This window comes from Balaenoptera borealis (genome assembly GCF_965194805.1).
Source record: "Balaenoptera borealis genome assembly, chromosome: 17".
Taxonomy (NCBI): Eukaryota; Metazoa; Chordata; class Mammalia; order Artiodactyla; family Balaenopteridae; genus Balaenoptera; species Balaenoptera borealis.
In genome coordinates, this window is record NC_138876.1 from 16,070,231 (window position 1) to 16,184,397 (window position 114,167).

The window sequence follows — 114,167 nt, forward strand, 5'->3', positions numbered from 1 at the left end:
GTTGGTGAAAAGGAAAGCTGCCTTTAATCAGAATGCTGGCAATGTGGGGAAATGGTGGACCCAGTGTTCCCCAAAAACCACCTCCCAAAATTCTGCTCAGCCATGAAGTTTGTAAAGGGAAAAAGGGAAGTAATCTCAGTTAATCACTGAGATCGGGGGTCAGAGTCGTCGCCATCCCTCACTGTGTGCAGGCTTGTCGGCTTCTTGCGATTCTTCTTTAGGTGCTATCTTGTTCACACAGTTTGTTTGTGAGATTGCTGAAAGAAAAGCTAGGGAAGAGATCTGGTCATCTGCTGATTACTTATTCTTCATTTCTAATTTGATCTATGGAAAGAACCAACAGATTAGATGAGATGTTGTGTGATCAAAAGATTTGAAAGGTGTGCTAGGGCCGGAGGTGAGTCGAGCATGGGGTGCCTGGTTTGAGGTTAGTGACAAGACAAAGGGGCCTCCTGCAGAGAGCTCTTTCCTGCCCAAAGCTGCTTACACTGACTGCCTTTGATTGAGTTCTTCCAGAAACAGACTCTGAGACTAGGATTCGAGTACAAGTAGCTAACTGGGAGGTGACCCCAAGATGCTCTGATAGGGGAGCAGAGGAGTGAGACAGGAAGGGGAGGAAGCTGCTCGGGGCAGGGTATGTGGGTATGTTAAGGAGCAGGTCACCATTGTGGACACCTGGGATTTATGAACATTTGTGGGAACGTCTGGGCTCCGGTCCTGCCGGGGACCTCCAGGAGATGGTATAGAATACATCTCAGATTTTTCCTACCCAGAGGATGAGAAAACCGCAGAATCTATCTACCAACCCCCACCGATCGTTGGTCGAGGGCTGCTTCTGGGGCTGCATTAGTTCCCCAGCCCTACTGGCCGGTTCTGTGGGCTCACCAAGCACAGCCCTGGAGCCCGAGAAAGCCTGCAGGCAGAGGTCGCAGGTGCATAGGACAAGCTAACGAGGTAAGAGCGGGGCCCTGACAATATCCGCTATGAGAATTATGGCAGGAAACTAGGATTGAGTGGTCTTCAAACAGCTGGCACGTGGTAAGAGCCAGATGCCTCTCTGCGGCATATCTATCTACTCTTTGGAGGAAAGTGCTATATATAAGCATCTGTAACCCCATGAAAGCTGTGGAGTGAGGCTGTCTGGAAGTAGAGCAGTGTCTTTAAACACACAGTCCAAGAAAGAGAAAGGGGATTTAAAAGGGGTTTCTTCTCTTTTGAAGGATATAGAAGGAATCTAATTCAAGACCTCAGGCACCCCTCCCCTTATTCCACTTTATCTCCTTCCACAGGGCCTGGAACCTCAATGGGGACAAACCTAATACCCTCTCTGTCTTTGGTGCCCCTGGCTCCACGCCCTCTCCCTTCCGCCAGCTCCTGCTTGTGCAGATTGACTTCACTTCTTGCCCACATTCTCCTTGGACCTTCCCTCCTCTCCATCTCCTCTGGGTCCTCAGCCCACTCTCCGATCTGTGTCATCAAATCCAGTCCCCAGTCTGGTGAGGGGATAATAATCCATGGGATTTGTGCTGGCTCACTCCGAGGCGCAGAAGCTGTCGATGGCTCTCAGTTGCCTGGCACGTTGAGTGCCAAGTCTTGAGCCTAGCCTTTGAGGCCCTGCGTGTCTGTGATCTGTGTGAACATTGCAGCCTGACCGCTCCTTCACTTGGCCGTCATCGAGTCCTCCCTGCACGCTGGCTTTCTGAGCTAAGGGGCACATGGAGGACCAGGCTTCATTTCACAGATGAGGTAAGCAAGTTTCAGAGAAGGTGAGTAACTTGCCCAGCTAGTAAGTGGCAGAGCCCGACACAGTCCCTCCAAAGCCGATGCACTTTCCACTGTGCCAAGCTTCACTCTCCCTTCCTTTCCCCTGTCCCTTTCCACTCTCGGAACAATCCAAATCCTCTTATCAGTTCCAGAAATTGTGTATGGGAGAAGGACAGAAGTGGGTAGATGTTCTGGGGTTCATCTTTCACCTGGGCCTGATTCTCTTTGTTAGATGAATAAGTGACGGGAGGTCCCTCTGAGACAGAGGCAGGGCTCCGTGGCCTGTGGGGACCATTTTCACTAGTCTACTTGCACAGTAGCTATCTTTTTTTTTTTTTTAAAGACTCTTTGAGTGGAACTTTCCCCTCAAGCTGCTGGAGGAAGAAGAGCCCTGCTTCTCCTGTCCCCAGCTCCCTGCCCTTATGCAGACCCCAGGGACTCTATCAAATCCTTTAGAATAGACAGCAAATGCAGTCTATGTGTGCTGTCCCATCTTTGCCCCCGTTCCTGCACTCCTGGCAGACGTTACTAGTTGATCATAGAACTTCCTCCCTATGAGCTGGGAACCATGCCCTCACTGCTCTTTATGGGGCTCAAAGAGAAGTTCTCACCTAGAAGGAATCTTGGATGTACTACAGCAGTACATCCAAGATGTACTGATGAGAAAACCGTACATCCAAGATGTACTGATGAGAAAACCGTACATCCAAGATGTACTGATGAGAAAACTGTAGCCCAGAAAGGGAAAGTGACTGTTCTCAGAGTCACGCAGCTGGCCAGTGATTGTCATCAGCGTTGGCCCTCCCCTCCTCTGCAGCCCCAGCCATGTGAAATGTCATCATTCCTGCTGGCTCTGCTGGCTGAAATAACAAATTTCTCCCCTGGGATTGCACTTCTGGACCAGGAAGTCTGGCCAGCTGTTGAGCCACATTGTCATACGTTGAGAAATCCTTATCAAAGAGCCCTTGATACCAGGCACTGTGGATTATGGACCACTTACTTCCCTTCTTCCATCCTGTGACCTGAAGTGTAGTCTCTCTGACTCATGGGGACACTGATGATGAGGTAAAGGATGAGAAGCCAGTCTCCTGTTAGCAAATGAGTGGTGTGTGGGGCTTCCTGAGAATTCCATTTATCTAGGGCCATGGTTCTCAACAGGGGGCGATTTTGCCCATCTAGGGGGGGGATGTGGCAGTGTCTGGAGACATTGTTGGTTGTCAAAGCCTGGAGGGGTGATGATGCCACTGGCATCAAGTGGGTATAAGCCAGGGATGCTGCTACACCCTGCAATGCACAGGACAGCCCCCACCATAAAGAACTATCTGGCCCCAAATGTCAATAGTGCTAAGACTGAGGAACCCTGGCCTAGGCCCGGGGAATGACGAGTGGAATGACTGGTCCTCGCCCATGTGGGAGGTCCAGTCCCCTGCCTTTGCTCAGCCCGCCCCCTCAGCTGGAAGTCCTTGCTTCCCCCAACACAATTTATTCAAATCCTTCTCAGCATTCAAGGTCTCTCCCGATTCCCATCTATGGGAGGGAGCCTTTCCTGACTATTCCTAAGGAGCCTTAACTGCTTCTCTTCTGAGCCTACAAGGTGCTTCTAGAACTTGTCTCAGTCAGTCTTGTACTAGCGATGGGTGCACTTCCCATCTCCGACTGCATTTAATTCCTTGAGTGGTGCAAAGTCAAAAAGCTTCCATGCCTTTGGAATCAGGCACAACTGTGTTCAGATTGTGCCTGTGATCATATGTGACCTTGGGTAGGTAACTTAGAGGACCTCCCTGAACTTCACTTTTCTGTCCATATAACCACAGAACAGTTTCGGAACACGTCCTAAGTACCAGGTGCTATTCTACGTGCTCTACGTGTGTAAACTCATTCAATCCTCACAGCAGCCCTGTGAGTAAGTGCTATTGTGACCATTTCTGTTTCATGGATAAAGGAAACTGAAACACAGAGGTTACCTGACTACCAAGTTCACTGGCCGGGAAGTGGCTGCTCCAGGAGCCGCAGACGGGTGGTCTGGTCCCTCTGGTAACCACGGTGCCTTCTGCCTCCTTCACGGGATGAGCCTCAAAGGGTGTGAGATCTAAGGGAGAAGGCCTGCGTGATGAGTGGTCCAAACTTGCCCAGTTTCTGCTCTGCTCTTCGGCCTAATACAGCACCAATATATCTTCCAGAACATTGTCGATGTTCTATGATACGCTGCATCCTGTCACAGCCCTGCAATGTCTTTGTAAAACCGAGGCACAGGGAGGTTAAGTAAATTCCTCAAGGGCCCAAAACCGCAGAGCCTGGGTTGGGTTTGTCTCCAAAGACCTGGCTCCTCTCTGCACCCAAATTCTGTAATTGCTGGTGTAAGTGAAAATCTCCTCCTTTAGACTGTGAGCAGTTTGAGACGGGGGATAGGGGACAGGTTAGGCACGACTTAGCTTCCCCAGCGCCTCTCCCACTTTGGGGCTGCACGTGGTAGGCATTCAATCAATGTTTGTTAGGTGAATAAACGGCTCAGAGCTCCTGGGGCAGAGGCCCGCTTACACAGGCAGAAGGTACTCAAATAGGATTCCAGAGCTTGTCTGTGGGGCAGCCGGGGGCTGAGAGCTTGGGCTGTGGGCCCAGGAACCTGGAGGAACAGGGTGCCTGTTTGACCTCAAGGAGCACCTGCCAGCCTCTCCCTGCCACATCCCCATCAAGGCCTGCAGCAGCAGGAAAATTGTACACTTTCATTACCCAGCGACCCAAGAAGTGCAATTAAGTTGAGAATTAGTTGGCATAATTAATTAGACGGGTAAATAGCTCCCTGTCAACACCAATCAATCCATTCTGCATATAATCAGCTCAGTGCAGGCAGGCCGGAGCTCAAGCAGCTGCACTGCTGCTGGCAGGCCAGGGCCTAGGGTGGGAGCAGAAATGGGACAGGGTGTCCAGCCAGGTACCCTAAACCCAACCCACCCCCAGGTCCTCCTACAACTGCTTTTCATGGGAGCAGCCTCCTGGCAAGTCCATCTTCGGCACCCAGCAAAGCCACAGCTTAACTCCCAGGAAGCCACAGCTGCAAAGTCCCTTTGCTCCCTCAAGTTTCCTACTTTTGAGTTCCCGGTCCATTGCTCGAGGTTTCTGACATGCATAAAAACCACAAGAGCTCCCTTTTTTTTTTCCCCCTTTTTTTGGCTAATAAATTTGCAGATGCTTTTTTAAAAATTAAGGTATAACTTAGATGCAGTAAAATTTACCCTTGTTACTGTACAGCTTTATGAGTTTTGAGGAATGTGTACAGTTGTATAACTGTAACCGAGCAGGACCCTACAGGGTCTTCCTGGGACAGACCTCCCCACGTCCTCAACCTGCCTCTTGTGTGTAGAAAAACTTTAGCTTCCTAGGCCTTCCCCGACTTCCAAAGAATAAATTTAATCAGAGAAGTGATAAAAGGCAAAAGCAAAGGAAAACAGTCAAGCAAGACAAAATAATAGTTTAGCCATTGTTTAATGGCTAAAGTCAAGGACATCTAACTCCTCCTCAAGGACTATAGATAATATTCTGAGCCATGTCCTTTGAGCCATTTAGCAGATATTGAAACCCCCATCAGGTGGAAGGGTTAACTGTATGCTGCCCACAAGCACATAGACCCCAGACCAGTTGGAACCAGAAGGTTGATGATGTTGACTCCTGATTACCTCACCACCAACCAATCAAAAAATGTCCACGAGCTGACCACACACCCTGCAACCGCTCTCCCTCATCCTGTCTTTAAAAACCTTTCCCTGAAAGCCATTGGGGAGATCAGGTCTTATAAGCAAGCACTAGCTGCCTGGACTCCTTTCTTGCCACCCTGCAATAAACGCTGCCCTTTCCTTCACCACAACCCGGTGTCACTGGATTGGTTTACTGGGCGCAGGTGAGTGGACCCAAGTATGGTTCAGTAACATAACCACCAGCATGATTAAGATCTAGAATACTTCTATTACCACACAAAAAAATCCCCATTCCCTTCTGTAGTCAACTGCTTCCCCCACCCCCAGCCCCTGGCAACTACTGATCAGTTATCTCGCCCAAAAGTTTTACCTAGGGACTTCCCTGGTGGTCCAGTGGTTAAGACTCTGCCCTTCCACTGCAGGGGGCATGGGTTCAATCCCTGGTTGGGGAACTAAAGATCTCATGTGGTGTGGCCAAAAATTAAAAAAATAATAATAATAAAATAGAGAAGTTTAAAAAACAAAGAACAACAAATACCTCAATATTAAAAAAAAAAAAAAGTTTTGCCTATTCCAAAATGTCCTATAAATGGAATCATACAGTGTGAGCCTTTTGAATCTGGCTTCTTTGTCTTAGCATAATGCACTTGGGATACATTCATATTGTGGTGTGCGTCCCTGCTTAGCTACTTTTTATGGCTGAGTCATGTTTCATTGCATGCATGTGCCACGTTTTGTTTATCCCTTTCCCAGTTGAAGGACATTTGGTTGTTTATAGTTTGGGGCATTTATGAATAAAGCCACTGTAAACGCTCATATAGAGGTTTTCGTATGAACATAAGTCTTCATTTCACTTAGATAAATACCTAGGAGCAAGATTGCTGGGTCTATGGTAGGTGTATAGATAACTTTATAAGAAACTGCCAAACTGTTTTCTAAGATTCTGTGCCATTTTACATGCCCACCATCCATGTAGGAGACTTCTGGTAGCTCCATATCTTTGTTACTGCACAGACTTTACTAAATGATGACATCCACTGCTGGTGACAGCAGGGCCAGCTACATAATTTACGTGGCCCAATTCAAAATGAAAATGTGAGGCCCCTTGTTTCAAACAAAAGGAAAAAGTGCCATTAATGGTATTAAAATAGAAAGTTTTTTCCTTTCTTCTGTAGTCTTTCTCTCATCTTCTCATGGTATTTTTTAAAATTTGCTATTTAATGTTTTAAGTGAAGAAAAACTAAAAAATTATTAGCATGAACTTTACCATTTACCACTTATTTTTATATTGTGCAATGCCATTTTTTTAAAAGACTTTATTTCTTTCTTTCTTTTTGGCCGCAGCTTGCAGGATCTTAGTTCCCTGACCAGGGATCAAACCGAGGCCCATGGCAGTGAAAGCGCCAACTCCTAACCACTGGACTACCAGGGAATTCCCATGTGCAAAGCCATTATAAATGCAAATATGAGAGCTTTTAACTTGTATGTAGAATCACTGAAATTACATGGTCTGTATTTCATTTATACATGCGTATATATTTTGTTCTTATCGGAAAGTGGAAATGCTGCAGGTGGCCAAATGGTCAGAACCTGCCCAAGGTGGCCATTGGGCTGCCAGGTGAATCAGGGCTCTCCCTCCGAGCTGGGCTGGGAAACTCTTCCTCTGGTTTTTTTTCTTCTGAAAATAACTCTATTGGCTTTTGCTTTTGTTTTGTGAATATTACGGGCTCATTATAAAAATTTGGGGAAAACAAGCAAAAATAAATAAAATGAATTAAAATGAAAGAAAAAAATCAAACATCTTCCATAGCCACACCATTAGACATTGTAATTTTTTTAATATAAATTTATTTATTATTTATTTATGGCTGTGTTGGGTCTTCGTTGCTGCACGCGGGCTTTCTCTAGTTGCAGCGAGCGGGGACTACTCTTCGTTGCGGTGCGTGGGCTTCTCATTGCGGTGGCTTCTCTTGTTGCGGAGCACGGGCTTCAGTAGTTGTGGCACGTGGGCTCAGTAGTTGTGGCTCACGGGCTCTAGAGCGCAGGCTCAGTAGTTGTGGCGCACGGGCTTAGTTGCTCCGCAGCATGTGGGATCTTCCCGGACCAGGGCTCGAACCCGTGACCCCTGCATTGGCAGGTGGATTCTTAGCCACTGCATTGTAAGTTTTAACATTTTCTTGTGTGTTGTGGCAACAGTGTAGATTAGATCCTGCAGAACCCACTGCAATCTCCCTCTCATGTGCTTTCCCATGGCATCTGGGAAGCTCAAAACTCTTTTTCCCAGGCCTCCCAAAAGCAGAGCTCTGCATGGAACCCACGCTCTGACAGGCAGCAGCATCCTCACATGACTTGGAAGGTTTTTCTGTGGCAGCAGCTTAAGCAGACAGGAACGCTGCTGCTACTCCAAGGCGTCAGAGGTGGAGAGCAGTGGCAGCAGGAAGGCTTCCACTGGAACAGTCCGTGGTGGGGCTGGGCATCTTCCTGGCTGGGTTGTTTTCTGTAGCATCCAAGTGTGGTTCCCTAGGCCTCCTGGGAATTTTGTAGTGAACTAAGACTCTGGCAACAAACCCCTTTCTACTTAACCAGTTAGAGTGGATTCTGTTGTCTGCAATGAAGAACTCAGCCTCTGGGTCTCAGCTTAACTTTTATTGTCTCCTTCATAGCACTTACCAAAATATGGAATTGCCTTGTTATATATTTGTTTACCTACTTAGTGTCTTTTAATGAGGAGGAACCAGTTCTGTCTTGTTCACCACTTTGATCCCAGTGGCTATCCCACAGCAGCACTTGGTAGATATCTGTTGGGTGAAATAATTGGTCACCTTCCAGCACCCCCTACCCCAAGAGAGAGCAGAAACACTAGCCTCAGCCACTCCTGTGGACCAAGTGGGCTGTATTCCCTCTATGTGTACAACTGATCCCCCCACCACCAACACTTGCTGATTGCTTCTTTTTGCAGAGAAAAGCAATGTTGTAGAAGATTCCCGCTCGCACCCCTCTTTGTCGCTAGTGACTTAAAAAGACTATAAGGATGAATCAGCTCACTGTGGCCAACTCCCTGCTCCCCTTCAATGAGCAAAGCCCTGCTCTGTGGTGAGTACATGTGTCTGTGTGTGATAGCTGGGGACAGATTTCTGAATAGAATAAGACCCACAGACTCAGGAGGGCAAACATTATATCATTCATTCATTCCACAAACACGTACCAAGTGCCTCCTAGGCATGTATGTGCAAGGTGCTGGAAGGGACCCAGACCTCCCGGTAAATGCCCCTTTGTAATCAGACTTTCTCCTTTTGGCCATCAGACTGTCACCTAAATTAGTTGAAGACTCTAAGCGTTAAATTATGAGCCTGATAATGCAACTTTGCCATGTGGTTGTGCAATTTCAGGTACAAACCTTATGTTTGAAACACAGGTGCAGGAATAGATGTTAGTGACATGATCTGAAAGGATTACTGTGCAAGCAGCCCAGCCCCTGGATGCCTGCCAACTTCAGGCCAGAACCATGACACCCATGAGCTCTGTGATGAAGGTGGCCTCATGGCTGTGCATCCCAGCACAGCTTGGGGTGCCAGGACATATACCGTGACCTCTGCCATTGCCATTACACCTGTTGGAACTGTGGGCAAAACCACTGCCCTGTTCCAGGTCTGAACCTGGAAGGGGCAGGCCCAGTTCCTTGTGGCCCCAGGGCTGCTGGGACCACACCTACCACCACCTGTCTCACCTGTCAGAGGGGGTGGAGTGGGAGGGCCCTGAGAGGTGAGTGCTGTAACCCTTTCCTCTCCTCTGGCTAGGGGACCTTGCTGTATGTGGAGCATGGGAGATGGACCTGAATGCGTTTCTGGCCAGTTCATGGAAAGGCCTGCTTGGTTATTGAAATCAGAGCCTGCCCATCTTTGGAACTAGGAACGAGGTCTTTGATCAGGCTAAAGTTTGGGGATCTAGAAATGAACCCACTGCAGCGTCTGCCCTCAAGGAAAACCAAGCAAATACAGTAGAATGCGAGAAGCCTTTTGTGTCATCATCAAATGCTCAAGGGCCCACCATGGGCTCTGCACAGCCTATAGCATGACCCCCGCTGTGGCCGTGCCTATAGTCCAGTGGGAAAGACGGCAAATGAAACGTCATGACATTGAACTGGAGTGAGTGTTGAGGTCAGAGGAGCAAGAGCCAGGAGCGTACAGAGCGGGAGGCTGACCTAGCCTGGGGTCAGGAGGCCTCTCTGAGGTCACGACAGGTTGGAGGCATTAGCTGGGGGAGGTGGGAGGGAATGGGTGCCCCAGGGGTGCAGGGGTTGGGTGTGTGCTGGGGGGGCAGGGAGGAGTGGGAAGAGGTAAGCTCCAGAGGTCAGACCCTGGTGGGAGGGGGGACGGCAAGAGGACCTCGGTCTTTATCTCATGGATGTGGGAGCTACAGAAGCTGTCACGCGGACGGAGAGAAGGCCAGACAAGCATTTTCTGTGACGGCTGCCTCTGGCCTCAGTGTGGCAAGAACCCAGCCCCTCAGGGAACATCCTGGCAGTCAGGGGCGAGGCCCTCTTCCTCCTGAGTGCCCTGTCAGCACGGCTCAGAGCAGTGACTCCCAGAAGCTTCCAGCAACAGGCTGACTCACGCGGTGGCGGCCGCTCGCCCAGTCAAAGACGGAGCTGGAAGGGCCATGGCCTTGCATGGCTGCCTGGGACAGATGACAGAGACGTGCCGGCTGCTCTCTGCAGGGCGTGTCTGAGGAAAACCTCCTCCTCCCGCCCCACACGCGGCCTCCTCAGCCTCCCTGGACTTGCCCAGCTGGCTGCGCCCTGGCTTCTGGCTTGTCACAGCCAGAATAACCAGATGAGACCTGTGGGCCCGCGGCCAAGCCCTGCCACGTTACCGAGTCCTGGCTGGGAAGGGGCCAGGTCTGGGAAACCTCTGCCTCCTCCCAAAGCACCATGGGAGAATCCACGCCCCAAACCGGTCCCTTCTCTCCAGCCTCCTTCCTTCCCCAGTAACCTTTCTCCTCACTTAGCCTCTTGACTCCCTCTATATTTTCAATTTTTATTTATTGACTTTTGTAAGCAGAGGGAACTGGAAAGGAGCTGAGAGTCACAGTGAGCATGATTCTGAAGCCCACTCACCCCGACTTCCCTCTCACTGGACCAGTGACTGCAGGGGGCTGTGCAAAGACCGTGGGCTGTGGTCAGGTCGGATGCCACCCACAATCTGGCTGTGACCCCTGCCAAGCAGATGGAGACCATGACCCGTGGGGGAGGATGGAAGTGCAGGGAGAGGTCAGGGGTGAAAAGAAAAGCTCTTAACAGCTGCAACTGCCCTAGCACAGGCAAACGCCCAGAACCTCTGGTCTTCACCCTCGGGTAAATGGAAAATTCCTCATGTGCTCCCTGTGGGGTGAAACAGCAAACCCACCTGAATCCAGGACAGAACATATTTTTCGGCTGCCCACAAGCTCCTCAGACGTCCATTGTTAAAGGTGTACAAGAATGTTCGCTACAGTAATTGTTACTGATTGGGAAGAATTCGATGTTCTAGAATTAGAAGACCTAGAGCGGCTTGGGCTGCGAGGACAAAGTACCACAGGCTGGGGGTGGAGGGGTCAGGGGTGGGGTGGGGCTTAAACCATGGTAATTTGTTCTCTCGCAGTTCTGAAGGCAGGAAGACCGAGATCAAGGTGTTGGAAGGGTTGGTTTCTTCTAAGGCCTCCCTCCTTGGCTGGCAGACGGCCACCTTCCTTCTGAGTCTTCATCTGATCTTCCCCCGGGCAGGTCTGCATCCTAATCTCCTGTTCTCAGAGACAGTTTCACTGCGGTTACAAAGAATGAGGAAGATCTATATGTATTGACAGGGAAAGAGTTCCCAGCTTATTGTTACGTGGAAAAAGTAAGTCACTGGACAATATGATACTGATATCAGTGGTTCCCTCTGGAGAGGTAACAGGATTGGGGTAAGGGTGGGGTGAGGGAGACATTTATATGTGTAAGTCTGTGCAGAGATTGGATTATTGTTCTCAATTCTTCATTTCCCTCCTTGCCCTGGCTTTGCAGCTTTTCCCCTATGGGCTGGGTATATTTCCCTGGCCCATGGATGTTGAACTTGGCCAGGTGACTTGATTTGGCCAATAGAATTTGGATGGAGGTGCCCAGAGTAGAGGACTTAAATGTGCTTGCTTGGTATAGTTTGGTCTCTCAGGCTTCTGTGACCCTCAGTGAGAAGAAGGCACCCCAGGAAATGGCTGACCATGAAGACCACGGTCTTTAAGACTGACCAGTGGAGACCATGAAGACATGACAAGCAGCGCTGAACCCAGCCACAGCCTGGCGCTAGCCCAGCCGACAACACACCTGTGAGCAAGAAAAATACATGCTTACCTGGAAAACATTATGCTGAGTCAAGTAAGCCAGACACAAAAGGACGAATATCGTATGATCCCACGTACATGAAATATCTAGAAAAGGCAAATTCACAGACAGAAAGTAGATTAGAAGCTACTGGGGAGGAGAATGAGGGGAGAGAGGGGAAAGGAGGGTTATTACTTAATGGGCACAGAGTTTCTGCTTGGGGGGATGAAAAGGTTTTGAAAACAGATAGTTATGATAGTTGCACCACATCACAAATGTACTTAATGCCACTGAATTGGACATTTAAAATGGTTAAAGTGGTAAATTTTGTGTTATGTATATCTCATACCACAATTTTAAAAAATAATAATGTAATATACCAAAAATACATTGAATTGTACACCTTTTTAAAATATTTATTTATTTTATTTACTTAGTTTCCTTAGGCTGTGTCGGATCTTAGTTGTGGCACACAGAGTCTTTGCTGAGGTATGCAGGATTCTCTCTAGTTGTGGTGCGGTGGCCTCGCAGCATGTGGGATCTTAGTTCCCTGACCAGGGCTTGAACCCATGTCCCCTGAATTGGAAGGCAGATTCTTTACCACTGGACCACCAGGGAAGTCCCTGAATTATACACTTTAAACAAGTAAATTGTATGGCAGGAGAATATATTTCAATAAAGCTATTCAAAAAGAAACCCACATTGTTTAAGCCATTAAGTTTTGGGTGATTTGTTAAGCAGCACTTGTGCAGCACTAGCTGACTGATACAGTACGTATGCATGTGTTTTATAATGAGCACATATTATTTGTGTAATAAAAATATGCAAAATCAGAATTTATCGGGTTCCCCCCAAACAGGCCCCTCTTTTCTGTTTTCCTGCCCAGTGGTGGCACCAGGGCATTTATGGACATTGCTCCTCTAAATTTGGAGTGACACTTTGCTTCTCTCTTTATTCTTGGCAGTAACTCAGACCCAAGTCCTGGCCGTTCCTGTAGACTGTGTCTCCACTCGGCTCTGCAGCATCTCCCAGAACATGTTTTCATCTCCCTAGGCCTGGATTGTTTCCTGGCTTCCCAAGTGGTCTCCCTGCCAGGGTCTATCCAGGCCATGGGGGAAGAATAATTTGCAACATGTTTCCAGTACGTTACTCTGCTCAGCCAGCCCTGAGCCTGCCTCTCAACATACACACACACACACACACACACACACACACGCTTTTCATCTGTAAAGAAGGCTTACGAAAGCCTCTGCTGCCCATCAGAACAAATCTAAGCCCCTCAAATGTCACCTGGATATGCACCTCAGGGGTACGATGCGATGATGTCCCAAAATTGATCAGCTGGAGAAAAAGCTGCTGTAGGCGGTCGGGCCTCTGCTCCCTTCCTGTCTCTCTTTCACATCTGTTCTTCCTCCACCTTCAGGATTTTATGGAAGATGAGAAAACCTCCAGTGCTGCAAACAAAGGGAATGTTCAGTTCAAAACATTGGTTTAGAAGTTGAGAACGTGAAAGACTCTAATGACTAATTGTTGTGGCTTCTAATTCAAAACTGAAAGAGGACATACATAACCAAGGCGATGGATAAGAGATGATTGTTTAGAATATAGCTCAAAGTTGTTAAAGGAATTGAGTTTTAGTGTCGACACAAAGCTCTTTCCATCCTTTTTTATTTCTTCATGTGAACAGAGTGTCTCAACATTTACATCTATAAATATGGAAAATAGGAACAGAATTAATGCTGAATCCCATCTCATTCTAGAAAAAGGGACTAGCTAGCCACGCAGACATGAATTAAGTAGGATTAAAAAGTTGTATCCATCTCATGGATATTTGTTTCAGATTTTCCATTTAATAATTATTCTTCAAAATCATAAATATATTTATGATTTTTGATTGTGTACTAACAAAAATAGTGATATGTCAATTTAGAAGAAAAATATGACACAAAACCTTATGGTCACAGGAAACAAAATTTTCAATTTATGTACATATTCTTGCTGCTGAGAGGCAAGTTAGGGTGCTCAATAACAGACATTCAAACATAAACTATTATATGAAGATAAAATTCTGGGGGTGGGAGTATAATGGAAATACGAGTTCTGGGGTGAAAATAAATGTAAACTTAACAAATGTTAGAGAAGCTTATTCATGTGTATTTAAAATAGATTATGGTTTGTATGGAATCCATAAGGTATTTCGATTTCATTGGATGCCTGGTTAAAAAAAAATCATACATGCAGTTTTATTTTTAGAAAATCAGCATATACGGTCTACTGGAAATTACATCCTTTGTAACTGAATTTACAACGAAAACGTTTAGATACAAATTTAGCGTTAATCGAGGAGGTGTGTAGACGCTTTTCAAGATTATTGTAGGAGGTGCACGTGAGGAAACACTTGAGGAAACTGCTGCTGGCGGTGACGGATGTGCTGGTGAGAGCCCCGCGCCGTGGTCCGACTCGGGACGGAGCCCCGCCTGGCGTAGCTACGAGCCGCTCGAACTTGGGCAGGTCGCCCAGCCTCTGTGAGTTTGCGTTTGCGCCTCCGTGCGTGTAGTGCAGCGGTAACACTGACCCCCTCCGGGTGGTCTACCCCGGGAGTAAATGAGCCGCCGCCGTGAAAGCGTTTAGCCTCCTTTCAGCCAAATGAGGGAGGGAGGTGGGGAAGGGAGAAGTAATCCTGGAAGGAAAAGGGGATCCGATTGCTCAGAGCAGGTGACCTTTGACCTGGCTGAAGAAGGGCAAGGAGGAGATGCCGGCACAGAAAAGGGGCCTGATACGGGAAAAACCGTGTCAGGCGGAGGGAACAGCCCTCGCGAAGGCCTGGCGGTGGGAATTGCTTGCTCCAGGAGCCCCTGCCCCCAGCCCCCGGAGGGAAGGGACAACCTGCCTTCACCCCGCCACGGTCACCCATCACTAGACGAGACTGGGGGTCGCCGCCTGCAGGAGCCTCTGCGCCTGCGACCCTGAAGGGCACGTAACACCGACCACTGAGCCCTTTATTTCGGACTCAGGGCGCAGCCAGCCGTCGGTCCCTCCACCGCATCCAGGAGGTGCTCAGTGGGGCTTCTGTATCTGGCCAGATTCTGCCGCAGCTTGGGCTTCCTTGAGGCAGTAAGGAAGTCAGTCAACGCTCCCCGGGCCTGGAGACCTGGGTGAAACTGCCGCGACGCTCCCGGTTTGCCGTTCTCGGCGTCCCCGGATTCCTCCGTATGTGTGTGCTGGGGGCGGGATCCCTCTGCCCGGGCCTCTGTTCTCCCGCACCTGCCGGGCGGTCCTGGGGCCCCAGCGACCTTAGCCCGGAGCACACTCCCTCGGCCGGGTTCTCGCAGCGGAGCGTGGGAGGGAGAGCTCCCCCAGGTTTGGGTAAGTTCCATTCAATCTGCGAGGCCCGGGGTCCAGGCAACCTACGCCGTCCGCGACTCCTCCTAACGAGACGGGAGGACGCCGTAAGGCGCCCACCCCTTGCCTGCACCGACCTCACTCCCAGGGGTCTCTCTCCAAATGATCCGCGCTCCCCCGCCCAATGTTCTCTACACCAACAACCAGGAATTCTGGTGCCTGCTCTTACGATAATATTATTTTTTACCTTCTTACGCTGATGTTGCGAGTTTCCCCCTTAACATCCCCCAATTCTGGGTGATTTAAAAAACACTCCCCAACACTTCATAATGAAACATTTTCAGGTAAACAGAAACGTTGAAACAATTGTACAGTGAATATTCGTACACCCACCTCCTAGACCTACGTTAACGTCTCACTGCTCTCGCAGTCTCCCGAATCTCTCTCCACCTCTCTGTCCTTAGGTCCATCAGTCTATCAAACCGTCTTACCCTTTGAAACACTTCAAACTTGAAATCGTCCAAAGCCCTTCTGTTAGCCTGTCGTTGGCTGGAGTTCAGTCTTAGTTTACATTTTTTAAGGTAAAATTTACACAGAGCGAAAAATACAGATTTTAAGTGTGCCTTCCTCTGGTTGATTTTAGATGGTACGTGGAAGAGTGCTTTTTATTTTAATATTTATTTTAACGTGTATTAGGAGAAAAATAAACACCTGTTTTCCACTTATAATAGTGACAAAGTTTCCTTTAACAATGAATGTATTTAAATGAGCTGATATAAAGGGCTGTGGGTAAGGGAGGGGAGAGGGCTTCCAAGATGCTGAGGCTGCGACCCGAGATGTCGTTTCCAGAGCTGCGGACGCTTCTGAGAAGAGTGGTCTCAGCCGCCGAGCTCCGGGCAGAGATGGAAACTTGGGGCGTCATAAGAGGCTGGGCACCGGACTGGATCTGGGGATCTGCGGTGGGGCCGGAGTAGTGTGCATTGTGTGTGCGCGTGTGTGTTTTCAAATCATTATGCATGTGCGCCCCGACACCAGTTGTTTGAGGCTGAGAGTGTCTCTGTGAACGCAGCACCCAGCACAAGGCTGGGGACACGGTAGGTGCCCAAGCAGTGTTTCACGAGATCACGCATGTGCAAACGCTTTGTAAACAGTCTACAAAAATAAGAGTTTACAACAGCAGGGCACATGGGGTCCGACAAGCCGCAGTGCTTGTTGATTGATAAATAGACCGGCAGGCGAAGGAAGACCGGAGCGGCGTGGCCGGTTCAGCCAGGGCCGGCACTGGGGCCGGCAACTCCTGTGTCGGGGGTCAGGGACTCAGCGGAGAAAATGAAAACGTGGTTTTCTGAGCATGCGCACTGGGCCGCCGCAGCAGCCTCATTATCTTACTCCGGGAAGCGCTTGCTAGGTGCCTCGTTAGCGCAGTAGGTAGCGCGTCAGTCTCATAATCTGAAGGTCGTGAGTTCGATCCTCACACGGGGCACGATACTTTTGTTCGCTCTAGCTCCTTCACTAGTCCTAGAAAGGTAAGTTTTAGCTGCTTGTGAGGGGACCTGTAGACCCTGGGCGTCCGCGCTTTTCCGCCCTGGGGTCAACAGCGTGTTGGCATAGCCAACCCGAAGTACCGAGGCGGGGCACTTTCGTTGATAGAAGATACCACTTTTCTGCTCCGCCGCCCTGCCGGCTCCGGCGTTCTGGGCCCCGGTGGGAGGACTGGAAGGGAGGCTGGCGCCTGAAGATGGGGCGGCAGGGGGTGGGGGATGGGGTGTGGGCACGTGAGAAAGACTAGCGCGCGGCGGGCTGGGGCCCGGGTGAGCCCCTCGGGAAGATCCCCACTCTCACCACCAGCGCTGCGGCCCGGGTACCCAGGAGGTGCACTCACCCTGCCGTCCCACCCCCCACCAGGTGTCCTGCCCTGGCCCTTGAGCCCTGTTGGTGGCGGGAACGTGCACAGCCCTGGGTGAGGGGAGCTCGGGATGCTCGAGGTCCGGGAGGACGCAGAGGGCGCCGCTGGCTGCAAAGCCGCCTAATGGAGGCCCCCGGGCAGTGCCTGGAACCCAAAGTCTCCTGGGGAGGGTCCTGATTATCAACACCCGGCCCCAGGGAAGGGTGGGTCTAGGCAACTGTGGGGAAGTGGGCGGCACCGTGATGAGAGGCCAGAGAGTGCACCGCGCTGAACACCTTGGTGAGGAGTTTGGGCTGCAGAGCTTTGCAGTGGCAGGAGAAGATCGGTCTCTGGGATGGGGGTGTTAGAGAGGTCATGCAGGCTGCAGCCCGGCCTAACGTGACAGGGGCTGTGCTGACTGCATCTGAAACAGTTGCTGCATTGCAATGATCACCCGTGAAATTTCTGATAATTCAGTCATTCTGAACAGGCCAAATAGCAAATTAAATTGAGATGTGATGTAAAAGGGAAGAACCTTCGTATTCTGTTACAAGTTAATCACTAAACGGATGTTGCCTATAAGCTTAAATTATACATAATGGCCCATCTCTGGGAACCCTGCTTCCCAGGTAATGAGCATTAAGCTGAAACACCTTTGTTTAACTCGCAGGAAACATCCTGACCAGGTCCACCTGTGCACGACTGCAGAGAGGAAGAAATGAACACATCCCCTCAGGAGGCTGATGGGAACCAGGAAGTGTTTGACTTTACTCCCCACCCCAAACACACACTTTTAGTATAAAAGAAGCCTGAATTCTAGCTCAGGTAAGGTGGTTCTTTGGGATACGGGTCCACCGTCTTCTTGGTCTGCTGGCTTTCTGAATAGAGTCGCTATTCCTTGCCCCAGCAACTCGTCTCTCCATTTATTGGCCTGTCCTGCCTTGCTACTCCTGGCTAGCTGGCAGTTGGGGAATTTGGGGGTAAGGCCCGGCAGCTGCTGCAACCACTTGTCCTGAGGATCTTCCCTTCAAAACTCCCCGACGCTGCACTGAGTGCCCCAGCGCTTGGCAGTTGGAGCAAGGAATCAACATTTGGGAGCGGACAGGCCCGCCGTACAGTGGGGTAAGTCACTCCGGGTGTGTACAGCCAGGAACTTTATTTCCTCTCCATTTGGGGTTTGGGGATTTTTCTCCGGAATAAGCCAATTTGTATTTGAGTTGGGTACCCTGCTGGAGACAGGAAAGAGTTGTTGGACTTTTACCTGATTTGTGAACTGGTTCATTTGTTTCTTTGGATGCTAGCATTTGTGTTTGCGGTTTGTGTTTTGCTCGTCTTGAAATTCTGTCTTTAAAAATGGGAAATGTTTTGGGGAAGGTGGATGGGGTGGTGGTGGTGGTGGTGGTGGGATGAATTGGGAGATTGGGATTGACATGTATACACCAATATGAACCTGCTGTATAAAACATTAAATTAAATTTTAAAAAAATTTTAAACTAATAAGAACCTGCTGTACAAAAAATTAAATTAAATTAAAAAAATTTTTTTAAAAAGGAAATGTTTCAACTATCCCTAAAGAAAGTCCTCTGAGGTGCATTTTGGATAAGTGATCTGATCACAGCTATGAACCCATGGGTGAGGGGAAGATGATATTTTATTGTAACAATGTGTGGCCACAGTACCTGTTAGGATCTCCACAAGGGGTTTAGGCAGGGTTATCTTGGGACCCTGTGCACAATGTACTGCTACCCTTGCTGTGTTAATTACTTCATTTATGGTCTCCTTATGGTCTCCGGTGTCATTGGTATATGTAAAACCTCAAGACCAAACTTGAGGGTTTACTTAGGATTTTCTGTTTGTCCTTTGCGTTTTTCGTTTCATTTTGTTTGGTACTATTTCTCCATTTACAGCCAAATCCGTTTTGTGATACTTAAAACTTATACTGATGTCAAATGGAGGAAAGGAACAGAAAAAGACAAAACCAAAACCAAAACCTGTCTGTTCTTGTCCAAGAGAGGGACATTCCCAGGAAGAAGAAAAAGGTTCTACTTGGTTCCTAACATCACCAAAAGCTACAAATAGAAATAGAAGTGTCTTTTCCATTAATATTAGTAAAAAGGTTTAGCCATCTAGATAGGTGACCTTGATTTGTCCCATCTGCTAGAAACCCAATTTGAATCTAACCTCTTCTGTTACTGATGGGTTTTACACTGTTGGACCTGATTCATGGCTGAAATTTCAGAATGGTAACCATGAGGTCCCTGTGTTTGTGTACTTGTACATGTGTTATAGGTGTGTGGCATTGCCAAAATTAATTTGTAAAAGAGCTCTATTTAATTGGCTTAAAGGAAATTAAGCACTCATATAAATACTCAAAAATAAAAGAAACTGGCCAGAATGAATTTCGGGTTCACATGATCTAGGAAATATTCAGTATTGAATTAATATCTGGTATTAATTAGCTTGAGCTTGTTGGTTTGATTAATACATACAGGTCTTTAGAGTCATCAACATTAAGTATAATACTTTTATTGTACTTAGGTTTACTAGAAATGAAGTAAGACCTTATTATTCCTGTTACAAAGTTTGTCAGCAAGAAAAACAACAATATGACAAAGATTTTAAGTAAATAAAATAGAGGTAAATGAGGTAAGACTTTAAGGTAGACTCTATAGGAATAATTATGTTTTGGGAATGTCTATCTAAAATAGTCTCTACAGATTTTCAAAATTTAAAACTAAACTAAGTTAAATTAAGAGAATTCATTGACTGGGTCATTTCGAATAGGATAAAACATTAGAACATTAATTTCTGGTCAGGTCTAAATTTACCTACTTTTGCCCTCTTAGGAGAGGAAGACTAAAGCAAAACTTTGTCAATCAGGAAATTCTGGTATGACAAAGAGTTTACAATTACTTGCTTTTTGGTTTTCACTAAAGATTAAGGTTTTAAGGTTAAGAATTGTGAAGGAAATACTTCAGTATGCAAAGATAAGGGATGTGTGTTTTCAGCAAAGAAGGTATGAGGAATGAAATGCATTTTGTTAAAGGGAAAAGGGTGGTTTTGTCCTGGAGGTGGTTGTTTCTGAATGGAAAAGAAAATGAGGAACAGATTAACATGGATACAGAAAGTTGTGGAAGGTTTGTGGAGGAGGATCACTGAAAGAATTTTGTGCATAGACAGGACTGGCTAACAAGATTGAACCTAATTAAGAAAATGAATCTTAAAGGTAAGGTGGTACAAAGCCTGAATTTGGTTCTCTAAGAGGACAAAGTTTTCTTAAAATATTGAACTGCTTTTTTTTTTGAATTTTTGAATTTTATTTTATTTATTTATACAGCAGGTTCTTATTAGTCATCCATTTTCTGACTTACTTCACTCTGTACGACAGTCTCTAGATCCATCCACGTCTCAACAAATGACTCATTTCGTTCCTTTTAATGGCTGAGTAATATTCCATTGTATATATGTACCACATCTTCTTTAGCCATTCGTCTGTCGATGGGCATTTAGGTTGCTTCCATGACCTGGCTATTGTAAATAGTGCTGCAATGAACATTCGGGTGCATGTGTCTTTTTGAATTATGGTGTTCTCTGGGTATATGCCCAGTAGTGGGATTGCTGGATCATATGGTAATTCTATTTTTAGTTTTTTAAGGAACCTCCATACTGTTCTCTGTAGTGGCTGTATCAATTTACATTCCCACCAACAGTGCAAGAGGGTTCCCTTTTCTCCACACCCTCTCCAGCATTTGTTGTTTGTAGATTTTCTGATGATGCCCATTCTAACTGGTGTGAGGTGATACCTCATTGTAGTTTTGATTTGCATTTCTCTAATAATTAGTGACGTTGAGCATCTTTTCATGTGCTTCTTGGCCATCTGTATGTCTTCTTTGGAGAAATGTCTATTTAGGTCTTCTGCCCATTTTTGGATTGGGTTGTTTGTTTCTTTAATATTGAGCTGCATGGGCTGTTTATATATTTTGGAGATTAATCCTTTGTCCGTTCATTCATTTGCAAATATTTTCTCCCATTCTGAGGGTTGTCTTTTCGTCTTGTTTATGGAGAAACAACTTTTAGTTTTATTGATCTTTGCTATTGTTTTCTTTGTTTCTATTTCATTTATTTCTGCTCTGATCTTTATGATTTCTTTCCTTCTGCTAACTTTGGGTTTTGTTTGTTCTTCTTTCTCTAGTTTCTTTAGGTGTAAGGTTAGATTGTTTACTTGAGATTTTTCTTGTTTCTTGAGGTAAGCTTGTATAGCTATAAACTTCCCTCTTAGAACTGCTTTTGCTGCATCCCATAGGGTTTGGATCGTTGTGTTTTCATTGTCATTTGTCTCTTCATTGTCATTTGTCTCTTCATTGTCATTTGTCTCTTCATTGTCATTTGTCTCTAGGTATTTTTTGATTTCCTCTTTGATTTCTTCAGTGATCTCTTGGTTATTTAGTAACGTATTGTTTAGCCTCCATGTGTTTGTGTTTTTTACGTTTTTTTTCCCTCCTGGATCATCTTCACTATCATTATTCTGAATTCTTTTTCTGGAAGGTTGCCTATCTCCACTTCATTTAGTTGTTTTTCTGGGGTTTTATCTTGTTCCTTCATCTGGTACATAGCCCTCTGCCTTTTCATCTTGTCTGTCTTTTTGTGAATATGGTTTTTGTTCCACAGGCTGCAGGATTGTAGTTCTTGCTTCTGCAGTCTGCCCTCTTGAACTGCTTTTTGTAATAGATTGTGAGCTTCTTTAAATGATCTGTATTTGCCATTGAGATCTTTTATTATCACTGGTTAAGTGAATGAGTATTGTTTCACAGTGACCTATGATTCTGTTTGACCAAGTGTTTTAAAGCTTTTTGACATTTTTGACAGACTTCCCAAAGATCAAATTCTAAATGAAGTTCATTTGACCTCTAGCTAACTTTGAGGTTTTTCATGGGGTCCCTGGAACACCTCAAATTATTTGTTTCTCTCCATTTCAGAGAGAGGAGTATTAAACTAACTAGGCTTATTTGGTATGTTAAGTTACATGGGAAGCATTGTCAAATAAGTGGTGATACAGTCTAAGAAGTTTTATCTTATGGGTAAACATTATTAATATGCACATTCTAGAAACTATATGGAACTCCTACAATTCTGGTATATCCTAGTAAATGATATTGGTCATGATTTTAGTAATTATCTTAAATTGTTGTATGTCACAGCAATAACCAAGTTTCTTTTCAATTGCACTGTAATCCCAGTTGGTTGATGCCAAAGCAAAAAGGCATCCTTTCAATGGTTAGAGATGATCAATTGCTATCTGTGGTTTTACAGTGGCTTTTGAACACCACTATAGCTCTTTTGTGAGGAAGCAGGAAGAATGATGAAGTCCTTTATGTGCAAGCATTTGTGTTATTACATCAGGGAAAATAAGAAGGGAAGGGAATAAGAGTGAGGATACGTTGCTTCAGACCTTAACTGCTCCAGCTCAGCTAGCTGTCCCATCTACTCTGGCCATTATGCCAGTATATCCACCCTTTCCACCACCTTCCATGCCTGTCTAGCCCCAGTTCCTGACACTGGGGCTCAGGACTGCCCCTCCTTCTAGGGATCAGTTAGAAAAGCCTGTGTTAGCTTCTGGGGTACAAGGACTTGGTCTGATGATCACCATCTAAGACCCAACAGTGTATCCAGTTTGGGCCAGAAGCCACTCCCAGGGCGGGGCGCTTTCCATTGCTGTTATCTCATATAGGGGGCTAAATGCAAACAACCAGCCAGCTGGGTTTCTCATCCTTCTTTAATTGGAAGGATCACAACCCTCCTTTATAGGAAGGATCCTCTACACCGGAAGCCCACTTGACAGGATCCACAGCTGAACCAAATTAAGACCACAATGAGGGAGGAATGCCCTTATTAGAGCATTACTAATTAGTATATCTTGGCAGGGCTTTGAAAAGGGGAACCAAAGCAAAAGAGTTTGAATAAAATTAAAGAAATCCAGCAAAACAAATGAAGACCTCTCTGAATTTTTGGAAGGGATTTATTAAGCCTATAGACGTCATCCTAATGCAGATCCCAAGGCCCCTGAAAATATTAGAATGATAAATTTGACCTTTTTTGGAGGGGAAGGAGGGGGCAAAGTGCCTCAGATATCAGGAGAAAGTTGCAAAAACTAGATGGTGCATTTGGAATGAACTCTTCTCAATTGGTAGATGTTGCTTTTAAAGTGTTCAACAGGGAACAACTGAGAAAAGAAGATGCAAAATAAAACGCCACTTTTTTGGCAGCAGTGTTGGATTCCCAGAAGGCGAGTAACCCGAAGAGATAAGCCATCACTATGGGGGAGAAACAATGCACTTACTGTAAGGAGGAACAACTGCCCAAGGCTAAAACATAAGAAAAACAAAAGATGAGAGTCTCTAACAGGGTAGAAAGAGAGGAACACTGATGAATGAAGAGGCCCAGGGGCTCCCTTGGACTTGAGGCACCTAATTCCCCACAGGAGCTCCGGGTAAAATTGACAGTGGGGAATGAGCTGATTAACTTTCTGATAGATTTCACCCTGAAGTCTTTCACCAGAACAGCTTGACCTCAGAGTCCCACCAGGACACACTTAAGCCTAGAGATGGGGCTCCTGAGAACCCCAGAAAAAGAGACAGAGCTCTCCCCAACCCACCACAGGTCTACGAAAAGGTAAGACCAGAAGTGTGTGCTAATGGCACCCCAGGGAAGGCCAAAAGCACGTGACCAATATGAATCCTATTAAAAGGGGACGCTGGGACACCTAATCTATCCTCTGAGGTAAGAGGATCACTTCTCTCACAGATGGACCAGTCAAAATACCAGCCAGTGTATTCAGAAAAGGACAAAGAGAGGGCCAAAGAGTGGGGTTTCACTTGGGTCACACTTGGCTGGAAATGGAGTGCACAGTTTTTTTTTGTTTCCTGAGGCACTCTTATGCTGCAGCACATTCATAATATTACCCATTATAGGAGAGATGCCACGTTACAAAGGGTTCAAATATATATATAATGGGGCCTAACAAAAGACCATCCAGCAAGTCACTCAGAATTGCATGATTTGTGCTAAAAATAATCCAAATACTGCTGTCAGAACTCCCCAGAAGGGGACTCAACATAGAGGAATCTGCCCCACGGAGGACTGGAAAATGGACTTTACTCAAATGCCTTGAGCTGCAGGAAGTTTCAGATAACATGCTAGTGTGTGTGGACACTTTTTCAGGATGGGTGGAAGCATACCACCTGGACAGAAAGGCTCTGAAGTGGTTAAAGCCCTCCTTAGGGAAATTATCCCCTGATTTGGATTACGGCATTGCTTTCATCCTAGAGACCACAATCATCAGGAAAAACCAAGAAAATGAATCATACATTAAAAAGGAACATCATTAAAATATGTCAGAAGACTAATTTAACTTGGGATAAGGCCTTGCCAGTTACCCTGCTATGGACCAGTGGATCCCAGAAACAGTCTTAAATTAAGCCCCTTTGAAATACTGTATGGTAGGCCATTCAAGGTGCCTGCCTGGGCAGGAGAATCTATAAACGCTTTAAAATACCTAGCAGCTGCTAACTACGTTAAAACGTTGGGCATTGTACTAACCTCTGTTCATGACTTGACCTCCAACAGGCCTGCCAATCCAACTGAAGTAGATGGTGATTTCATTGTAGCTGGAGAAGCGTCAACCAATTTGTTTAATTTTGTCCAAATAAATAGCACAGGAATTTAGTATATGTACTGAGAACCAGAACCCAAACCCCAAGTTCAATTACAGATTAGACAACAAAGTGCTAAGGAGTTTCATCAGGTTCAAATAACTGTAGATAAAAAAAGGACTGACTAAAGATTCTAAGGAATAGTCATTGCCTCTGTTCAGCAGTTAGTAGCCAGAGCGATCTTCATCCCTTTTGCCACAAGATTGTGGAGTGGACATTGACAATAGGGAATTGTAATAGGGAATAACCTTTGTATTTGATTATTAATACAAGTTAATCACTAAAGGGATGTTGCCTGTACGCTTAAATTTTACATAATGGTCCATCTCTGGGAACCCTGCCTCCCAGGTAATGAGCTTAAGCTGAAATACCTTTGTTTAGCTCATAGGAAACATCCTGACCAGGCCCACATGTGAATGACTGCAAGAAGGAAGAAATTAACATATACCCTCTGGAGGCTGACCGGAGCCAGGAAGTGTTTGGCTTTACTCCCTCCCCTTTTAGCATAAAAGAAGCCTGAAATAACTCAGGCAAGACGGTTCTTTGGGACATGAGTCCACCGTCTTCTTGGTCTGCTGGCTTTGTGAATAAAGTCACTATTACTTGCCCCAGCAACTCCTCTCTCCGTTTATTGGCCTGTCCTGCAGCAAGCAGCAGGAGCTTGGACTCAGCAACAGAGATAGCTATAACCACCCCTTCATCTTCCAAGTCTTTGATAGCACACTGGTCTCTGCAATTCTCCATTGAGGATGTGATAATACTTTTGGGTTAACATCGTGGTAGGGAGGACTTTCAGAGGCCTTCACTTGGCTCTTCCTATTCTAACGACCCTTACTCAGTGGGTCATAGCACCAGTGTAGAGATTCTGCCCTTTGTCAAATATGTTTATTCCAATTATACATTCAGGTACCCAAAATCACCACAGTTGGTTTCATGGCCTTATTGCATCCACTGTAATTCAAACTGGCCCAAGTTTCCTTTTTCACCTGACCACTGTTAGCTCTGACTTTGGTGGGCCCTAGTAATTAGTGTCATTTTACAGCCAATGTCTAGTAATCCCTGAAAGGGCTGGGTGTCTTCTTTTTCCTGCCACCCAATCTTTCAGGTAAGTGCCAACAGATCTCTTTGGAAAGGACTGAGGGATTATTTGTAGCATATGTATGTGTCATTCACAGCTGCAGAATCCTTCACCATAGGGACCTGGTCTTCCCTTCAATCAAGAGACATTGAATAGAAAATAGAAAACCAACAAGGACCTACTGTGTTTTAGCACAGGGAACTATACTCAATATTTCATAATAACCTATAAGGGAAGAGAATCTGAAGACTATATATGTATAACTGAATCGCTGTGCTGTACACCTGAAACTAACATGACTATACTTCAATTTAAAAAAAAAAAAAAAGGCTTTGAATCTGGGGATGAGTTTAGGTCTGGAAAATGGGTGACAGACATAGCTCTCCATTATGGTGATGTCATCGAGCAGGACCCTATGGGGCCTTCCTGGGACAGACCTCCCCATGTCCTCCACTTGCCTCTTGTCTGTAGAAAAACTTTAGCTTCCTAGGCCTTCCCTAAGTTCCAAAGATAAATTTAATTGAAGAAGTGAGAAAACACAGAAACAAAGGAAAACAGTCAAGCAAGACAAATAACAATAGTTTAGCCATTAAAAAAAGTCAGGGACTTTTAACTCCTCCTCAAGGGCTATAGATAAAAATCTGAGTCAAATCTTTTGAGCTGTTTAGCAGATACTGAAGCCCCCACCAGGTGGAAGAGTTAACTGCATGCTGCCCACAAGCACGTGGACCCCAGACGGGTTGGAACCAGAAGGTTGATGATGTTGCTCCCGATTACCTCACCACCAACCAATCAGAAGAATGTCCATGAGCTGATCACACACCCCACAACCCCTCTCCCTCACTGTGTCTTTAGAAAACCTTTCCCTGAAAGCTACTGGCAAGTTTGGGCCTTTAGAGCATTAGCTGCCTGGACTCCTTGCTTGGTGCCCTGCGCTAAATGCTGCATTTTCCTTCACTGCGCCCCAGTGTTGGTAGATTGGCTTAACTGCATGCAGGTGAGTGGACCCAAGTTTGGTTCAGTAACAGTGACTCAAGTCAGGTTTGGGGCCACCAGATCTTAAGATTTCCTGTTACATATATCAAGCAACATTTTAGTAGGCTGCCTACCTATTTCTTTTTCTTTTTTTTTTTTTTAAATCATTCACTTTATTTATTTATTTATTTTTAATTTATTTATGGCTGTATTGGGTCTTCGTTTCTGTGCGAGGGCTTTCTCTAGTTGCGGCAAGCGGGGGCCACTCTTCATCGCGGTGCGCGGGCCTCTCACTGTTGCGGCCTCTCTTGTTGTGGAGCACAGGCTCCAGACGCGCAGGCTCAGTAGTTGTGGCTCACGGGCCTAGTCGCTCTGCGGCATGTGGGATCCTCCCAGGCCAGGGCTCGAACCCGTGTCCCCTGCATTGGCAGGCGGATTCTCAACCACTGCGCCACCGGGGAAGCCCTACCTATTTCTTTCTTAGGGAAAACATAATCAATTACTGATAGCCAAGAATCCCTTAATACTTCTTCTCTGCTGCCCGCAGCTGTAAATGGTTGTCTTTGGTAGTTAAACCACTAACACTTGGCCTCTGCTGCGTGAAATCCCATCTCCCCACTGAAATCAGGAAGCATATTGACGGGCGTCTCTCGCCACAGAGTTTTTCAAATTTGCAGATACTCCCTTCACTCAATGCCTTAAGAAGGGAGTGTCTTTGGGGCTGAGCATGTAGCTGGGAAGAAAGTGAGAAGTTCATACGTGATAAATCCACTCCTGCGTTCATACCTTCCCAAGCCTTCCTATGCCTTCATCTACATCACACCTGCGTCTACATCACATCAGGGATATCCTGGCATCTCTGTGTAATTAAAGAGGCCAACATTGAGTCCACGTTTCTGCCAACCAACCAAGTAAACTGTTAGAGCCACTTTCAATTGCACAAGAGTGCCTGTGATCAATTTATGGCCCCTGAGCTCCAAATTCACTCTTCAGTGCCTGCTCTGCAAAAACAGGTGAGACCCTTCAAGCCTTTCTCCTTATGGTGTGCACGGTGTTAGGCTGTCAGTAGAGGGCGCAGGAGGACACTGCAGGAGGAATGGGGCATCTCTTTCTAGCTCACATGTGCTGTTTTCTTTATTCTATTAATAGTTCCTGCTTCGTGGTCCCTCAGTGGTCGGAGTGTGTGGGGACACCCAGTGGTGCTCTGTGCCAGCCGTGTGCCCAGAGCACACAACCTCTTAGTGACTTCACAGCCCAGCCTGAGGACCACTTCACTGTGGTCCTCCCAACATGGGCATGGCATGTTCACTTCTAATGCCAGCAGCAGCCCCGACACGCTCTGAGTGCCTGGCTTCTGGCCTTGGTTTGCCTGTGCCCCAGGGGGTGGTTCCGCGTTGTTACCAACCAGGGTTCTTGGCCTTCCTTAATAGAAATTGATAAGAGGCCAGACAAAAAATTCCGGCAAGCCTTTATTGGGGCCCCTGCTGCAGCAGGTGGGAGTGAAAACAAGTAACACGTCCCCTTGCTCACTCCCCAAGCTGGGGGGGAGCTGGTTCCTTATCTGGGGTGAAGGTAGGGGTGGGTCCCGGGGCCAGACCAGAGGGGTGGCTTAGGTGTCTGCCCACCTCTCCGGTCCTGTTGAGTGCAGAGAACATGCTCAGTATGCTGCTTTTTGCTCCTGACACCCTGCTTTTGCTTCTGGCTCTTTAGAAGTGGAAGTTGGGTTTTTTGGTCCGTTTGTATCTTGTCCATAATTTGCCCCAACTGCCCATGCACACAGTTATTTTTAGTCCCTTATAGTTTCTTTGTATTTTGTCGATCAAGGAGACATTTGCCTAGGTGCAAGCACTGCAGCGAAGGGTCCCAGGTCCCAGCCTGTCTCACCGTGACCCTCCCCTTCCCAACATGGCCCAACCGGGCCACACATGGCTATGGTAACACTCGGGGGCCTGACTTCCTAACGAGCTTTCACTTGGCAGCCTTGGATTGCCTGCACCCTGGCCACTTCCTTCCTGCTGCCTGTGCAGGTGGGCCAGCTCTGGCCTGGGCAGCCCACCAACCCCTTTGCTGGCCAGTGCGGTCTGAACCTGAGCCTTGAGGAGGGAGGGACCTCCTTCCGAGTTTGTCCTTCCTTGGGTACTCTCCCTCAGCCCTAGGCACCCTTTAGCATTTTTATAGTTACTGCCCTATCATAGTTTACTCTTTACATTAAACTTCTCTTGTTCAAATTACGTGGTTTATCTCCTGTTTGGACCCAGACTGATCTGAGATTAAACATAAAGAATCTGTGTTAAGTGCACCCACATTAATAGACGAACACTTTGGCAGTCCTTGTAGTCATCATTACTGCTGTAATGGTCGAGTGGAGTCACAGTGGGAAGGCCTTGAGCAAATATTCAAATCTTGCTCAACATCAGAGAATTCATACCAGAGAAAAACCTTGTGAATGTGTGAGAAGGCCTTTAACCAAGTCAGTAACTTATTCAACACCATTGAATTCATACTGAAGACTCTTTAAGTGGAGTCAATGTGGAGAGGGATTTAGCTGAAGCCCCACATTTATCCAACCAGAAAGAAACCTTATGAATGTGATAAATATGAAAAGGCATTTAGGAACTGCTCTTCTCCAACTAACTCAAGGGAGTACTGGAGAAAAGCTTTGTGAATGTAGGCAGTGTGGGAAGAATTTTATTTTATTTATTTATTTTTTTTTAAAATTTATTTATTTATTTTTGGCTGTGTTGGGTCTTCGTTTCTGTGCAAGGGCTTTCTCCAGTTGCGGTGAGCGGGGGCCCCTCTTCATCGCGGTGCGCGGGCCTCTCACTGTCGCGGCCTCTCTTGCTGCGGAGCACAGGCTCCAGACGCGCAGGCTCAGTAGTTGTGGCTCACGGGCTTAGTTGCTCCGCGGCATGTGGGATCTTCCCAGACCAGGGCTCGAACCCGTGTCCCCTGCTTTGGCAGGCAGATTCTCAACCGCTGCGCCACCAGGGAAGCCCGTGGGAAGAATTTTAGCCAAGCTCAACCTTCATTCAATTCCCAGAGGATTTATATTATAAAGAAATTGGGGGACTTCCTTGGTGGTCCAGTGGCTAAGACTCTGCGCTCCCAATGCAGGGGGCCCGGGTTCGATCCCTGGTTAGGAAACTAGATCCCACATGCCACAACTAAGACCCGGTGCAGCCAAATGAACAAATATTAAAAAAAAAAAAAAAAAAAAATTGGGGTCAGGTTGAGGATATACTGTCAAGAAGCAGGAAGAGATGATCAGAAATGTATTTCGCAGATTTCATTAAATGTGATAATCTCTGAAATGCCAAGCAATCCCACGTGACTTATGAGACTCAGCCAACTGCCTCTCTGCTAAGCCAGTGACTTTATCAAGATTATTGCTGGGAGAATTGCAGGCTCAGGGAAAACTGGAGGGAAGAATGTAATAAAAAAGAACATGTGCCTGAAAGTATGTATAACCCACTTTCACTGGATGGATGGAAACTTTTTTAAAAAGTTTAAAATATTATACTACTATAAAAGAGTGTGTGTGTGTGTGCACGTGCATGCAGTTTGCAAAACCAATCTGAATGGATGTAAATTCTAGTAAAAGAGGACCTGAAGTAGAGGTCAAAAACAGGCAATATATAGCTGATTCTGGCTGGCAGAATCACAATATTTTAGAATTCAAATGGTTTTAAAAAAAAATTTATTTATTTAGGCTGCACGGGATCTTCGTTGCAGCACGTGGGATCCTTTGTTGCAGCACATGGGATCTTTAGTTCTGGCACGTGGGCTTCTTAGTTGCGGCATGTGTGTGGGATCTAGTTCTCTGACCAGGGATTGAACCTGGGCCCCGAGCATTGGGAGGGTAGTGTCTTACCCACTGGACCACAAGGGGAGTCCCTAGAATTCAAATACTTTTAGGTGAGCAATTTCTAGCTCATCGAAGTTGCCATCACACGGGAAATATTTTATATCCTGTGACTTTCTGTTGCCACATACACACACCAGCCTGGCCCATGAAGGTATGCTTCTAACAAACTGACAAAGAAAATGAGGCTGATGAAAGTGCTCTTGGGAAACCAATGCCTTGCATAATGATGGGGTATATATATTTTTTAAATTGTTTTTCCTGACGTAATCTGAGGTGTTTTTTTTTTTTGGCTGCGTTGGGTCTTTGTTGCTGTGCGCGGGCTTTCTCCAGTTGTGGTGCGTGGGCTTCCCATGGCAGCGGCTTCTCTTGTTGTGGAGCACGGGCTCTAAGCGCGCGGGCTCAGTAGTTGTGGCACGCGGGCTCTAGAGCGCAGGCTCAGTAGTTGTGGTGCACGGGCTTAGCTGCTCCGCAGCATGTGGGATATTCCCGGACCAGGGATCGAACCCGTGTCCCCTGCATTGGCAGGCGGATTCTTAACCACTGCACCACCAGGTAAGTCCTATAATGGGGTATTCTTTTAGGACTTTGGACAAAAGAGAGCATTTGGCTTACCATAAGGTTATGCTTTGTGCCAAAAAAAAAAAAAACAAAAAAACAAAACACTTGTACATACTCTGTGCTGTGTGTTAAGCACCATACCAGGAAAAGCACTATATCAGGAACTTTATATACATGATCTTATTTAATCTTTACATCAAAGACCACATGCTGTTTCTACTCTCCCTTTAGAAATGGGTTCAGGGAAGTAATTTGCCAAGATGAGGAAGCTGGGAGAAGCCCTGTTGTGGAGCTGAGCCGGTGCCGTCAGGAGAAGAGGAGACAGTGGCCCGGGTGCTGTTGGTACAGCGGATTGCTGACGAGGGGAGGACCAGCTGCTGGGGGTAGGGGGGCTGTCAGGTGGGCCTCTCCTCACTGCTCGTGCTCCGGCGCTGCCGCTGAGTTCAGGCTCAGTCCTGGTTGCACAGCTGTTGAGGTGGTGTCGTGTTCTTTATTTCTCCGTTCATCTTTAAAATAAAACCTCACCAACTAAAGTTCCTGAGGTTTATGCTGGTCCTTGCAACCTGAAAGGGCCTAATACAAAGCTTTAAAAGCTTCAAATTTTTTTTTGTTGTGAAAAGTACAATAAGCCATTTACAAGTCACAAAGCACCAGAATTAAGGAGAACACATAATTTTTATACACACATAATTTTCAAACAAAAGGTTGATCTTTATAGGAATTTAAAATAAATAATCTGAAAATCAGTGTCACTGATTGCAAAATAGGCATCTCGCTCTTTGACTGTCTCAAGGTGACCAGCCTCCTAAGTAGCCAAAAGATGAGGCGTCTGACATCTGTTCCGAGCCTCGGTGGCGAGTCTCTGGCGGAGATTTCTCACTCTCTCCATAAGATCCCATTCCATGGTGTCCCAACGTGTTTTTCTTTGGTTTAATGAGACTTGAAAACAAAATTTTAAATTAACAACAGTTAATTTTAGCAATGGTATAGTGTTTAAAGGTAAATACGTTGCAAAAAATCAATAATGAAATGAATATTCTAAAAACCAAACTTCTTAAACAAAAAGCCTAACATATTACCTGCCCATGTGGTTCCATTTACAAGTCAAATATTTATTCGTTGAATTGAACGAATGCTATTAGAGAACTTATCTGCTTTTGGTTAGCTTTTTTTTTTTTGATTTGGGAATACAGATGACCTTTTAAATTAGGAAGAAAGCTTGTTTAAGGGAGAATTTGAGTTCTTTGCAATAGTAAGTTTCTTCACCACGGTGCTTATTGTAATGAGAAAATTCCAAGGTGCCAAAATTAATATTGTGAAATGTACACCATGACCACTTCTCCTAAAGCTTAAATAAATAAATCAAGTGCTTTTTATAGTGGCCAACACAGGGAGAGTCCAGAATCAAGATGAGAGCATTACAATGTGTCCAAGTGTAACAGTCATTTCACATTGATTTAGAGGGGCTAGTAAATACTGGAATTCAAAAAAGAAGCATCTTAAAAATATACTTCTCTGAAACTTAGTTACATATTCAAATAGCTTCAATTTCTGAAAACTGTTTTTCCCCCAAGGAATAAAACATTTATGCTTTTCTTATTTTGCTGCCAAATAAGAAACCTGCCAAATGTCCTCAACTGGATTTTGAAATTTAGAACTATCTAGTTAAAAAGTTCTGACGTGTCAGAATAGAGAACAGTTGAGAATCTCCTGTCCTTTCATTTGACTTACACATGACTTTTGGTTTAATTCACATCCTGACACAGAATTTAGAGATGCACATAAGAGTATGAGTTAGCAAGGATATTTTACACAACACTGGAACTCATGACTTGTTATCAGGTATATTTCTTATAAAGCTGGTCTTTTGGGGACATTATATACAAATCTGTTCTTCTAAAAGAACTCAAAACACATTGTTAAATTCTGCTTCATTTATATGACAGTTTCACTGAAAAAGTTGGTTGAAATACAGTCTAACAGAGTTTCCAGTCCCCTCCCCTCCTTTTAAAAACAAATCAAGTACTTTACTGGGAAAACTGTTAGCTCCTTTATGGGCTTAATGCTGTGACCGCATTTCTGTAAGATGTTTCCATCCCATCCCTTCCAGAAATAAACAAAAACCTCCAGTTAATTAAGTCAAGGGATCAAAAGGCAACTAATCAACATGGAGCCACTTGCCCTCAGCAGTTCTGAGCAAGCTGGCCCCGCAGTCCATCTCAGGGCCCAGAGCAGACACATGTTTCCAATGGTTGTTGGAGGGAACTCAGCCCAGAATAAGAGTTGAGAAAATTCAAATATGTAATAGCTTTGAAAACTAATCCTGAGATTTTCTTTTCACGAGGATGTAAAAAAATAGTCATGAATATCATTAATTTAGTTAGTGACGGACTTCTATTGGAGCCTCCAACTCTGTTTTGGGCAGCAGTGCTGGTGCTAGAGAAATAGTCGCACTAATGATATTTGGCAAGCTTTCTTTACTTGGGGTTCGAACTGACCCAGTTTTTCTCCCCAGCTGGAAACTTGAGAATCTTGCTGACTCCACTTTAGGATTTCCATGATCAATGCCCTGGGAAAATGGTCTCAACATGCTACAAATATAACTTAAGCCACAATCTTGCTTAAATATTGCTAAATCGAACATGACAGAAGACATCTTTCTTGTTTGTTGACTTACTCTGTGTCAAGGACTCCATTTCAGAAATGTCTTTTAACTGTGAGGTTCTGGGCAAACAGCTTGAGGCGACCCATTCATCTTGGCACCTGGGCACTATGTTATAAAAGTGAAAAAATAGAGAGAATGTTTGGGAGTGGATAGAAAGCCATTATTAATTCCAGACGGTCCCTAGTGAATTAGAATTGCCAAGGATAAAAAGTCCCTTACTTTTCTCTTCTGGGAAGAATGCTGTCACCAGTCAATAGGCAAGGGAAGTACAGTTAGAATTAAGAGCTGAGCTGAAGGTTTGGTGAAGTACTTTAAAAACACCTTTAGCTACAACAAAAAGCCAACAAACAACTGAAAAATACAGGTGTTAGTATAGAGATCCCAAACATTTGTTGGGAGAGACTATGAAATGTGATTAGCAAGCCTTCCTTGAGAACAACTGTGAGCTGATCACTACCAGCTTTAACCAGGCAAGGCCTGATCACAATATACAGCAGACCAGAAGCAGCAGTAGGCAAGTTCTGTTTTTTTTAAAAATATTTTTATTTTTATTATTTATTTTGGCTGGGCTGGGTCTTAGCTGCGCCACGTGGCATCTTTAGTTGCAGCATGCAGAGTCTTAGTTGCAGCATGCGGGATCTAGTTCCTGACCAGGGATGAAACCCTGCATTGGGAGCATGGAGTCTCACCCACTGGACTACCAGGGACGTCCCAAGCGATAGGCGAGTTTTACCTGGACTTATTAGAGTAGGAAGCATGGCAGTGCTCCACACCTAACCGGTGCCGCCTCCTATTTTTTTTAACATCACTCCCCTCACTTCAAAATTTATACTCACCCCTCAGCTGTGATTGTACTGTTTCCTAACTCCTACAGCTTTACATCCAATAAGACATCAGAGTCTTTTTGATTTTTTCATCCTAATGTCACTTAGGATGTCCCTTCCTTTCTACTCCCATCACCAGGATCCAAGCCTCCATGAGTCAGGTCCAGACTGCTCGGGTCACACTGACTCATGAAGATGATGCCTGCCTTTCACCTGGGCTCAAGAGCTTCAGCTAATGGTTTTTGTTTTGTGTGTGTTTTGTTTGTGTTTTTTAAAATTAATTTATTTTTTAACATCTTTATTGGAGTATAGTTGCTTTACAATGGTGTGTTAGTTTCTGCTGTATAACAAAATGAATCAGCTATACATATACATATATCCCCATATCTCCTCCCTCTTGCGTCTCCCTCCCTCCCACCCTCCCTATCCCACCCCTCTAGGTGGTCACAAAGCACCGAGCTGATCTTCCTGTGCTATGCGGTTGCTTCCCACTAGCTATCTATTTTACGTTTGGTAGTGTATATAAGTCCATGCCACTCTCTCAACTTCATCCCAGCTTACCCTTCCCCCTCCCTATGTCCTCAAGTCCATTCTCTACATCTGCGTCTTTATTCCTATCCTGCCCCTAGGTTTTTCAGAACCATTTTTTTTTTTTTTTAGATTCCATACATATGTGTTCAGCTAATGGTTTTAACTCATCGTTTTAGCTCAATGAGTCATTAAGATAATGTGACTAATTACCAAATGATTAATTTGAACTGGTGTCAGGGAATGGAATATAAGAGTCATCTTAAAATATTTGAAGGGCTATCATAGTAGTAAGCGTAATCTGCATTGCTCCAGAGAATAGTTTTTTTTTAAATTGTAGTTGATTTACAATGTTGTGTTAGTTTCAGGTGTATGGCAAAGTGATTCACTTATGTATTCTTTTTCAGATTCTTCTGTACTCTAGCTTATTACAAGATACTGAATATAGTTCTCTGTGCTATACAGTAAGTCCCTGTTGTTTATCTATTTTATATATAGTAGAATGTATCTGTTAATCCCATACTCCTAATTTATCCCTCTCCCCCCTTTTCCCCTTTGGTAACCACAAGTTTGTTTTCTATGTCTGTGAGTCTGTTTGTTTCATAAATAAGTTAACTTGTATCATTTTTTAAGATTCTACATATAAGTGATATCATATGATTTATCTTTCTCTGTCTGGCTTACTTCACTTAGTATGATAATCTCTAGGTCCATCCATGTTGGAAATGGCATTATTATTTCATTCTTTTTTAAGGCTGAGTAGTATTCCATTGTATATATGTATTACATCTTCTTTATCCATTCATTAGTTGATGTACATTTAGGTTGCTTCCATGTCTTGGCTATTGTGAATAGTGCTGTAATGAACATTAGGGTGCATGTATTTTTTCAAATTAGAGTTTTCGTCTTTTCTGGATATATGCCCAGGAATGGAATTGCTGGGCCATATGGTAATTCTCTTTTTAGTTTTTTAAGGAACCTCCATACTGTTCTCCATAGTGGCTGCACCAATCTACATTCCCACCAACAGTGTAGGAAGGTTCCCTTTTCTCTACACCTCCAGCATTTATTTGTAGACTTTTTTGATGGCCATTCTGACCAGAGAACAGTTTTTAATGAGAGGGTTTACAAAAAGAAAAGCAGGTTCAGCTTTACATAAGGAAGAAGCAACTTTTAAATAAAATACTGGCAGAAAATGGAATGAGGTAACGAGCTCACCAGCTCTATTAGTGTTCTGGCATAGGCTGGATAAGCACTATTGCAATGTTGCAGAGATGACTCACATATCAAATCCTTCCAAATCTGAGATCTCACAGTTCCTTGTCTCTCATCTGTCCTCTTAAATCCATCCTGCCCACGGCTGTTAGGGAGGATGAATTAAATGCCGTCTTGTAAATATCAGACAGCCAATGGTTCCCCCCCTTTGCTTATAGCAACGTTTCAAACACTGCTGAGCAGATTCACCTGTGAAACTTTAAAACAAAAATCTAGCTTTCCAGTTGTTTTTTAAAATTATTTATTTACTTTTGGCTGCATTGGGTCTTCGTTGCTGCACGTAGGCTTTCTCTAGTTGCGGCGAGCAGGGGCTACTCTTGGTTGCGGTGTGCGGGTTCCTCATTGCGGTGGCTTCTCTTGTTGTGGAGCACGGGCTCTGGAGCGCAGGCTCAGTAGTTGTGGTGCACGGGCTTAGTTGCTCTGCGGCATGTGGGATCTTCCCGGACCAGGGCTCGAACCCATGTCCCCCGCATTGGCAGGCGGATTCTTAACCACTGCACCACCAGGGAAGCCCTTTCCATTTGTTTTAAATCTACGGAATTAAATGTGAGGTCCTGACTATGCATTTTTTTTTTAAATTTGTAATGTATCAAAAAATTGCCAGTCACTGGCTAACTGTAACAAATTTGAACATGTAAATAGTACAGTAAAAAGTGAAAGTTCTATTTTCTATACTTTTTTGCACTGCAACTTGCTTTTTTCCTTCATTTAATGTATTTATTTTAAAGCCCCAAAAGTGATTCTTATTATTTAAAATCAGTATTTATTTCCTGAAGTGGTATTACCTGGACCTCACAAAATTCAAAAGGAACACAAAGGTACAAACTAAATTTCCTTCCTTTCCCCAACCACGTTCGTTGCCCAGGAGGCACGCCGGGCACTCTGTCTTCCGCAGGCCATTCTGCTCTGCACCCAGGCTGGTGAACAGGATGAAGCCACTGCTCAGCCTGGCACTGAAGGTCCCCATCACCTGCCTCCTTCAGTGGTATCTTTAACCATCCTTGTACAGAAGCTCTCTGCTCCAGCCGGCCCGACCTGAATCACCACGACAGGCAAGTCTCTGCCACTGATTAATTACTTTTAACAAGTTCTGTCTCATGCAAGGAGTTCATGGAGGCGTTTGGATGGGGAATCCACAAAAATGATTATGGGAAAGTGCTGTGTGTGTGTGTGTACGTGTATGTGCATGTTTCTGGGAGAGATCCTCAGAGAGACCCACAGACTGTAAGTGGTTAGAAAATGGTGTAATATAACGTTAGAACTGTAACAAAATTAAAAATCGCCTAGTCTATAATCTTCTCATTTTACAAATGAGGAAATTGAAGACCAGTAAACATTTCTTAATAGGCACAAATGAAACACAAGTGGGTAAATAAACTAACCAGAGGTACACAGCTTACTGACTCTGGCTAAGATTATTTAAACTCTGTCTTCGTTTACCCTGAGGCTGGGACTAGAACCCGGTGTTCCCGACGTCCAGCCCGGGCTCCTGCGCCACACCGTGAAATCCTCCCTCCCTGAAATGTCCTCCAGTTGCTCTAAGCTCTTCCCTTTCTTCAAGGCCCAGTCACTTTAAAACCTGGTCCAGTGGCCCTACCTGGCAACCAGCATTTACGAATGTCATTAAAAAAATAAGTTTCACTGAGATAATTCACATACCACAAAATTCACCCCTTTAAAGGGTACAGTTCAGTGTTTTTAGTATACTTAGAGTTGTATCATCATCACCACTAATTCTAGAACATTTTCATCATCCCCCAAATAAACGTCTTACCCACCAGTGGCTCACTCCCCTACCCCTCCCACCCACAAACCACTAACCCCCTTCTGCCTCTACAGGTTTGCCTATTCTGGACATTTCATGAATAGAATCATATAACATGTGGCCTTTTGGTCTAGCTTCTTTAACTTAGCATAAGGTTTTCAAGGTTCATCCATTTTGTAGCATGAATCAGTAGTTAATTCCTTTTTATTGCTAAATAAGATTCCATTGTATGGATATACCATATTTTCTTTATCCATTCCTCATTTGATGGATATTTGGGTTGTTTCTACTTTTTGGCTATTATGAATAATGATGCTGTGAGCATTCAATGTACAAGTTTTTGTAGGGATATGTTTTCAGTTTCTCTTGGGGATATACCTAGGAGTAGAACTGCTGGGTCATACAGTCTCTCTACATTTAACCTTTTGAGGAACTGCCAGACTGTTTCCCAAAGTGGCTGCACTATGTCACATTCCCACCAGCACTGTTCCAATTCCTCTGATTCTCGCCCACACTTGTTAGTGGATTACATCCATGCTACTGATCGTGAAGTTGTATCTCATTGTATATATATTTTTAATTTTAATGTTTTCCCATGTGGTTTTGATTTGTCTTTCCCTAACGACTAATTTAAGCTGAACATCTTTTCATATGTGTATTGGTCATTGTATATCTTCTTTGGAAGAACTGGCTGTTCAAATCCTTTGCCCATTAAAAATGTGGACTAATATTTTATAAGACATCACTCACTATTCAGCTTCAGTTTAAGTTTATGGGCCTGGGATTTTAGGGGCAGCGAGGGTCATTCACATTGTCCAGAAGGTTCTATTTTCTGGGAAACAATAAGAATTCCTCCCCATTGTTAATAAAAGATTGACATTAGGCACAAATTTAAATAAATGATCTGTCATTGGCACACTCATCTGTTTCCTACTTCCTGGTTCCTCGCTTCTAGGCTCTGAGTGACAAACCAATGCTGAGCACTTCCAATCAATATGCCATTTTCCTAATTATAGCTGATTATCCTCCAGTTTTAGGATTAAATGACATGGATTTAATCTATACACCCTGATTAAGGCAATGATCAAATCCTTACACATTTGCCTTTTGAAAAATGAATGATTATTAACCAAACTATCTCTCATTGGTGAAATTTAGGAACGTTGAAAAAACGTAGATGGCATGGGAGGAAGACACCATGGAGGCGGAAGGGCCAACATGTAGGAAGACTACGGATGCAGGGAGCTTTTTGCAGGTTCTTTCCTTTTTCAATTTCTAAATTCGTAGGTTCTCCAAAAGTCTCAAATTTCTTTTCTTTCTAATGTTGGGGTAAGTGTGACAGGGTAGGGAGAGGCGGCAGCTCCAGTGGTTTGTGTCTTCTGTAAGCAGGTTTTAAACGTTTAATTTGTGACACTCTGCTCCCCACTCCCCCAAGGGCTCCGGGCGCTATTTGGGACCTAAACCCAAAAGCGTGAGAGGTAATGAGGGGTTTCAAAAGCAGCCTAATTAAATGATGATAGCATCTAACCTCCATTTTTGCTTTTCAATTTGTGCACTACAAAAGTAATTACAAAGGTAATGCACAGAGCATTAGTCGTAAAAGCCCAAAAGCGGACACAACCCAAATGTCTATCAATTGATGAATGGATAAATAAAATGTGGAATACTCATACAATGGAATATTATCCTGCATTAAAAAGGAGTGAAGTACTGATATATGCTACAACATGGTTGAACCTCAAAACATTATGCTAGTGAAAGAAGTCAGACACAAAGGACCATGTAGCATATGATTCCATTTATATGAAATTTCCTGAATAGGCAAATCTACAGAAACAGGGGTAGATTAGTGGTCGCCAAGGGCTGGGGGGAGTGACAGGAAATGAGGAATGACTGCAAATGGACATGGGGTTTATTTGGGGGTGTGAAAATGTTCTAAAATCGATCGTGGTGATGGCTGCACAACTCTGAATACATTTTAAAATATATGGTAATATAATACTATTGAATTGTATATTTTTAATAGGTGAACGGTATGGCATGTGAATTACATACTAGTAAGGCTGTTATTTTAAAAAGTAATACATACATTTTATAAAAGACTGAAACAATACAAGATATAGTAAAACAGAAGTTCCCTGTATCTGTACTCTATTTTAGAATTTTAAATTATTATTATTATTTTGGCCATGCCATGGGGCTTGTGGGATCTTAGTTCCCCAACCAGGGATTGAACCCGGGCCACGGCAGTGAAAGCACTGAGTCCTAACCACTGGACTGCCAGGGAATTCCCAAGAATTTTAAATTAAAATTTTGATTTTTCATTGAATGCCACTGTAAGTCTTGCACCAAAACCTAATGTTTGATTAGATCCTATAATAAGTTTCCTTGTGTTACTTTAATAAACTGTTGTTCTGAGGACCAGCTATTGGCAAAGCACACATTTTTACTAAAATTAACTAGAAATAGCACTTTGGGAACAAATCATAGTCTAGTACATTAAGGGGATGCCAAGGACCATGGAATAAAACAATTCTACAGGATGGTTGAGAAATTTTTCTTGGAGTTTTTTTTTTTTTTAAACAGCCCCACCTCCTCATCCCACTCTTCCTGACCAAAAAGTGGTAACTAGTGATTACCTTTTAGCTGAGCAATAATTTGGCTAAAAGTGCCAAAATACATCTCAAGGATTTATCCATGCTAAGAGACCACAGTTAATGAATGAATGTGTAACACCATGAAGGGAGAGAGAAGCGTTCACGATGCTCACCTTTATGGTATGGATGTTGAGCATTTTCTAAAGCATCATGTGTCTCATTCTCTAGGAACCACCTTCTAGATGCATCTGAAAGAGCAGCAGCTTTCTTTTCTGATTTCAAATGAAAGTCTTTTTCTTCAGCTTCCTCCCACTAAATTCAAATAAATGAAAAAAAAAATCACATAAAAATTGTGCTAATGCACGTTCCTGTAGTGAAGTAGCCCCTTTTGTTTCCTCTACTTTATATTTCCAAGGCACGTAGGATTTATTTGGTATTAGGGAATTTGGGTGCCTGTCTTGGCTCAAGGCTGTTGAAGAACCTTGAAAGCAGAAGCACTTCTGATGTCCCTACCACTCAATTCCTCAGAGTGCCATACAGGTCCCAACTGTCACTGAAATGACAATTCATTTCAATACATTTCAGATCTCAAATCTTATGGGATTGAGTTTTTAAAATTAATGGATGGAAAGGTATCCTTGAGAATGAAAGACATACTCCAGGAAATAGTGCAGAAAGGTTGAAGGGGGCAGTTTTTCTGATGACCTTGGAGCCAGGATACCAACCGTGGACTGCCCACCTCCAGACTTTTCATGTGAAAAAGAAAAATACTTCTATCTTGCTTATAGTTACTGTTATTTTGGTTTTTGTTACTAGTAGCTACATATAATTCCTAACTGTTCAAAGTCTTTTACGTTGCTAGTATAAAAAATTAGGTAAATTAAAGTAGTAATACTATACAATCAGCTAGAACAAATCCACGAGGTTGGGAAGTTGAGACACTAATGTAACTGAGAAAGACAGTCATTCTTAGGTGGCATCAACATTGGACTTCTCTGAGCACTACCTATTAAAAATAGATCATCTTTAAGATCTTTTCAAACACAAATTATGTGGTTTGATGCTATTGCCATTTGATTATGTACTATTTCAAGATTTAAATGATTAATAACAAGAAGTTTGTAACACCATTCTTACCTTTTTAGCTTCCCCCTCCATCACTGCATTTAATACTTCCATTTCTTTCTTTCTGTTTTTCCGAAGCAGTTTGGCTACTTCCTGGTAACATTCATTTCGGTGTAGATCATCGCATCTTTGTTTATGTAAAGCTTGAATTCGCCAGTCAGTATTTAGACATGCTTGTTCAGCTTTTGCCAAATTTTCTTCAATTAACTAAGAAAAATTCGTAAATTTCAGAAACAAGATTAGACTACATAAAATATGGTATGTCCATTCAATGTATCCAAGTGTCCAGGACAGATGTTCACAACCCTGGTTGCATATTAGAATCACCTCAGTGTTTAAAACAAACTGATGTCCAGGCTCCACCACAAACCAACTAAATCAATCTCTTTATCAGCTGGATATTGGTACTTCTAGAAAGCTCTTCAAGTGGTTCTAATGTATAGCCAAGGTTGAGAACTTCTAGGGTAAGGGATGGGTGGAATTAAACAATTCCCATGTTTCAGTCCTTTGAAAAGGAGTCAGAAGAACCTATTCTTACAGACTGGACAAAAGCCTATAAGGAAAAAAAAGGGGGGAGGGGATATTCTGAGGGGGGAAGCCAAGGGACAGAACAGAAGGTAGGGAAATCTTACACTATTCCTGGCTTTTGGAACTGGGCCAGGCCCTGCCACAGACCCATTTAACATTTCGTTAAAGGGGTAATAGACAAAGTTCTGTCCTGAAGCCCCCAAATTCTATTTCCATTCATTTAAGCCAGCATTTCTGAAAGGATACTCCACAAGAAATTCTATAAAATAAGTTTAAGAAAATTTCTTAAAGATTCACAATGTGCCACATCCTCAAATCTGGCATGGAAAAAACCTAACTTTAAGACAGCATTTTCAATACTTGTCATCCCCATTTTATTTAATACTAGTTATTGATATTCTACAGAATACACTTTGGAAATGCTGGCTTTTATACCAGGCAGAGACCTGATGTTTTGCAACTAATCCACTCAGGGATAATTTCGGAGACTTAACAATGTAGGGCACTAAAATTTATAAAGTTATTTCCTTTGTATTTTCTTCCAAGTCTTGAAATTCTCAGAGTATAAAAGACACATGTATATGGCTGTCAGTGAAGTAAGTAACCTCTAAATAAAATAATGTGAGTTTCTAGGAACTGTGATAACTGAAGCAAAGAAACAAATTAACTTTACAGAGTTCAATATTAAATTCCTCCTTTTAAAAGAATGGCAGATGGTAATTCCTTCTTCTGTAGATACACTAAATTTATCATATTTTTACCTTCTGAGTTTTTTGGTTCTGAGTTTGATCTGTTCCTATCGGTCTATGAAACATGTGTTCTTCAAGATCCACTTTTCGTTTATAGGCATCTGCATCTTCTCTCATTTCTTTTGCAATAGCTTCTTGATTTCTAGAGAGATTCTGTTAAAGAAATCATTTGTAAAAAAAAAAAAAAAAAAAAATCACCAATCCATATTAATAATGACGCTGGAACACAAAAACGTCTTTGCTCTTTTTCAGGATACCAAAACTGTAATCATCTAATTTTCAAAGTAAAAAGCAAACAGTGGTGACATCAGTGGAAATAAGAGTAAGGACCTCTGAAAATTCTCTCATCTATAAAAGCACTGAGATCACTGGCAAAACAAACTTCTTCAGAACTCTGGAAATTAACTGAAGGCTTACAGCAATCTGGGGAGCATTTATTCATGAAAATGGCTGAATCTTAGTAAGAAAGATGAACTTTATGGCATTTTAAACTTGCATTATTCCTATTCCATGCCACCCCTAAGCTCTGCCATTAGCTTTGAAAATCATTAGCCTGGCAGCCAATGGAGGGGACAAAATGGAGTTGAGGTCCTTCTAACTCCCATTCCCAGAGAACTGTCATCATCTGACTTGGAAGACCCCACTTTCAAGGCTGTTTTTATTTGACCTGACTCATAACTCACCTATAGCCTTTTCCCTGGGGATGTCTGCTGAAAACAATCAGGGGAAACTGTTGAATATCGTGACTGTCCAAGGCACTGGATCACAGAGCAAACAACGGGCCAATCAAAAAGCTTTGTAGGAAAAGCTGGGGAATCAGATAGCTATAGGGGGCTTTGAAATGCTCCAACAGATTCCTGGGACTTTAGAAGGCCGTGTGCATGTGTAAAAATGTGCACGTGCCAAGGGCTGTGTGAATGCTCAGACCTGAGGAGGTCCTAAGCGCTCAGCTCTGGTGAACTGAGGTTTTGCAAAATCAGGAAGTGAAATCTAAGAGAGTTGTAAACTATCTAACTGAGCTTTGAAAGTGTGCCCGAACATGATGCACACGGTGCCTCTCGGCAAAGACTAGAGGTTTTTACTGGTTCAAGGGATCTAAGGAAATCTCTGTCTAGTCACCAGGCTACCTGAGTAGAGACTTCAGTGGCTATGCATGACAAAGAATACTTTACAGAATAATTCAGAAAAGTCACTAAGCAAAGAAACAACAAGAAACCCTGGGGAGAGAAGAGAATGTGGTTTCCAGAAATGTCCTATTACTTAAAATAACTAGTTTTCAACAAAAAATTACACGATATAACAAAAAACAAGAAAGTATGGCCCTACATGCTTTAAACAGACATTAACCACATGATCTCCAAAGAAGATATAAAAATGGACAATGAACATATGAAAAGATGCTTGATATTAGTCATCAGGTAAACAACAAATGCTAATTGAGGAACATTCTACAATATATCTGGCCTATATACTTCAAAAGTATAAATGTCATAAAATATAAAGACAAGACTCAGGAATGGTTCCAACTTAAAGGAGAATAAGGAGACATGACAACTGAAACAAATGGATTAGCTTAGATTTTCTTTTGCTATAAAAGACATTTTTAGGACAACTGATAAATGTGAATACGGTTTATACAACAGATAATAATATGTTAATTTGCTGATTTTGATAATTGTACTGTGATTATGTAATAAGGATTCCTTGTAGAAAATATACAATGAAGTATTCAGGGGTAAAAGAGCATCACGTCTACAACTTACTCAAACAGCTCAGGAAAAAAATGTGTGTGTGTATAGACAGAAAGAGAAGGATAATGCAAATTTAGCAAAATGTTAGTATTTGAGAATCTGAGAGAAAAACACTTTGAAATTTTTAGTATTTTTCTTGCCAATTTTCTGTTAATTCTGAAATCATGCCCCCAGGGCCACCACTCCACCTCCCCCGCAGAAAAGATAGTAAAAAATAACCTCAAGCTTAGTTCAAATGAATGAATTCTAATTCAAAATCATAGGAGACTTAGTGTAAATTCCTGGGGCTCAGATTTAGAAAAAGTTCAGTGTAGAAACTTAAAGTGTTGTAGTTATGAATGGATGCTATGTTTTAAATCTTATTTAATGTGAGCAACAATCATATGCATGTTACCTGTTAGGTATTTGTAGTTATCGCTAATTTCAAACAGTCTGACTTTTAAGAGGGCTGAAGGAAGTGAAAACATGGTTTCAACATTAAATAAATGAGTAACATAATGCTTTTCCCCAACAAAAAATATCTACAGCAGTAACAAAGTTTCCTTTTCCAGTGTCTTGGAAACTGAATTATACATGCTAAAGTAGGTACTTGCTGATTTGATTCCAGAAGATTGAAATTTAGAGTGCTTTACAGTTCTTATCTGACTTAACCTTGTAGGATCTTTGTGAAGTACTGGGTTAATTTTGCAGTCACTATTACACAGATATAAGAAAACTTAGTAAGTTAGTAAAAGATCCTGAGGCAAAATCTGGGGCTTACATCTGGTGCTTCAGACAGTAGACTAAGTTGTTAAGAGAAACATGAATTAAAGAATTACAACAAACTGTGCATTCAGACATTCTGGCTACCTTACAATCCTGGATAACACTATACTCTTCTTGAAAAAAAACAAATAAAATGAACATTAAAAAACCTTGAATAAATTGTCTAAAAAGAGTTCATACAAACTCTGCTTTTCTTATATTGGAAATTGTTGATTTATACCTTCTCATAAAGTCTTTTTTGTGGTTCGAGTTCCACATGTCTCATTTCTAGGTCTTTGGCTGTGGCAGCAATTTCTCGATCTCTCATATGTACCTACGGCCAAATAACAAACTCTGAATACCAAAAATAATTTACAAAAATATTTTTTGTTTAATCGATTTAGTAATCTTGTAATATGAACAACCCGCTAAATGCATTTAAAATAATAGGTAATGGGTTTTTGAAACCAGAGTAATTGCCAATCTATTAACATTCACTGTGGAATCTAGAAATAATGTCTGAGTTAAAGTTAAGCATAATTTTCTAAAAAAGAAAACACAATTACCATATGCTCATCTGCCCAGACTGGGAGAACAGATGGCAGTTCTTTCCATATTACATTAGCCATATTATGAGTTAGAAAAACTTGAGCAATTTAAATTCACAGTGGATAAAAATATAAAATGTTTAATCTTATTCGATATAACATTTATTTAATGTTCTTTTTGATTAAACTTCTATACTTTTCTAAATTCGGTTTGGCAACTAGTAATTTCAAGTTAAAATGTACTGTGGACTGTTCAACCTGTATGTGCCCTGCTTGGACTTAGCCAATTTAAAGTTCACCTTTCTCAAAATTTGATTACTTGGGAGCTTTTCACTCCTATACACTAGAGGATTTGGATCAGGAACTCTTTAGATAGAGATTCCTGGGAACTGTCTTAAATACTTGGCTGCCTAAAATGCTCATTCTTTAGGAGTGAGAATAACATGATATGTGTTTCAGAACAAACGAAAACAAACTATAACCCATGAGGCGTCTAACCTAATCATTTCATCCAACCAGTAAACGGTTAATGATTGCATTACTACTTACACGCCTAAGGCAAAATGTTAGATATTGTAGACAAACTATCAAATACATATAATCAGAGAAACAAACAGTAAAAACGAGAGTATAGTGGGATGTGCAAGGACATGCATCCAAGGAGTAAAAAAACCACGGACTGAAAACCAGTTCAACTTAAAGAGGTTCCTGAGAAAGCAGTTAGCTCAAAGGTGGGGACACTTGAGTTGATGAAGCAAGAGTAGTTATAATGCTAAGAGGTGGAGGAGACATTTGGCATAGCAAATAATGCTTTTTAGGAATTTCAATTACAGAAGCTCTTTTGCTCATGAATTTTCAGAGATACAAACAGCTATGTACCAGAGCAAAACAGATCAACTTTGCTTGCTACTAACAGATGTCTGTGTCACTTGTACGTGTCACTTTGGACTCAAGCAGTCTTTCCTGCTGGCGCCTGAACGATGAGTAGAGAAGTTTCTGCTATTTAGCAGGGTCAGAGCTCACGATCAGACCAGGGAGATGGAAGGGCAGGAGGCTGGAAGGGGAGGCAGAGGCCAGATCGTGCCACTGAAAGGACTTGGCAGGATTCTTTCACCAAAAAACTGCCTTCCACTATCTCAAGGGGGTTTGGAATAAAGAGACAGAGTTCTAAGCCTGAATTACTTTTGGAGAAGAACATAGATTTTCTAGAATAATGAATTATCAACCTCATTTACTAGATGAGATAGTTAAAAGAAATCATGGATTTTAAAAATCAATTTAAAATTAATTGGCTTTAAACAAAACAAAGTATTATCTCATGCTATAAAAGAGATAATAGATTATTAATATAGATGAATGAAAATCTTAAGAAAAATTTAAATATTTACTACTTTATCAAAAGCAAGTTTGAAACTCCTTAATTAGTTTACAAATTCAATGCAATCCTAATAAAAATTCCAGTAGGATGGGGGGATTCAGAGAGAGAGAGGGAGAGATAAAATTTTCAAAGTCTATTTGAAATGATAAACATTTGAGAATACTGAAGAAAACTCTTTAAAAGGCACACTAATTGTGGTAATTAGGCCTACTAATTAGTAAAACATTACACAGGTGTTATTCAAACAGTGTGGTACTGGCTTAGGAATAGACAGCAAAGGAGATCAAGTTTATAAGGGAACTGAACATTTAATACCCATCAGCTGGCAAAATGACTGCTAATATTCAACAAATGCTGCTGGGAAAATTGACTTGCCTTTGGAAAGAAGTAAGCTTGGTTCCTAACTCATTCCTTACATTCAATTTTCAGACACATCAGGGGCTGGCAAACTTTTCCTGTAAAGGGTCTCAGAGTTAAATACTCTAGGCTTTGTGGGACGTAGTTTGTGTCAGCTATTCACCTCTGCCATTGTAGTGCGAAAGCAGCCAAAGAAATATGTAAACAAATAAGTGTGACCGTTTTCCAATAAAACTGTATTTATGGTCACTGAAATTTGAATTTCATATGTTTTAAAAAATTTAATTTTCATGTCATGTATTATTATTCTTTGATTCCGATTTTTTTTTAACCACTGAAAACGTTAAAACCATTGTAACTCACGAGCCTTACAAAACAGGTGGTGGGTCAGATTTGCTGGCACACAATAATCTGCTGACCCTTAGGGACTTCCCTGTGGCACAGTGGTTAAGAATCCGCCTGCCAATGCAGGGGACACGGGTTCGAGCCCTGGTCCGGGAAGACCCCACATGCCGTGGAGCAACTAAGCCTCTGTGCCGCAACTACTGAGCCCAAGCTCTAGAGCCCGCGAGCCACAACTACTGAGCTCGCATGCCACAACTACTGAAGCCTGTGTGCCTAGAGCCCATGCTCCACAACAAGAGAAGCCACCGCAATGAGAAGCCCGCGCACCGCAATGAAGAGTAGCCCCCGCTCGCCACAACTAGAGAAAGCCCGTGCGCAGGAACGAAGACCCAACGCAGCCATAAATAAATAAATAAATAAATTATTAAAAAGATAATCAAAGATTAAAAAAACAACAGAAAACTACAGAACTAGAAGAAAATAGGCATAAGTGGTAATATAACCTTAAATGGGAAGGTTAATAAACATGACAGAAAACCTAGAAGTCATAAAAAACTAATGAAGTTGGTTATCCAAAAATTAAAATATTTTACATGATGAAAAAAAGACACTGCAAACATTCTTAGAGTCAAACACAGACTGAGCAAAACATTCTCAACAGACAAAAGGATTAATGCCCTGACCCTATGCTGTGAGGCAACCACTATAGCCACATATAATTGTTGGGTCACTTAAAATGTGATTAGTCCTAATTGAGGTGTGCTACAAGTATAAACTGACTACTAGATTTCAAAGACTTAGTACAAACAAAAGGTAAAACATCTCAATGACAATGTATACTAATTACATACTGCAAAGATAATTTCAAATATACTGAGTTAAATATTATTAAAATTAATTTCACCTGTTTCTTCTTACTTTTTAATGTGGCATTAGAAAACTTAAAATTACCCATGTGGCTCACATCATATTTCTATTGGACACTGCTGCCCCAAATGATAAAAGAGCCTGTGTAAATTGGTAAGAAAAAGAGTAACTTGGTAGAAAAATGGAGAAACGATTTAGATATGCAATTTTTAGTTCTACAAATGAAGATAAATAAATGAAGAGACAGTTAACATCACTAGCAAAAAAACAAAAAAAAAACAAAAAACAAAACCATTTTTCACCTATCACCTATCAGACTGGCAAATATTAAGACTGATGCACTCCAAATTGACTAGGGTATCGGTACTCTTATATTCTTAAAATACCTAAGTGGATTCATTTTTGGAGGACAATCTGGCATACCTTGGAATTTATTCAACAAAAATATGTGTGCAACTACTCAAAGATTTGTACCGAGAATGTACAATCTAGCAGTGTTTCGTACAGCAGAATACTGCAAACAACCTAAATGTCCAACAGCAAAGGATTAGTTAAGTAAACTATGACACGTCCATATAATGGAATACTATGCAACCATAAAAAAAGAGAAAGATATATAACCATTTTAAAATAATTTATCTCTGGGGATGAAATGAGAGAAGAGTGGAGAAGGTCCATTTTAACTCCATATATTTTATAATGGAAATCTTTTTAGACTAGTGATGTGTAAATTTTTATATTAAAAAGGAGCATTTCCCTTCACAATTAACTTCATGGTTCTCTAAAAGAACAGTCATCAAGGACACTCATCAACTTGACTCACTTTCCTGGCATTTCTAAAATATTTAACCATTAATGAAATATAAAAGAGAATAAGAATAGCTGGGGGCGGGGGGGGTGTGTGGAATTACATAAAACTAAAGGGGCTATTTAGTATCCCTTGTGAACTCTAGGAATAATATTTAACTTGAAGGTGTTCGTTACATTTAAATGAGAGTTAATGGAGATAATGTATGAGAACTAAGAATAATAAACCTTTCTCTCAATTTCATCATCCAGTCTTCTTAGCTCCATTTCACGCTGATCTTGCTGAGGCTGCAGAAGACGCCTTCTTGCAGCATCTTGTAAGTGCACTTCCTTTACTTTCAACTCTCTTTTCACAGCAGCTAGTCTTAAACACAAAATACATCAAGAAGAATAAATAAAATCATTTCCCAATATATATTTAAATGGAAAAATACTATGTTTCACAACAATGAAAGGCCTGCCACCGATTTTGGTCCGCTTTCCCAATTCAACTGGTGCCATCATAACATGGGTTTTTATAATATAGACATGAAAATGCTCAATTACAAAACAAGCCTGCATTCATGAAAATGACAAGTCCACATGCAATTGGCTATTTCTTCATACTCAGAAATTCTCTTTAACAGGTCTACTACTCAGATCACCTCAATACAATTAATATCCTTTATCTGAGAAAAGAAGGCCCCAAAATACTCCGATGTTACCAAAGATTATGTATGCTTATTCTTTTCGAATTTTAGAAGGCTAATGGCTCAGTTCAGTAATTTTTTTTTAACTCACACCAGAAATCTGTTTCATAAAGTCCTATCCAAAAATAAGAATCAACAAACACAGAAGTGATTTTCCCAACAATCAGCCTTAGTCTCAATGCTTATCCCATAATCTTAACTAATTTAAACATTTTGCCTTATTAACGTATTATTCAATAAGCATTTAATACTTCTTTCCCTGTCCTCCAAAGTATGAAATGCACAATGAGAATCATTTTATGTTTCATTTTCAGGTCACACAGATACATTTAAAACACAATTTAAAAAATTATACTCCGCTAAAGACAATTTACCCAGCACTGTGTTGCAAGGCACTTCTGCCCACTGTAAAAGGTACCTTAGATCTTGTATTACTTCTGAATAATCAGAGCACGTTATATTATACTCAGTATAGCTTTAGAATTACATTTTACTATATGCCAATTTTTTGAAAAATGTATTATAATTTCTTTTTATTAGCTTAAACATTTGTGTAATGGAAATAGCAGAGCTGGGTAATACTATATAAAGTGAAACTATATAATTATATATAATTTCACAATAATGAAAGAAATAAAAATTATTAAAATAACTCAGATGTCCAGCTTTTTTCAAAGTGTTAAACATACTTCTGTCTTTGCTGTATCATCTTCTCCTCCTCTTGTAAGAGCATTTCTCTCCTTGTTTCTTCAGCTTTACGAAGCAGTTCCTGTGTTTGGTACCAACCTTCATCTTCAACTCTTTGCTGGTCTACTTCAGCTTGCATGTCTTCAACTACCTGCCTAGAGTACATAATATTTATTATTATAACAAAACGCAAATGAGAAAACTGAGTAATTTAAGTCCAAGAACAACCAAAACTCAAAATGTATATACCTGATTAACATGTAATTGTTTTACTTCCATATGCAAGAATATCTTTAAAGATATTTCCATCCTTCAAACTCTAATTTTATACAACTTAATAATTTACATGTCTTTTTCATAAAAATTTTGTTTATATTTATAATAGATTTTGTTTTTATCAAAGAACAACCATTCCATGATTACCTCTCTCTTAAGGAATCCAATTGATCATTCCTTATTCTTTCTCGTTCCTGTGTCTGATAGTCCACAATAAACTTTGGATGTTGATTAAATACTGGGTATTGCCCTTTTGTCAGTGCCACAAAAACATCAAGCATGCTGTCTGGATGAATATCAGCGGGCGTGGTATCCATGAGACGATAAACTTCTCTAATTACAGCACTTATATCCAGGTTATTCCGATGGTGAAAAAAAAACTGTAAGAAAACTTCGTGTTTAAATTGAGATTTACCTAGTAAAGCAATTAAGGCAGAACTAAAACGAGTTTAAACATGTAAATGTGAATTTATCTTTAAGAGGATTTTTTTTTTGCCAATTCACTGAAGCGTTTCGTAACCCAAGTTTTAAAATGAAGATCCAGTTTCATATTTTACAAAATAAATTTATACAACCATATTATGAAATTTTGAAAGAAAACTTTTAAAATTTTAACTCAAAATGAAGGCTTCCTTTATAATAGAAGACTGCTTCGACAATGAAATAAAGTCTTCTACTGGAATTTTTTTCCTTCAAAATCCAAAATAAGTAAATTCAAAACTAAATTAGCCTTTAAAAATAACCTTGGTTTTTAAAAAATATCTGACATGTTTCCACATTATCTTGTTCTGCTGGCAGATCCAAATTCTAATATATATACACACATACATACGTATATGTACGCATCTTGTGATCATGAAGTAAAAATGAAGTTTAATTTGATAGGAACCACAGAATAAGTAACAAACAAACAAAATCAACTTAATTCATCCTGTTACCAAAAGAACCTCTCCCTTTAAAAACTACCTCTAGGGGCTTCCCTGGTGGCGCAGTGGTTGAGAATCTGCCTGCCAATGCAGGGGACACGGGTTCGAGCCCTGGTCTGGGAAGATCCCACATGCCGCGGAGCAACTGGGCCCGTGAGCCACAACTACTGAGCCTGCGCGTCTGGAGCCTGTGCTCCGCAACGGGAGAGGCCACGATGGTGAGAGGCCCGCGCACCGCGATGAAGAGTGGCCCCCACTTGCCGCAACTAGAGAAACCCCTCGCACAGAAACGAAGACCCAACACAGCCAAAAATAAATAAATAAATAAAATTTAAAAAAAACAACAAACGACCTCTAATGCTTTCTTTCAGTCACTGTCCTCAAAATTCTCATAGTTACCATTCTGCATGTGTAATAAGCATCCAGATTATCACAGACCAGTTGGGTCACTGATAAGATCATGCACAGAATAAACAACTACCCAATTGTTAAACATCCTTTAAATAGGCAAAAAGCACACAACTCCAATAGTATCATGATTCTTCTCTGAAGCTGTGATTTTAGGACTAGCAGTCAAGCTATAACTGACTACAGCTCCGTGAGGGCCAGGATGCAGAGCTATAACTTACTCTCTGCTGTAGTCTTACCACCGGGCACCAGGACCTGACATACAGTAGGTACTCAATAATAAATGGATTTTTAATGGAAATAAATGAAATTTGAGAACCACTACTTAAGAACAAGGATATGTACCTCAAAATCATCTTTAAGATTACAGGTGAGCAAAGGCGCTCTAGAACATATGTTGTAGGCCACAACAGTCATCAGGAGGAACGAAGGATGGTTGGAAAAGACATTATCGAATAATTTTAGCCACTCCTCTCTTGTCAGTACTTCCGAGAACACAGTTTCAAGAAGAGGCCATGCATACAGCTAAAATAAATAGGAAAAAATGTATTAGTTCTTGAGGGAAAAGTCATAACAGCCATTGGTAATATGCTCGTTTGGTTTTGATACTAAAATCATTATATTAAGAACATAATTATGAAAAGAACTACCCTAATTTGGGCTCTTCTTTACAGACTTTCAGGAAAGCAGTTTAATGAAGAAAAAAAATGGAATACTATTAAAAGTATAACAGTAGTATGTTTATTATATTCTTTCAAGAAAATACTGTCTTATTTATACCAGAACCAACGTTAGCTTCCAAAATAAGTTGTTATTCTAAAAACCTTACATTTCTTACCTGGGAAGTTATATCATGATTTATGAAGTGTTGCAGGAGTTCCTTGTCATGAAATGCCAAAACATTTTCTATCATACTAAGAATATTGATAGGAGGATTAGGAAAATATTCAAACCAGTGTTGACACCAATTGACTATGAAGAAAAAAATTGAAAATTTACCTTTACCTTTCTATATCATCAAAGAGCTTTACAGTTCTTAAATGTATCCACTCTTTATATCCTCAACATGCCCATTAATAAAGAAAACATAACTCTTTAAATTCTAGAACAATAGATTTTAAAACTCCATCATGTTACCGTAGTATTTTAGGTTTATAGAAATATTCCCGTTTCTTCAGAGCAGTCAATGAGAAAGTATCAACTAAAACAAACAAACCTTCCCAAAGTATTCCTGATGGTAGCTATAAGGCTCTGGTTCCTGCTGGCTTGTGTGCTGCATGTATTTAGATTTCTCCTGGTTAACAAAATGACCCTCCTAAAAAAGGTCCCTATTTAAGTCTTTGATAAAATGTGATCAATGTTAAATGGCAATCTCCTCAAATCTACTAGAATTCATACCTAATTAAAGAGTCCCATTTCTAGGAAAAGAGTGTTCTATAGTCATGGTAACAGGCAGTCACCAGGACTGGTTTTAAATCTAACTGATGAATGACAACTTGTTTCAGTAAACTTGACTTTGAAAACCAATCAGTGACAGCCACAGCAGTGTCCTCTGAAAGTCAGCCAATAGAAAGCAGAATCCATTCCACTGAAGAGGCTTCTAAGACTGACTTTAACTCACTCTCACTTAGTAACCAGCACAACCCCCAAAACATTCTTTTCCAAAAACCCTAGTAAGATGATCAGTTTCATTGCTCAGTGAACCTATGTCTAACCACCACAACTTTCCGTAATTATTAAATTCAGATTTTTTATTTTAAATACTGAGCTGGGGTTTCATGTTTTGACAATAAGATCTTTCTCAAATTAGCAAATGGTCTGATCAGAATATTGGATTACATATGGTTTATTCCATTATTTCATTTATTAGTTAAGTATTTAGATTTGAGTTAATAATTAAGTCATAAATAAAATCTTGCAAAGACTAAGCTTTAAAAGAAACATTTCAGCTTCTTTAACTGCTGCTCTTAATAAGTTAACTTTAACAGAAAAATCCAACCTCTCCTAAGTAAGTAACTATGATGTCCCAGACACTGCTAGTTTTGGGAATTTTAAAACACCACATACATACACAAAGCCCTCTTATATTTAATCTTTATCAACAGAACAACTGTTTTCAATTAAGCAAGAGGGAAACACTGTTTTATACAGTAAATGTCTCCTCTTGTATTCTGCTAGGTGCCACCACACAGAAGTATGGGTAGAGGACCTAGAGACAGAATTGACTGAGAGCAGAATAAAGAGAAATGATCATCACGTGGAGGTCCTTCACTAAACCTGAAGAATTTCCTCCTGGTTATAAGAGGAACTCTAAAGAGTGCTTAAAAATGACTTTTATAAACGTATTCCAAATTATACATAGAAGTAACTATATTCCTTCACAATTTCTTCTTGGCCCCAACTAGACTGTAACCTGAAAGCCAAAACAATGGCTTATCCCAAAGCAGGGCTAAGATTTAGTTGAAGCTCAGTTTATTGAATAAAACGAGTTTGAGACCCTTGATGAAAATGCATAGCTACTCATGCTGACTGTCATGGATCTTTTAGATTTAGATCTCAGTTTTAGAAGAGAAAAATCAATTTCCTTAGTATATAACCATACGTAGCTATGTAACAAGATTTTACTGGAAGTAAAAGATATAGTTGTGCATGCCTACTCTAAATTAGATATAATCTGCTTTTTTTTCTTTCTTGTGGTAAAATATAATTTGCCATTTTAACCATTTTTAAGTGTACCATTCAGTGACATTAATTCTATTCACAATGTTCTGCAACCATCACTATTTCCAGAATCCTTTCCCAAACAGAAACTCTGTACCTATTCAGCATTAACTTCCCACTTCTACTTCCCCAGCCCTGGTAACCTCTAATCTACTTTCTGTGCCTATTTGAGAAATTTCACATAAATCTGTCCTTCTGTGTCTAGCTTATTTCACTAAACATGTTTCCAAGGTTCATCCATGCTGTAGCAGGCGTCAGAATGTCATTGCTTTTTATGGCTGAATAATATTCCACTGTATATATATACAGATATGGTTTCTCCATTCATCTGTTAATGGATATTTGAGTTGTTTCCATCTTTTGGCTATTGGGAATAATGCTCCACAAACATATTTGTATACAAGTATCTATTTGAGTCTCTGTTTTCAATTTTTGGGGGGATATCCCTAGGAGTACAACTGTGGGGTTATATGGTGATTCTATGTTTAAGTTTTTGAGGAACCACCAAATTGTTTTCCACAGTGACTGCACCATTTTACATTTCTCTCAGCAATGTACAAAGGTTACAATTTTTCCACATCCTTGCCAACACTTATTTTCTTTTAAATTACAGCCATCCTAGTAGGTGTGAAGTGGTGTCTCGCTGTGGTTTTGATCTGCGTTTCCCTAATGACTAACGATCCTGAACATCTTTTCATGGGCTCAGTAGCTCATCTGTACATCTTCTTTGGAGAAACATCCATTCAAGCCCTTGCCCATTTTTAAATTGGATTGTTCACCTTTTGTTCTTGTTTCTTTTCCTTTTAAAACTCTTAGTGTTACTGACAGGGTAAACTAGTACAACCCTTTAGTGGAATCAATTAGAATATTCATATTTTATGACCCAATGATACCAATTCTGGGACTCTAACCAAAAGAAATTATCATAAATTTATGAATGTGAAGCTAGTCACAACATTGTTACTTTTAATACATAAAAATTAGGAACAACCTAAATGTCCAACAGTAAAACATTACACTAGACCATGTACATTATAGAATATTACAATAAACAATAAAATGTTCACAAAGTGTATACAAATAAGATAAATGTATATATCATATGAAATGAAAGTAGTATAATTATAAAAATAAAAAACCCTAAAAGTCTAACAGTTGGGGGATACATTATGGTATAACTATAAGATGAAATTTATATAGGCAATAAATTATATTTTTTAAGATACTTAATGATTTAGGGAAATGCTCTTATAAGAAATTCATTAATATATTATCAAGATTGTTTCTGAGGAAGAGGAGTATTCATGAATTTTCTTTTCTTTTGTATATTTTCCTATATTTTCTCCAATGATTGGTAAAAACTTATTAAAGCAAATACAGCATAATAAAATGAACGAAAATCTGTAAAGAGAAGTAAACTAAAATATTCACAATATGTATGCTGGGATCTTTTTATTTCTACTTTTCAGAATTTTATTGTTATAGTTAAGTGCTTATCTCCTTTGTACAAGAAAAATACATACAAAAATGGTTATTTTTGTTAAGCCAGTGTTGGTTTAATTTGGATCCAGTTTATTAACCATTTAGCTGATTTTACTAATACGAAAAAAAAATGACTCACTTTTTAGTGTAGATGATAATGATGAAGCAGTAACACAATGGGTTCTGTGTTATAGGTTCTATAGGGAGTACAGCTATAGGTTCTGAGTGCCTGGGTTCAAATCCTTATTCTGTCATTAACCTAATCATGGAACTTAAGCTCTCTGTGCCTCAGTTTCCTCAACTATAAAAAGGGAATAATAGAGAGCCTCCCATCAAGCCTCTTAGATAGCCTCAACCACCAGAGGGCAGACAGCAGAAGCAAGAAAAACTACAATCCTGCAGCCTGTGGACCAAAAACCACAGTTACAGAAAGATAGACAAGATGAAAAGGCAGAGGGCTATGTACCAGATGAAGGAACAAGAAAAAACCCCAGAAAAACAACTAAATGAAGTGGAGATAGGCAACCTTCCAGAAAAAGAATTCAGAATAATGATAGTGAAGATGATCCAGGACCTCGGAATAAGAATGGAGGCAAAGATTGAGAAGATGCAAGAAATGATTAACAAAGACCTAGAAGAATTAAAGAACAAACAAACAGAGATGACCAATACAATAACTGAAATGAAAACTACACTAGAAGGAATCAATAGCAGAATAACTGAGGCAGAAGAACGGATAAGTGACCTGGAAGACAGAATGGTGGAATTCACTGCTGCGGAACAGACTAAAGAAAAAAGAATGAAAAGAAATGAAGACAGGGCTTCCCTGGTGGCGCAGGGGTTAAGAATCCGCCTGCCAATGCAGGGAACAGAGGTTTGAGCCCTGGCCTGGGAAGATCCCACATGCCGTGGAGCAACTAAGCCTGTGCGCCACAGCTACTGAGCCTGTGCTCTAGAGCCCGCGAGCCACAACTACTGAAGCCTGTGTGCCACAACTACTGAAGCCCGTGCGCCTAAAGCCCGTGCTCTGCAACAAGAGAAGCCACTGCAATGAGAAGCGCACGCACCGCAACGAAGAGTAGCCCCCACTCGCCACAGCTAGAGAAAGCCCGCGTGCAGCAACGAAGACCAAAGGCAGCCAAAAATAATAAATAAATTAAAAAAAAAAAAAAAAAAAAAGAAATGAAGACAGCCTAAGAGACCTCTGGGACAACATTAAACGCAACAACATTCGCATTATAGGGGTCCCAGAAGGAGAAGAGAGAGAGAAAGGACCAGAGAAAATATTTGAAGAGATTATAGTCGAAAACTTCCCTAACATGGGAAAGGAAATAGCCACCCAAGTCCAGGAAGCGCAGAGAGTCCCATACAGAATAAACCCAAGGAGAAACACGCCGAGACACATAGTAATCAAAGTGGCAAAAATTAAAGACAAAGAAAAATTATTGAAAGCAGCAAGGGAAAAACCACAAATAACATACAAGGGAACTCCCATAAGGTTAACAGCTGATTTCTCAGCAGAAACTCTGCAAGCCAGAAGGGAGTGGCATGATATACTTAAAGTGATGAAAGGGAAGAACCTACAACCCAGATTACTCTACCCAGCAAGGATCTCATTTAGATTTGATGGAGAAATCAAAAGCTTTACAGACAAGCAAAAGCTAAGAGAATTCAGCACCACCAAACCAGCTCTACAACAAATGCTAAAGGAACTTCTCTAAGTGGGAAACACAAGAGAAGAAAAGGACCTACAAAAACAAACTCAAAACAATTAAGAAAATGGTCATACGAACATACATATCGATAATTACCTTAAACGTGAATGGATTAAATGCCCCAACCAAAAGACATAGACTGGCTGAATGGATACAAAAACAACACCCATATATATGCTGTCTACAAGAGACCCACTTTAGACCTAGGGACACATACAGACTGAAAGTGAGGGGATGGAAAAAGATATTCCATGCAAATGGAAATCAAAAGAAAGCTGGAGTAGCTATACTCATATCAGATAAAATAGACTTTAAAATAAAGAATGTTACAAGAGACAAGGAAGGACACTACATAATGATCCAGGGATCAATCCAAGAAGAAGATATAACAATTATAAATATATATGCACCCAACATAGGAGCACCTCAACACATAAGGCAACTGCTAACAGCTATAAAAGAGGAAATCGACAGTAACACAATAATAGTGGGGGACTTTAACACCTCACTTACACCAATGGACAGATCATCCAAAATGAAAATAAATAAGGAAACAGAAGCTTTAAATGACACAATAGACCAGGTAGATTTAATTGATATATATAGGACATTCCATCCAAAAACAGCAGATTACACGTTCTTCTCAAGTGCGCACGGAACATTCTCCAGGATAGATCACATCTTGGGTCACAAATCAAGCCTCAGTAAATTTAAGAAAATTGAAATCATATCAAGCATCTTTTCTGACCACAACGCTATGAGATTAGAAATGAATTACAGGGAAAAAAACGTAACAAAGACAAACACATGGAGGCTAAACAATACGTTACTAAATAACCAAGAGATCACTGAAGAAATCAAAGAGGAAATAAAAAAATACCTAGAGACAAATGACAATGAAAACACGACGACCCAAAACCTATGGGATGCAGCAAAAGCAGTTCTAAGAGGGAAGTTTATAGCTATACAAGCCTACCTAAAGAAACAAGAAAAATCTCAAGTAAACAATCTAACCTTACACCTAAAGAAACTAGAGAAAGAAGAACAAACAAAACCCAAAGTTAGCAGAAGGAAAGAAATCATAAAGATCAGAGCAGAAATAAATGAAATAGAAACAAAGAAAACAATAGCAAAGATCAATAAAACTAAAAGTTGGTTCTTTGAGAAGATAAACAAAATTGGTAAGCCATTAGCCAGACTCATCAAGAAAAAGAGGGAGAGGACTCAAAAAAAAAAAAAAAAAGGGAATAATAATATATAACACCTAACTCACAGGACTGCTGTAAGGTTAAATGAGTTAATAAAGGCAAAACACTTAGGATGGTACCTGGTACACAGAAAGCTCTCATTAAATGTTAGCTATGGATGATGAGAATGGGGGTAACCGCCAACACCTGCCACATTAGGAATCGTGTGCTAAATGCTTTACATACTTACTGCAGTCTTATGAATAATAACTGACTTTCAAGAAGTGAAACATCTGCTTCCTTCTTACTAACAAAATGTAGCCTGTAGCAGTACCTTCTAAAATGCAACCATCCAAACTTCATTGTAAGCAAAAAGTTTTATTTATGTATAAATGTCCAAACTCTCCATTTTATGCTCTATGTCTGACTGTCTCACACTAGAATTGTTAAATGTTGCAAAGGTATCAGGAAAATGTGTAAGTATCTACTCTTGGTTTCATTATTTACTTATTTACTTACTTAAAAGAGTAGCAACAACTTCAAAACAGATGAGCTGGTTGTTCTGGAATAATTTTACAAATGGAAATGCCAGAAGTGGAAGATACGGTGTGTCACTAAAGATGGCGGACCAGTGAGCTAATGCGGAGAGGGTTCTGTGAATAAAATAAGGAAAGACCAGAAAAGCTTGTTAAAATTTATTTGAATAAATACATTCACATGATGAAAAATGATACAGAAGGTAAATTTGGTGAAATTTGGGTGTGTCTATTTTCCCATGATTAGACTGAGGTTGTAAGTTTTTGGCAAGAATACCACAAAAGTGATGTGCAACACATTGATAGGATTTATTACTGGTGATTTTAAATTTGATTACTTGGTTAAGGAGGTGTCTGCTAAGTTTCTCTACTATGAAATCACTATTTTCCCATTTGTAATTAATAAATATCTTGGGGGAGATACACATTGCTGCAAAATACTGAACATACATACCTCTGTAATACTCTGAGTAGTTTCCTACTTTTGATGGGGTATTTCTTCTGAAGGTTGAGAAATGCCACATGAATACCTTTATCTATAAGGTTACTAAATGCAGTATGATTTTCAGGCAGCTGTAGCAGAGAGCGCCAAATGAACATTCTGAAATTAAAACATAATTTTAACCAAGAAAAACTGGGGGAATAAGATTGATTTAACATGCAAGAATTTAAATTTTACCTGTATTTCGTTGGATATTCACCATAGCCTTTTAATAGGATTTGTAAACGCTTTTTGTTTAATCCATCTGAAAACTCATTCTGTAAAGAAAAAAAATAGTATCAATAAGTGACATAATCTTAAAACTGAAAAGGTAATCTAGTCCACAGTGGCTTTCCAACTTTGGAACACAATACACAGTAAAAAATATTTTATATCATGGGACTCTCCACACACACACACACACACACACTCAATATCTTTCTCTCTCTTGAGTATGCATATACACAGCAGATAAAGTTTATGACATATTTTTTTACCCTGTAATAGGGTTTGACAAACTTTTGCTGTCAAAGGTCAGAGAGTAAATATTTTAGGCTTTGTGGGTCAAGAGGCAGAATCAAGCATATTATGCAGGTACTTATATAACCATTTAAAATGCAATCATTTAAAAATATAAAAATCATCCTTAGCTTGAGTAGCCAGATTGGGCCCATGGGCTGTCATTTGTCAATCCCTGTAGCAAGAGCAATGCATTTGGATATTTTCTTCCTCTCTTGCTCCTTCCATCTCTTTTTTTTTTTTTTGCACTTTTAACTTTTAAGTCAATTTTTATCTTAATGGAAAAACATTTTATAGATTTTAGGATCATAAAGCCATTTTCATAGATTATCTCGTTTAAGCCTAACAACTGTATGAAACAGATGAGACGTTTTGTCTTCCTTTGAGAAAATGGGAAGGTCAGAGAAGTTCAGCAACTTGCTCAAGATCACAAATCTGTTGAGTCTTTGCTCAAGACTCAAAGCCACATTTTCTGACTTAGTTCAGTGCTCTTTTCACCACATAAGAAACAGGTAATCAAAGTGTAAGAGGGAGGTGAGGGACAGCCCAAGATGATGGTGAATGAAGATCCCCGTTTGAGAGCCAAATACCAGACATCAAGGGCAACTAGCCCAGACTGGAGCAATGCGATCCATAAAAGAGACACGTTCACTGCTGTCGTCACCAAGTCACCCGCTGCCACTGAAGCCTCTTTAAACAAAGGTCAGAATGCCCAGGCGGATTGGCCTGAGTTTCATCTGCTTTTGTCTTCACCATGAGCTGATGAAGTTCCTACTTCCCTTTCTATGTCCTGATGCCGCGATTAGCTGAGGACAGGCATTTCACCCACACAAGTGCTCTACTTTGACCTACTCCTTAGAACTGGCTACGGGTTTTTCGAAGCCGCCCACTCCCGGACATATTTCTGTAGGGCTTCCAACTTTGATCCAGACCAAGGGCTGCCAGATGCCCTGACCGTGGTGTCACTTTTATTTCCCAGAAGTCAATCATCACCATGCCCACTAGTTTTCCCAGAAAAGGCTCCTGTGAACTCTCAGGAAAGCTGAAGCCAGACCATGTCTCAGAAACAGATTCAACTAATAGGGTCAATACCGCCCAATCTTTACACAGCTAGGTTTGTGCCTGCTACTTAGTTTTTTAAAACTGAACAGTATTTTGTTTAGGGTTACATTGTAGAGGTGATAAAACTATAAGGAAAGCCAAGGACATAATGCAAAAGCGAGGACAATGGTTACATCTATGGGACAGGGAGAGAAATGCGATTGGGGACAAGCACACAAGGGACTTCAGAGCTACTGGTAATACTCTGTTTCTTCATGTGGATATGAACATGTCCAGAAAAGAGTTAACATGGCAGGTCTGCGACTGCTACCCTTAGAAAGGCCCACTAGAAGGCTGGCCCTTGTCTGGTGTCCAGATAACTGGATTTCGAGGAAGTTCCCACCATCTCCAGAACCAACAGGAGAGGCTCACTGTGCCTGAACTGTACACTGCGGTTTATGCTGAGCACCTGCTTTCCTTGTGGAGTCTGGAATTTTGAAAGGGTGCCTATAACCAGCCTCCAGTAAAAACCCGAGGCACTGAGTTTCTAATGAACTTCCCTGGTAGAGAACACTTTACACATTCTTTTGAGGGAAGTTTCACATTTTAAAATTGCTTATAGAAGAAAAGAGGTTGTTAAAATTAATGTGAAAAATACCAACAGTTGGTAAGAATATGAAGCAACTAGAACCCTCAAATACCTCTTGGTGGGAATATGGGTTGTTTAAATCAACCACCTGGGAAACTATTTGACAGTATTTACTAAAGCTGAACATATGCATAGCCCGTATGCCAGTAATTCCATTCCTAGGTTTATACCCAACAGAAACATGTCCTTATGTTCATCAAAGATGCCTTAGAATGTTCAGAGCAGCACCGTTTCTAATAGCAAAAAAACTAGAAAACTACCCAAATGCCTACCAATAGCAGAATGGATAAAGCATGGTTTATTCACACAACGGAATTCTATACAGCTGTGAGTGAATGGTTTACGACCACATGGATCTCTCCAACACACTGTTAAATGAAAGAAGCCAGAAACAAAAGAGTACCAACTGAATGATCCAATGAACATAAGTACAAAAAAGGCAGAACTAATCTACGGTGTTAAAAGGGAGGAGAGTAGTTATCCTTGGGGTAAGGGGGAAAGTGTCTGGAAGGGAGCAGCAGAGGGGCTTCTAGGGTGCTGGGAATGGTCCATTTTTTGATCTGGGTGCTGATAACACAGGTGTATTCAGTCTGTAAAAATTTACTGAGCTGTGCATTTTTATACATATGATTAACTGTCAATAAAAAGTTTTGAAAGTCCTTGAAAGTGTTAGCAGGTTGTCTATTAATGTTGATATTTTCTTTCAATTCCAAAGCAATATATGCTCTTTGCAGAAAATTAATACAAAAAATACATATAAAGAAGAGAATAAAATTGACTGAAATAGGTAATTCTACTACTATCAAAATTTTTATGCACATGCTCTGACTTAAAAATTCTACTTCTACAGATACGTTTGTTCAAATGTTCTAGGAATATCCACTGCATCACAGATTGTATTAACGTTAAGACTGACGATACAACCTAAATGCCAGTCAGCAGAGTCCTAGTGAGATAAATTAAGGTATATCCATAAATGCAATACTATGCAAATATTTTTAAACTGTTGTAGCACTACATGCACTAATATAAACAGATATTCAATCTGTTAAGTGATAAGAGCAACTTATAAAACAGTGCTACAGTATGATTCCATTTATGTAAAAAAATTTTAAAAAGGTAACAGACGCAGATATACATATGTTTATACACAGAAAACTTCTGAAAGGATATCAACAATTATCTTTTCTTTAAATTTTATTTTATTGTTTTATTTTTGGCTGCGTTGGGTCTTTGTTGCTGTGCGTGGGCTTTCTCTAGTTGCGGCGAGCGGGGGCTACTCTTCGTTGCGGTGCGCGGGCTTCTCGTTGTGGTGGCTTCTCTTGTCATGGAGCACAGGCTTTAGGTGCACGGGCTTCAGTAGTTGTGGCACATGGGCTCAGTAGTTGTGGTGCACGGGCTTAGTTGCTCCGCAGCATGTGGGATATTCCCAGACCAGGGTTCAAACCCGTGTCCCCTGCATTGGCAGGTGGATTCTTAACCACTGCGCCACCAGGGAAGTCCCATCAACAACTATTAACAATGGTCACCTCTGGGGAGTGCAATGAAGAGTGGGCTAGGGCACAGGGAGGAAGAAAAGTATGCTTTTGTTCTTTTCCCTTTACAACCTTCTATACTAGCATTGTCTAACAGATAAGCAAGAGACAAATGTAATTTAAGTTTTCTTAAAAAATATAATTTAAGTTTCATGTTAAAAAAAGTCAAAAGCAGCAGGTAAAAATCAAATTTAATACATCTATTTAACCCAAGGTAATAAAAATATTATCATTTCAACATATAATTAGCATAAAATTATTAATTAATATGATATTGTACATTCTTTAGGGGTAGGAGATTAAGGGGTACAAACTACTATGTATAAAATAAAGAAGCTACAGGGATATATGGCACCGGGAATATAGCCAATATTTTATAATAACTTTAAGTGGAGTATAATCTATAAAAGTACTGAATCACTATTTTGTACTAATATAATACTGTAAATCAACTACACTTCAATTTTAAAAACGATATTTTACATTCTTTTGTTCATAATAAAATCTCAATATCTGATGTGTATTTCACACATATACCACATCGCAAATCAGATTAGCCACATGTGACTAGTGGCTAGCATATTGGACAGTGCAATTCTATACTGTTTTGACTTTTAAAAAAGAACCATAAACATGTATTAATTTTATATTAAAAAGTTTTAAAAGCATGTTATAATTTCAGTTGCAACTTACTTCTTTTCTATAATTTTCCTTTAATTCCTAAGAGAAGGAAGAATGATGATGGTCTAGAAATCATAAGACTTGTCTACAGCAGAGCCATGACAAACAAAAGTTTAATATAGTCTTACCTCTTTATTTTCAAAATTACCAGTCAGGTCTTGTTTTAATATGCTAGCTTGTATTTTGTTTTCCCTTGATTTTGCTGGCCGCTGTACTCTTCCTGATGTTACTTTCATCTTAAGATCACCAGAATTCACTTTCCTCTTAGGCAAATCTTCAATCACTTTCACTAAAGGGGGAGGTGGCTAAAAGCGGGGGGGGGAAATCCAGTGGTTATCCTTGGAAAATAGACCTGTTAACATATAATTTACGAAATGTATTTTGCTCCATTTAGTAATATGCCTTAATAGATATAATTATCCTTCAGGCAAAAAGTGTAAATAAAATGTCCAAGAATGTTTCCTTGTTGACTAACGAATCAAAGCAAATTTCTGCCAAATTCCTTTGAGGAACGTAATAAAGATCATGATTAACAACAATAAACAGAATTAGTTATTCCTTGAAAGCTGGCCTTAATCATACAGTATCAATCCGTTTTCTACGCCTGTATGATAAAGTGAGTAGTAAGGCGGTAATCGGCTGCAGAGAAGGCCCAGTTACACACAGGGCCCTCTAGAATGCGGAAAGAAGCTCCCTAATATTCTTTGGGCTCAAGTGAAATTTCTTTGAGGGAAACTGTCACATGACTTTCCTCTGCAAGCACGGGACCCCTGCCTTGTCCTTGGTTACACTGTCTAATCTACATGGAGATGGCTGTCAGTCCCTGACCGCATCAACAGCTTCAGAGGCAGGGCAGAAAGCGCGACTTAGATGCCAAACCCTCATTTTTATGGGGCTCATCAAACAGGAAAATAAGCCCCCAACAACTTCAATTTACTTAAGGTAAAATGATTCACTAAGACATTTTCTCTGTGAATAACACTCTCTTTGAAATAAAAAGATCTTCCTTGTTCAAAGAAAATAAGCAGATAAAATAGCTCAGGCTTTCTGAGTTCTAAATATGGTTCAAGTACAATGACTTTCACAGGGCGTTTTAAATGTTTGAGACCATTATTGCTGAATGTTCCCTTAGTAATTAGCCCAGATCCAGATCAAAGACAAGGTGGATTTGTGATTTTTAAATAATTTTTCTTGAAGCCAAAGTGCCAATTCCTTGCATATGAAAACAAGAACACAATATACCCCAAATGTCCAAATGAACATATTAGATTTCAGAAAAACAAATATTACACACATCACCCTGAATTCAAGCTGTCATGAAAGCCAGAACAGTGTGCTTCCATGATGATGTACAATGGAAATGAATCACCACTCTTCGGGAAAGCTCTTTGAAGCAGAAACCAAACTTTTCTGACCTCCTCCCCCTTCGTCCCCAAAAGAAATAAACAGAACAAAGCAAACATCTTGACTCTTTTTAAATAACAGACTATAAAAAGACTACTTTGAGGTTTCAAACAGAGATTTTTCTCACGTTGCCTTCAAAAGTTCAGGACTTCTGCTTTTGAAACCTGAAGCCTATTACAGTAGACCAAGAAAATATTCCCTATTGTCAACTGCAGTATGTACGACACATAACACTGTAAAATGTATAGAGCAGGTAATATACATGGCATTGATATTGCATTTTTATTTGTTTTAAAATTATTTTGAAAAGTATTTGAAGTTTTAACTGCATCTATAAGGGTTTTTTAATAGTGTTTTTCTAGGATACATTGGTATTTATTCACATCTAGAAAGAGTACAGGATAATACAAAATATAATAACAATAACTCTGACAAAAAAAAGTACAATGACCACTTACTCTATGATTTAATTCTTTACCTATGAAATGTAATTAATAGTGGTCTGATTTCTGAATATTGCCCATCTTTAATATCCCTGAACTATCTTCTAACCTCAGTCCATTCTTCTATATCTTTATTATAATATTTATTCTAGTGCCACATTTTTCATGGTTCTTCCATGAAGGAATCTCCCAGAAGTTGGAGCCTGAGATATGACCTGAATTGCCACACCTTAGGAGTGTTAAAACTTCAACACAGAAATAGGAATTAGCTTACTTATTATTAGCACAATACCAGAAATTCTCCAATGGCAAGAAAATAGGACTTGAAGGAATGAGACACGGGTAATAAGTTTTGCATAAACCTGGGCATTTTGTAGGCCTGGACTAGCACTGGTGGTGCTGGTAATCTGTCCAAAAAAAAAAAAATTTATCCTTCTTCTGTTATAAGCTAGATTTTCTGGTCAATATGACCTCAATTTGCTTAACAAATAACAGAGAGGAAGCCAATGACTCATGCTTACCTTGGTTTTTCTCAGATGTTTGTTTCTATTAATAACATTTATCTAGCTCTTATAAAATTCAGCTAGGCTAACAACTCTCATTAAGAATGAATAATGTGGGCTTCCCTGGTGGCACAGTGGTTAAGAATCCACCTGCCAATGCAGGGGACACAGGTTCGAGCCCTGGTCGGGGAAGATCCCACATGCCGCGAAGCAACTAAGCCCGTGCACCACAACTACTGAGCCTGTGCTCTAGAGGCCGCGAGCCACAACTACTGAAGCCCGTGCGCCTAGAGCCCGTGCTCCGCAACAAGAGAAGCCAATGCACCGCAATGAAGAGTAGCCCCCGCTCACCGCAACTAGAGAAAGCCCACGTGCAGCAACAAAGACCCAATGCTGCCAAAAATAAATAAATAAAAATAAATTTAAAAAGTAAAAATAAAGACGCTCATTGACTGTACAGTGTTGATTCATTAGCATTGAACTCATGCCAACAGCACTGTAGCTCATTCCTGAATGAAGCTTATCTAACACACGTATGTTCTCCCTGAGACACCTCCCAGCCCTCTTGTGCTTAGGACACCAGACAGCACGTCAGCACTGTGCTTAGGGGACATTTTAAACAGCAAAATCACCAACAAAGGACTTCCCTGGTGGTGCAGTGGTTAAGAATCAGCCTGCCAGTGCAGGGGACACGGGTTCAAGCCCTGGTCAGGGAAGATCCCACATGCCGTGGAGCAACTAAGCCCGTGCGCCACAACTACTGAGTCTGCGCTCTAGAACCCATGAGCGTACAGGCCGTGCTCCACAACAAGAGAAGCCACCGCAGTGAGAAGCCCGTGCACTGCAACAAAGAGTAGCCCCCGCTCACCACAACTAGAGAAAGCCTGGGCAGCAACAAAGACCCAACGCAGCCAAAAAATAAATAATAAAAATAAAATAAATAATTAAAAAAAAATCACCAACAAGAATGTGAAAAATGTGGCACTAAATAGACCACGAGAAGGACACTTGTTCCCATGGAGAGCTGAAATAAGAAGGCCGAGTGCTGCCTTGTCTGACCTCAGGGGGAACCTGCATGAAGGCAACTCCAATTTCTTGCTGCTCTGCGCATGCAAATGTCTGTGAATGTGCGTGATTTTAGAGTTGCAGATAAATTTTCACCAACAGACAAACTCACAATTATAGAATCCGTGAATCATGTAGACGGACTGTATACATTTACACACACAGAACAAAAGACTGAGCAGGCATACATTTCAAAATCATCTAAGAATGGTGAGACTTACTGATCTATTTGCTTATCTGTATCTTGATTTTTCTCTGTAATAAGAACTTCTTATCCGTCTAATTGGAAAAAAAAAGTAAAAAGGAGCAGGCACATAGCAACAAGATTATCGTATTAAGAATAGAACACTTGGGCCTGCTAAGGACTAGCTGTGTGATTAGGTTGGGGCATGAGCTGCTCCCCACTGTAAAACGAAATGGTTAGACTAGGTGATCACCGAAGTCCCTCTCAGGGCTACTGGGATACAATTCCAGACCTGGAAAGGCTCCCACAGAACAAATGGACTCAACAACGAGCTGGGGGAGTTTTAGATAACCATAAGAGAAGTGGGAAGTATATTTTAGATGAGGTGAGTAGTGTAATAACAGATGTAGAAATGAGCATGGTGTCTATGGGGGACAATGAGGGAAGCTGAAAGTATGGGGAAACACATTAGGGAGAGAAGACAAGATTAGAGAGGACTTTGAGAGCCAGGCAGAAGAGTCTGGACTCAATGCAACAGGCAAAAGGAAGGAAGCCACTAAAATAGCATTATTTTAGAAACGATGATGAAAGTATTATTTTAGAAAACTGTTATATTGGGACTTCCCTGGTGGCACAGTGGTTAAGAATCTGTCTGCCAATGCAGGGTACATGGGTTCGAGCCCTGGTCCGGGAAGATCCCACATGCCGCGGAGCAACTAAGCCCATGCACCACAACTACTGAGCCTGCGCTCTAGAGACTGTGAGCCACGACTACTGAACCCGTGTGCCGCAACTATTGAAGCCCACGCACCTAGAGCCCGTGCTCCATGACAAGAGAAGCCACCGCAATGAGAAGCCCGCACACTGCAAGGAAGAGTAGCTTCAGCTACTACTAGCTCTAGCCACAACCAGAGAAAGCCCGCGCACAGCAACAAAGACCCAATGCAGCCAAAGATAAATAAATAAAGTAAATAAATAAATTAATTAAAAAAAAGAAAAATGTTATATAAAAGATGATTGAGAAAAACAAAAGAATAAAAAAAAGAAAACAAGAATTTTAAAAAACCATAAAAGATGATTGACGGGCAGGAGCAGGCACTGAGGGCTCTGAGTTTTGGTATATTTGTCTAAATTACTGTTATTCGAGAGCAGCAAATGAGCACCGGTACAAGGATGGCCAATATGGAGACAGAACAGGCGGCACATACATAGACATCTCAGATTCAAGGACTACATGACTTAGTATTCACTAGATTTGGGAAATACAGGAATAGGAACAGTCATAGTGCTCCAAGGTGTCTAGCCTACAACCATGGGAAGAAAGAGACAGACATGAAGAGACTGGAACTGAAGACCTCTTTTGGGAAGCAGATCAGAGGGGCACCTTGAATGGGACAAGGACTCCAAACAGATGCCTTTTGTGAAGACAGCAATTTGGGGATGGAGCATGGGTGAGAAAAATCTGGAGATGTGGCTTTGGGGCTAAGAGCAGAAACCATATCCAGAAAAATGGATAAGGTGCAAGGAGGTTAGAAACTTGTAACACAGAGTTTTTATTTTTGATGATACAGCATTTAAATCTTAAAAGAAAAAAGATATTGTTTACTTGATAACATACCTTATTTATTTCTTTTGTTAAAGTCTGAACTGAATATATGTTCAGACTTCCATTTTCCAAAATAGATGCAATGTACCGTCCATGGGGGCTAATTGCTGATAAACTAATTCCTTCGTCAAGGCTCCCAATTTCAAAGAGAAGTTTACAAGTCTGTATATTAACAAATCTCATAATGCCATCCTGACTGAGCACTCCAAGAACCTAAGAGTAGAGAGAAACAACATATGAGTTCCTAAAACACATTGAAGAGTCAAGTCTCAGATGTTAACCAGACTTATTATGCTGATCATTTCGCAATGTATACAAATACTGAATCATGTTGTACACCTGAAACTAATATAATGTTCTATGTCAATTATACCTCAATTAAAAAAAGTCAAATGTCTGCAAGTCAAACTACAGACATACACACGTGTATATTTACATATGTTTTCTTTTCTTTGGTGGGGGAGGGAGGACAGTCAGAGGAGATTATACTCGCAGAGAGCCGTCATGTATTTTAAAATCCCTAATTATGGCTCATGTAGATTCGCCCTGTTCAGGTCCAGATAAGCCTGGCTCTACCCAGAACCAGTAAGGAGCCCATCCTGGGAGACTACAGAAAGGTCACCTAAGAATCAGCCCTCCCCACAGGCAGGCACATCTCCACCAATCCCTCCAGAGGGAGTATAGATGATGGCAGTCCTTCACCTTGACTCCACACTGGCCATCAGAAGCAAGGAAGGTGGAGGGCTTGTTTCTCTTCTCCATCCCCAGCTTGACCAGAGCTAACACCTGTCCTGCTGCCCCACACAAACCTGTGACTCCCGCGGTTGTAACTAGCATTTGGGTTGTGGAGAGAGAAGGTCTGTGAGCTGCAAGGGCAGTCGGGGTGCGGGTCGGAGGGAAGCTAGTCTTTCAAGGGGAAAAAAAATTAGCTGTAACTCATACAACTTAGAAATTAAAAACACGTACTAAAAAAGCTTCAACACATGAAACAATAAACCCCTCTGCTGCCTTGTCCACATACAGGTTCTTTCTCCCAGGGCCACCACGTGATCTCGTGAAACGCCGATGTCCCCTGTTACATGAAAGACTATAGTCTGGAGGTGGTTGGAGGCAGTTTGAATGTGACAACCTAGAAAGCATGTTCTGGGACTTCCCTGGTGGCGCAGTGGTTAAGAATCTGCCTGCCAATGCAGGGGACACGGGTTCGAGCCCTGGTCTGGGAAGATCCCACATGCCGCGGAGCAACTAGGTCCATGCGCCACAACTACTGAGCCTGAGCTCTAGAGCCCGCCGAGCCACAACTACTGAGCCCGTGTGCCACAAGTACTGAAGCCCACGTACCTAGAGCCCGTGCTCCACAACAAGAGAAGCCACCGCAATGAGAAGCCCGTGCACCACAACAAAGAGTAGCCCCCGTTCACTACAACTAGAGAAAGCCCACGCACAGCAACGAAGATCCAACGCAGCCAGAAATAAATTTATTAAGAAAAATAAAAAATAAATAAATAAACAGCATGTTCTTCTCTGGGTCAGATGGTAGGAAACCCTCTTATTCACAGTTGACGCAACCTCTCTGGAAGGCAATTTGGCAAGATCTATCAAAATTACAGATGCATCTAACCCTGGTACCACTATTTTAACTCTGGGATTTTAACCTACAGACAGGATGTGTAAAATGACATGTGCAAAAGTTATGTATATTAAAAAAAAGGGACGTCCCTGGCGGTCTAGTGGTTAAGGCTCCGTGCTTCCAGTGCTTCCACTGCAGGGGGCGTGGGTTCAATCCCTGGTTGGGGAACTAAGAACCCACATGCTGCATGGCTCGGCCAAAAAATAAATTAAAAAAACAAAAAACCAACAAGCAAACAAAAATGTTATTCAGTGCAGCATCATTTGTAACAGAACAGGACTGAAAACAGGTTAAGTGCCCAATAATAAAGGACTGGTTATAAAAACCTATACACCTGTAAAAAAACAATGAAGTTCTGTACTGATATAGGAAAATTGTCAAGGTAAACTAAGTTAAGAAAAAACAAGGTAAAAAAAAAATGGGAAAAACATAAGATTATGTAACAGCAGTGGGTTAAGGAGAGTGAATAACTGGGCAAATGGGAGAAAAGAGTAAGACTTCACTTTATGCCTTTTTATATTTTTTTATGTTTTCAACCATGTGAAAGCATTATCTACTCAAAAAACTTAAAATAGATATGATACACACATATATTATACATAAATACACAAAACACACAACACACACACACACACACAATTTGTTAATGTGCAAGACCCAGGATAATTTAAGATAAGAAAGTTAAGGTTCAACTACTCGACTATTAAAGAGAAAAAAGGCGTGTGGCAGGGGGAGCACTTTGTAAACGAAGGCAAGATAGAAAGAAAAGACATCTCATAGGATTGAGGCAGCCAGCTATAGAACAGAGCGTAGCAAAGTGAGAACAGTTCAGTGCTAGTCCCACCTTTAATCCTTATACTTAAAGGAGTGTTGATAAGTCACTTTGTGTTTCTAAGCTTCAGCGTCACAATCTGTATAATGGTGAGAATACCTTCCCTGCCTACACTCAATGAATTCTTTAAGGATCAAATAAAAAACAGCATGCTTAATCACCCTGTAAACCATAAAGTATGACATAAAGTATACTGATTTTAGAAAAAGGGCAAATTATCAGTAATATACAGAACCTAAGATTTTTCCATTTTTTCAGTTTTAGACTCTTTACAAGTTATCAGCAATTTCAAAACCTTGTAACAATCAGGCTACAAGTTAAATAAGAGAACTAACAGTGTGTGAAAATTGATAACGATCTTTCCAAAAAAGTACAACGTTACTAACATTTATGTTACTAACCTGATTAGAACCAGCATCAAAACTATCAGGAAGAAATTCTAGATGGCGAATGGCTCGAACTTTGGTGGGCATCTGGATAATTCTAAATAGCTGTTTGGCTTCCAAGCACCACAAATGAAGATGATTCGATTTGCCCCCAGCAGCCAGGATTCGGCCATCTCTATATTTTAAAAAGGTGAGAAAGTAAGACGAGATGAATTATTTATAGCAGCACTGTCCAATCTGATCCAATATGATGATAGAATTGTTCTGTATCTATGCCATCCAATGTAGTCACTGCTAGCCACATGAGATTATTGAGAACTAAAATGTGGCTAGCGCTTCTGAGGAAATTAATTCTTGATTTTATTTAATTTTTACTAATTTAAATAGTCCCAGGTATCCAGTGGCTACCATATAGGAAAACTCAGGTTTATAGTAGATTTTTTTTTTTTTTTTTTTTTTTTTTTTTTACCTACTGTGCTAAGATACCAGCTTAACAAATATCTGTTTGATGACCTGACTGGGAGTTTCTGAGTAACATTTATATTTTATAGCATAATCTCAAAGTCACTTACTACTAACCAACTTTCTGTATTTCACATACGACTGTACTGAATTGATAATAGCATTGCTATATGAAAAACCAAAAAGCCCAAACTATTTTCCTGCCGAAGAAAGCTACTTTATGTTTAAAAGGTACAAAAAGAATAAGCTGTACTGATTTGCAAGGTTGTTGCTCCTTCATTCACAAAGGATTATAAAGTGTCTACTATAAGCTAGGTTTCACTCCAGGTGCCAGGGACACAGTGGTGAACAAGAAGACAGGTAAGTTCCCTGCTCTCAGGGGATTTTCAGTCTAGAGGAAGGTAAAGAAACAAATAAATGAACTTGATATCAGCTGTCAAGTTCTTTAAAGAACTCTAAAACGAGGTAATGTTACAGAGCTGGGAAAGGAGGAAGATCTACTACATGAATGATGTGAATGGGCCAGTCATAGGGTGACTTGGAGAAAGAATTCCATGCTGGTCAGTATTCCTGACTGGCCAGAACAAAAATGTTGCGATAGATGTAAATAACAAAGAGAAGCCACACTCAAGTGTGGCTGGAACACAGTAAGGGGAAATAAGATGAGAAAAGAGAGGGAGGCCTAGACCAGAGGACAAAAGATCTCAGGGACATGGCAGGGAGTTGGATTTTCTAAGAGCAGCGGAAAGGCTTTTACGGGAGTTCAATAGGGAAATGACGTGATCTGACTTAATGATTTGAGAAGACCACTCTATCTGCTTTGTAGACACTGACTTTAGGAAATGAGACTGAAAACAGGTAGACCAAATAAGGGAGCTATTACCGTAGCCTGAAAAGGACTACGATAGCTTGGACTGGGGTAATAGCTGTAGCAATGGACAAAAGAAACTAGACCAATTCAAGATACAGTTTGGTAGAGTTGATGGGATTTACTGATAACTCAGAAGAAGAGGGTGAGAGAAAGAGAGGAAATAACATCCATCAATATCTGGAAAAAATGACCAACCCAGCCACAATGAGAACCTAGCATCCAGATTAAGTGTCAATATATCATTTCCCACAAAAATAAACCCACACCCTTTAGAGAAATGGCTGATTCCAGGTTTGGGACAGGAAATACACAAGATAAGACTGGAACATCTTGTTGGACAAGAAAGAATGAGAAATATCACAGACAACTGGGGTTGTATCAAAAGGGTTCATTCAAAGCCGACCTGAAGAGGATCCCACTGGTCAAAGATGAGAGTACTGGAGCATTACTAAGAATAATAACTTTAATGGGTCAAATCATGTCAACTGTGTTTAAGTCCATGAGCTTACAAAGATTAAAGACAAAAAACTTCATCGGCCACCTTTGAAGATGCCAATAAACCAATCCATTATTTTGGTGAAAAAAAATTTTTTTTTAAATAGGAAGAAATCCAGCATTTATCCTGCCTTTCCTTTACAAACTGTACAGTAAAGTAACCAAAGAGTTGAGAGGCAGTTTCTTCCTTTTTCTTTTTTTTAAATTTTTATTGGAGTATAGTTGATGAGAGGAAGTTTCTTTCTATAGAAGGTTTTGGTTAATAAGGGAGAAGGAAAGACAGAATTAGAATAGCACCATTTGCTAACCTCCAATGCAACACACGATATCTAGGTAATGATCATCAATGGCCACTAATATCATAAGAGAAAGAGTTCTGTGTTCCTCTTGATGAAGGTACACAAACCGCCTACAATGTCTTCTTGTCCCCAAATCAAACCAGATCAAGATCAAGCCTCCAATTTATAGGAAATACAGGTGTAACCAGTTTATAGTAAATATAGATGAGAGAAGATCATATTAAACAGCATCACAGGGATGCAAAGAGCAAAATCCAGAATATAGAAAACTACAGGACAAATGACCAGTTCTTTAACAAATAAACTGCAAGGAAAATATAAAAAGAGAGATATACCAACCGAGGCAATGTGTGAACCTTATTTTGTTCCTGACTTGAACAAACCAACCATAAAAAACAATTTTTAGACAAATCAGGGAAATATGAATAACTAGATATATGATAATATTAAATTATGAATTTTTTAAAGTCTGATGATAGTACCATGGTTATGTTTCAAAAAGGGTCCTATCCTTTAGAGATACACGCTGAAATATTTATGCATGAAATGATACACTTGGGCTTTGCTTTATGACGGTGCAGTAGAGAAATGGTAGGTAGAGTAACAGACAAAATAGGACTGGCTATTAGTTAATGCTTATTATGGCTAATAAGAGTACTAGCCTTGAGATTTCATGTACTTTTATATTTTTGTGTACATTTTCCACAATAAGTAAAAAACTTATTACCATATCTTAGATCATATCTAAGTTTGAAGGAAACTTTTGCTCATAGGACAATAAAATACTGAATGAAAATTTATAAAATTTCCCTGGAAGTTAAATTTCATGAAAATCCTCAGTGTCTTAAAGAGGACATTACCTGGTCACAGCAAACACTTTGTATAATATACTAGAGCTTTCAGGTGGAGCTGGTAATTGATATTTGCAAACAAGAGTATCACATTCCCAGGCGAAGATGGAGTTATCTTTAAAACAGCTGAGGATGGTATTACTTAATGGTAGAAAGAAAACCTAAAGAGGGAGAAAAAAAGTTATTGTTCATATAAGGATCATATAGCCCTCTTTAAATTTAAAATTTACAAGTAGTTAATTTTTCTGTCTTAAAATTATTTTTTCTTAAACTGGAGAAAAATACATTTACAACATATGACAGGGGAGAAAACTGATATTTTTACATACTATTATAAACTAAAAAGAAAAGGTAAACTCCTTTAAACAAAAAACAGGTGACTATAATGAGTAGGCTATTCATAAAACACTAGGAAACAATTTAAGATATTTAACCTTATAAAAGATTCAAATGAAAAGAAGATACCATTTTATGTGTACCAAATTTACTTTAAAATAATGCACACACATATACATATACACAAACTATACATATACTAATATGTATTATATTTATAAGCTATATACTAATATAAATACTATATTGAGTACTAACTACAGATAAGTGTTAAAAAATATTAAATGTTGGTGAAAGTATAGATAAAGGCACTGTCATACACTCCTGCTGGTAGTAAAAACTGGTTAAAGATACTGTCTAACAGCTCAACAACCTTAAAAATCTCTCTCTTCTGAACTAGTCAATCTGCTTCTAAGAGTTAATCCTTTGGGGAAAAAAATCAGCAAAATGCTTTAAGATAAGTGTGTATAAATGTTTGCTAAGCATTATTTGTAAAAGTAAAAAGTTGAAAACAAATACATGATATTTTATTCGATTCAATTTATTTAATGGACAGATGAGACTGAAATTGGTAGTGAAGTTGAAAATACCATTTTATTCTCCTACTTTCTATTTTTCTATTACATAAGCAGTAAGCAATGCTTACTTTTGATAATATAAAATTTTTATTAAAGTTGACCAATATTTTCTCATAAGAGTTTCAATGGCCTCAAATATAATTTTGTGTGTCATCTGTGTAAAACACACAAATTGAGGTAGGAAAGGAAGCAAAGAAGGAAAGAAAATGAAAAAAATTCAGTGTCCTAAGGACAAATATTCCTTCCTATCCTCTCAAAAATACTGGGTTGGCCAAAAAGTTCGTTTGGTTTTAAGTAAAAATAAAAGACACAGTTTTCATTTTCACCAAGAACTTTATTGAACAACAAATTCATTAACCAAACGAACTTTCTGGCCAACCCAATAAAACCCCAGAAAGAGCTTGAGACATTTCACACGGTTTGATCATTAGTTACAGCTCTAGCTATTTATTCTTTTTTTCCCTCAATATAGCTTTGGTCTTATACTTCACTCCTCTTTTGAATTACAGAATAATTATTATTTCTTTATACATATGTCTGCCCACAGGAAATCGACCCAGAGACTCTATGCATGGGACCCCAAACACTGTGGACAAAATTGAGCGAGAGATGTGTCATCCCTCACAGCTGCCTTGGGATGAAGACCCCTGGTTGGTTTCTGAGAGGGCAGAGGTCTTGTCTATCTTGTTTATTTTTGTGTAGTCAGTGCTGAGCACAATGACAAGAATGTAGTAAAGGTGCTCAGCAGTATTTGTTGAATAAATGAATGAATGAACCTTTTTCTGAGTTGTACAGTATATGTATGTCCATCTTTAACAGTTAATGCTGAGTTCCAGGTATTTATTCTTTCTTATCCAGACCAGCCTTCTTAACTGCATTATAGCTTATTGTAACACTTCACATTTGAACGTATCTTGTTGTTTCTACTGGTGTGTCTTTACAAGCTTTATTATTTTTAAAATATGTGATTTTCTGTGTTGGCGAGAGAGAGGGGCAGGGACTCACAAGGAGGCAGGGCACCTTTAAGGATTTGTTACCTCTTATTCCGACCCCTGATCTATCACACACCTTCACAATTTTACTGGCGTCAGAGGGAGTGCTACATTCCTTGGGGATGAAGTGTTCAGCGTCTATAGCACTGGATTGGAGTGTCTCTGAGTATTCAGAATCTGGATATAACCGTCATCACAGTAATGAGAGAGAGCTGTCCTGGGGAAAAGCAGCATCAACACACATCTACCATGGCTTTCCCCAGTGTTACAAAAATAACGGGTCAATAAGGCATCTACATGAAATACCGTAGCCTTGCAACGAATTTGTGTTATTGTCACCCAGCCTATTTCATACATATAATTAGGAAATGATTCTAATAGTTAACGACATTATTGTAAGAATTTTAGGGAATTGTAAATATATATATATTTACATATATACTAGTATCTGTTTTTTGATAATAGTGCTAAAAAACATACATACACACATATAAAATATACTATGGAACATACTGGGTAATTAGAACAATCTACTAAGGACTAAAGCTAATAAGACAATAAAAAATGGTAACTCAACTACATCAGGTGCTGATGCCCTTGCCTCATCCAACTCCTCCTCACTTTTGTCCTGAGCTCACTCTGTCAAAGACAATCTGGTAGGTCTTTTGCCAGTTTCATTATGTTAAGAAGATTTGTAATATGAAGGTCTTACAGAAAGAATTTGCAGTGAATAATTATAATCTATAATGAATGCCCTAAAACACTTTCAAATCTGATGTCAAAAAAGTGACTTGAAATTTTTATTATAATTAGCAATATTTTTCTAGAAAAGTAATAAAGTTTATTCCTACTGGGAGAAGCAAAAGCTTAAAAGTAAATGAACATCAGCTGCTATTTTGAGGCATAGCTGTGATAGATTGTTGCCGACATGATTATTCATTACTAGATTTGTGATTTTAATTGCCAGATTTTAATGATTATAAAATTGTTCCTAATGAATCATGTCATTATATAGTGTCATCTCCTGACAAACATAAAATGCTTAGAAAAAACTTCAAAAGCACTAACAAAATATACTCTTTGGAGGGTTGGCTGCAGTTTTTCCTTACAAAATATGAAAATCCTAGCCTTCCCAATTCACTTTTGAGAGGTATGTGAGTTCTTTCCAAAGTTTAAAGAGTTCAGAATAGTAATAAGAGAAAGTTAAGGTCAAATGTACAATTCAGCAAAAATTTAGTGAGTGCCCAGTGTATACAGAGACTGAGTAAGTTCAGTAACACACTATTCAATGTTTTCTGATACCCATCACAAAACCTTTTCTGATACATACTGAACGACAGTAATTAGAAATCTCAGGATTTGTTCCAAAATCTTTAACTAAAGAGCTAAATATCTTACCTCCAAGTATCAAAAAAAAGAATCAAAATTTCCTAATTTGAAGAAATGTAATTGGTCTACCTGAGAGGCAGTATGGCGTAATGGAATGACTTCAGAGTGAAACAAGTTTCGGTTCAAAACTGCAACCCTTTCATAAACTATGTGACACTTTCTGAAGTGCAGTTTCCCCAATTGTAAAATGAGAATAATAGTATCTACCTTTTAGGATTATTTAAACTTAAAAATAACAAAACAAAGTGTTAAGTACATAGTAAGGACTCAACAATTGGTATCTATTACTATTCATGTTAATTACCGCTATTGCTAGGTACAAAAATCAGTGGAAAGAGGATGGAGTGGTAAGTTCTTTAAAAACATTTTGAAATCAAAGGTCTGTAGTTCCTTATCTGAAACCTTTAGGGACAGATGTGTTCCAGAATTCAGAATTACTTCCAATTTGAGAAAGGTAATATAATGCATATTCTGTAATATTATGTAGAACCCCCAGTGACCTGGAGCAATACTCCATACTCAAACATATTAATATTTCAGCCTCATGTCAATTTAGTTCAGATTTTGCTGCTAGATGAATTCCAATCAGATTTTGCCACAAAATGAGTTATTAAAAAACATCTGGGTTTCTGAGTTGCTAATAAGGGATTGTGCATCTATTTAATATAGTTCAAAAGAAAAAGAATACAGTTCCCTTATAGCTTTTTAAGAAGATATGTAATTGCACTGAGATAATCCCATAATAAAGCTAGATAACAGATAACAATAATAAATAATAACATTAACGACAATATAGAAATAGCAGCTGCAGCTAACTTGTACTAAGCACTTACTATAAACAAGCATCGTGCTAAGTGCTTTGCATAGATTATCACATTCAGTCCTGAAACTAACCCTGAGGTAAGCACTATTACTATTTTCATCTTACACAAAAGGTAAACATCTTGTCAAAAAAGTTTAACGTGAATCTACTCAAGACTTTAGACCTAAATTCAAGTTTACAAGAAATACAGGTGAGAGAACAAGTTAAATGACATAATGAGGAAACAGTAAGACACATCCAGAATGTGGGGCATTTTTCAACACAACTAAGTGGCCTGGTCTCTCAAAAAAAAAAAAAAATTCATGTTATGGGAAAAAAAGAGAAAAGGTAGGAGACCGTTTTAGATGAAAAGAGCCATCATAAAATGAAACCCATAGCATCATGTGTCACCATGTGTCATCAAGGGAAAAAAAATCACAAAACTTTTATTTAAAATATAAAATCAGGGACTTCCCTGGTGGCACAGTGGTTAAGAATCCACCTGCCAATGCAGGGGACATGGGTTCAATCTCTAGTCCAGGAAGACCCCACATGCCGCGGAGCAACTAAGCCCATGTATCACAACTACTGAGCCCACGTGCCACAACTATTGAAGCCTGCTTGCCTAGAGCCTGTGCTCCACAACAAGAGAAGCCACCACAATGAGAAGCCTGTGCCCCGCACTGAAAGAGTAGCCCTCGCTCACAGCAACAAAGACCCAGCACAGTCAAAAATAAATAAGATGAATAAATTTATATTAAATTTATATTATTATATTAATTTATATATTAATATTAATTAATATATAAATATATTAATATTAACTAATTAATATTATTAATTAATATATTAATTAATATAGTAATATTAATTTATATTATATTTTATTAAAAAATAAAGTATAAAAGCAGAAACTGCAATAAAAATATAAGTTTAATAAAAACTTGATAAGAGGGCTTCCCTGGTGGCGCAGCGGTTGAGAATCTGCCTGCCAATGCAGGGGACATGGGTTCGAGCCCTGGTCTGGGAAGATCCCACATGCCGCGGAGCAACTGGGCCCGTGAGCCACAACTACTGAGCCTGCGCGTCTGGAGCCTGTGCCCCGCAACAAGAGAGGCCGCGACAGTGAAAGGCCCGCGCACCGCGATGAAGAGTGGCCCCCACTCGCCGCAACTAGAGAAAGCCCTCGCACAGAAACGAAGACCCAACACAGCCAAAAATAAATAAATAAATAAATAAATTAAAAAAAAAAAAGAGTTCTTAAAAAAAAAAAAAACTTGATAAGAATAAAACTTTTACTTTAAGATTAGTTTATAACTATTTCCTATTTTCAACAGAATAAGCCAGGAGTGACAACCACCTGACTCATCTCCAGTCCTTGTATGGCCCAGGAGAGAATGGCTTTTACATTTTAAAATTATTTCATTTCAGATGGTTATGTAAGTACACACATAATATCCTCAATTTTGCTCTTGGCCAGCAAAACCAAAAATGTTTACTATCTGGTGTTTTGAGGAAAAGTTTGCTGGTAACTTATAGACTACGATGTTCTATTATTTTCGAATATACTTAAATGTATACTGCATACTGTATTCACATTTACTACATTTAATTTTATTCTCTTATCACAAACATTTGGAATCCTATTTTTTAAACTAAAATGTCTGAATGACCAAGGCAAGGCTAAAATTGGCAACTATTCCATGTATACTAATTCTAATTTCATGGTAAAAAGAACAGATGGTTTTTGTGTCATTGTTTCATGACTGTTTCCACTGTGGGTTCAACTTTCAATGTTCTCTACCTTAGAATTTAAAATTCAATTTAAGTATTAAAGCAGTTAAAGAATAAAAGACCTACTAAGGCATTTGGCCTGAATACCTGATGAGTAAGCTGGCTATAGCTTTTATCTTTTTTAAATTATTAAGATCTCTGAGATTTCCGTGGAGACTACAAAATAAATTTTTGGTTGACATGCACTGCTAGCTGTTCATGTTAATAACCAAGAAATTAAAAGCAATACTGCATGTATAATATAACCTGAAGCAAAATAATTAAATGGGAGGTGCAGACAATCCTGAAAATAGCATTTAGCTAATCAAATAGAAGAAAAAGAAAAACCTTAAAAGCAAAAGAAATGGATATTTTAAAAAGTGATATAGGGCTTCCCTGGTGGCGCAGTGGTTGAGAATCCACCTGCCGGTGCAGGGGACACGGGTTCGAGCCCTGGTCTGGGAGGATCCCACGTGCCGCGGAGTGGCTGGGCCCGTGAGCCTGCGCGTCTGGAGCCTGTGCTCCGCAACAAGAGAGGCCGCGATAGTGAGAGGCCCGCGCACCGCGATGAAGAGTGGCCCCCGCTCGCCGCAACTAGAGAAAGCCCTCGCACAGAAACGAAGACCCAACACAGCCAAAAATAAATAAATAAATAAATTAAGAATGCAAATGACCCAAGGATCAGGTGTTTCAATTAAAAAAAAAAAAGTCAGGTTTATGGATATATAAGTTACATACAGTAAAATTCACCATTAAAAAAAAAAAAAAGTGATATATGTGTACGATGCAATACTGATCAGCAATAAAAAGGAACAAACTACTGACACATACAACAGCATGGATGAATCTCAAAAACATGACGCTGAATGAGAAAAGCTTTTACACATACCATTACTCACCAGCTCTACTTATGTGAAATTTTAGAACAGATAAAACTAACCTGTGGTGGAAAAACATCAGAGCAGTGCTTACCTGGGAAGGGATATAATGGAACTTCCTGGGATGATGGTAATAATAGGTCTGCACATGTTACAAAAGTGTATGTATTTGTCAAAACCTAATAAATGAATACTTAAAGATTTGTGCATTATACACAAATTTTACATCAACAAATACTGAACCCAATTAAATGTAGTTAATTAAATGCAGGCTTAAAGCATTGATGGGCAAGCACTGATGTCTGCAATTTACTTTAAAATGCAAAAAAAAAAAAAGATGAGTTAATAAACAGAGGGACAGAAAGATGGATAGATCCATAATATAGTTTACTAACATGTAAGTGCAGTAAAGTATAGTATAGTAGGATCTAGACCACGGGTGTACATGTGTTTACTGTGAAATTCTTACAAATCTTATATTTGAAATTTTTCATAATTGGGTTAAGAAATAAAACAAAATCAACCAGCTAAGTAAAAACTAACACCTAACTAAAGTTGAAGTTACACACTATAATAATAATTAAAAAAAAAAAAAAAAAAAGGTTTGCTTGTTGCTGAGTTATGAAGGCATAGCTAAGTGGGACAGACTGAACCATTACTTACAATATCTATATTCTGCTGATCAAGAAACTAGCCTGAGGGGCTTCCCTGGTGGCGCAGTGGTTGAGAGTCTGCCTGCCAATGCAGGGGACACGGGTTCGAGCCCTGGTCTGGGAGGGTCCCACATGCCGCGGAGCGACTGGGCCCGTGAGCCACAATTACTGAGCCTGCGTGTCTGGAGCCTGTGCTCCGCAACAAGAGAGGCCGCGATAGTGAGAGGCCCGCGCACCGCGATGAAGAGTGGTCCCCGCTTGCCACAACTAGAGAAAGCCCTCGCACAGAAACGAAGACCCAACACAGCCATAAATAAATAAATAAATTAAAAAAAAAAAAAAAAACTAGCCTGAGAAGCACAACAGACCAAGATGTGTCCCCCTTCACTGACCTTTTGTATACCCACAGACTGGAGAATATTCAGCTTTCTTTTTCTTTGGAAGGTATCCAAGTCCCATAGCTGTGCTGTATCAGAAGAAGTAGTGATGGCGTATCTCCCGGATGCGTGCACAGAGATCGAGAACACCGGTGATTCATGTCCTCGCATCCAGCTAACTAGCTCCCTGGTGACTGGGGGAAAAAGGAAAACAGTTATACAGGTCAAACCCTGTATTTCATCCGAGAACTGATTCAGCTGATGGCTAGGGATTATATGAGGTCCCTCCATCGCCGTTAACATCTAAAAAGAATGGAAGCCGGTGGCTGGTTGATGAAGTGCACCGTAGGACGTGTTAGTAACATGTGTAACACCGAGGTTGGAGGGGAGGAGGCCGAAAGGGGGTTTAAGAACAGCCTTGAATGTGACGTGATGGAGTCTGGGCTTTCTCTTGAAATAGTTTTACGCGGAAGAATACCATATCTGGTCTGTTTCAGAAAGCACTTTGAAGATATGGTGGATATACTAGAAAGGAGGAAGAGATTACAAAATGACTAGTTTATCTGTTGCTGTAATAACCCAGGCAGGAGATAAGGAGGGTCTATACTAAGAATGTGGCAATGGAGAAAGGAACAAACTCAAGAGCTACAAAAGAAATATCAAAGGACTCAGTGATTAAATGGATGTGTTGAGACAAAAGAGGAGTTGAGACTCCAGTGGCTCCGGTTTAGTTCCATAAGCAGGTGGTGATTCTACTACCTGACATAAATACACAAGGAGGGACAGACTTAGCAGTGTGAGAAGAGGTAACAAATTTGATTTTTAAAATTGATTTGGTGTGTGTACGTGTGTGTGTGACACACAAGCAGAGAAAACAGTCTGGTAGAGAAAACAACAAAAACTCTTCATAATAATTATCGATGGGTAATAAAATTACAGTGATTTTTACTTTCTCTTTACGTTTTTCTGTGTCTCCAAGTTTTCTATAATAGGCATGGTATACTTTTTTTTTTTAATTTATTTTTTATTTTTTATTTTTTTAATGCTATTCTTGTCTGCTTACATTCTTTTTATGTATGTATGTATGTATGTATGGCTGTGTTGGGTCTTCGTTTCTGTGCAAGGGCTTTCTCTAGTTGTGGCAAGCGGGGACCACTCTTCATCGCGGTGCGCGGGCCTCTCACTATCGCAGCCTCTCGTTGCCGAGCACAGGCTCCAGACGCGCAGGCTCAGTAATTGTGGCTCACGGGCCGAGTTGCTCCGCGGCATGTGGGATCTTCCCAGACCAGGGCTCGAACCCACGTCCCCTGCATTGGCAGGCAGACTCTCAACCACCGCACCACCAGGGAAGCCCGGCATGGTATACTTTTATGGTCAGATTTTTTTCCTCCAGAAAGATGGAAGTGGGGAGAACAGTCAGAAAGCAAGATGTAAATCTGGGAAACATTAAGACACGGAGCAGGTCAAAACTGAAGATAGAGGAACAGATAAACCCTTGGGAAGGGAGGAGTGGTTTCCAAACACCAGTCTGAAGTCTGGCATTACTCAATGATCAATTTTTCATTGGCCTTCAGTGAAATGAGAAAAGGATAATGTAATGAGTTTTTCATAAAGTTAAGTTTAAAGTACTACCTTTTAATCTATTGTATCCTTCTATGTTTAAAAAAAAATCCCTTGTTTTATGAAATGAAGTCATATTGTTTTTTTTCCAATGTCAATCAGCAAAATTAAAAGTTGACAACCTATGTTGGTTCCTCTACTTTTTCTTTTTAATTGGGTCAAATGCCCAAAAGTCTAGGAACCACTAAAAGAACCCAGAAAAGAAAGAGTCGGAAAAGTAGAACCAAGAGAGGTAACAGTAGAAAACTAAGACTCTTGAAGTAACCCAAAGTGTTAAAAGCTATGGAGAAACAAAATGAAAAGGATAAAGAGGATTTACACAATCAGAGGTTACTAAAGACCTTGGAGACAGCAGTCTTGGAAGCCTGGATGGGGGGACTAAGCGTCAGAATCCATCACTGGATGCTGTGAAGAAGCAGGATTTGGCAGCAAAGAAAGGGAGGTAGTTGGGGGAGCAGAGACGGCATCTGAGGAAGAGGCTTGGCTAACAGGGGTTTCCATAAGACAGAAGACACTATAAAAAGATAAAACTAAGACGAGAGGAGGAGAGAATGGATAAAATCCGAGGAAACCAATCATACAGGAGTGTAAAGACTTAGTTTTTCAGAACTTCAGTGACAGCAGTGTTTGTAATATCAAAAATTGGAAACAGTTTAAAGTCCATCAATAGGTAATAGGCTAAATGATTATGGTATTGCAAACATTTATAGAGTATGATTACTAAGTACTGATCTTAAATATATACAATTTTCATGTGGTAAGGAAGTGATTCCACCAAACAATAGGATGATCATATATTTGTTAGAGTATAAAAAAGGTATATGCATAGAAAACAGATTGGAAAGATCAGTCCCTGTTATAAAAACATTGACTGTGTCTCTGGGCATTACCGCAGGATGACTGCCTTTTCTTCCTGCATGTGCGGTGAGAGGGTACTAGTGATTAAGACCAGGGACCCTGAAGCTTGACTCCGAGATTAGGAATCCTGGCTCCACCGCTTACCAAGCTGTGGGCACTTAGTCAAGTTACTTCTGTGCCTCAATTTCCTCATCTGCAAAATGGGCATAACAAGAGTATCCATCTCTGTCGGTTAGTATGATGAGTAAAATTAATTAATATGTATAAAATCATAGAACAGTACCTGGCAAGGAGTAAACACTATATAAGTGTTAGCTATCACTATTACTACCATTCTTATTATTATTGTTTATAATTTTTCTAAATATTATAATACATAGGTTACATTAATAACAAGAAAAAACAATGCAGTTGAGATTTTTTTTTCTTAATAATGAGTTCAGTTTACAGAACTCTAAGTTCTCTATTAAAAAATATAATGTGGTATAAAATACATAGGTTGTATTTAAAAAGTGTTTATTCTTGTACCTGTGTAGTAAGGAATTTGGCCTTCAAAGAGAGGTATGGCCTTTGTCCAGGCTCCAAGGAGGCAACCTCTAAACCCTTGGACTTACTCCAGTGGCAGGAGTGTCTTTGTTATTTGTGGTAGGTCCCTGGACAACAGCAGATGGCTTATGCTAAGGAGAGAACCTCAGAGTGGGGACTGGCCACACCAGAAAGACCAACCATGTGAGTGACTGGAGGGCTGGGGCTTTCGGCCACATGATGTCGGCCCAACCTCCAGAGAAGAGGAGGGCTGGACACGGAGTTTAATCAAGTGGGCAATAATCCAATCATGCCTATGTTATGGAGCGTCAATAAAAACTCTGGAAGTCAGAGCCTGGGTGAACTTCCCGGTGTGGCAATACTCGGTGCGGATGGCCACACATTGATGCCGGGAGGGTAATGTGTCTCTGGGAACAATGGAAGCTTCTCTTTTGTGAGCCTCCCAGATTCCACCCTATGCGTCTCTTCCTTTGGCTAGTTTTAATTTGTATCCTTTCGCTACATCAAAACTATAACCATCAGCTCAGCATAGTGCTTCCCTGAATTCTGTGAGTCATTCTAGTGAACTCCCAAACCTGAGGGTAGTTGTGGGGAACCCTGAGTTTGTAGTCTGTTGATCGGATATGAGGATGGCCCTGGGACCCCCAAACCTGTGGCTAGTGTCTGAAGTGAGGGTCATCGGGTGGGGTCTGATCCCTCAGACTACACAGATCAGCCAACTCCTTGCAGTATTTCTGTCTACATTTCACTCTGCTTCAAAAGAGAAATAGGACTTCTTACCTGTATCGAAACATTTAATAGAATAATCAGCTAACGCCACGAGGAATTCAGACTTCCTATGAAGATTAAAGGCCAGAGCTGTGCAAGCTTGCGATGTTCGCTGAACAAGATTAAACCTATGAAGAGATGACTGCGTTAGTATCAGAAACTCTTCCAATAATTGTAAAATTTCACATTGGAGGAGTCCTTAGAGATGAAGAAAATGAAACCCAGAAAAATGAGCTCCCATTTTGGCAGAACAAAAACAGATTACGAAGAGTGCTACCTGCTGTGTAAAGGAGTTTGGATTTTACTTACACAGAATGGGAAGCCATCAAGAATTTTTGAGCACAGCAGAATCATGGTCAGGCATGCCTTTCAGGAAGAGGATTCTGGCAGAAATGGCAAATGGACAGGGGGACAAGAAGAGATGACTAAGAAAGCTACTACAGAGACTCTCAACCAGAGTTACGGGTATAAAATGGAAATGACGAACAGGAGAGGTGTCAGAAGTCAAGTGGAGAAAGGCCTGGTGATGCATGGAACGCGGGGTGAAGAGGGAGGAATCAGGAATTCCTCACACGTGAAATGAAGATAATTAACGATGTCTCATAAGGTTGTTGCGACAGTTAAAGGAAATAATATCTGATGATTAAATGAAATAATGTATGTTAAGTGCTTAGCAGAGTACTTGGCACCTAGCCAGAGTTTCATTTACCAAAAAATGAAGTTTTCAAGCTTAGGCAAAAGAGGAACACACGTGGGGGTAGGAAATAATCATTCTGGTTTTAAACATGTAGCGTTTAAGGCCCTTGAAAAGCATTTAGAGCCGTGCTGTCCAAAAGAAATGGAATGCAGGCCACATGCATAATTTAAAATTTTCTAGGAGCCACATAAAAAAAGTAAAAAGAAACATATGAAATTAATCTTAACATATTTAACTTAATTCACTGTGTATCTAAAATATTATCGTTTTAACATTTCATTAATAAAAAACTGTTAGAGATATTTTACATTTTTGTTTTTCATAGTAAGTCTTCAAAACCCAGCTCAGTTTGGACTAGCCACCTCTCAGGGGCTAAAGAGCTCCGTGCAGCTAGTAGCCATTGCATTAGACAGGCCAACCTAGAAGCTCCTCAGTGGGTGGCAGAAGCAGGTCTGAGTTAACAATGTTACGTGGCAGCTGAAGTCTGAGGCTTGACGGTGATAAGATTATTAAAGAGAATACCTAGAATATGGAAGGAAGCAGGCCAGGGACAGATGCCCAAACAGAATTGAAAAGAGACCACTGGATTAGGCGATTAGGAAGAGGAAGCCCACTGCAGTGGGCTTTAGGATCAGACAGGCCTGATTTCAAGTCACAGCTACGCCACTTACACCTCTGCCCAGATGTGAATATTTACAGAGAGAAAAGGGACAGTGGACAGAATAAAAGAGAGGAATACTCATGGTGCAAAGTCCCAAGGGCGGTCATAGAAGATAGAGATTAGCGCTGAAAGACATTAGGATCACCTATTTCTACAAATGAAGTGGCAAGGAGTTATGGATGGTTGAACTTACAGATATATTTGAGGTTGTGATGGGGGAGAAGAAAGGGAAGCTTGAGGGCGTCTATTTTCTCATGAATTAGGAGGCTAGGCAGTCAGAATCAGAGTAGAGTCTGAACATACGGAATCATGGAAATTGGTAAAAGTTTGGAATATTCAGAGAAGAATGGGAAAAGTAAATGACAATAGATATAAGCAAATGAAGTACTAGCATCACTGATGCTGAAGTTCATTACTCTGTAATGGAGTCAATCAACAATTATTTTTATTTTGTTTAGTCTCATTTTCTTTAGCGGGAGCAAAGAAGAGACAGGTGTATTGATTTAAGATTGGGAACTGGCTGGGTAGGTTAGCGAGAATAAAGGGTGGGAAAACCGTGACCATTATTTTTTTGGTAAGGAGTAGAAACAATGATTAACAGATTTCTACCTAGAAAATCACAGATAGATAAATCATATATGACCTCTTCTTTCCCTGAACTATTTGAGAATAAGTTACTGAGATCACGTTTCCTACAGACAAGGAAATTCTCCTATATTATCATGATATAACCATCAAAATTAGAAAATTACATTTATATATTACTACCATCTAATCCCCAGACCCCAGTTTTGCCCATTGTCCTAATAATGTCCTTTACAGCAAAGGGACCAGTCCAGGTCCAAGCCTTGACTTGCCACATGTCTAGGCTCCCTCCGTCTGGAATAGTCTTCAGTCTTTCCACAACTTTCATGACCTTGACCCTTACGAAGATCACAGGCCAGTCTTGTTCTACAATGCCCTTAATTCAGCTTTGCCTGCTGATTCTACTGATTAGACTCAGGTTGCCTGTCTTTGGTAGGCAGGACTATCAGAGAAGCAACACTGTGTTCTTATCACTGCACCCTATAAGGTGGCACACAAACTTTGATTTGTCCCACTACTGGTTAATTTAATTTTAATCATTTGATAAGGTGGTGTTTGCCAGGTTTCTTCACTGTAAAATTACTCTTTTTTTCCTCTTTAATTAATAAATATTTTGTGGGGAGGTACTTTGCGACTATGCAAATATTCATTCTTATTAAACTAATTGTTTGTTGATTACAGCATGAATTCACGAATTTCTATTTTATTCAGTGGGTTATGACCCATCACTATCATTTATTCTGAAACGCAAATTGTCTCCAATCTGCCCAGAGAGAGCTCCTTCAAGCTGACATTTATGTCTTTTTGACACATCCCCATCATTCTCAGAAAAAGTCCTTCTTTCTGGCTACAAAGTGTTCCAGGCTCATCTTGTACTCTCCCTGCCTCCATCCTGAAACTGGCTATTTCTGCAAGGATCCCTGATTTCTTGTAACAGAGAGTGATACTTAGAAAAGAACTGGGCACTAGGTATACTCATTACTACTGCGGTGTTATTGCTCCCAGGCCCTATGAGTGGACAAAGCTAGGAAATATATGTACATATAAGTCATTCACTTTGTCATACACACACCTCTGTTCATTTCTATTTCTGTCTATATATGCTCAAAACCAGGAGTTCACACAGATATACCCAATTACAATCCAGTTCCACAGGGTTCAGTCGAGTTTCCTCCCTTTCCATGTTTGTAACTCCCCTTTCCAATAGTGAGGAATCTGGCCCCCATCATCCTCAGTCTATTTACTCATTTGACCAAACCTCCCCTCTTTCCCATGATTGCCCTGCCCCCAGGCAGACAGGTTCTGACTCTGGCTGGGCTTACACAGTTTTCCCTCCCACCCACTCACTCTCACTGCACAGATGCCTGCCTTAATCAATCCCACCTAATTGCTTTTTCACTAATTGTTCGGCAAAGGAAGAGAAGACGAGGAAGAGTGAAGATCAATTCTTTAAAACTCCTAGATCTAGTATACTGACAATAATGTACAAAGGAAACTGTGTTCTTTCTAAACAACTGACAGACATTAACTGATAAATTAGCAATAATAAAATTTTAAATTTAAGGGAAAAAAAGCTACTAGAGATGCTGTTAAAACCAGAACTTTAATTCTCTGAAAAAAAAAAAAAACTAACCATTTTATCTTTCTATTCTTTCTCACGTTACTCTACCAACACTTAGGACAGAGTTTTACAAAGTGCCTGAAATACAGTAAGAACTTAATAAATCTTTCTGAATGAATAATTAATAGCAGGTACTAAAATAGTCAAGGAATTAATTACTTGGTAAATATCCAAAGTATCTGCTCACCTGTTTCCATACAAGTCAAAAACATAGATATTTCCTTGATGGTCCCCAGCAATTAAAGAATCACCTGAGCTATCAAAAGCCACATTCAAAAACCGTAAAACTTTGGGCAGGTAGTCAGAAGTGTTGTGAATGATGTTCACTATAATTCTGTCAAAAAAACAAAAACAAAACCCATTAAATTCTATGTCAAGCATTACTTGTTGTCATGAAAACTATGGATTTTGTAGTAGGCCGCACTATTGTTGAAGTTTTCTGCCTACTCCATCTTCCCTCTCCTCCTGCTGCTGTTCCTCTGCCTCTCCTAGAAGCAACCTTACAAGGATTTCTGAAAACTGTCCAGGAAGCTATTGTCAAAGTAGCTACCATTCATTTATTTATCAGATACCTGAAAACCCAGGGTGTCAGACACTGAACAAGCCAGGAGCTAAGAGTAGTTGATAGACAGGGGCCCTGCCCTCAGGAAGCTTTCAGTTTAGTAGTAAAGACAGACACTAAAAAATATAAACGCACACATGAAGAGATTTATAAACTGTGATTAAGTCATAGACAACAGGATATGATAAGAAAATGTATTTTTGATTGAGTAGTTGAATTGTTACATCAAGCAACAGACCCATGATAAAAACAATGAAGTAATTAGTGAAAAGTAGTGAGTTTTATATAAATCACAAGCTACCATATGTAAGAAAAATTTCAATTCAATATCCTAATTTTAAGATATCCTAATGAGATTTTTTTTTTGTGATTACAGAATGTTCCAAGTGTACATGAGTTTTATTTACAGGTACATTTGTCTAAAGCGATTATTTTTTGAGAGGAAGATCATGTACCATGTATTTGCTGAAAAGAAAACTGTTATAAAACTTGTAGCACAAATTAACTAACTCTTTAAAATAATATATGTGTTTATATTTGGGTCATGAAGACCAGAAAAATCCCATTCTCTCCTGCAACAAGTTTTCAAATCATGAAATTTTTCATCTTAATTGACTTTCTACGAATTTGAATTTTAACATTAGAAACATCTGCCTCATTATCACTTCATTTAAAAAACACTACATTGAATTAAGTATATCAAACATTTTCTATAGTTTATCTAAAAATAAGGCTTTCAGACTCATTGGGTGAAACAGTAATTATTTTTATCTAGTCCCTGACAAAGATTCTTGGCTTGACCAAACTTTAGTCAGGCCACCAAACCTTCTCCTAGGCCCTTCTGTGCACTCCCTTGTAAAATCTAATTTTAGCAAGAATGCTGCTTAGTCAGTTTAATCAGAATCCCCTACCCTCAATACTACTGTCCTTGACATCTGATGGGTTCCTCATCCTCCCCCATCTCCCAAGTGATGTCTGATCACCTGGGCCTGTCTTCAGCAGGAATCCTGTGAGGTAGATTTAGCCAGAACTCCCTTATACCCAGATGTTTTCTCTTAGTAATTTTCCATCCACCGACCCCCACCCTTCTCCTTGGCTATAGCTTCCCACTTGCCCAGGCTGTATTCAGAACTGAGCCCAGTTCTACCCTGAGGTCTTGTTTCCTCTATTGCAACAGTCCTGAATACAGTCTGTGTTTACTTTAACTACTGTCCAGCTCTGGTTTTTGTTTGACATTCCCAAAGGGAAATGGGGGGAATAAATGTATTGAAATAGCAAGTAACAACATCAAAATGTTCCCTGGCAATTAAACTCAGACCAAGCAAATGACTTTTCCCTCCAGTCTTTTTTCTGTAACATTTATTATGTATCTGGATTGCAAAATTACATGATCACTGTTCAAAATACGGAAAATACAGAAAAACACTAATAATTTGATTATAACCCTATCATCATGATATAATCACATTTAATAGCAAAATTCTGTCCTTCTGATTTTTCATATAAATCACATATGCAAATATTTATTTTAGAACGGCTTTTCAATTGCTCACAATTTGCCTGACAGAGTTGCTCAGTCCCTAAACATAGTAAAAACATCAAATATTTACTGAACACCAAGATGCATGAGACACTAATTCCCTAAGACAATCTTGCTGTTAAGTATGATTATCTTCACTTAAAGCCTAAGAGATTAACTTGCCCAAGGTCACAGAGCTAGTGAGTGGACATTTACTTCAACTAAAGTCCATCTGACTCCACAGTCAGTGCTCCTTGCTTCTCTCAACACCATAACAACGGGTTTTATTGAACAGAAAGAAAGCTATGTTTTAGTGGAAGAAACAAATGAGGATATTTGCACACAAACTCGTTTCTTTCATTTTTTGAATCTTGCATGTATATCTAGATATTTTATAACAGCAAGAAAGAATTATTGTGGGTTGGCTTAACTTTTACAACGTTTAGAGAACATGAGAAGTAGGGGTGCTATTTACATAAACTCCAAATTTGGAAATGAAAATCTCTACTGAAGTACCCCTATTCTATATAAAATGTTTATTCAATGGAGTTGATGGGACAGCAGTATTGTTAGGGGACTGATAGCAACCAGAAACCAAAGAAACTAACGGTACAATGTGTAGCAGTGTGCTTTGGGCATGTGTAGTTGGCACTCAAAGTCTACTAATTGTTGAGGAGCAAGCAAAGGATCAACAGAAAAATTACTAGAACACGAAACACACTGAAATATGAATGCAAGTGAGGCAGCAAAGTCCATGGAATCCTAAGGAATTAGAAGCAATAAGATTAATCTGTGTGCAGCAACTGGAACCAAGATGGCACCACTTTGGGACAAAGGTTTCCATTAAAGTCACACAGGAGCCTCAAACAGGACAGATACCTGGGAACTGAATGAAAAGAAGAGTTGGGGAGGGAGGGATGAATGGGCAGGGCAACAGCAATTTTTAGGGCAGTGAAAATACTTTGTATGAGACCGTAACGGTGGATGAGTCATTATACATTTGTCCAAACCAACAGAATGTAGAACACCAAGACTGAATCTTAATGTTAACTGTGGAATTTGGGTAATAATGATGTCTTCATGCAGGTTCATCAACTGCAACAAATATCTGGTGAGGAATATTAATAAAGGGGAGGCTAGGCATGTGTGGGGACAGGGGGTATATGGGAAATCTCTGTACCTTCCTCTCAATTTTGCTGTGAACCTAAAACTGTCCTAAAGAAATAAAGTTTATGAAAAAAAAAAAAAAAGCAGCAGCAACGCTAGCCTTACTAGAAAGAGTGCCCTACCTTGTAAACCGTAACCCCTTCCTCCACCACTATCACCACCATACACGTTAATACGTAAACTCCAAGAGAACCATAAGTTTGTTTTGGTCCACAGCTGTCCCTCAGCGCTTACAAGCTTGGCACATAGTAAATGCTCATCAAATAGTCGATGAGCGAATGCTTGCCTGAATACAAACAATGATTCAAGGATGGATAAACTGCGGCATTTGGAAGGGGGAGAAGTGCATTGCTCTCCTCCTCCCGCATCAGTTCCTCCTCCTGAGTTCTTTCCCAGCTGGAATAACTAACGAATATTTACTGAGCATCTACTGCGTGCCAGGAATACTACAGGGATCCTGTGTTAATTAAGGCAGGCAGTCCTGGTACTCATCAGAAACTCAAATTCCCTGGCATAAATCAGGACCTCCCGCTCCACGTTGATCCTAATGAGACCCCGTCCCCAGTACAGGGAGGGGGGTCTCTAAGGATCATGAAACTCAGGGCACCTGGGTTTCTGGAGGTCACCCAACCCAGGTATCCGAGGCAGGATCAGAGCCAGGACCCGAACCTCCATCCGACCCCCGCACCCCTTCCCGAGATCCTTCCCAACAGCCCCTCAAACGCCTCGCCAAAGCCGCGGACCCGCCCCTCGCCGGCGGCCATCCGCCTCCACAGCGCGCGTCTCCCGCCGCAGCCTTTACCCGTCCCGAGTGGCCGGGGATGGTTTGCGGTGCCATATCTTGCCGCTCTCCTTGTTGCCCAGGTTTATGCTCTGCATGTCGCAGTCCACGCGAGACCGCCGCCGGTCCAGCGGACAACGGTACCAGCGCCTTTCCGGCAGGCCCCGCGCTTCCTGCCCGGGAAACTTGAGCGCCGGCCGCGGCCGCCCGGATCCCCGCCGACCGTACCAAGCGCGCGCAGGCCGCCGATCGGACGGCGCTAAACCCCGCCCAGGCGACCCCTCCCGCTCTGGACAATGGAATCGGCCTACGACCGTCTCCCTTAGACTCCGCCCCCTTTCGCGGTGCGTTCTCCCCACCCAACCCCCCAAAACCTTCTGGGAATCGTAGTTTTCTGCAGGTGTAACCTGGCGCGCGGAATCGGCTTGGGAATTCTGCTTTCTGGGGGCCTCGCTGGGTTTTAGGCTTTCAACGGAAGCAATAAAAGTGACTTTTCCCCAGGGCCCCCGGATCCCGTTTCACGTTGCGTTTAGGGATTGAGGAGTTGTAAAACAACTAATAGAGAAGCAAGGACCCAAATGCATTGAGAATTGAAGGGTTCCTTTTATAGAACATTCGGGTTCAAAAAGAACCTTGATGGAGTCCACTCTTCTTGACCTTTTCATCATCGTCATGAATGTTCTTTTAACTCCGTAGTCTAACAAGAAGCTCCAGTATTATGGCGTCGGATCCACCAGTCCTGCACCAGTAAAGCAATGTCATCAACAACCAGTTGCGTTGACGCCAGAGAAATTCTTTTTGGTAAATATTTACTTAGAACTTGTATAGTGCTTACTAAGTATCAAACACTCTTCTAAGTGCTTTGGGACTATTAACTCATTTAAATTGTTTAATCCTCATAGCAAACCTACAGCATTGCTAATACTGTTACCTTCATCTTTAGTGCTTTATGAGGTAGTGTATTGGTTTGCTGAGGCTTTGTGCCACAAACTTGGTGGCTAAAACACCAGAAATTTATTCTCTCACAGTTCTGGAGGCCAGAGTCTGAATCAAAGTGTTGGCAGGTCACTCCCTCCAGAGGCCCTAGGGAAGATTACTTTGCCTCTTCCAGCTTCTGGTGGTTGCTGGCTTCCTTGGCATGGGACCACATCACTCCATTCTCTGCCTGCATCTTCACCAAGCCTTGTCTTTTCCGCTAATCTCTGTCTCAAATCTCCCTTTGCTTCTCTCTTATAAGAACACCTGTCCTTGGATTTAGGGCCCACCTGGATAATCTAGGATAATCTCCTCATTTCAAGATCCTTAATTTACTTATACCTGCAAAGACCCATTTTCCAAGTAAGGTAACATTCACACGTTCTGGGCATTACGCCCTGGGTATATATTTCCGGGGTCCACCGTTCAACCCACTACAGGTAGAAAAATGACTTTTTACAAAATTATATGACCATGATATTTAAAAAGCGCAAACTCTAGCAGAAATACAAAACGCTCACAAAAATTTAGCAGTGTGGATTTCTTTTTTTTCTAATATTTATTTATTTATTTATGGCTGTGTTGGGTCTTCGTTTCTGTGCGAGGGCTTTCTCCAGTTGCGGCAAGCGGGGGCCACTCTTAGTCGCAGTGCGCGGGCCTCTCACTATCGCGGCCTCTCTTGTTGCGGAGCACAGGCTCCAGACGCGCAGGCTCAGTAATTGTGGCTCATGGGCCCAGTTGCTGCGCGGCATGTGGGATCTTCCCAGACCAGGGCTCGAACCCGTGTACCCTGCATTGGCAGGCAGATCCTCAACCACTGCGCCACCAGGGAAGCCCAGCAGTGTGGATTTTTAAACTTTTTATATTGTTATCAAGGGGTGGCCCTGAGAGACAACTCTTAGTAACCCTTTGCAGAGGAAATTTTTATTTTTTTATTTATTTTTATTTTTTTATATTTTTATTTATTGGACTTGAGATGGTAATAAACTGTATGTATGAATGTTTGCATTATTAGTCAGGATATTTAAGGTGTTAAGCTTAAGGGCACCTAACTTGAAACAGGTTATTTCCCATATTTGTGTCTCACACAGGTAACCATACAACTTTTTATCAGTAGCAGAGACAGATCTGCTGACTGATTTCCTTAACTACTCTGGTTTAACCTGCCTGCAGCTCAGCTTGTATGGCTTGTCACAGCCTATGTGACCATCCTATCCAATTTCAGATACACTGGTAAAGAGGTGTCCATGTTACAGATCTTCTGGACACCCACTTTTCACTTACCTTTGGATTTAGTTGGACCAGATCTGAAGGTCAGGCTGGCAACTGAAGAGATGTGCACCCATGGCTGCCAACCTCCCAATTTTTTCTCTTTTCTTTTTTCTTTTTTTGGCCGCACCACATGGCATGTGGGATCTTAGTTCCCCGACCAGCGATCGAATCTGCACCCCCTGCATTTGAAGCGCAGAGTCTTAACCACTGGACCACCAGGGAAGTCCCTAATCTCCCAATTTAGTAACCCAAATTGGTAGACCATTTTCTAGTTCCTTCTTGGATCATTACGTAGTCAATAACTGATGCATACTATACACAGATATTTTTCAGCTTTATTGAGGTATAATTCGCATTTAATAAACTGTACATGTTTAAAGTGTATAATCTTATAAGTTTTGACATAAATATATTCCTGTGAAACCATGACCATAATCAAGATAATGAATATATCCATCACCTCCAAAATTTTCCTTCTGCCTCTCTGCAATCTCTTTTTATCCCTACCCCACCTTGTCCATGGGCAACCACTGATCTGCTTTCTGCATTTCAGATTAGTTAATATTTTCTAGAAATTTATACAAATGGGTGTTAAACTAGGTAATCTTTTTTTTTGATCCAGTTTCTTTCATTCAGCATAATTATTTTGAGAGTCAACTATGTTGTTGGGTATATCAGTGGTGTATATGTTTTTATTGCTGAGTAGTATTCCATGGTATTGATATACCACAATTAGTGGTTTATTCAGCTGTTGATGAACATTGGGATTGTTTGCAGTGTTTGGCTATTACAAAGAAAGCTGTTATGGACATTCCTGTTCAAGTCTTTGTATAAATATATGTTTTCATTTCTGGTGAGTAAATTCCTAGATGTGGAATGGCTGGGCCATATGGTAAGTGTAGGTTTAACTTTTTAAGAAAGTATCAGTCATTTTCAAAGTAATTGTCATTTTACACACCACCGATACTGGATAGTGTAGGATAGTTTCAGATACTCCACATCTATGATGAGTCTTTGTCATTACAGCCGTTCTAGGAGTGTTGTGGTACTTCATGGTGAGTTTATTTTGTGTGAGATCCTAGTTCCCTGACCAGGGATTGAACCCACACCCCCTGCAGTGGAAGCTCGGAGTCTTAACCACTGGACCACCAGGGAAGTCCCTTTCATGGTGATTTTAATTTCCATTTATGGAATGACGAATGATGTTCAGTATCTTTTCATGGGATTATTTGCCTTCTGCATATATCTGCTCAAATCTTTTGCCCGATTTATAATTGGGTTGTTTTCTTATTATTGAGTTTTGAGGATTCTGTATATGTTCTGGATATAGGCCTTTTATCATGTTTATGTTTTGCAAATATTTTCTTCTAGTCTTTGTCTTGTTTTTTCATTCTCTTGAACATGTCTTTGAATGCATAGAAACTATTAATATGGATGAAGGGTTGACCAAGTCAGTCACCGTGGAAGGAATCCAAACAGGCAACAGTTGGATGACAAGGGTCCGTTGACATATTGTGTAGGAAAGCCGACATTGCACAGGAAAGAGTTCTGTTTCATCAGTAAAAACAGAAATATGTGTCATGCTGCTAACTGACACAAACCCAGGCAATGTTTTCCGTTTCCTAGACAACTATTTGGCCCTGTAAGGAAAGGGGTGAGGAGGCCAAAGCCATTACAGGTGAACTATGACATAGTGCACGTCCCCCACCCTTTAAACATGAATCAGAACAGAAAAGGAAAGTCAAAGGGTTGTGCTCCAAGTTGCTTAAATAAATATTCATGCCTAGGGGTTCTCATAAAACATACATGAAAGCAACCAAGGGTAGTATTTCATGTGGAATCAAAAGGATTTGGCACCTACAGTTGAAATGGTACAGTATCAAAGCAGAGGGGAAAATGTGATGTTGATCTTGACAGGCAGCAAGATCAGTCCCACATACAGTGAGAAACAACTCACATAAACTAGGGTTTCTAAAAGGCCTCCTCCAAACTAAAGGAAGGAGGAGACCAGAGGGTGAAGCTCCCTCTTCCATGGCAGAGTGGGCAGTGGTTGCAAGTTTCTCATCTTTACAGCCCTTACGCATGGCCAGGAGAGGAGGAGGACTTAGAATTCTTGATCTCTATCTCGTCCAAAGCTGTCCTAAGAAGCAAGGACAGCCTAGAGCCACCTCTGCCTTAGCTGCAACTGCATAATATCCCATCTTATGGATGCAGCATAATTTAATAATTCCCCTATTTTTGGCAGTTGGGTTTTAAAAAATTATATGCAAACATTATGCCAGAGAAATTAATATCTAAGTGTGTCATTGTAGGCACTGGTATAAGCCAGCTCAGGAAGCTTCTATAGGGAAGCTTAAACCTTCCAAATTATGCTCTGCAGGTAGTGGCCTATTCCAAAGGCCTCCCTGGGCAGAAGGCTGTGGAGTCAGAGAATGCTGGGAATATCTCCCATAGGACTGAATAACTATTCTTGATTCACAGGCTCCTAATAACATTTGTGGGCTCCGAGGACAGACGATCAATCACGTGTGACAGGATGCCAGTAACCCATGAGTAAAATGCCTCTAATTGCTGTAAGGGAGGAAGGCAAACTGATTGGGGTAAGCATTTATTGTCCACTAAAGTATTCTAGGGCAGTGTGGCATCCTTCCTGCCCGCTCTGGGCAGTGTGTGGAGAGAGGCCACAGAGCCGAGTGAGGATGACCACTTTCATGGCAGAGCAAAATCTTTGGAGATGGTTTTTGGGGGACATCAAGTCCACCGTCTCCCCAGATTGCCAGCATTCTGATTAAAGGCAACTTTCCTTTCTACCAAATTCCGCGAGTATTGATTTTTTCAAGCAGCAAGCAGCCCCACCTGACTTGGTAACATTTTCATTGCCGTAAAAATCCTATGTGCTCCACCTGTTCATCCCTCCCCTCTCCCTAAGTATTTTTGTTACTTTCATTATATAGATGGCTTTGAAAACTACTGCAAGCAACTATCCACGGGAGGAAAGAGAAAGGTAAGATAGAGATGCACAGTGGGGCGGGCTCTTTCACCTATAGACCTTAGAAGGGTGTTGTCTTTGTTGGTGAAGTAGTGGCCTGGAAGCTGGTTCTATCTGCTTGACCCTTCAGAGAATTCTGTGCGAGGAAGCAGATGTGGACAGGTGCGGGTTGGCATAGGTAACCACTTTTCACTTCGTTATTACACAGTTTCTTCTTTGGTCTTGCTTGCTTTTATTTTTTAATCCTATAGAAGCTCCTATTTGAATTTTGCATAAAATTAAAATTTTGCATAAAATTAAAACCTGTAAGTCATAAGTACTGTGAACATAGAGTCCTAATTTGAAATATTCTGCCCTGTATTCCCCCCAAGTACATTGCACTTATTAGATCTTGTACCCTGACTAGTGGTTTGGAAAATGTGGGCAGTCTATGTGTAAAGGCATGGTACCCAGAATGCCTAAGTACATTGGCTCTAAAGCTTACTAGTACTATAATCTTGGGCAAAGTATTTAACTTCTCTGTGCCTTGATTTCTTCATCCGTAAAATCAGGACAATAATAGTGCCAACCCCATAGAGTTGTGAAGAATTTAGAACAGCAGCTGACACATAGAAGTCGTCTCCTAGCTATTATTATTACTATTATTTAAGCCCTTCTAGGGAGAGTACCAGTGATATGCAGATACATTTAACAACTGGCTGTCTGGACAAAAAACTCTGGTTTGTAGAATTTGGCAATTTCTGTGGTATAAATACTCCTACTATGGCCAATTTCAAGCTATGAATGTGATGTCATTGAATGTAGAGTTGGAGAGAGATGAGCGGTAGCACACTATTATATAGTATGGTCACCAGACAGATAAAATAGACACAACCTCAAGAGCATGGATAATAGTAAAATGGATTAAAATAATTTAAAAAATGATATGTTTTGAGTATTACCTTTTAAAAAATATAATTTATTTCTACCTAAGTTAATATAATTTAATATTTAATAATTGACTCAGAAAATTCCTGAAAATTGAACAGTTTGCTCTTGTGAGCTAACATCAACCTGCTCCAGCTCTGCACTGTCTCTTACTTTCATCAACTTAGACATTTGCTAATGTTTCAGTTGACTTGCTACGTAACACAGTACCTCAAAACTTATTGGCTTAAAACAAAACTGGTTTCCCGTTTTCCAGTCCTGTGAGTTGACTGGGCTCAGCTGAACGGTTCTTCTGTTCCACATGGTGTAGCCAAGATCACTCATGGTTGCATTCAGCCCAAGTTCATCTTGAACTGGAACATCCAGGATGGCTTCTCATCTACCAGTGCTTCTCTCCATGTGGCCTGTGGGCCTTCAGGAGTCTAACCTGATCTTCTTTACATGGTACTGGCTCCCAAGAAAGGAGTGTTCCAATAGGACAAGCCTGAATGTGTCAGTGTTTAACAAGCCTGCTTGTATCACCATGCCCGCTAATGTCCCATTGGCTAAAGGAGGTCACATGGTCAAGTCTAGACTCAATGTAGATGGGAATTACATATGTGCAGGAATCCCGAGAGATGTATTTTGTTAGACGCTACTAATATAATGGTTGACCACAGATGACATCAGGAAATCCCAGGGCACATTCGGAGGCAGTACACATAGGAATAAAGCTTCCTTTGAGGGGAGTTGAGAGTGTTGTCCTACCGTACATGTGGTGTGTGTGTGTGTGTGTGTGTGTGTGTGTGTGTGTGTGTGTGTGTGTGTGTGTAGGATGTATGGGGATTTGCAAATGGAGGAGGGGGAGTGGACAAGCACCACATATAACTCAGTGGTTCTCAGCCAGGGGTGAGTTTGCCCCCAGAACCCCAGAGGACATTTGGCCACATCTGCAGACATTCTTGGTTTTCATAACTGGTGAGGTTGTCATTTGCTGCCAATCACCCTTTGCACAGGGAAGCCCTTCACCAACAAATAACTGTCTAACCCAAAGTGTCAACAGGCCGAGGCTAAGAAACCCTGTGTGTAACCTCACAGCACGAATTTGGCTGTTTAGTATGGGCTCTCTCTTCCCAACACGTTTTCCCTACTGCCTCTGACAGCACGTGCAAGATATAAAATTCTTTCACAGCTCTCCAAATGCATGTTTAGCCTGCTTGGATTGGCTTCAAACAAATGTGACAGATGTAGCCTTTCTGGATCCAGTGCCTTGCCAGGCAAGCATATGCGTGTTTGCACATCACGTCTGCAAAATTCCGTGACTGAAAGAGGTCACACCTCCAACTTCCAGGAAAATATCTCAAATGACTTTTCCCCCGAGTCTTCCGGCTCTCAGAAGCTCTTGATACCTCTCTTTGCTCACTTCTCCAGGGAAGCTATCCTGTCCTATTCCTCATTATGCCAAGGTTACATTTGCCCTATCTGCGCAAAGGAATCCTCACTCATTAGTTCAGTAAATGTCAATGGAACGCGTATTGCTGGCCAGGGCTGTCCTGGGTGCTGGGGTGCAGCAGGGAATGAGACACAGTTGCCTTTGCGTGGAGCTTGCCGTTCTAGTTGGGGAGACAGACAACAACTAAGGGAATAAATAAATGATATCATGTTAGGTAATGAAAAGTGAAGAAATTTTAAGCAGGGTAAAGGGACGAGAACAATGGGGGTGGGAGGATACTTTGATTAAGGGGTTTAGGGAAGGCACTGTTGAGGGATGCTGTCTGAGCAGGGAACTGGACGCTGAGCAGGAGGGAGACACAATGACAGGTTCCCCACAGTGTACTCATTGCACTGCGTGGGAGCTTAGTATTTGGTTCCCAGGGCTGCTGTCACCAAGTATCACAAACCCGGTAACTTAAAACAACCCAAATGTATCCTCTTACATCTCCAGAGGCCAGAGGTCTGAAATCAAGGTACTGGCAGGGTTGGTTCCTTCTGGAGGCTCTAAGGAGCATCTGTTCCCTGCCTGTCTCCTAGCTCCTGGGGGTGGCTGGCAATCCTTGGTGTCCCTCGCCTTGTAGACGCATTACTCCAATCTCTGCCCTTGTCTTCACATGGCCTTCTCCCCTGTGTGTGTCTGTGTCTGTTTTCTCTTTTTATAAGGACACCAAGTCATTGCTAATCCAGTAGTTTAGCTCACCCTAATTCAGTCTAACCTCATTTTAACTTAATTACATCTGCAAAGACTCTATTGTCAAATAAGGTCATGGTCACAGGTACTGGTGGTTAGGACATTAATATATCTTTTGGGGGAATACAATTCAACCCATACCGTGATTGTTTTGGGTTATCACAATGACTAGGGGTGCAACTGGCCTTTAGAACAGGGGGCAGGGATGCTAGGTAGGCATCCTGTAGTGTATAAACTGGTCCCACACCCTTTCGAATGTTACCAAGATATTCCTGTAAATGAAAACCCTGTTTGTAATAGCTAAACTAGGACTGAATTCTGTTTTACATATATATAAACGTAAAGGATATTTACAGGGATTTTACATTCACTAAATTTTCCTAGAATGCAACTACCGTACTCATTGAGGCAAGATTGTACTTATTTTCTTTCTTCTTTTTTTAAAATTGAAATATATTTGACATATAAAATTGTGTAAATTTAAGGTGTATGTACTTGTTCTTTCTAACGTATGTGTGGATGTATTCTTATTTCCTCATCTTTATTACATGAAAAATGGCATTATATATATTTATACTATTTTGCACTTTCTCTTTTTCACTTATCAAGGTATCCTGGCTATCACTCCATATGGTTTTGTAGAGATCTTTCTTATTCTTTGTTTACAGCTGCATATTATTCTAATGTGTGAATGTATTATAGTTTATTCAATCTATCTTCTATGTATGGGCGCTTAGGTTCTTTCCAATAGGTTGCAGTTACAAATAGCACAATAAATAACCTTATATCTAAGTTTTTGTACAATTTTTTTTTGTACTGTTACAGGTTTATCTTCAGGTTGAATTACTAAAATTGACATTGTCAGATTAAAGGGTAAATGCATATGTTGTTTCTATTGTAATAAATTCCCTCCCTAGAGATACTAATTTTTGCCAGTCTAATAGGTGAGAAATAGTATCTGAGGATGGTTTTAATTTGCATTTCTCTTATTATGAGAAAAGTTGAATATCTTTTAATATGTTTTAGGGTAATTTAATATATTTTTTGGTGAATTATCTGTGTATTTTGTCCACTTTCTGTTGGGTTTTTGGTCTTTTTTCCCCTCAGATTTTACAAGTTCTTTATTTACATGGGGATATTAGTCTTTTATCTGTGATATACCTTGAAACTATTTTCTCCCACTTTGTCTTTTGACTTTGTGACATTTTTGTTAAGCAAACATTTTATTTTTACAAAGTTCAATTTATCTTTTTATTAATTATCTATGAACTTTGATGCCCTTTGTTATATTCAGAACTTTCCTGAGTTGTCCACCATTTTGGATAATCCTGTAACCAGTGCCAATCCTGTAACCTATGTGGCTGGTGGTGTTTGAGTTACACATATAGCATGTGGGTATCAGTCTGCACCTGTAGCTCTTCACTCATCATGACTTTATGCGTAACTGCAAGCAGCAGACTTTTTCATTCCACCTGCTGATGTAGTTGTGCCTGAATATTTATATGTTAAAATACATATTATAGTATAAATCAATTTTCTTTTATTTCTCATTTATATGATAATTAGGCACTATATTGATTTTATTAGAACTGTAATTTATAACCTATGATTTTCATTTTGGAATAACAAATATTTGTTTTTTTTAAAAAATAAGTTTATTTATTTAACTTATTTATTTTTGGCTGCACTGGGTCTTCGTTGCTGTGTGCAGGCTTTCTCTAGTTGCAGGCGAGCAGGGGCTGCTCTTTGTTGCGGTGGGTGGGCTTCTCATTGCGGTGGCTTCTCTTGCTGTGGAGCACGGGCTCTAGGCGCGCGGGCTGCAGTAGTTGTGGCTTGCGGGCTCAGTAGTTGTGGCTCGCGGGCTCTAGAGCGCAGGCTCAGCAGTTGTAGTGCCCGGGCTTAGTTGCTCCGTGGCATGTGGGATCTTCCCGGACCAGGGCTCGAACCTGTGTGCCCTGCATTGGCAGGCGGATTCTTAACCACTGCGCCACCAGGAAGGCCCCAAATATTTGTTTTAAAAAGTGTGCATTTTGGACTTCCATGATGGTGCAGTGGTTAAGAATCTGCGTGCCAATGCAGGGGACACAGATTCGATCCCTGGTCCCGGAAGATCCTACATGCTGCGGAGCAACTAAGCCCGGGCACTACAACTGCTGAGCCTGCGCTCTAGAGCCCGCGAGCCACAACTACTGAGCCTGCACTCTAGAGCCGGAGAACCACAACTACTGAAGCCCACGCGCCTAGAGCCCGTGCTCCGCAGCAAGAGAAGCCACCGCGATGAGAAGCCCGCGCACCGCAACGAAGAGTAGTGCCCACTTGCGACAACTAGAGAAAGCCCGCGTGCAGCAACAAAGACCCAACGCGCCATAAATAAATAAATAAACAAACAAATGAAAGGACTAAAATACTTACTTAAAAAAAAAAAAGTGGGCATTTGGTCTGACCGGGCTGAGCACCACTCCTCTGGGAGAAGTATGTTCCAGGCTAAGGGTCCAGCAAACACTGTGTTGCTTTGGGCCGTCCAGTGCAGGGAAGTCAATGAGGCTGGAGCATGTGACAAGGGGAAAAATGGGAGGAATGAGTTACAGAAGTAGCCAGGGTTCAAATCATCTAGGGCCTCAAAGGTCATGGTAAAGGTTCACCATCATACTTAGAATAAAATTCAATGGAGCTTTGAGCAAAGGAGTTTTGGGATCTGATTTAGGCTCCTGTGTGAGAACAGACTTCAGAAGGCACAGTGGAAGCAGGGAGACCACTTAGAAGTCTACTGCAGAAGTTCAGTCAATAAGGAATAGTTGGGATGGGGGGTAGCATAGTGGAGATGTTGCAAAGTGGTTGGATTGGGGATATATTTTGAAGTTGGAGAGGCCAGGATTTGCTCATGAAATTTCTTCCATCTCGTATGAAGAGTTATACAACCCAGCCTCCACCTGAAGGAGCTTATACTCTAGAGGAGACAGCTACACACACACAAAAGTAATTATAAAACAGAGAGCTAAGTGCAATGATGGTGATTTGTGTAAGGTGTTCTAGGAGTATAGAGGAAGGGTGTGGAGCATTGACCTAGGATGGGGAGTCAGGGAAAATTTCTAGGATGAATCATAATTCATCCATTCCACAAGTATTTATTGAGCACCCATTATGTATCAGGCACAGATGTAAGCACTGGGGATACAAAAGTGAACACAACAAAGTCTCCATCCTTGTGGAGCTCACATGCTAGAGGTCACAGTCTGAGACCCTCTTCTTTTTTGGTGGAAGCAATTCGTACTTGTTGTTGTATACGTAACATGACTCATTGGTGTTAGTCAACTGTAGTCACAGGATTCTGGAAGGCCATTCCCTCGAGGCACCTGAATGTTTTCAGAGGGAAAGAAAAGGAAGAGGAGGGGAGGGTGTTGGCTGGAGTGGGAGGGAGGGAGGGCAGGTAGGGCTGGATTGACACCTTTAGAGTCAGACCCTAAATCTAAAAAGATGAAGGTACCTACTCCCGTTTGTAATTCAAAATCAGAAACAACAGATTATCTGATTGGGAGATTCTATCGATAGATAAATTCACTGAGGCCCTGCTTTGCTTGTGTCCTAAACCTGTTCATCATTTACCAGTGGACGGTGAAGAGGATTGGCCATCTGGGTTGTGGATAGGCTGAGAGCCAGAGCCTGTCCCCACATGGAAACAGGAATTTGATTGGGAACTCAGCTGGAGGTGCTGGGGATCTGATTCTTCTTCAATGTTATGCAGATTGCTCTGAACTTGAATTAGGGTCTAAGGGCTAAGGGCTATGAGCTAAGGGCTCTATGCAGAAGGGCTCTACCTAAGGACAAGGACAAAACCCCTGAGGACACCAGACCAGGCAAATCTCATTAAGCCTTAACAATTGCTAATTGGGTTTCAGCCCAATTTTAAGAGCTCAAGGGAAATGACCCTGTAGCCTAACTAAGCTTTCTATGGGTGAAAAGCAGTATGACAATATGAAGTAAGTGGGCAGATCCAGGTTTTGTTGGGCCTGAAGATTATACAATTTGAGGGGCCCTCTTTAAGAAAAAAAAGTAAAATTAAGCGAAAGCCTTGGAAGAGCCGTGTGAGGGGTCCGGTAGCCTAATGTTGATTAGCCTTACAATCAGGTGATCTCTGGGAATAATAGTCATAAGGATGTGTGTATCCTTTCATCTCAGAATCCCACTCCTAGAAATCTGTTCCATAGAATTATTGAGAGGCAGTGTGGTACAGTAGTTAAGAGCAAGATAAAATGCGAGGTCCTTTCAATAAACTACAAAGTCTTGTCTGATTCTTCCTTTCTCTCCCTGAACTTCTGCCCAACTCCATCTCTGCTCGGCCACACGGGTCTTCGTGCTGTACTGCCTCCGTTCCAGGCACCATCCCACTTCTGGGCCTTTGCTGGTCCCTTTACCTGAACTGCTGTTCCCCCAGATATCCGCATTGTTTGCTCTTTCATCTCCTTAAGACCTTTACTCAAATATCTCCTGAGGTCACAGTGAGGCCTTTCCTGACCAACCCAAATCTCCTTCTCTTTATTCTTTTTTTTCCTAGCATTTATCAACAGTTTTCTGCTAAACTTCTTACTTTTACCCTTTTCAACTGTCTTTCTACATCCTGTAGGATGTAACCTCTAAGAGGATAGAAGTATTTGTCAATTTGGTTTACAGCCGGATCCTCAATGCCTACAAGAGTACCCGGTACAATAACTAGCTCCTGTGGTCTGATTGTTGGTGTTTTTCCCAAATTCTCCCCGAAGTGCTGAAATCCTACTGCCCAATGTGACGGTATTAGGAGGTGGGGCCTTTTGTAGGCTCCACCCTCATGATGAGGTTAACGCCCTTATGAAAGAGACCTGGGAGAGCTCCCTTGCCCCTTCCACCAAGGTGAGGATGTGATGGAGAAGTCTGCAACGTGAAGAGGGCCTTCACCAGAACCTGGCCCTGCTGGCACCCTGGTCTTGGACTTCCGGCCTCCAGAACTGTGAGAAATAAATTTCTGTTGCTTATAAGCCACCCAATCCATGGAACTTTGTTATAGCAGCTGGATCAGAGGAAGACACAAGTATTTGACAAAAACCTTGTTGAAGGGCCGAATTAAAGAGCACCACCTTTGAATTCAGATGGACCTGGGTTTAAATCTTACCTATGCGCCTGCTGGCAAGTGGCAAGTGACTTCACTTTTCTGAGGCTGTTTCTTCATTTATTTATTTATTTTAAAAATATGTTTTCCCTTCTATTCTTTATTTTTTTTAAAGGTTTTTTTTTATTATTATTTTTATTTTTGGCTGCGTTGGGTCTTTGTTGCTGCGTGCGGGCTTTCTCTAGTTGTGGCGAGCAGGGGCTACTCTTCGTTGCGGTGCGCGGCCTTCTCATTGTGGTGGCTTCTCTTGTTGCGGAGCACGGGCTCTAGGCATGCGAGCTTCAGTCGTTGTGGCACGTGGGCTCAGTAGTTGTGGCATGCGGGCTCAGTAGTTGTGGCACACAGGCTTAGTTGCTCCGCGGCATGTGGGATCTTCCCGGAGGGATCGAACCTGTGTCCCCTGCATTGGCAGGCGGATTCTTAACCAATGCACCACCAGGGAAGTCCCCTGTTTCTTTGTTTATAAATGGAAATAAAAGTGCCTCATAGGGTGATGTGTTCTTGCAAAGACTAATGGATAAAGTGCCAATCAAACTGTTAACGCTCAGTAAATGTTAGCTATTAGTGAAAAAAACAGTTAGCTATTTTATACAAAGACGTATATGCATAAAGATTTTCAAATTGTCAACACACAAAATTAATCAATAGTCAATCTAAGAAAGAAAGGAAAATTTTATTCGAGCCAACCTGAGGATTCGAACCCGGCAGTCTTTCAGAAAGCTCTGAGGACTGTTCTGCCCGTTAGAGGTCAAAGCACACATATAAGTTTTTGAGACAAAGTGTTATACGTCAAATGCCATATTATTGACAGTTAGTGAGTCATGAGTCATCATGGCCGTTACACGATTAAGATAGGGAATTCCCTGGCGGTCCAGTGGTTAGGATTCCATGCTTTCACTGCCGAGGGCCGGGGTTTGATCCCTGGTTTGGGAACTAAGACCCCACAAGCCATGCAGTGCAGCCAAAACAGAAAGATTGAGATGGACTGTTATCTCCTAAGGAGGTCTGGTTAATGCAGATGCACAGTACACACTCAAGGGGAGGGAGGAGGCCCAAAAGGGCAGAGAGAAATTTTACATTTAAATTCTCATCTTGCCATAAAATATGAATTTTATTTTATCAAAGCTATATTTAGTATTGAAAAACAAATAGGAAAATAGTCAAAAGATTATACTACATCACTAGCAGAATATTATTTAGTCATCAAAATGATACTTATGAAGACTTTGTAGAAAGAGGGAAAGCTTTTTTTATATAAAGTTAAATGAAAAGACCAGACAACAGTTTGCTATGGACAAAAACTAGGAGATAGTAAAATATTTTTATTACCTCTTCAAAAAGCATCCTCCCTCCCCCAAATCCTCCTCTAATTACTCTATTCCTTCCCAGAAAACAATCTACCCGTAAAGTTTTTAACTACAAAACCCACAGTTTTGTGATATTGTGACATAATAAGAAATATGTATCTGGTCTTTGTCCCCGGTTCCTGGCACAGAGCTTCTAAAACCCTTGTCATTTCCTGAGTGATGGGGAGGAGAGGAGCGTCTTTTGTTATTCATAAGCCCCTTTCTACCACACCTGAGTTCATGTTAAGGCGGTGACTCTTGGAGGTTGGGGGCTGGTACCAGAGGCACCAACCCTGTGATGAGAGGAGTGGAACTTTCAGCACCACCTCCCAACCTCCAGCGAGGGGAGAGAGACTGGGAATCAAGTTCAGTCACAAGGGCTGATGATTTAATCAATCATGCCTGCGTAATGGGACCTCCATAAAAACCCTAAATGAAGGGGTTCAGAGAGTTTCCAGGTTGGTGAACACATCGAGGACCTGGGAGGCTGGTGTGCCTGGAGAAGGCATGGAAGCTCGAGTACCTTCCCCATACCTTGTCCTATGCATCTCTTCCATTTGGCTTTTCCCGAGTTGTATCCTTTAATAAACCAGTAATAAGTTGTTTCCTGTTATGGGAACAGGCTCCGTGCCTTTGCAGTGGCTCAAGGCCCTGGTTAATGTGCCTTTCACCAGATGTATCACCAACTGAAGGCCTTTGAGAGTTCTTCCTGCTTTAATTCTAGTGGAATGTCTATATCATTGGTGATGACTTTGGTCCAAGATCAACTGATAAGAATCTGTATTTAAATACATGTCACAGCCTAACACTGACATTAGCTTGAGCAGCTTTTTCTTCGATTTAGAGGGAAGGCATTTCAGATCCTTGTAGGCCTTCCTCGAGGCATATCTTGAATATCATTCACTATTGTTCTGATTATGAATACAAATCATGAGTATATGAATATATATATTGAATGTATATTATGAACAGCAATAATTATTGTTGGATTATTGTTATTCTGATGATTTTAGTTTGCAGAATTGTTAGTCAAGAGAAGTTTGATATTAAAGGGATTCTTTTTTCCCCAGATACTTTTACATAAACTCTGGTCCAGCCAGCCTGGTTTAATCATCTATGAAACACTGAGCGAGTCCCATGGGCTGGTCCTTTGTGTTGGCTACTAGAATGAAACTAGTACCTATGAGATGCTTTTGAGTTTATAAAAAGCCTTCATTATTTTCACAGAGGTACAGCAGAGTGGTTAAAAGATTGACTCAAGTCAGATAGACCTAGATTTGAATCACCACTTACAGTTATGTGACTTTGGATAAATTAATCTCTGTTTCTGTAATAATAGTACCTGCCTATGGGGGTTAGTGTAACCGAGCAGGACTCTATGAAGGCTTCCCAGAATAGACCTCCACCCATGTCCTCCGCCTACATTTTGTCTGTAGAAATACTTTAGTCAAAGAATAAATTTAATCAGAGAAGCGAGAAAATGCAGAAAGGAAAACTGTCAAGCAAGATAAAATAATAATACTTTAGCCATTAAACAAAGTCAAGGACCTTTATTTCTTCCTCAAGGACTATAGATAATATTCTGAGCCATGGCCTTTGAGCTGTTTTGTAGATACTGAAACCCCCAACCAGGTGGAAGAAGTTAACTGTATGCTGCCCACAGACAGGTAGACCTCAGACCCATTGGAACCAGAAGGTTGATGATGCTGACTCCTGATTACCTCACCACCAACCAATCAGAAAAATGTCCACAAGCTGACCACTCCCTGCTCCTTGAACACTATAAAACTCACTACCCCCTCCAGGGTGGGACACACAGTTCTGAGGGCAATAGCCTGCTGTGGTCCCCTTTGCCTGAAAGCAATAAAGCTATTCTTTTCTACTTCACCCAAAACTCTATCTCCGCGTTTCTAGTGGCACCGGTGAACAGAGGCCGAGTTTCAGCAACATTAGTGTGAATATGAAGAGAGATGATGCCCAGGGACTTCCCTGGTGGCAGAGAGGTAAAGAATCCGCCCGCCAGTGCAGGGGACACGGGTTCGAGCCCTGGTCTGGGAAGATCCCACATGCCGCGGAGCGTCTAAGCCCATGCGCCACAACTACTGAGCCTGCGCTCTATGAGCCTGCAAGCCACAACTACTGAGCCCATGTGCCACAACTACCGAAGCCCACGCGCCTAGAGCCCGTGCTCCGCAACAAGAGAAGCCACCGCACTGAGAAGCCCGTGCACCGCACCGAAGAATAGCCCCCGCTCGCTGCAACTAGAAAAAGCCCATGTGCAGCAACGAAGACCCAACGCAGCGAAAAATAAATAAATAAATTTATTTATTAAAAAAAAAAAAAGAGAGAGAGAGAGATGATGCCCAGAAAGCACAAACACAGAGCTTGGTAAACAGCAGGCTCTCAAGTAAAACAAGCAAACAACAACCTTGATGCAGGTGGCAGGTAATACTATTTTCCCGTTTGGATGAGTCAGCTAAGAGGCTGGTTACTTGCCCATGGTCACACAATCAGCAGAGGACAGAGGCAGGACTGGAATCCAGGTTGATTCCTTTACAGTGTGTAGAAGGCTCTTTATTTACTACACACACACACACACGTGCACTAATCAGAATAACAAATGGGAAATGCTTTATATGCTATTTACTAATTCTGTTGTTTCTCAGTCCGGTGTGCCAAAATAAAAAAAATTTCCCAGGCTTAGGACTACAAATATAGGACTGGTTCTGCCAGGCATAACAGAGATAAATTATTATTCTTGCCATAGCTTCTTCATCTGCAAGATGGGGCTAACAGAACTGCCTGCTAGTTAACATAAAGATTAATTACATCTTTGCAATGTGCTTTGGATTTCTTGAAGATAGAAGGCACTAACGTGGCAGGCATCCCACTAGGATGGTGTTCCTATGTAACTGTTGTGACAGAAAGGTATTTAAATCATCAGTTCCCTGTCTGTCAGCATCACTCAGCAGCTGAGTGCTCAGCTTTATCACCAGGCAGTAATGTGTTCTCCGTTGTTGGTCTCCCTCCAGTTTTTTTAAGTTCTTTTTTTTAGAGAAACAATAGGTAATATATTTCAATTATAGCAGGAGAGACATTGTTGAGGTTATCTTTTCTATTTCTCAATCTTTCTGAAGATGTTGACATTGAACTGTTCCTTTCTGAACAAACCTCCTTTCTACATATTTTTAAAGTTAACTTAAATACACATATATAATTATAGTACATATAATTGGGATAAAATTTAAAAGGCACAAAAGGATATGCAATGAAACGCCTCCTTTCCACTCCTGTCTCCCAGCCTCTGAGTTTCCCTTCCCAAAGGTAACCACTGTTTCAAGCAAATACTGTGTGTATATTTTTGTGTGTGCCTTCTGTACAATTCATCTGTGTAATGGTGTAGCATGTGTGTTGTACTATTACTCTTGTATTAATGCTGTATGTTATTAGAGATTATTCCATGTGGGGGGCATACAAAATTATTTTTTTCTAATAAAATTTGTTTAGTATTCAATTATATGGATAAAGTGTAGTTTATTTAATCAGTTTCTTATTGACAGATATTCAGCTAT

The 114,167-nt window shown here is 40.9% G+C and overlaps 1 protein-coding gene and 1 long non-coding RNA gene across 9 annotated transcripts; one reads left to right on the forward strand and one right to left on the reverse strand.

Annotated features, from left to right (window-relative positions):
* Window positions 1-2,501: 2,501 nt before the first annotated feature.
* Window positions 2,502-11,734, forward strand: LOC309615183. Its single transcript, XR_014236601.1, has 3 exons — window positions 2,502-8,549; window positions 9,254-11,332; window positions 11,659-11,734. It is a non-coding gene; the product is annotated as an uncharacterized lncRNA (long non-coding RNA).
* A 20,124-nt stretch (window positions 11,735-31,858) lies between these two features.
* TBC1D31 (TBC1 domain family member 31) lies at window positions 31,859-96,011 on the reverse strand. Of its 8 annotated transcripts, none has more exons than XM_082363796.1 (22): window positions 95,804-96,011; window positions 91,941-92,087; window positions 88,202-88,317; window positions 84,413-84,591; window positions 76,629-76,780; window positions 73,657-73,816; window positions 70,806-71,006; window positions 65,717-65,893; window positions 61,362-61,441; window positions 61,137-61,283; window positions 60,666-60,799; window positions 53,880-54,013; window positions 53,387-53,566; window positions 51,855-52,087; window positions 51,434-51,586; window positions 50,284-50,419; window positions 45,995-46,087; window positions 43,271-43,411; window positions 41,994-42,188; window positions 41,030-41,168; window positions 33,880-33,972; window positions 31,859-32,141 (listed from the first exon to the last, which is right to left on the reverse strand). In XM_082363796.1, the coding sequence occupies exons 1-22, from the start codon at window positions 95,878-95,880 to the stop codon at window positions 32,008-32,010; spliced, it is 3,201 nt and encodes a 1,066-aa protein (XP_082219922.1). In that variant the 5' UTR covers window positions 95,881-96,011; the 3' UTR covers window positions 31,859-32,007. The 8 variants fall into 8 exon arrangements, with proteins under 8 accessions (XP_082219922.1, XP_082219923.1, XP_082219926.1 ...); XM_082363797.1 differs by having other exon boundaries at window positions 95,749-95,885; XM_082363800.1 differs by lacking the exon at window positions 91,941-92,087.
* Window positions 96,012-114,167: the final 18,156 nt, after the last annotated feature.

What these genes read in the sequence shown, in the direction of transcription:
- TBC1D31 (XM_082363796.1), bottom strand. Translation starts at nt 95,880, where the DNA reads ATGCAGAGCATAAACCTGGGCAACAAGGAGAGCGGCAAGATATGGCAC. An exon ending in AGTTGTTGCTACTCTTTTAA is followed by an intron (nt 54,014 to 60,665) that starts GTAAGTAAATAA and finishes TTTTCTTCATAG; the next exon opens with TCAATTGGTGTCAACACTGG. An exon ending in TGGAGGGGGAAGCTAAAAAG is followed by an intron (nt 41,169 to 41,993) that starts GTAAGAATGGTG and finishes ATTTGAATTTAG; the next exon opens with TGGGAGGAAGCTGAAGAAAA.